Source organism: Budorcas taxicolor, chromosome 6 (assembly GCF_023091745.1).
Source record: "Budorcas taxicolor isolate Tak-1 chromosome 6, Takin1.1, whole genome shotgun sequence".
NCBI classification, from domain to species: domain Eukaryota; kingdom Metazoa; phylum Chordata; class Mammalia; order Artiodactyla; family Bovidae; genus Budorcas; species Budorcas taxicolor.
In genome coordinates this window covers 64974044-65118222 of record NC_068915.1, presented here as the reverse complement: position 1 = coordinate 65118222, position 144179 = coordinate 64974044, and the positions used below count along the sequence as shown (strand labels likewise).

The window sequence follows — 144179 nt, the reverse complement described above, 5'->3', positions numbered from 1 at the left end:
GATAACATCATTGACTCAATGGACATGAGTTTGAGTAAGCTCTGAGAGTTGGTGATGGACAGTGAAGCCTGGCATGCTGCAGTCCATGGGATCGCATAGAGTTGGACACGACATAGCGACTGAATTGACATTGTAGGTTTTTTTTTTTTTTTTTTTGCTAAATACCAGGCCAAAATTAAAATATGACTCATCTTTATTTTTTCCATATGAATATATTACTTATCTTCCCAAAGAGGGACAAATCTGCTAGATAAACAATGTTGTTCAGGCTGATTACAAATTATTTATTATTATATTGTTAGCCAGAGAATAGAAATTTAAGATTTTAAGTAAAAAAACATGAATAAATAAATGCAAATCTCCTTCCAAGTCTGAAGCAGCTGTGTGACTTGATTTGACTTAGGGGATGTATGCTTTTTCTGACAGGAAGCTTTAAAATCCAGTGCATCGTTATTCGTGTTTTATTCTGTGGTGGCTCAGCTGGTAAGGAATCTGCCTTCAATGCAGGAGACCTGGGTTTGATCCGTGGGTTGTTAAGCTCCCCTGGAAAAGGGAAAAGCTACCCACTCCAGTATTCTGACCTATAGAATTCCATGGATGGTATAGTCCGTGGGGTCACTAAGAGTAAGACACGACTGAGCCATTTTCACTTTCCCTATTCCTCCTGCTCTCATAATCTTGAGAATGAGGCTAGATGGGGTCTTTGTCAGTCCAGTTCTCTGACTGAATAAATCAGAGAAACTCTGCTGACCTTTACTGCACATTGAACACACCTGATAAAGGTACCTGTTATCCGATTCTGTTTTTGTTTCTGCAATATAATTTAGCCTCTTATGACTGATACACTATTATTTGGAAAAATATTGTTTACATGTACAAAAGGCATGCATGCATATTTGAAAGCATAAAGTCACACATTAAAATAACTAATGGTTTTATTTTTTGAAAGCTAGACATACGCTGCACGCTGCATTGTGCTATCATACCTAAAAATAAATACTCATTGTGAATTATGACTATGTTAATTTAAATCTACTTCACAGTCATTGAAAGAATTCCACCTGCCAATAACTGTACATCTATTACAGTATAGGGGCATAGTAGGCAGTCTATAGAGTTTTCTTTTTTCTTTGGCTCTTAAATACGATTTTTCCAGTAGTCATATATGGACATGAGAGTTGGACCACAAAGCAGGCTGAGCCGAAGAATTGTTTTGAAACTGTGGTACTGGAGAAGGCTCTAGAGAATCCCAGTCAAACCAGTCAATTCTAAAGGAAATCATACCTAAATATTCATTAGAAGGACTGATGCTGAAGTTGAAGCTTCCTTTTACCAACTTTGCATTACATCATTAAAGTAAAACTCTTGTCTCTGTATGAATGAAACAAAACAAGTGTAATAACACCAGGAGTCAGCATCCCTAAGGCTATCTTATTTCATATTCTATACCCAAGTGTATGCTTAGTCAATCAGTCATGTCTGACTTTTTGCCACCCCACTAACTGCAGCCCACCAGGCCCCTCTGTCCATGGGATTTCCCAGGCAAGAATACTGGAGTAGGTTGCCATAGATCCTTTAGGGGATCTTCCCAACCCAGTGATTGAACCTGATTCTCTTGCAGCTCCTGCATTGGCAGGTGGTTCTTTACCACTGAGTCACCTGGAAAGCCCGGTATCCAAGTCATATGAGCCAATTATGTCTATCTCACTAGAGTGGTCAGCTGCTGATTAGTATTTCAGGAAGTGCTTGTTTTTCCAATGCAGTTCAATCTTAAGCAATTGGTTTCCTCACTAAACCTTAAATAACTTTCATCCTATAAACCTCACTTGGTATTTATTATTCATTGTATATTAATATGAATTAACTCCTTTGCATTGCACCCACAGGTTGATTTAAACTAAAGTTTAAACTCATAGAAAGTAAGCATACTTCCTGTCCTCCCAAAATATCGATGGCATTTAACGGTTCTTTATTAATTTGATTCTAAAAATTGATATACTTAATTTATTTTTTAAATAAAGAACATTGAAAATCGTCACCTTAGCAAAGATTTATGTGAGAATATGAGAATTACCCTCAAAAGTGAGAAACAAGATTACTAAATATGTCCTGATATTTTTTAAAAAGCAAAAGATTTTATATTTCTGAATATGCAGAAGTTTTTAGCAGTTCTCAAGATCCCTTTGAGGGAAAACTAAATAGTTAAATAAGAGAAGTGGTCTTTCCTTTCCGATGCCCAGACTTCAGTTTTGATATTCAGAAATCATCATTGGAGCAAGGTGACTTCCATTTTAGTATGATAATATTATCCCAAGATTGAGGAGAATAAAAAGGATATCAAAAATGTCTTTTAAAAGAGAAATGTGGTTTAAAAATGAATTATGTTTTCTTCTGTCAGAACAAACAAAAGATAAAGTGGTGAAAGATTGCGTTTGTCAGTGAGCAAATGGAAACTTCATGTTAATGAAACATAGAGAGATGTAGTTGTACACTTAGACATAAAAATTGGAAAACACCAGGAGAATTCACAAAATTCAAGAAACATAAAAAATTTCAAGCCGTTTTTCCCAGTGTGTAGTGAGTTAAAATCACACATTGGGTTAAATAGAGTTGGAAGCAGAAAACAGCAGAATTAAGAATTACAGTCTCAGACATTTTATGAGCAGAAACTTAGTCTTTTCACTTCTCTAAGAATCTGAGAGACAAATGGAAAGAAGAAAGATAACTGTCTTGGCTTATTAAGTACTAGAGGTTAAAATGTGAATTCTACAAATGTCCACATAGCTTCTTTCTTTCTTGCAGATCACCTTTAAGACATAAGAATTTCAGGTTAATATTTGTTATATGTTTGGTGCCAGGAAGATAGACCTGATTTTGAGACTTATAGAGAGATAACAAAAACAAATTAAAGTTGTTTTTATTTTTAAAAAAAGTTTAGAGCTAAATCTAACAATAGCAAATGCTTTCAGAGAGGGTATTTATTCTATTATCTCCCTTCGACTGGCTTTATCCAAGGACAGGATTCACCCCTTGTGAATCATGGTGAGTTTAAACCCCAGATTCTCCCTTGCCCAGTACACACACACACACACACACGCACACACACAACAAAACAAAACTAAACAAAAAAACAAATTTTGTCTATTCCAGAAAGAGTATTCAGTCACGATGCTGTTACATCTTTAGAATTCCCAGATTGAATTTCTGCTCTTCCCAGTACTTAAAAAACCTAACTTTTACCTTTGCTTTACCTCTTATACCAGATCAAATTTCTATATTGTACAGCAGATCCTCTCTGCTAACCTTTCTTCAGTTCCATCCAGTCCACAAAGCTTCTATGATTAGACTCCCCTGTCTTATTGTTCAACTGTAAATGCTCTTTCATGTCATCTCCCAAATCTAGAGTTGGTGGCTTGTATATCAAATAACAACAGGTCTCCAGTCAAGTACTTAGTATTGTTAATGAAGACAAATGAGACAAGCAGCAAGCTGATTGTTCAAAACCACCCCTCACTGTGCTTGATTTCAATTCTGCTTTTTTCCCTTTTAAAAAAATAGAATGATGTTAGTTGCTCAATCATGTCTGACTCTCTGTGACTCTGTGGGCTGTAGCCCGCCAGGCTCCTTTGTCCATGGTGTTCTCCAGGTAAGAATACTGGAGGGGGTAGCCATTCCCTTCTCTAGAGGATCTTCCTGACCAGGGATCAAACCCATGTCTCCTGCATTGGAGGTGGATTATTTACAATCTGAGCCACCAGGGATATTACTGTAAAAGATCTCCACATTTTTTACTGGCACAACTCATCTCCAATGACAAATATGAAAATAAAGAGGCAGTGTCAGCAACAATTGTATACTGATAATGTGCAAAATTACAAACGGAATGTGGCTTCAAATACTTCCACTTGCCCTAAAATTCCCTAGAGGAGGAAATGGCATCACAATATTCTTTCCTGGAGAATTCCCTGGACAGAGGAACCTGACAGGCTATAACGGGTAGGGTTGCAAAGAGTCAGACATGACTGAATGACTTAGCATGGCTTCATGCCCTAAAATTATAGGGACAATCTGATCCACAGAAAACACTGGTCACTACACTGTGTGAACAGTACCTGGATGGAGAAAGCTTATTGACTTTCTACATTTATAAAAGGTAGAATCAGCACTTAAAGTTGTGTACTAAATAAATGCCAGATGGTGTGGAGAAGACTGACTGCCAACACCTGGACTCTGCAAGTTATTGCTTTTATGATACAAATAACTATATTGTATTTGGATCTTTTTCTCTGAAAATCTCATTCTTGCTCTTCTGTCTTTCTCTCTTTTGTTTTTATAAACATCTTTAATGGGAAAACTCTCTTTTTTTAGTACAAAGCTTTCAGATATATATATATATATATATATATATATATATATATATACACACATATATATGTACATATATATATACACACATACATACATATATACATATATATATACACACAATACATATATATATATATAATTTCAGTGTATACATACGTGTATGTCATTCTATAATATAAACATTAACATTTTTATGTGTTTTCAAAATATTTTTATTTCTCAACTTTAAACACTCATAATTTCTATGAATTATCTTTTCATAGATCAATCTCAGGCATGGGTCTCATTTTAGTGGCTTCCAGTTCCCTTGACTGTCATTATCATGTTCTCCTTTTATTCAGGGCATCCTTAGCCTTAGATTATCCCTTTTAGTTTTAGGTTGATTTTTACTTCTATTATTTTTGTAAGTCTGCCATCCTAATGCTATCTAAAAAGGGAAGGCTATTTTCTCCTGTGTCCCAGTGACATATTACCATTTTTCAATTAAACTGTATTCAGTTTAGTTCAGTCACTCAGTCATGTCCAGCTCTTTGCAATCCCACGGACTGCATGCAGCACACCAGGCTTCCCTGTCCATCACCAACTCCTGGAGCTTGCTCAAATTCATATCCATCGAGTCAGTGATGCTATCCAACCATCTCATCTTCTGTCGTCCCCTTCCCTTCCTGCCTTCGATATTTCCCAGCATCAGAGTCTTTTCAAATGAGTCAGTTATTTGCATCAGGTGGCCAAAGTATTGGAGTTTCAGATTCAGCATCAGTCCTTTCAGTGAATATTCAGGATTGATTTTTTTTTTTTTTTTTTTTTTTTTAGGATTGACTGGTTGGATCTCCTTGCAGCCCAAGGGATGCTCAAGAGTCTTCTCTAACACCATAGTTCAAAAGCATCAATTATTTGGCACTCAGCTTCCTTTATAGCCCAACTCTCACATCCATATATTATGACAACTGAAAAAACCATAGCTTTGCCTAGATGGACATTTGTTGGCAAAGTAATGTCTCTGCTTTTTAATATTGTTGTCTAGGCTTGTCATAGCTTTTCTTTCAAGGAGCAAGTGTCTTTTGATTTCATGACTACAGTCACCATCTACAGTGATTTTGGAGCCCAAGAAAATAAAGTCTGTCCCTGTTTCCATTATTTCCCCATCTATTTGCCATGAAGTGATGGGAATGAATACCATGATCTTAGTTATTTTAATGTTGAGTTTTAAGCCAGTTTTTTCACTCTCTTTTTTCACTTTGATCAACAAGCTCTTTCCATGAAATGTGCAAGAGATTGTCTATTTAGGGAAAAAGTTAATCCTATTCACTGCACCTTTTAGCCTCTTTCTTTTATGCATTTTTTTTTTTTTTTTAGTTTTGTCTGTTTTCATTGTTCTAGGCATACATAGCCCCCTCTGCTGCCCACACTCAACCCTCTCTCTGACCCATGCATGTTGCCTGCCATTATTTCTCCCTCCCACTTTTTTGTACACATTTCTAAACTTGCTACATGACATCTGACATAATTACCTGTAAGTCCCATGCTGGAACTCTTTCCCACGCCTTCACCACTGAAGAGCATCAACATATTTTAAAGTAATTTTTCCATTCTAAATTGTAAGACATAATATTCACTGCTGTTGTAATTTACATTTCCTTCCTTTCATTACTACTTTTCAACTTGGGGGAGGATTTCTGTATACTCTTTGGCTATTTATTTGGTGAATTGTCCTAATTCATTGACTTATTTTTTTTAAATATTAACTCTATACATTCTGCTACTAATGATTCAATATGTTCAATTAGTTTCTTACAGTCTGTCATTTCCCTTTATATATTAAGCTTAATAATGTTTATAAATATTCATATCTTTATATTGTGAACATTATAAATATTTCCTATTTCATAATATGAAATATTCTAAATTTATCCTTGTTTTCTTTTACCTTCTTAATAAAAATGTCAGAATAGCTTTAAATGGATTCTACACAGTTACAAGTTTTATATCTAGATTTTGCATAAGTTTGTTACTATTATTTTTGGTTTAATTTTCTATACACTGTATAAGAATGTTATCAATCCTTATTTTGTCTGGCACTTTATTATTTATGTATTAAGTACCTACCATGGCTTCCCTGGTTGCTCAGACTGTAAAGAATCCACTTGCAATGCAGGAGACCTGTGTTCAATCCCTGGGTTGGGAAAATCCCCTGGAGAAGGGAACAGCAACCACTCCAGTAATCTGGCCTGGAGAATTCCATGGACTGCATAATCCGTGAGGTCGCAAAGAATCAGACATGACTGAACAACTTTCTCTTTCAGGTGCAATGCAATTTCTACTCTCTGAAGACAAAATAGTCCTTGCTTTTATGGAGATTACATATCCAACTTATGTGATGCATTTAATGACACTTAGAATGCTTCCTTTTCAAAATATACAATATGTGAGTGTTATTTATCAAATTACTTTGAGTTGCCCCCTCAATTTTGCTGTGAATCTTAAATACCTCTAAAAAACAAAGTTAATAAAAAATTAGTAGTATAGTATTGAATAGTAAGGTCATTCTTGTCTACTCCTTGACTGTAATTGAAAATGTAATTAATATTTCACCATTAAGTTTGAAGTTTTTGATAGATTTCTGATGGGTATATCTTATTAACTAAATTTGCTTTAAAATATACATTTATTATTAGTCTTTTATAATCGCAAATGCATGTTAAATTTTTTGATTGCTTTTTCATTATCTATCAAGATTATCATGGAATTTTTCACCATTATTCAAGAAGGATAATTGATCTTGAAATTTGTTCATGAAATTAGTCATATTGTCATAGAATATTATCACATTAATCAGTTCTAGACTTCTTAAAATCATTAACTTTTAAAATATATGGACTTATTGATATCTTAATGTCTTTCACTATAATAAGAAATAATTTAGATTTTCAATATTGTTTTAGCCATTTTATTTTTTAGCTAATGTTTATTGTATTCTCATCTATATATTTATTTAAATACATTTGTAAAAAATTCTGCCTTCTATTCTCATAAAATTCTTTCAAAACTCTCCAAATGACAAACTGACCAACTACCAATCATTATTTGGTGAGTAATTTTTTACTTAAAAGAAAAAAACTGTTCATTTTCCTGATTTTAAGTATTACAGTTAATACAACTCTGAGTTGAAAATAAATTTCATTCAGATATTTAAAGAAATTATTACATTTCTAGTGTCTAATATTGCAAAAGAGAAATTTAAGGCAATTTTATTATTATTCCTTTAAAGATACTATTTTTTTTCCTCTCAGAGCTTTTAAATTTTATCTTAAGATTTCTATAATTTTGCCAGTTTATTAATAGCTCAGAGTTAAGGAAAGAGTGAACTATTTTTCCTCAGAATTTAATAGCCTCTTTCAATCTGAGGACTAGTTTTAGAAATTACCCTCTTAAAAGACAAATAAGGACAATGAACAAAAAGGCCACACATTTCTACTCTTCCATTTTCTTTGTCCTCATCTTAGAAAGAACACGTTACATAAATGTCTAAATATCTCCTGTAGACTGATCTTTTAGGTACCGGAGAGTTCTCTGATTTTCCCTTTTAGACAATGAATTTTATTTTTAGTCAAATTCAGACTTACTTAGTTTATATTTTAAACTAGCAAGTGTTTTGTGCTGTTTAGTATTTTCACCTCTCTTACAATAGCCTTAGGGCTTCCCTGGTGGCTCAGAGGTTAAAGCGCCTGCCTGGAATGCAGGAGACCCGGGTTCCATCTCTGAGTCGGGAAGATCCCCTGGAGAAGGAAATGGCAACCCACTCCAGGACTCTTGCCTAGAGAATTCCATGGAGGGAAGAGACTGGTAGACTACTGTCCATGGGGTGAAAGAGTCGGACACAACTGAGCAATTTCACTTTCACTTTACAATAGCCTTATTTACCATGGTTTAATTTTCCCCAGAACTGCTCTGAGAATTTCTAGTACCCAGAATTTTCTTTGGTGAATTCTGTTTCTTTTGAGTTCAGTTATTTTGATCATTAATTTTGGTCCTTTTTCTTCAGTTCAGTTCAGTTCAGTCGCTCAGTCGTGTCCGACTGTTTGCGACCCCATGAATCACAGCACACCAGGCCTCCCTGTCCATCACCATCTCCCGGAGTTCACTCAGATTCACGTCCATCGAGTCAGTGATGCCATCCATCCATCTCATCCTCTGTCGTCCCCCTCTCCTCCATCCCTCAATCCCTCCCACCATCAGAGTCTTTTCCAGTGAGTCAACTCTTCGCATGAGGTGGCCAGAGTACTGGAGTTTCAGCTTTAGAATCATTCCTTCCAGAGAAATCCCAGGGCTGATCTCCTTCAGAATGGATTGGTTGGATCTCCTTGCAGTCCAAGGGACTCTCAAGAGTCTTCTCCAACACCACAGTTCAAAAGCATCAATTCTTCGGTGCTCAGCCTTCTTCACAGTCCAAATCTCACATTCATACATGACCACTGGGAAAACCATAGCCTTGACTAGATGGACCTTAGTCGGCAAAGTAATGTCTCTGCTTTTGAATATGCTGTCTAGGTTGGTCATAATTTTTCTTCCAAGGAGTAAGCATCTTTTAATTTCATGGCTGCAGTCACCATCTGCAGTGATTTTGGAGCCCACAAAAATAAAGTCTGACACTGTTTCCACTGTTTCCTCATATATTTCCCATGAAGTGATGGGACCAGACACCATGATCTTCGTTTTCTGAATGTGGAGCTTTAAGCCAACTTTTTCACTCTCCTCTTTCACTTTCATCAAGGGGCTTTTTAGTTCTTCTTCACCTTCTGCCATAAGGGTGGTGTCATCCGCATATATGAGGTTACTGATATTTCTCCCAGCACTCTTGACTCCAGCTTGTATTTCTTCCAGTCCAGCATTTCTCATGATGTACTCTGCATATAAGTTAAATAAGCAGGGTGACAATATACAGCCTTGACATACTCCTGTTCCTAATTGGAACCAGTCTGTTGTTCCATGTCCAGTTCTAACTGTTGCTTCCTGACTTGCATACAGATTTCTCAAGAGGCAGGTCAGGTGGTCTGATATTCCCATCTCTCTCAGAATTTTTCACAGTTTATTGTGATCCACACAGTCAAAGGCTTCAGCATAATCAATAAAGCAAAAATAGATGTTTTTCTGGAACTCTCTTGCTTTTTCCATGATCTAGCAGATGTTGGCAATTTGATCTCTGGTTCCTCTGCCTTTTCCAAAATCAGCTTGAACATCTGGAAGTTCACAGTTCATGTATTGCTGAAGCCTGGCTTGGAGAATTTTGAGCATTACTTTACTAGCGTGTGACAGGAGTGCAATTGTGTGGTAGTTTGAGCATTCTTTGGCATTACCTTTCTTTGAGATCGGAATGAAAACTGACCTTTTCAAGTCCTGTGGCCATTGCTGAGTTTTCCAAGTTTGCTGGCATATTGAGTGCAGCACTTTCACAGCATCATCTTTCAGGATTTGAAAGAACTCAACTGGAATTCCATCACAGCCACTAGTTTCGTTCGTAGTGATGGTTTCTAAGGCCCACTTGACTTCACATTCCAGGATGTCTGTCTCTATATGGGTGATCACACCATCGTGATTATCTGGGTCGTGAAGATCTTTTTTTGTACAGTTCTTCTGTGTATTTTGCCACCTCTTCTTAATATCTTCTGCTTCTGTTAGGGCCAGACCATTTCTGTCCTTTATTGAGCCCATGTTTGCATGAAATGTTCCCTTGGTATCTCTAATTTTCTTGAAGAGATCTCTAGTCTTTCCCATTCTGTTGTTTTTCTCTATTTCTTTGCATTGATCGCTGAAGAAGGCTTTCTTATCTCTTTTTGCTATTCTTTGGAACTCTGCATTCAGATGCTTATATCTTTCCTTTCTCCTTTGCTTTTTGCCTCTCTTCTTTTCACAGCTATTTGTAAGGCCTCCCCGGACAGCCATTTTGCTTTTTTGCATTTCTTTTCCATGGAGATGGTCTTGATTCCTGTCTCCTGTACAATGTCACAAACCTCATTCCATAGTTTATCAGGCACTCTGTTTATCAGATCTAGTCCCTTAAATCTATTTCTCACTTCCATTGTATAATCATAAGGGATTTGATTTAGGTCATACCTGAATGGTCTAGCCGTTTTCCCTACTTTCTTCAATTTAAGTCTGAATTTGGCAATAAGGAGTTCATGATCTGAGCCACAGTCAGCTCCTGGTCTTCTTTTTGTTGACTGTATAGTGCTTCTCCATCTTTGGCTGCAAAGAATATAATCAATCTGATTTCAGTGTTGACCATCTGGTGATGTCCATGTGTAGAGTCTTCTCTTGTGTTGTCGGAAGAGGGTGTTTGCTATGACCAGTGCATTTTCTTGGTAAAACTCTATTAGTCTTTGCTCTGCTTCATTCCGCATTCCAAGGCCAAATTTGCCTGTTACTCCAGGTGTTTCTTGACTTCCTACTTTGCATTCCAGTCCCCTATAATGAAAAGGACATCTTTTTTGGGTGTTAGTTCTAAAAGATCTTGTAGGTCTTCATAGAACCATTCAACTTCAGCTTCTTCAGCATTAGTGGTTGGGACATAGACTTGGATTACTGTGATATTGAATGGTTTGCCTTGGAAACGAACAGAGGTCATTCTGTCATTTTTGAGATTGCATCCAAGTAGTGCATTTCGGACTCTTTTGTCTAAGGTATAGACCTTTTCCTTAGGTCTATTAAATATACTCTAATTCTAAAAAAAGGAAAAATTGGATTATTATTTTACTGAATGAAAATGCAGGATTGTTTATATAGGTATCTAATATAGCAATCCCCTGCCATAATATTATAAACTATTATAAACAGCTGTGCTATTGTAATAAATTTAACTTCAGGAGAACGTGTATTATTAATTAAGACACTGAGAATTAACTGTGGAGTGCCTCTTGATTACTTATTTCTTGTTGCTAATTTTAAACTATCATGAAATTACAATAACTTTTCACTGACTTGCTCTTATACATATTTTACATTGTGGTGGGTTTTCTTCAATCTTTCTTCATCATTATAATCCTAAATATTGTTTATCTCTAGAAGTTTTTCAAAAGACATGACCTATTTATGATGCACTTTTGTTTTCCAGGGCTATTAAGTTTCCCTTTAACGAAAATAGCATTTACACCAAATCATGGTGATAGGTTTTGAGGAGATATACAGGTTTTCTCAAGCTGTCTTAATGCACTTCTTTTTTTTTTTTTCCTATAACACATCACACAGTTTTATTTACTGTCAAACACTGCTCTTTTCTTTTATATATATATTAATTTATTTATTTTAAGTGGAGGCTAATTACTCCACAATATTGTAGTGATTTCTGCCTCACATCGACATGAATCAGCCATGGGTGTACATGTGTTCCCTATCCTGAAACCCCTTCCCACCTCCCTCCCCACCCCATCCCTCAGGGTCATCCCAGTGCACCAGCCCTGAGCACCCGTCTCATGCATCAAACCTGGACTGGCAATCTATTTCACATATAGTGATATACATGTCTTGACGCTATTCTCTCAAGTCATCCCACCCTTGCCTTCTCCCAGAGAGTCCAAAAGTCTGTTCTTTATATCTGTGTCTCTTTTGCTATCTCACAGAAAGTGTCATCATTACCATCTTTCTAAATCCCACATATATGCGTTAATATACCATATTGGTGTTCTTCTCTAACTTACTTCACTCTGCATAATAGGCTCCAGTTTCATCCACCTCATTAGAACCGATTCAAATGCATTCTTTGGAGAATCCCAGGGACGGGGGAGCCTGGTGGGCTGCCGTCTATGGGGTCACAAAGAGTCGGACATGACTGAAGTGACTTAGCAGCAGTAGCAGCAGCAGCAATATTCCAATGTGTGTATGTACCACAGCTTTCTTATCCATTCATCTGCCAATGGGCATCTAGGTTGCTTCTATGTCCTAGATATTGTAAACAGTACCGTGATGAACATTGGGGTACACATGTCTCTTTCAATTCTGGTTTCCTTGGTGTGTATGCCCAGCAGTGGGATTGCTGGGTCATATGGCATTCTATTTCCAGTTTTTAAAGGAATCTCCACACTGTTCTCCATAGTGGCTATTGTCATTGTGTCGTGAAGTCGCTCAGTCGTGTCCGACTCTTTGCGACCCCATGGACTGTAGCCTACCAGGCTCCTCCCTCCATGGCATTCTCCAGGCAAAAATGTTGGAACGGGTTGCCATTTCCTTCTCCAGGGAATCTTCCCAACCCAGGGAATGAACCCGAGCCTCCTGCATTCCAGGCAGATGCTTTAACCTCTGGGCTATAGTGGCTCTGCTAGTTTGTATTCCCACCAACAGTGTAAGAGGGTTCCCTTTTCTCTGCACCTGCTCCAGCATTTATATTTTGTAGAGTTTTTGATAGCAACCATTCCAACCAGCGTGAGATGGTACCTCATTGATTTGCATCTCTCTGATAATGAGTGATGTTGAGCATCTTTTCATGTGTTTGTTAGCCATCTGTATGTCTTCTTTGGAGAAATGTCTGTTTAGCTCTTTGGCCCATTTTTTGATTGGGTCGTTTATTTTTCTGAAATTGAGCTGCAGGAGTTGCTTGTATATTTTTGAAATTGATTGTCAGTTGCTTCATTTGCTATTATTTTCTCCCATTCTGAAGGCTGTGTTTTCACCTTGCTTATACTTTCCTTTGTTGTACAAAATCTTTTAAGTTTAATTAGGTCCCATTTGTTTATTTGTTCATTTATTTCCATTACTCTGGGAGGTGGGTCAAAGGATCCTGCTTTGATTTCTGTCAAAGAGTGTTTTGTCTATGTTTTCCTCTAGGAGTTTTATAGTTTCTGCTCTTATGTTTAGATCTTTATTCCATTTTGAGTTCATTTTTGTGTATGGTGTAAGAAAGTGTTCTAGTTTTATTCTTTTACAAGTGGTTGACCAGTTTTCCTAGTACCACTTGTTAAAGAGATTGTCTTTTCTCCATTGTATATTCTTGCCTCCTTTGTCAAAGATAATGTGTCCGTAGGTGCATGGATTTACCTCTGGGCTTTCTGTTTAGTTCCATTGATCTATATTTCTGTCTTTGTGCCAGTGCCATACTGTCATGATGACTGTAGCTTTGTAGTATAGTCTGAAGTCAGGCAAGTTGATTCCACTAGTTCCATTCTATCCTCAAGATTGCTTTGGCTATTCAAGGTTTTATGGATTTCCATATAAACTGTGAAATTATTTGTTCTAGGTCTTTGAAAAATACCGTTGGTAGCTTAATAAGGATTGCATTGAATCTATACACTACTTTGGGTAGTATACTCATCTTAACTATATTGATTTTTCCAATTTGTGAACATGGTATATTTCCCCATCTATTTGTGTCATCTTTGATTTTATTCACCAGTGTTTTATAGTTTTCTATATATAGGTCTTTTGTTTCTCTAGGTAGATTTATTCCTAAGTATTTATTCTTTTCATTGCAATGCTGAATGGAATTGTTTCCTTAATTTCTCTTCACTTCAGTTCAATCTCTCAGTCATGTCCAACTCTTTGAAACCCCATGAATCGCAGCACGCCAGGCCTCCCTGGCCATCACCACCTCCTAGAGTTCACCCAAACTCATGTCCATTGAGTCAGTGATACAATCCAGCCATCTCATACTCTGTAATCACTTTCTCCTCCTACCCCAAATACATCCCAGCATCAGAGTCTTTTCCAATGAGTCAACTCTTTGCATGAGGTGGCCAGAGTACTGGAGTTTCAGCTTTAGCATCATTCCTTCCAAAGAAATTCCAGGGCTGATCTCCTTCAGAATGGACTGGTTGGATCCCCTTGCAGTCCAAGGGACTCTCAAGAGTCTTCTCCAACACCACACTTCAAAAGCATCAATTCTTCAGTGCTCAGCTTTCTTCACAGTCCAACTCTCGCATCTATACATGACCACTGGAAAAACCATAGCCTTGACTAGATGGACCTTTGTTGGCAAAGTAATGTCTCTGCTTTTGAAAATGCTATCTAGGTTGGTCATAACTTCTCTTCCAAGGAGTAACTGTCTTAATTTCATGGCTGCAATCACCATCTGCAGTGATTTTGGAGCCCCTCAAAATAAAGGTCTGACACTGTTTCCACTGTTTCCCCATCTATTTCCCATGAAGTGATGGGACAAGATGCCATGATCTTCGTTTTCTAAATGTGGAGCTTTAAGCCAACTTTTTCACTCTCCTCTTTCACTTTCATCAAGAGGCTATTTAGTTCCTCTCCACTTTCTGCCATAAGGGTGGTGTCATCTGCATATCTGAGGTTATTGATATTTCTCCCGGTAATCTTGATTCCAGCTTGTGTTTCTTCCAGTCCAGCGTTTCTCATGATGTACTCTGCATAGAAGTTAAATAAGCAGGGTCACAATATACAGCCTTGACGTACTCCTTTTCCTATTTGGAACCAGTCTGTTGTTCCATGTCCAGTTCTAACTCTTGCTTCCTGACCTGCATATAGGTTTCTCAAGAGGCAGGTCAGCTGGTTAGGTATTCCCATCTCTTTCAGAATTTTCTACAGTTTAATGTGATCCACACAGTCAAAGGCTTTGGCATAGTCAATAAAGCAGAAATAGATGTTTTTCTGGAACTCTCTTGCTTTTTCCATGATCCAGCGGATGTTGGCAATTTGATCTCTTGTTCCTCTGCCTTTGCTAAAACCAGCTTGAACATCTGAAAGTCCATGGTTCACATATTTCTGAAGCCTGGCTTGGAGTATTTTGAGCATTACTTTGTTAACATGTGAGATGAACACAAGTGTGTGGTAGTTTGAGCATTCTTTGGCATTGCCTTTCTTTGGGATTAGAATGAAAACTGACCTTTTCAAGTCCTGTGGCCACTGCTGAGTTTTCCAAGTTTGCTGGCATATTGAGTGCAGCACTTTCACAGCATCATCTTTTAGGATTTGAAATAGCTCAACTGGAATTCCATCACCTCCACTAGCTTTGTTCGTGGTAATGCTTTCTAAGGCCCACTTGACTTCACATTCCAGGATGTCTGGCTCTAGGTGAATGATCACAGCATCATGTTTATCTGGGTTGTGAAGATCTTTTTGTACAGTCTTCTGTGTATTCTTGCCACCTCTTCTTAATATCTTCTGCTTTTGCTAGGTCCATACCATTTTTGTCTTTTATCGAGCCCATCTTTGCATGGAATGTTCCCTCGGTATCTCTAATTTTCTTGAAGAGATCTCTAGTCTTTCCCATTCTGTTGCTTTCCTCTATTTCTTTGCATTGATCACTGAGGAAGACTTTCTTATCTCTTCTTGCTATTCTTTGGAACTCTGCATGCAGATGCTTATATGTTTCCTTTTCTCCTTTGCTTTTGGCTTCTCTTCTTTTCACAGCTATTTGTAAGGCCTCCCCAGACAGCCTTTTTTTTTTTTTTTTTGCATTTCTTTTCCATGGGAATGGTCTTGATCCCTGTCTCCTGTACAATGTCACTAACCTCAGTCCACAGTTCATCAGGCACTCTGTCTATCAGACCTAAACCCTTAAATCTATTTCTCACTTCCACTGTGTAATCATAAGGGAATTGATTTAGGTCATACCTGAATGGTCTAGTGGTCTTTCCTACTTTCTTAAACTTAAGTCTGAATTTGGCAATAAGGAGTTCATGATCTGAGTCACAGTCAGCTCCTGGTCTTGTTTTTGCTGATTGTATAGAGCTTCTCCATCTTGGGCTGCAAAGAATATAGTCAATCTGATTTTGGTGTTGACCATCTGGTGATGTCCATGTGTAGAGTCTTCTCTTGTGTTGTTGGAAGAGGGTGTTTGCTATGACCAGTAGGTTCTCTTGACCCAACTCTATTAGTATTTGCCCTGCTTCGTTCTGATTCCAAGGCCAAATTTGCCTGTTACTTAAGGTGTTTCTTGACTTCCTACTTTTGCAATCCAGTCCCCTATAATGAAAAGGACATCTTTTTTGGATGTTAATTCTAAAAGGTCTTGTAGGTCTTCATAGAAACGTTCAACTTCAGCTTCTTCAGCATTAGTGGTTGGGGCATAGACTTGGATTACTGTGATATTGAATGGTTTGCCTTGGAAAAGGACAGAGGTCATCTGTCGTTTTTGAGATTGCATCCAAGTACTGCATTTCAGACTCTTTTGTTGACTATGATGGATTCTCCATTTTTTCTAAGGGATTCCTGCCCACAGTAGTGGATATAATGGTCATCTGAGTTAAATTCACCCATTCCAGTCCATTTTAGTTCGCTGATTCCTAGAATGTCAACATTCACACTTGTCATCTCCTGTATGACCACTTCCAATTTGCCTTGATTCATGGACCTAACATTCTAGGTTCCTATGCAATATTGCTCTTTACAGCATCGGACCTTGCTTGCATTACCAGTCACATCCACAACTGGGCATTGTTTTTGCTTTGGCTCCATCCCTTCATTCTCTCTGGAGTTATTTCTCCACTGATATCCAGTAGCATATTTGCACCTACTGACCTGGGGAGTTCTTCTTTCGGTATCCTATCATTTTGCCTTTTCATACTGTTCATGGGGTTCTCGAGGCAAGAATACTGGAGTGGTTTGCCATTCCCATCTCCAGTGGACCACATTCTGTCAAACCTCTCCACCATGACCCTCCCAACTTGAGTGGCCCCCCAGGGCATGTCTTGGTTTCATTGAGTTAGATAAGCTGTGGTCCATGTGATTAGATTGACCAGTTTTCTGTGACTATGGTTTCAGTGTGTCTGCCCTCTGATGCCCTCTCACAACACTTACAGAATACAATTCTTAAAATAACCAATCTCAACTTGTAAAATGATTCACAATCTTAGCACATAAAAATAATATTTGTGGTTGTGTTAATAGATTGGTTCACTTGAACTCCTATTCCAATTTCCTGCTGAAAGTATTTCACAGATTTCTTAGAATTTAGGATCTTGGATTTGAGTCTAGCTTTGCCAATCAGATGAATTAGTATAAACTTTGAATTTGGAAATGAGCTAACTGGGGTTAGAGGTGTTAAAAAGACTCTTTTTTTTTTTTGCTACTGAGGGATTAGTGATAGGACTCTGATTCCAATATTCTGGAGGGAGAGTTCTAGTCTTGATTGTAACTGCAAACCAATGATGTGCCTTTGGAACTAATGATTGCAGAAGCAGCTTCCTGATCCTTCACTTTCCTGATGTGACAGAGGTTCATGGAGTCATTATCAAGCGGCTTAGCTGTGAGTCTGTTCCTAAACTCTCTTCTGTTTAACATATTAAGATATATTAGAACAGAGACTGGAGGAAGTTAAACACTCAAGAAACTTAAGGTATTATTGATGATAGAATTTTTGCTTTCTGCTTGTTATATAACTAGCTTCCATAAAAGCAAAGACTTCTGCTTGGCTTAATCTTCTACACAATTGTTCTCTTATTGAACATATAAGAATAGAAAGAATATATGAAATAATCAAAATAACTGTTTCTATCTACAAGTGTAAATTATATAACCTATGTTGGGTTTTAAATGTAGGTTTGAAGCACACAATGGAGATATTATTCTATTTCCTTGGCAGTGAATAATTTTAGAAGAATTTGTATCTTGCATTTTTGTAAAAACTTAGGCACTTTTTAAAGTATGTTAATCAGAACAAATTATTAGCATAAAGAGCATTAATAGAGACAAAGAAAATGAAATATGTATGATCATATTCAAGCCAAGATAATAAAGTAATTATCAGATTACTTTGATATTTACAAAGTAAAACATAACCTATACCAATTTAAATAATGATAAACTTGTTATAGCAATTTTAAAATAACTTTTCATTTATATTTTAAAGATGTAATTAATAGAAAATATTTACTATATCATTTTGCACTCATCAAATTCATGAGAATGGCAATAATTTAATTAGATTAGTGAAATTGTTTTTCACCAAACAACTGAGGAGTAAAATATGGAATCAAGATGAATCACACTTGAGAAAGAATCCTGAAAAAGGATACTGAGTCACCTTTGTTCTTTTATATACATCTTTAGGAGTTACAGCTAGTTTACATATTATAAAGAAAGTATATTAAAAGGAGTCATACAGAATTTTAAGAACAAGAACAAATTTGTTTAAAGACAAGTAGAGAAACCCTTTTAATCCTAACTCCTTCTTGATCATTTTAATTGTTTTAATAAGAAAGTCTTAACAATGGTTCAATCATAGCAAGACAGGCATGACAAGAACTGGGTATGGTGATGGTATGTTAGCTTAACTATAAAACACTATTTTATTATATTTATCTCTTTTATTTTTAGATTTTTACTTTATATTTTATTATGTTATATATTTTATTTATGTATTACACATATATATTTTATTATTTACAAATACACTTTTATATGCATAATGTTTTTTTATAACTACTCCTTTCTTAAAGATCACATAGTCGAATTGTTGGCTTTCAAACTCCACTTTTTTCAACTCTTGAAACTGTGTAAAAGTCCCCATGTCCTTGTCTTTTGAAGTAAAATGTTGACTCAAGAATTAATGATTGGGAAATATAAAGATGTAGAAACAAAGAGTAGTTGTTGGGCTGGGGAACTGGCAACAATTCAGACTATAATTCTGTCACATAGCAGAATTACCAAACACACAGTTCCCTAAGAGATATAGATAAAGGCCTGACACACACATTTTTACAGGAAGCACACCCGCTCCAGATGAAAATTGTGACCATAAGTACATAGACTGGTTGAAACCAGAGGTCCATGATGCTTGAAACTACACTTTGATGTTAATCAATCCAAGAATTGTTCACAAGTTGACCACATCCCACTTCTCGAACATGATAAAACTCTTCACAACACCCTCCAGTGTGTGTCACACAGTTTTGAGGACTTCAGCGCATTGTGGTCCCCTTTGCTGGGCAAAGCAATCAAAGCCACTCTTTTCTACTTCACCCAAAACTGTCTCCACATTTCTATTCGGCATTGGTGAATAGAGGCTGAGTTTACAAAACACTTTTAGAAGATTGATTAATGATTCCTGTTGTTGGATGCTATGGGATAAGAACAAATAGCAGTGGAAGAACCAAGCAGGGTTCCATAACTTGCATCCTTATTTATCCAGTTTGTATTTATTTTTAGCTTTTTTTGTAATTGGGATTGTGATAAGTATTCATCTGATAATAGGACTACAAATAAAACCAAAACAAAACCCAAATGTTTACAAATAATTGATATAGTTCAAAATCTGCACTGAAAGAACTCAATCCTTTAAACATCGTTTAATTAACACCAGGCTCACCATTTAAGATCACTTTCTAATCCACACACCAGTCCTCTTAATGTAATGGCACATCTCTTCTCTCTACATTAGTTTTTATTTATTCTACTTAATTCAGGTTATTTCAGTAAACATATTATGCCTCTCCTTTATTCCATGCATATATTAGGCACTGGAGGCATAAAGATGGGTAATGCATGATTTCTTTCCCTCTGAAATCTCAATTTGCTTAGGAGACAAACAGTAAATACAGATTTTAGAATACAGGAGTAAATGCTACTATGAGGTATATCATATCCAAACACTATTAAGACTTTAGGCAGGAGTGTTTGAGAAAGGCCTTTTATTTCTCATTCTGTTCATTCTAAGTACCAAAATCTTAATTCTAATGTTAAGAAAACATTCATATGTTTTTTATATAAATATAAAACAATACTAAAGTGTTTTCATTTAACTTGGGCTTCCCTTGTGGCTCAGCTGGTAAAAAATCCACCAGCAATGTGGGAGACCTGGGTTCAATCCCTGGGTTGGAAAGATCCCTTGGAGAAGGGGAAGGCCACCTACTCCAGTTTTCTGGTCTCGAGAATTCCATGGAGTGTAGAGTCCATGGGTTTGCAAAGAGTCAGATAAGACTTAGTGACTTTCACTTCACTTCACTTCTTCGTTTAACTTGGAAAATTTTGAAGTTAAAGCATTTATTGAGCATAACTAAATTTACACTCACTTTTGAAAACTATCTAGAATTACCTATACTATACTTATACATAATGGACTCTAAAGGAAGGTGGCTTTTATCATTAATTTCTAGTTTCTCTTTTTTAAGTAACAGTCTATAACATTTAACCTTTAATGTTTATAAAAGTAGAAGCTGTGATCCATTTTGTGTTTTTTTCCTGGCATTCACCATGTTGTTCTTTTCCACATCTTCCGGTCAATTTTGGGATTCTCACATTTTATTTCATGTCCTTTGTTAATAAAGTTTTTTCTTCACATCCCTGCCCCTCTGCCCCCTACTGACCAACTGCAATGGCTGTTTATCTCCAGTCTGAATTATGGTATCTCTGGAATCTGCACTGAATTAATGTTTTCCCAAAGTATCAATGTTCTTCCACCTGACTAAAGACAGGTTCTACTTTCAATTTCTTTGGCTACAAGAGTTCCTCTGTTCAACTTTAAACAGAGCCCTCATTTGCATTGATGACACTTCCAGTGACTCATCATCAACAATAACTCAAGATCCAACTTTTTACTTATTTACTTGTCAATATCACATGGTCATACATGAGATGAAGCTCAAATTATGAAGTTTAAATTATCAGAATTTACTGCCAACTTCACTGGAGACCATGTCCTCTCACTGGAAATTATGTCTTATCAGGAAATGAGGTCACAGATTGACAGAACACTTTCTACTTTGTGTTATACATCATTCTAACTTCAAATATATATGAGATAATAATAAGCATCTATTCTATTATCAAAGAGTAACTTTAAGCTTCAGAGACCATTGCTTATATTGCTTATATGAATGATTCTTACTTTCTAATATTTCTCATTGAAGAATTGATGATTTTGAGGTGTTGGAGAAGACTCTTGAGAGTCCCCTGGACTGCAAGGAGATCCAACCAGTCCATCCTAAAGGAGATCAGTCCTGGGTGTTCATTGGAAGAACTGATGCTGAAGCTGAAACTCCAATACTTTGGCCACCTTATGTGAAGAGTTGACTCATTGGAAAATATCCTAAGCTGGGAGGGATTGAGGGCAGGAGGAGAAGGGGACAACAGAGGATGAGATGGCTGGATGGCATCATTGACTCAATGGACATGAGTTTGGGTAAGCTCCGGGAGTTGATGATGGACACAGAGGCCTGGTATGCTGCGATTCATGGGGTTGCAAAGGGTTGGACACGACTGAGCGACTGACTGAACTGAACTGAATATTTCTCAGTAGTCACCTTTACTGCTTGTACTTCTATATCTGATTGATTATGTTCATTTCTATAACATCACAATTATTTAATCTTGTGTTTGAGTAAGCCTATGATCTTTTTAACGAGACACTATGATTAAAAAAAAAAAAAAACACTTGGTGAGGCTTGTGAGACTGATTTCTTCATTAATAGATTCTGATACCCTGAATTTAATTTATAATTATAAATTACTGTCAATAAACCCATGCATCTACTAAATTGGAATGAAGAGAAAAACATTGAGAGAATATTTTTATATTTAGGTGAGAAAAGTCATTTTATTTATTTTAGATATTTGAGTCCCAAGATTCCTTTATGATTAAACAAATCAATGATTTTTACCATTGGTATCCAATCTCCAATTTCCTTCTTTGATGTTTTGCTAGCATCACATTAGTTAAATGAAGCAAATATGCTTTTAGTGTTAAGCAGCTACTTAAATTCTTTTGACATACAGTGGAAAGCAGCAGGGTTTTGGAGTTGGTAAGATCTGGGATTTAAATACCAGCTCTGCCATTTAGTAGCTGTGTAACCCTGGGCAAGTTTTTAACTTCTCTGAGTTTTCATTACTCTATCTATAAAACAAATATAATAATATTAAAGTGGAAGATTTCTTTTAGGGATTAAATGAAACACTAAATATATGCAAAAAGACAACATAGATCTTACTAAAAAGTATAATTATTCATTTAATAGCAGCTATTACCAATTTTATGGAATTTACTATCTAATGGCAACTATAACTGAGTTTACCAGTTTTGACTTATTTCTGAATTTTAACAACTTACTTTATATATACAATTATTTTAAACAATTTTTTTATTTGAACTGATTGTCATTCAGAATATTCTAGAAACTTTCACCCAAGACTTATGAAGACATAAAGAAGAGCTTGACTGCCATAAAGAGAAAGAGAATAAATGCAGAGAAAGTCCTATTCCTAAGTCCGCCAACAGTGGGTTAGTCTATGGCTCAGGCTGGACCAAGGCAAAAGCAAATTACTGTCCCCATATCTCACACAGTTCAAGCATTAAGTAACAAGCAACAATGGTCCAACAATTAATGGAGGGCAAGGGCGTGTAGAAAAAGCCTATCTGTGGTGCAGGTGTGCCGAAATGACTAAAGTTTAAAGAGGAGCAGAGACACTAAAAAAAAAAAAAAAAAAAAATTGATTCTCTACTCCTTACTTTATATCAACATTAAATGTGAGCACCAAAGAATGAATGCTTTTGAACTGTGGTGTTGGAGAAGACTCTTGAGAGTCCCTTGGACTGTAAGATCAAACCAGTCAATCATAAAGGAAATCATTCCTGAATATTCATTGGAAGGACTGATGCTGAAGCTGAAACTCCAATTCTTTGGCCACCTGATGTGAAGAACTGACTCATTGGAAAAGACCCTGGCACTGGGAAATATTGAAGGCAGGAGGAGAAGGGTACTACAGAGGATGAGATGGTTGGAGAGTATCACCAACTCAATGGACATGAGTTTGAGCAAGCTCTGGTAGTTGGTGATGGGCAGGGAAGCCTGGCGTGCTGCAGTCTATGGGGTCGCAAAGAGTCAGACATGATTGAGCAACTGAACTGAACTGAAAATGTGACAATAGTGCATTACTAGATAAATATGTATCTGTATGAGTCAGGATTCTTTAAAGAAATAGAACCAATATGGTGTATACATACAGATGTGTAGAAAGAGTTTACTGTTAGGGATTGTCTCATGTTATTATGGAGGCTTGAGAAGTCCCATGATCTGTCATCTCTAAGCTGGAAGCCCAACAAAGCTGATGTAGTTCCCATCTAAACCCAGTGACTGAGAACCAGGAGGCCAGTGGTATGATTTCCAGTCTGAACCCAAAAGCCCAAGAACTAGAAGCACTGATGTCATAGGTAAGGGGGACATGGATATTCCAGCTCAAGTAGAGCAACAGGATTTGCCCTTCCTCTGCTCTTTCTTCTAATCAGGCTCTCAACAGACTGAATGATGCATTGGTGAGGGCCATCTTCTTTACACAGAGTACCAATTCAAATGCTAATCTGCTCTGGAAATATCCTCACAGACACACCCAGAAAAACATGTTTAACCAGCTATCTTGGTATCCCTTAGCCCAGGCAAGTTAACACAGAAAATTAAGCATCAGAGTATCCCCAAAGATAATAAGAGCTATAACAAAACCCAATTAGATTTCAACTACATACTAAATTAGTTCATCCCTACACTAACAGTGTAACAAAAGAAGTATCACCATTTTCAGGCATAAATAATATTTACCTCAGTCTTTATTATTTACATACAATTTCTGATACTCAAAATTACAAGGCATTCAAAAATATAAGGCAAAAAATTAAAATTATTGTCAAGGAATAAATCAATCAAAAAAATCAGACTCAGAGGTGGGCCTGGTTTTGGATTATGAGATAGGGACATTCATATAACTAAAATGAATATGTTAGAGGATCTACAGGAAAAAGTAGACAACATATGTGTATGAGGAAAGTTTAGCCAACAGATGAGTAATATAAGAAAGTAAAGTAAGAATGGACATCCCTGGTGACTCAGTGATAAATATTCTTCTTGCCAGTGCAGGAGATGTAGGAGATGCAAGTTCGATCTTTGGCTCGGGAAGTTCCCCTGTAGAAGGAAGATCCCCTGGAGAATGGATGGCAACCCACTCCAGTATTCTTGCCTGGAGAAACCCATGGACAGAGGAGCCTGTCAGGCTACACTCCATGAGGTTGCAAAAGAGTTGGGCACGACTTGGTGACTAAGCAACAACAAAAATAAGAATACTAGAATTCTAAAAATGCTATCATATAAAAATTTCCTTTGATTGATTTATTAGTAGATTGGACCCCAAAGAGAGAAAGAAGTAAAAGAGAATCTAAGAGTAGATAAACAACATGGAATAGTCAAGCACATATATCATAAAGGTTCTGGAAGGAGAAGAGAAAATTGGGGTGGGGAAGAAATATTTGAAGATATAATGATCAAGATGCCTGTAGAATCTTAATCTGTATATATTCAAAGAGAAATAAGCAAAAAAAACTATCCACTTAGATACATCATAGTCAAAAATAATGTGGGAAAATATTTTAAATTTTTAATACAATCAGACTAAAAAGAAACCATTACACAACAAAAAATTTAAAAATAATCTTATTGATCAGATATTATGCAAGGCAAAAGACAGTTTTACATCTTCAAACCACAGGGTGAAAAATAAAAACACTCAAAGCAGAATTTTATATCCAAAGAATATATCTTACAAAAAATAAAATGAAATAAAGAACATTTTTCACTGCCAGCAGATTATGTTAAGAAATTTTTCAGACCATGTTAAGAAATATCATATCAGATAGAAACTTGAATCTAGGCAAAGCAAAAATAATATGGGAAATAAAATTTTAAAAAATCCATACAGATAGAAATTGCACACCTTCTTATTGTTAATAATTTAAAATATATTTGATTCTTTAAAGCAAAAGTGAACAAATATAATGTGGGCCTTATATCATATATAAAAGTAAAATTATGAGAAAAATAACAGAATGGATGAGAGTGCATAATTGGAATTACATAAACTCTTTTAATTTTCTTAAACTCTTTGTGAGTTGGTATAATATTGCTGTTGTTGAGTCATTCAGTTGTGTCCGACTCTTTGTCACCCCCATGGACTGCAGCATTCCAGGCTTCCCTGTCCTTCAGCATCTCCCAGAGCTTGCTCACACTCATGTCCACTGAGTTGGTGATTCCATTCAACCATCTCATCCTCTGTCATCCTCTTCTCTTCCTGCCTTCAATCTTTCCCCAGCAATCAGGGTATTTTCTAATGAGTCAGCTCTTACATCAGCTGGCCAAGTATTGGAGCTTAAGCTTCAACATTAATCCTTCCAATGAATATTCAGGATTGATTTCCTTTGGATTGACTGGTTTGGTCAGTCAAGAATACTGGAGTGGGCATCCTATCCCTTCTCTGGGGGATCTTCCCAACCCAGGAATTGAACTGGTGTTTCCTGCATTGCAGGTGGATTCTTTGCCAGCTGAACTATGTATAAGTCATGGAGTTGGCAAAACTACACTCTCTAGAGGCTTTTAGAAATACTCCATTCCGTGCCTTTTCCAAAAATAATTTGACATTTATGATAAAAACTGTTAGCAAAGGAGGAACAAAAGGAAACAATCTCAACCTGGTTAAAGGTACTTACCAAACAATTGCAATTGATATCATAGATATAATATTGAGAAATTCATTCCTGCTAAGATGGAGAATAAGGCAGTGATGTACTCTCTAACCATTATTACTCAAAATAAAAGTCTTAACCAGAAAAATAAGGCAAACAAAACAAACAAAATCTAAAAGTACAGAGATGAGAAAGAAATAACTAAAACTTACTTTATTCATACTTTGATGTACTTGGGTACATTAAAAATAGTTTCTATGTATATTGGTGATAAAGTATTTAAATTGAATTTTAAGTTTTATTACTTAAAATATCATGTAAAGTGACATCTACAGGAGTAATTTTAACCAAATGTAGTCAAGATTTTAAAAATAAAAACTAAATAGATGAGGAAACAAAAATTATGCTTGCAGCAAGCGGCTGAAAACAAAAAAAAACTTGAAATATTGTTTACAGTGGGATCAAAAATGTGAAGCACTAAAAGGGAAAAATCTATCAAAGTGTATAAATGATGAATATGATGAAAACTAAGACATCAATGAGAGAAATCAAAGAAAACCTAAATACATGGAAAGTTGATTTGGAAGACCCAATATTATTTAGATATCAATTATCCCCAAATTGATTTGTGGATCCAAAGCAATATCAAACACAATCCCAGTGGTATTTTTTACCTTTTGTTTTGTTACAAATTGATAAGCTTGTTTTAAAATATTTATGGACTGGTAAAGAACCTAAGGTTTTCCCAGATGGCTCAGATGGTAAAGAATCTGCCTGCAGTGTGGGAGACCTGGGTTCGATCCCTGTGTCAGGAAGATCCTCTGGAAGAGAGCATAGCAACCCACTCCTGTATTCTTGCCTCGAGAATCTCCGTGAACAAAGGAACCTGGTAGCTACAGTCCATGGGGTTGCAAAGAGTCGGACACGACTGAGCGACTAAGCACAACACAAACAACCTATAAGTCAAAACAATTTTGAAGACAAGAAGTAACAGAACTTCCAATATCTGATTTGAAGACTTTTTCAACAAATCTATTGTAATCCAGATAGTGTGATATCGGCAAAAGGATCATTGAACCAGAACAGTGTACAGAAATAGATTTACATATATGTTAGTAATTAATTTTCAAAAAAAGTTGACAAGGTTATACAATGTTAAGAAAGAGCAGTCATCTCAACAAATTGTGATGTACCAGTTGGGTATTTGTATGAACAGAAGGAGACTTTTACGCATATTTGCACAAGACATAAAAATCTACATTAATTGGATCATAGAATTAAACACAGAACCTACAACTGCAAAACTTTAGAAGTCATAAGAGAAAATCTTTCTGAGCTTGGATTAAGTAAAAATTTCTTTGATCATGCAAAGTATAATCCATAAAAGAAATCAAACTGATATCAGTATTTAATCAAAATTACAAACTTTTGGTTTTTTATACATATTGAAGAGATTGAATAAAATATTTACAAGTCATATATCCATTAAAGTCATATAAATTCTCACAATTCAATAGTAATAATAGTAACAAAAATAAATCCATTAAAAATGGGAAAAAAATCTTTTGAACAGACTCTTAACCATAAAAGAGATTTGGATGGCAAACAAGCACTTTCAAGACGTTCAACATCCCTGTTTTTTAGGAAAATGAAAATAAAGACCAAAATGAGATTTCATTATGCATGTATTAGCATGGCTAAAAAATGGCAATGTCTAGTGCAGACACAAATGCTGAGCAGCTGTCATACACTCTTTCCAGGAAAGCAAATGATGCAGTCATTTGCTTTAGAACACAGTTTAGCAGTTTTTATACAATGTATACTGCTACTGCTGCTACTGCTACTAAGTTGCTTCAGTCATGTCCTACTCTGTGCGACCCCATAGACAGAAGCCTACTAGGCTCCTCTGTCTCTGGGATTCTCCAGGCAAGAATACTGGAGTGGGGTGCCATTGCCTTCTCCAGTGCATGAAAGTGAAAACCAAAATGAAGTCCCCCAGTTGTGCTGACTCTTAGCGACCCCATGGACTGCAGCCTACCAGGCTCCTCTGTCCATGGGACTTTCCAGGCAAGAGTACTGGAGTGGGGTGCCATTGCCTTCCCCATATACAATGTATAAGATGTATCTATGTCACATAATATAATATAATTTAATATGTAGCATATGCAACCCAGTAATCCCCACCCCAGGCATCTAACAAAAATTATAAAGACATATGTCCACAAAAGACTGTATACAAAGGCTTATAGAGCAGCTGGAAAAAAGAAAATTTATATATCAACTGGTGAATGAATAAATAAATCTTGGAACATCCATGCAGTTACATACTGTTCCCAAATAAAAGAAGCAAAATATTGATAACATCTAATAGAGCAGAATCTCAAATTTATTATGCTAAATGAAAGACACAGAAATGTAAGATTGCATACTTTAAGATTCTGTTTATATGACATTCTGGAAAAGGCCAAGTATAGAGACAGGTATCAAGACAGTGATTACCAGGATTGGGTATGAGATGGATTGACTACAGAGGAACAACGGGAAACTTTTGGGGTAGTGGGAATATTTTACGTCTTCATAATGAGAATGTCAAAACCTACAGAATCAAACTCCTAAACAGGGTAAATTTTAACACTTGTAAAATATACCTCAATAGTCATGATATATAAGCAATATTCTTTATACTCATTTCTGTTAGATTTTAACTGTGTCAAGATTTCCCAAAGCTAAATTCTGTCATGCAGTAGATAAGAAAGCTTTCTCTCCTAGCTTCATATTTTTCATTACCTTGCAAAAAATACTTTTAAATTTTCTTTCAGGGTGACATTGGTCAATTAAATCTATAGTGTCTTTGTTTGGTTGACTAACCAACTTTAAATCCACACAGACTACAGGTACTACACAGACTGAAACAGTAGGTACCCTAAGGAGTTCAAAGCCATGACCCTTTACTATGTCTGTCAGAGGCAAGTTCCTGCAGTGTAACCAGCTGAGCTATAGAGAGGGTTGATGAAGTTATCTCAGAGAAAGGATTTTAGTCTTGAATTCTAATATGAAAAGCTTAAACATCTGAGGCTATTCTACATGTAAATTACCATGGAAAAAATGATGTTACTTGGCCTTGTTTCCTGATCATACTGTTTCCTTTTTATTCTAAGGGCATATGGATTCTTGGTAATTGCACTTTGTTTAACATTCAAATGATGTTGGTTGTGAGCCTAGAGGAAAGATTTTAGCATTCATGCAAATCAACAGCAATATGAGTAATTTAGGGCAATGGTTCTTAACCTTTGGGAGATGGAAGAAAGAATCCCTCATTGATAGTCAAATATTTGCTAAATTAGTGAGAATGAAATGGAGCTTCTTCTTAGAAAAAAAATGCATACCTACTATTTATGTAAAATGGAGTTCAAAGACAATGAATTCCATTCATCTTTTCATTAAGAAGTTACCAAACCCTAAGAGAAGGATCACCATGACATTGGCTTATAAATACTTGTTAAGCTCTGGCAAATATTTTAACATCCCTAGGAATGTGATACATTTAGCCAAGCTGCAAAGTTGGTCATTTATATATTCAGTCAGCAAATATGTATTGACCACATTTTGCAATTGTATATGGTATCAGTGGTTTCAATGCAGGTCTATATATCCTTTGTGTTAGTATTACTATCTTTTGAGAAGTTTGTTAAAAATACAAATTTCAGGATTTTACCTAGTGAAACTGAATCATGTGGTATAGGGTGGTGAAATTTCTATTTTTAAAGCCTCCACTAGGTCTTTCTGTTCAACAGCCTAGTTTGGAAATGTGGTTCAAAACTTACTAAGTCCTGTGATATTTTTCAATGTTTATAAAGAAATGAAATTATCTAACACTTTCTTTAAGTTAAACTTTCTCAATGGAAAAAAAATATTGATAACAAATTCGTTCCTAAAGATAATGGCAGTTAATTCCATGCGTTCATAACCATTTCAAACATTTGTTCTGGGAAGGATTATTTATGGATTAAATATGGATTATTTATAAATAAGGATTATTTATTTTTTATTTTTGGAAAGATATTTATGGATTCTTTAACAATAATGACAAAATAATGGTAAAGCATCTGTCTACAATGCAGGAGACCCGGGGTCGATCCCTGGGTCGGGAAGATTGCCTGGAGAAGGAAATGGCAACCCATTCCAGTATTCTTACTTGGAAAATCCCATAGACGGAGGAAACTGGTAGGCTACAGTCCATGGGATCACAAAGAGTTGGACACAATTGAACAACTTCAATTAAAAAAATTTAGCAATAATGAAGGAATCTTTACCAAGTGAACTACTGAATTTGAAGAAATAATATGGTAATACTAAAAAAAATTCATTTTCAGAGAATAGCACACTGATGTTCATAATTCTTCTGATGTGAAAATATGACAGAAAATGTTATAAAGACTTCTAGGAATCAGCTGCATTAGCCAAATATTTAATCTTGGGGAAAGTGAAGGTTGCTCAGTTGTGTCCGACTCTTTGTGACCCCATGGACTATAATCCATGAAATTCTTCAGGCCAGAATACTGAAGTGGGTAGCCTTTCATTTTCCAGGGGATCTTCCCAACCCAGGGATCAAACCCAGGTCCCCTGCATCACAGGCAGATTCTTTATCAGCTGAGCCATAAGGGAAGGCCAAGGATACTGGAGTGGGTACACTTACATTATCATGCATACATGTTATGTAAATTTGTAGATGTTTCCTCCTGTTCATCTACTCCACTTGTAAAATATTTTGTTTGACATTATTTGCTTTTTTAGTCCTCATTTCTGTGTCTCATGATTTGTTTCAGAGATTAATTGTCCATTCTCTTGTTCTTTATCAAACCTTTGATATCCAGACAAATATATTCTTCTCTTTTACCCATGAGATATGATACAATTCACCTGATTAACTTTTAACTTTTGTTTGAATCAACAAAAATGCAATATATCACAATTCTGAAAGACTTAACTTGTACCAGACCCTTGTACCATCTCAATTTCTACTGAGAAATATCTCCCTGCATTAACCCCGACATCCCATCCCATGCACTCAAATTTATGACAAGTCTTCAATTCTTCATTATGCTTTCTTGACATAAATGCTAGTCTTATTTCTATAGCTAGTTATCTAGATAGATAGACTGACTGACAGATAATTTACAAATTTACTTTTTCATCCAACAACTAGTATACTTACTATTGCTAGGTATTATTAGAAGCACGGACAAAAGAGTCTTTGCTACAGAGAATTTGCCATATGGTATTATGACAAACACCATAATATGAAATACTAATGGCTAAAATGGAACATATACACAGTGTAGAAATACAGAAAATATATGGCAATATCTGATGATTGTGTGTACATGGCATCTGTTGATAAAAAATTATTTTAAAAATGTTTTACATTGTGATAACACATTAGCCCATGTTTATTCTCAAATATTTAGACATTAATATTCTTGGAGACTTTGTAATTTGCACTTTTCTCAGAGCACCCTTTATTTTTGTTCAAAATGAGTCAGACTGCTATAGAATTTCATGGGTGGTGGTGGGTGAAAAATGGCTATAGGTCAGCAGGGATAGCAATTTTGGAAGAAAGCTGGCTGCAAAGGGATGAAGAGTGAAGAAAAACTGGAAACTAGGGTGTTTCTCACAACTTCCAATCTTGAAACTCAGGTAACTTGTTGAAGGGAATGGCATCCATGGTAGGGTCCAATTCAATCCACCTGCTACTGGGTGGCTAATTAATGCCCTAATGGAATGGTATCATGTTTGGAGCTAAGTATTAGCATCTGATATTGACTGGTTGGAAAATTTCTAAGTCAGACCATTCTCCGTGAATCTATGTTACTGAATCTGTGTATAACTTTCATCATTTTGTGTAAGATTACAGTCCGTAAGAACATGGGTGGTTGGAGAAAGCAGGTAGTCATATAGCTCCACTTTTGCATGTGAATATAAAGGACTTATTCTGCTGAGGGTATCTTTGGTGAGAATCACAGATGGAATGAAAAATAACTTGATATTCTGTTCCTTCAGAGAGATTGATTCAAATCTCTTCCCCATTCTTCTTGTCACTGATTTTCCAAATATGGCTCTTCCATGTCTCTGACTTTACACAACCTATATATATCAATGTAGATTCTACTTCTGAAAATCTCTTATTAAAAAAAAATCCAACAAAACTATTTACTACTCAACATTCTGCCTCCTGGAAAGAGATTTTTTCAATTTATTTGGGAGGACCTGGAACAATACTTTGTTAAGCTGAAGTTATCTACTTTGGGGTGCCAATTCTACAGAATCATTTGTAAATAAGGCCTGATTTTTTTTCATTCTGTTTACTACTCATAGGAAATGCCTAATGAAACTCTAGGTGAAAATTATTTTTTTCTTTTATTAAAATTTATTTTTAATTGGAGGATAATTGCTTTATAGTGTTGGGTTGGTTTCTGCCATACATCAACATGAACCAGTCATAGGTATAAATATATTCCTTCTCTCCTGAACCTCTTTCCCACCTCCCACCCCATCCTAACCCTCTAGGCTGTCACAGAGTACCAGACTGAGCTCCCTGCATCATACAGCAAATTCCAACTGGCTATCTATTTTACATAGGGTAGTGTATATGTTTCAGAGAAGGCAATGGCACCCCACTCCAGTACTCGTGCCTGGAAAATCCCGTGGATGGAGGAGCGTGGTAGGCTGCAGTCCATGGGGTTGCTAAGAGTCGGACACGACTAAGCGACTTCACTTTCACTTTTCACTTTCATGCACTGGAGAAGGAAATGGCAACCCACTCCGTTTTTCTTGCCTGGAGAATCCCAGGGATGGGGAGCCTGGTGGGCTGCCATCTATGGGGTCGCACAGAGTCGGACACAACTGAAGTGACTTAGCAGTGGCAGCAATGTATATGTTTTAGTACTACTCTCTCAATTTGACCCATAATCTCCTTCCCCTGCAGTGTCCATGGCCTGTTCTCTATATCTGCATCTCCTTTGCTGCCCTACAAATAGGTTCATCAGTACCATTTTTCTAGATTCCATATATATGAGTTAACATACAATATTGTTTTTCCTTTCTCTGATTTACTTCACTCTGTATAATAGGGTCTAGGTTCATCCATCTCACTAGAACTGACTTGAATTCTCTTATTTTATTGCTGAGTAATATCCCATTGTACATATATACCACAACTTCTTTATCCATTCATTTGTCAGTGGACAGCTAGTTTTCTTCCATATCCTGGCTATTATAAAGAGTCCTGCAATGAACATTGGGGTACATGTGTCTTTTAGAACTGTGGTTTTCTCTGGGTATATGCCCAGTAGTGGGATTTCTGGGTCATATGGTAGTTTTATTCCTAGTTTTTAAAGAAATCTCCATACTTTTCTCCATAATGGCTGTATTAATTTACATTCTCAGCAGTGCAAGAGGCTTCCTTTTTCTCCACATCCTCTCCAGCATTTATTGTTTGTAGATTTCTTGATAATGACCATTCTGAACCTTGTGAGGTGATACCTCATTGTATTTTTGATTTTCATTTCTCTAATCACAAGGGATGTTAATTAAGCTGGAATCAAGATTGCCAGAAGAAATATCAACAACCTGAGATAGGCAGATGATATCCCTCTAATGACAGAAAATGAAGAGAAACTAAAGAGCCTGTTGATAAGGGTGAAAGAAGAGTGAAAAAGCTGGCCTAAAACTCAACATTCAACACACTAAAATCATGGCTTCCAGTCCTGTCATTTCATGGCAAATAGAAGGGGGAAAAGTGGAAACAGTGACAGATTTTATTTTCTTGGGCTCCAAAATCACTGTGGATGGTTACTGCAGCCAGGAAAATTTAAAAGACATTTGCACCTTGGGAAGAAAGCTATTGACAAACCTAGACAGTATATTAAAAAGCAGAGACATCACTTTGCTGACAAAGGTCCATATAGTCTAGCTATGGTTAATCCCTTATGATTATACAGTGGAAGTGAGAAATAGATTTAATAGATCTGATAGAGAGAGTGCCTGATGAACTATGGAATGAAGTTCGTGGCATTGTACAGGAGACAGGGATCAAGACCATCCCCATGGAAAAGAAATGCAAAAAAGCAAAATGGCTCTCCGGGGAGGCCTTACAAATAGCTGTGAAAAAAAGAGAAGCAAAAAGCAAAGGAGAAAAGGAAACATATTAGCATCTGCATGCAGATTTCCAAAGAACAGTAAGAAGAGATAAGAAAGCCTTGCAAAGAAATAGAGGAAAACAACAGAATGGGAAAGACTAGAGATCTCTTCAAGAAAATTAGAGATACCAAGGGAATATTTCATGCAAAGATGGGCTCGATAAAGGACAGAAATGGTATGGACCTAACAGAAGCAGAAGATATTAAGAAGAAGTGGCAATAATACACAAAAGAATTGTATAAAAAAGATCTTCACGACCCGGATAATCATGATGGTGTGATCACTCATCTAGAGCCAGACATCCTGGAATGTGAAGTCAAGTGGCCCTTAGAAAGCATCACTGCGAACAAAGCTAGTAGAGGTGATGGAATTCCAGTTGAACTGTTTCAAATCCTGAAAGATGATGCTGTGAAAGTGCTGCAGTCAATATGCCAGCAAATTTGGAAAATCAGCAGTGGCCACAGGACTGGAAAAGGTCAGTTTTCATTCCAATGCCCAAGAAAGGCAATGCCAAAGAATGCTCAAACTACCACACAATTGCACTCATCTCACACGCTAGTAAAGTAATGCTCAAAATTCTACAAGGCAGGCTCCAGCAATACATGAACCCTGAACTCCCTAATTGTTCAAGCTGGTTTTAGAAAGTCAGAGGAACAAGAGATCAAATTGTCAACATCTGCTGGATCATGGAAAAAGGAAGAGAGTTCCAGAAAAAACATCTATTTCTGTTTTATTGACTATGCCAAAGCCTTTGACTGTGTGGATCACATTAAACTGTGGAAAATTCTTCAAGAGATGGGAATACAGAACCACCTGACCTGCCTCTTGAGAAATCTGTATTCAGGTCAGGAAGCAACAGTTAGAACTGGACATGGAACAACAGACTGGTTCCAAATAGGAAAAGGAGTATGTCAAGGCTGTATATTGTGACCCTGCTTATTTAACTTATATGCAGAGTACATCATGAGAAACCCTGGACTGGAAGGAACACAAGCTGGAATCAGGATTGCTGGGAGAAATATCAATAACCTCAGATATGCAGATGACACCACCCTTATGGTAGAAGGAGAAGAGGAATTAAATAGCCTCTTGATGAAAGTGAAGTAGGAGAGTGAAAAAATTGGCTTAAAGCTCAACATTCAGAAAATGAAGATCATAGCATCCGGTCCCATCACTTCAGGGGAAGTAGATGGGGAAACAGTGGAAACAGTGTCAGACTTTATTTTTGGGGGCTCCAATCACTGCAGATGGTGACTGGAGCCATGAAATTAAAAGATGCTTACTCCTTGGAAGAAAAGTTATGACCAACTTAGATAGCATATTCAAAATCAGAGACATTACTTTGCCGACTAAGGTCTGTCTAGTCAAGGCAATGGTTTTTCCTGTGGTCATGTATGGATATGAGAGTTGGACTGTGAAGAAAGCTGAATGCTGAAGAATTGATGCTTTTGAACTGTGGTGTTGGAGAAGACTCTTGAGAGTCCTTTGGTTGGCAAGGTGATCCAACAAGTCCCTTCTGAAGGCGATCAGCCCTGGGATTTTTTTGGAAGGAATGATACTAAAGTTGAAACTCCAGTACTTTGGCCACCTCATGCGAAGAGTTGACTCATTGGAAAATACTTTGATGCTGGGAGGGATTGGGGGCAGGAGGAGAAAGGGATGACAGAGGATGAGATGGCTGGATGGCATCACTGACTCGATGAACATGAATCTGAGTGAACTCCGGGAGATGGTGATGGACAAGGGAGGTCTGGCGTGCTGTGATTCATAGGGTCGCAAAGATTTGGACACGACTGAGCAACTGAACTGAACAATGGTTTTCCCAGTAGTCATGTACAGAGGAAAATTTGACTGAAAGAAGGCTGAGCGTGAAAGAAAAAAAAAATAGATAATTCTGAATTTTGGTGCTGCAGAACAACTCTTGAGTGTTGGGTAGCAAGGTGATCAAACCAGTCGTCCTGAGGGAGGTCAACCCTGAATATTCATTGGAAAGACTAAAGCTGAAGCTGAAGCTCCAGTACTTTGGCCACCTGATGCAAAGAACTGACTTATTGAAAAAGATCTTGATGCTGGGAAAGATTGAGGGCAGGAGGTGAAGGGCACGACAGAGGATGAGACGGCCAGATGGCATCACCGACTCAATGGACATAAGTTTGAACAAGCTCTAGCAGATAATGAAGGACAGGGAAGCCTGGTGTACTGCAGTCCATGGGGTTGCAGAGTTGGTCACAACTTAGTGACTGAATAAAAACAACAACGTGATGCTGAGCATGAAGACTGAGAGACACAAAGGAGCTAGGGAATAAGGGCCATAGACACCTTAGCCATTTGCTTGCATGTCTTAATCTATGCCTTCAGGCCTCATTCAAGCCTAATCTCTTATGTATGTGTTGCTATCATTTCACTGTGGACTTCTGTCCATGCTGAGAGTACCAGTTCATGAAGGGTAGCTCAGCTTGTAGGGTAACTTGGTGGCTTGTGGTAAGTGTTCAGTCTCTATTAGAGGCCTGTAGCAAGCCAGAATCTATCTCTTAAAAGGAGAATATTAATCTGAAGAGGATGGAACAGCTTTGCTCTAAAATTTTAAAAGTCTACTTTGTATTTCACCAACAGAAGTCTGTGCATAAGTGCCATTCAGTATCCCTATCCGCTAAAATCTTTTCAGACATAATCGGATTAGCATTCACTTTTGGCTCAAGTGGTAGAGGCTCTTGTGCAGTAGTCTAAATCTATTGCAGAGTTTTCTATGTTTTTAAGTCCTAATAAAAATAATAATATTCCTAATAAAAACAGAGACGCTAAAGTTACTTGGTAAATGGGTTGGAGAAATAAACCTAAACAAGAGATATATTGCTTCTAAAATCCAAAGAGACAGTATTTTCCTTCTTTCATAATAGAAAGGACCTGATGCATGAAGTTTTCCTTCACCTTCACAGGAATATCTCCATGCCCAGGTCATTGAACGCCTAGTAATTTCATCAGGGTGTAAATAAGGCCTCTCATTTTTGTGGAGTTCTTCTCCCGCATTTTAGTATGCATGTGTCTTATCAAGGTGTCTAGAGTAGTTCCTTCTTATTCACTAGATCCAGTCAGAATGGCATCTTCAATTCAATGAAAAAATATGATGTCTTATACAATAAGGGCTTCCCTGGTGGCTCAGATGGTAAGGAAGTGAAGTGAAGTCGCTCTTTGCGACCCCATGGACTACATGTCGCCTACCAGGCTCCTCTGTCCATGGGATTTTCCAGGCAATAGTACTGGAGTGGATTGCCATTTCCTTCTCCAGGGGATCTTCCCAACCCAGGGACTGAACCCGGGTCTCCCGCATTGTTGACAGACGCTTAACCGTCTGAGCCACCAGAGAAGTCTGCCTGCAATTCAGGAATCCTGGGTTTGATACTTGGGTCAGGAAGATGCCCTGATGAAGGGAATGGCTACCCACTCCAGTATTCTTGTCTGAAGATTTCCATGGACAGAGGAGCTTGGCAGGCTACAGTCCAAGGGGTCACAAATAGTCAAATGTGACTGGCAACTAGCACACACAGAAGCTCTCTTTTGACTAGGTTATGTCACTGGGCTGGATGTTTGATTTGGCTCTGAGGTAAGTCAGCAACAGTGTATTCTGACTCTCTCGTCTGAAAGTAAACTTCTACTGACTTTCACCATTGATCTATTTTCTACACACCAGGTTTCAGGAGATTCACTCCAGCAATAAAATCACATCTAGGAAAAGAGCTGCAATTGGAATCATTACCCAATTAGGTTTTTGCTAATCCACTCTTATTCTCTTATATCCATCTGATTTATGAATAAGCCAAATGGACAAGCTAAATTTCTTTTTAGTAAGAAGCACCACTTTGTCTTCTTTTATGTCTTTGATGTGGCAGAGATGTGGTATTGCATTTTGCTTATTACATTGGTAGGTAAAAAAATAGTTCTATGACTTTTAATTGAGCTTTTTCCCCACAGGTCACAGAATTAATCCAGTATTCTACCAGTTGCTAAGTATGTGCCTCCCAACTATGTCTTGTATAACTGGGAAAAAACCCACATGATATGCTAAGGTGCATGTAGGCCTACTTTGGGAGTATCCCATACTATAAATGATCTTATATCTATTGATGCCTACTGTAGCTACATTGGACTATGGCAGCATTCAGGATCTCCAGTAATTGCTGTATGTTAGAACCAGGGCCTTATAGTCTCAAGGAATCTGGTTATTCAGCTTCTATTGGTACTCTGATAAATGGTGGCAGGACTTCTTAGAGAAAGGCCAGGACATAAATTTACAGGATGATTTTTTGTATGTGTATCTATAACCTTCTTTAAGCAAATCTCACTTCCCCTTCATTAAGAGGCTCTAGACTCAAAACTAGAAACTGGTTTGAGGGACTTGCACTCTTTTGTGATAATTCAAATTACATCTTCACCAGAACTAGTGACTTTTTGATTATACAAATCAATACGATTCTATAGGCTGATCATTTACTTCAGTTCCAAGTGGTAAAGAATCCGCCTGCCAAGCAGAAGACGTGGGTTTGATCCCTAGATCAGGAAGATAACCTGGAGAAGGAAATGGCAACCCACTCCAGTATTCTTGCCTGGAAAATTCCATGGACAGAGGAGTCTGGTGGGCTACAGTTCATGGGGTCACAAAAAGTCAGATAAAACTTAGCGACTAAACAGCAGCAGCAGGAAAGGTCTCTGGGGATCAAACCAGGTTGATTACCGTGTTGCCTCTGGTATATATTTCTGTACTAATGCCTACCTTAACCCTGATTATAAGTGTTGTCACTAGGCCCCTGACATTCTAGAATTCTATCAAGCTCATTGATACAGAGAAACCCTGAGTTCCATTATCCCCACTGTTTTGGGGAATCCAGTTTGATGGCAGCATTTCCCACTATTGTCTCTGGCCTACATGTAATAGCCACCCAAGAGGTTCAAGGCGGCTGGAGCTTCCCCAGTGAATACATTAAAATTAAGGGAGTGTGCTTGGACAAATTTGGGGGCCATTATATTGGAGTTGGTAAGCTGGACAAATCTATATGCTAAAGTCCGTTTGTTCTAAAAACTTTGTGAAAGTGAAGGCGTTAGTCACTCAGTTGTGTCTGAGTCTTTGTGATCCCATGGACTGTCTGTTGCCTGCCAGGCTCCTTTGTCCATAGAATTCTTCAGGCAAGAATACAGGTGTGGGTTGCCATTCTCTTCTCCAAGTGATCTTCCAACCCAGGGATAGAACCTGGGTGTCCTGAATTGCACACAGATTCTTTACCATCTGAGCCACCAGTGAATGCCCTTCTAAAAATTCTGGATACCTACTTTTCAGTACCATGGATATTTTAACTTCATAACTTGCTACTTTTGGGTAAAGGATCAGTCAACCATTGATGCCAACTGTTAGAAACACTTTGATTAAACATATTGAATCCAAAATCTTCACTTAGTGAATGTACACGTTGGAACACATGTTGACAATTCAGCATTATAATTCTTCTACTCTGATCTAGTCGGCTTAGAATTTATTCTCACAAAGACTCCCCAGAGTGACTAAGAACAATTCTTTTGCTATGCATGGCATCTGTTCATGGGTCTAAAAGGAGATTTGAAGACTATAAATGCTTTTCTGATACTTACACATAATCACTGCATGCTTTGTTGGACCAAGAGTTCAGTTTAGTTCAGTTCAGTTCAGTCACTCAGTCGTGTCTGACTCTTTGCGACCCCATGAATCGCAGCACACCAGGCTTCCCTGTCCATCATCATCTCCCGGAGTTCACTCAGATTCCCGTCCATCGAGTCAGTGATGCCATCCAGCCATCTCATCCTCTGTCGTCCCCTTCTCCTTCTGCCCCCAATCCCTCCCAGCATCAGTCTTTTCCAATGAGTCAACTCTTCGCATGAGGTGGCCAAAGTACTGGAGTTTCAGCTTTAGCATCATTCCTTCCAAAGAAATCCCAGGGCTGATCTCCTTCAGAATGGACTGGTTGGATCTCCTTGCAGTCCAAGGGACTCTCAAGAGTCTTCTCCAACACCACAGTTCAAAAGCATCAATTCTTCAGCACTCAGCCTTCTTCACAGTCCAACTCTCACATCCATACATGACCACAGGAAAAACCATAGCCTTGACTAGATGGACCTTAGTCGGCAAAGTAACGTCTCTGCTTTTGAATATGCTATCTAGGTTGATCATAAGAGTTACTGTGAGACAAATAAGGGAGTAAATATGCAAGCAGGAGGAGGTTCTCTCTCTGTGGACTATAATGGCCATATGAAACTATATGATTCTTTAGCTGCTAGTCAAAACCACATAAATAGACATATTATGGGCTATTAACTAGATGAGTAGCGAGTTAAGTACTAGATAAGGACACATTCAGAGATGCCCTCGGGGCTACTATTTCAATGCCAGTCCTGCTAGCAAGACATTTTTAAAATAAAATATATTGGGCTATATACAAGGTGAATGAGTAATTGATATAATAAAGCTTCATCAAGACCTTTAAGGTTTTCATCAAATGTCAGGCTTTGATATATCTCCAAGTCCTGGACCTCTTCCTGTAAGTGTCTCATATGCTGAACAAGACTGTATTCCTTTGAATCACGTCTGCTTAAGCGTCATTCTTTAAAAGCTCTTTGCCATCTTTGACATTTTTATGGGATGGGCCTTTAAAGTAAAATATGGAAGGTTTTCATGACAGTGATGCCCTCGTACGTAGTCACTAAAATAACAGTGTTGGTTGACCTGAGGTGGGAAAGGGTGTCATGGCAGAGATATAAATTATCTTCTTTAAAGCAGAAATCATGATTCATCTGTCATGGTGAAGACAATATCACATAGTAGCTCAAATGTGGGCTATGAATGCTGACTGCCTGGATTCAAATCCAAATTCTCTCATTTATTTGCTGTCTGACATGAATAGTTACTAAATCTACTAGGTCAGTTTTCTTATCTGTAAAATAAAGGAATTACAATAGTAGCTGTCTCACATAATTATTTCAGGCTTTTAATAAATTAAGATATCCAAATTAATAATTCCAAGTATTAGAAAACCATGAGGATTAAAAAATGGTGAGCTCTTGACATTTCTTTGACATATCTTCTTTAATTACTGTCCTTTTGTACTGATCATTGAAGAATAATAACAGTGATACTACTGTTGTCTGATATTCAGTTCAGTTCAGCTCACTCGCTCAGTCGTGTCTGACTCTTAGCGACCCCATGAATCGCAGCACGCCAGGCCTCCTTGTCCATCACCAACACCCGGAGTTCACTCAGACTCACGTCCATCAAGTCAGTGATGCCATCCAGACATATCATCCTCTATCGTCCCCTTCTCCTCCTACCTCCAATCCCTCCCAGCATCAGAGTCTTTTCCAATGAGTCAACTCTTCACATGAGGTGACCAAAGTACTGGAGTTTTAGCTTCAGCATCATTCCTTCCAAAGAAATCTCAGAGTTGATCTCCTTCAGAATGGATTGGTTGGATCTCCTTGCTGTCCAAGGGACTCTCAAGAGTCTTCTCCAACACCACAGTTCAAAAGCATCAATTCTTCAGTGCTCAGCTTTCTTCACAGTCCAACTCTCACATCCATAGATGACCACTGGAAAAACCATAGCCTTGACTAGACGGACCTTAGTCGGCAAAGTAATGTCTCTGCTTTTCAATATGCTATCTAGGTTGGTCATAACTTTTCTTCCAAGGAGTAAGCATCTGATATTATTAGTAACATAACTAATATTTCTACATTATTTAATCATTTATTAAAAGTTATAATAAGATTATTGCATTTGATCTTTGTACCAATTTTTTAGTGGTTTTCATTTTCACTTTGTAATTGAGAAATCTGAGGTTCACAGAGATGTTGCGTTTTGCCAAATGTCACAAAAATAATTCGTGTAGACAGGATTTAAATTTATGTAAGCTTGTACAAAATAGGAAACGGAGTATGTCAAGGCTGTATATTGTCACCCTGCTTATTTACCTTATATGCAGAGTACATCATGACAAACGCTGGGCTGGGAGAAGCACAAGCTGGAATCAAGATTGCCGGGAGAAATATCAATAACCTCAAATATGCAGATGACACCACCCTTATGGCAGAAAGTGAGGAGGAACTAAAAAGCCTCTTGATGAAAGAGAGAGACGAGAGTTAAAAAGTTGACTTAAAGCTCAACATTCAAAAAATGAAGATCATGGCTTCTGGTCCCATCACTTCATGGGAAATAGATAGGGAAACAGTGGAAACAGTGTCAGACTTTATCTTTTTGGGCTCCAAAATCACTGCAGATGGTGATTGCAGCCATGAAATTAAAAGACGCTTACTCCTTGGAACAAAAGTTATGACCAACCTAGATAGCATATTCAAAAGCAGCAACATTATTTTGCCAAAAAAGGTCTATTTAGTCAAGGCTATGATTTTTCCTGTGGTCATGTATGGATGTGAGAGTTGGACTGTGAAGAAAGCTGAGCACCAAAGAATTGATGCTTTTGAACTGTGGTGTTGGAGAAGACTCTTGAGGGTCCCTTGGACTGCAAGGAGATCCAACCAGTCCATTCTAAAAGAGATCAGTCCTGGGTGTTCCTTGGAAGGAATGATGCTAAAGCTGAAACTCCAGTACTTTTACCACCTCATGCGAAGAGCTGACTCATTGGAAAAGACTATGATGCTGGGAGGGATTGGAGGTAGGAGGAAAAGGGGACGATAGAGGATGAGATGGCTGGATGGTATCACCAACTTGATGGACGTGAGTTTCAGTGAACTCTGGGAGATGGTGATAGACAGGGATTCCTGGCGTGCTGTGCTTCATGGGGTTGCAAAGAGCTGGACACAACTGAGTGACTGAACTGAACTGAACTGAAGCTGACTCCTGATGCTAAGAGCTGACTCATTTGAAAAGACCCTGGGAAAGATTGAGGGCAGGAGAAGGGGATGACAGAGGATGAGATGATGGGATGGCATCACCAACTTGATGGACACGGGTTTGGGTGGACTCCGGGAGTTGGTGATGGACAGGGAGGCCTGATGTGCTGCAGTTCATGGGGTCACAAAGAGTCGGACACGACTGAGTGACTGAACTGACTGAAGCTGACTCTACACACCTTACTTTTACAAGTGTAATTTAATCATATACTTTATGACGTTAACAAGAGTTTACCCACCTGATTCCAAATCTTAGCCATATATTGAGGTCTAATATGTGCTCGGCATTTTTGTATTATCTAATACTAGTACATCAACTCTGCAAACTTCATACTGATATCCTGTACATTTTTTTTTAATAGAGAATAAATAGAAGCTTACAGAAATGAAGTATGCTGCTCAAACTTTTAGAGAGAGTGAATGTAGAAATGTACTTCATTTCTTCATTCAGCCAATGGATATGATGGGGGCAGAATCACAGACATTCAGGACAATGTACAAAAGGATAAAAAAAGCCAAAATTTCTTGTCATCATGGAGCTACAGTGTAGATAAGAGGTAAAAATTAAACAAAAGAGAATTTATATATTTCTGTGCTCTCTCTCAATGTGTCCCACCCTTTCATTCACCTGCTGTGACTACCAGTCCATCCTCTACATCTGTGTGCCTCTGTTCCTGCCCTGCAAATAGGTGAACCCTGGCGGAGTGGGATAGAAGGAGGGGATGGGATGAATTTAGAGAGTAGCATTGACATAAACACACTACCACGTGTGAAATAGATGGCTAGTGGGAAGTTGCTATAAAACACAGGGAGCTCAGCTCAATCAACTGACAACCTAGAGGGGTGAGATAGGAGAGAGGGTGGGAGAGGGGCTCAAGAAGGAGGGGACAATTGTATAGCTATAGCTGGTTCAAGTTGTTGTACAGCAGAAACAAACACAACATTGTAAAGCAATTATTCACTAATTAAAAATATTTTTTTAAGAGTCAAAAATAATAGATTGTGAAAAATATATTTAAGAATGAAAAATATATCTTTCATTTATTAAAGCTCAATAAAATGTAAGCTCCATGACAGCATGAATCTCTGTTTTATTTATTATGATGTGTTTACTATATCAAAGAATGCTTAAAACCTTAAAACCTTCAATATATCAGAGAATGCTTAAAACTTTGGTGCTCAATGACTATTTCTTGAATTAAATCAATCAGTGAGTTATACTTCAAGTGTCAGAAAGGAAAAGTACTGAGTGCTACTAGATGGCATAACAGAGGGCATAATTTAAATTTGGAAATTGGGGCTTCTTTGAGGATGTGCCAGTCAAGCTGAGACTGAAAAGAGAGTAATGGAATAGCCAGATAAAGGGTGAAGTGTGAGGCGGAGTGACCAAAATAAAGAGAAGACATCTGTAAAGCCCAAAATGAACAGTGAGCTTTGGCAATGGGAAAAACAAAAAAGTAAGTTCATTCTGGTAGGAACACATTGAGAGAAAGGAAGAGCTGAAAAGATGGTGCAGGGGAGAGATGTAGGGACCAGAATCTGGAGGGTCTCAAAGCCCAGGATAAAACTTTGCATTTTGTCCTAAGTACAACCAGAAAATCACTGAATGTATAAGCAAAACATTAGCATTATCAGATTTCCACTTTAAAATTACCATTCAGGTAGTTATATAAAGAATAATTTAGGAGTAGGCAAGGTTGAAAATGGTAGGCACTTAGTCCATGTAACTGATGATGGCTGCTTGGATTAATTGGCAGGAGAACTAATTGGATTATGATAATAACAATAGTGATAGTAATAGCAGTAGTAATAATTGTTAAGATTGAGCACTTACTATATGCCAAGCACTATTCTAAGAGTCTTATGCAAATTGTCTAACTTAATTTTCACATCAACCTAATGCAAATTAAGACACTGAAAAATGAGTAAACTTCCTATCCTTAGACAATTAGTAGTAGAAGATCTTGAGTTTGAACCCAGGCTATTTTATATATGAGCCCATGGCCACTGCGATCTATTTATGTTGGTTGACGGGAGATACAGGCTTCCTAGGTAGTGCTGGTGGCAAAGAATCTGCCTGCTAATGCAGGAGATGTAACAAAGGCGGGTTTGATCCTTGAATAGGGATGATCCCCTGGAAGAGGGCATGGCAACCCACTCCAGTATTCTTGCCTGGAGAATCCCCATGGATAGAGGAGCATGGCAGGCTCAGTTCATAGGGTTGCAAAGAGTTGGACATGACTGAAGTGACTTAGCACACAATCATGTGACTGGAAATATGGTTTGCAAATATTGAAGTGTTAATGACAGTTTAGACGATACATGTATCTAGAAAAAATGTGAGGTTTCTCATTTGACTACCTGGCTGGGATTAGTTTGATATATGTTTCGATGGACCAATAGAAATTCTTGGATTTTAAATTTGAGGGGATACACTTCAGGTTTTAAAATTATATAAATAGCTCAGGAAATAGATGAGTTTACTCAGTGTGAAAGTGTGATGCAAAAAAAGCAAAGAAGTTGAACTCATATTTTAGGAACTCAGAAATGTTGGGGTCAGGTAGAATAAGCATGCAAAGAAGCCTAAAATAAATTAGCTAAAGAAATGTAAAAAACAAACAAACCAGGAAAGCATGGTGTCATGATGCCAAGTATTTTGAGAAAGAGAATCAACTGGATCCAACGGAAATGAAACACAAGGTGACTGAGGGAAACTTCTACTGAATTTAGCAACCTGGATCCATCAGTGTCATGGCGCAGAGGCCAGACTACAAAGCTTGGTGAGTGAATGGGTGGTGACAAAATAGAGAAGAATGGCTCTTAGTGGGAGTAAGGAATAGGCATAAAAAACAGAGGAGGTAATAAGGTTAATGTAGTATGTGTACAAAGTTCAATGTTCTACATGGACATGTTTGGACTTCCCTTGTGGCTCAGTTGATAAATAATCTGCCTGCAATGCAGGAGACCTGGGTTCAACTTCCTGGGTTGGGAAGATACCCTGGAGAAGGGAAAGGCTAGCTACCCACTCCAGTATTCTAGTCTGGAGAATTCCATGGACTGTATAGCTCATGGGGTGGCAAAGAGTCAGACACAGTTCAGTTCAGTTCAGTCGCTCAGTCGTGTCCAACTCTTTGCAACCCCATGAATCACAGCACACCAGGCGTCTCTGTCCATCACCAACTCCCTGTCCATCACCAACTCCTGGAGTTCACTCAGACTCACGTCCATCGAGTCAGTGATGCCATCCAGCCATCTCATCCTCTGTCATTCCCTTCTCCTCCTGCCCCCAATCCCTCCCAGCATCAGTCCAATGAGTCAACTCTTCACATCAGGTGGCCAAAGTACTGGAGTTTCAACTTTAGCATCATTCCTTTCAAAGAAATCCCAGGGCTGATCTCCTTCAGAATGGACTGGTTGGATCTCCTTGCTGTCCAAGGGACTCTCAAGAGTCTTCTCCAACACCACAGTTCAAAAGCATCAATTCTTCGGCATTTAGCCTTCTTCACAGTCCAACTCTCACATCCATACATGACCACTGGAAAAACCATAGCCTTGACTAGATGGACCTTAGTCAGCAAAGTAAGGTCTCTGCTTTTGAATATGCTATCTAGGTTGGTCATAACTTTTCTTCCAAGGAGTAAGTGTCTTTTAATTTCATGGCTGCAATCACCATCTGCAGTGATTTTGGAGCCCAAAAAAATAAAGTGTGACAGGAATCAAGATCATCCCCATGGAAAAGAAATGCAAAAAGCAAAATGGCTGTCTGGGGAGGCCTTACAAATAGCTGTGAAAAGAAGAGTGAAAAACAAAGGAGAAAAGGAAAGATATAAGCATCTGAATGCAGAGTTCCAAAGAATAGCAAGAGGAGATAAGAAAGCCTTCTTCAGTGATCAATGCAAAGAAATGGAGGAAAAGAACAGAATGGGAAAGATTAGAGATCTCTTCAAGAAAATTAGAGATACCAAGGGAACATTTCATGCAAAGATGGGCTCGATAAAGGAGTCAGACACAACTGAGTGACTTTCGCTTTCACTTTTACGGAAATATTTGCATACTGAGAGAAAATCAGCTAAAAAAGAAAGCATGGAAGATACGAGAAAGAATAGTGATAACCAGTGGCAAAAGGTTATCGGAAACTACAATATAGAAACCAAAAAAATGGGATGGATTTAGAAGCTTTAAATCCATGGCTACCTGCCACCAATGATCAGTATTCCCTCTCTTGGCTGTACATCAGAGGTCAGGTACAGGATAAAGGAGATTGAACAGATTGACAAAGAAAGGGTGTGTGCTTTCAGTTTTGTGAAATTTCTGTCTGCTGGTCCTCTCTTCTGTTTGATTTAAATAATAATCTTATTGCATAAAGTGCCTGAGTTTGTTAAGTTTTATCATGGCAATATATAAATGAGAAAAATAATTAATTCCCATAGTGTGATAAGAAGAAATAAGTCAAGCAACAAGGTCTAGATTTTGTCTAATTAGGGATGGGCACTTGGAACCTATGCTGTTGAAATAGGTCCCTTAATGGCTCCAGAAATTTATAGAAGGATTAAAGCCATGTGTGTGTTTATTTATTCTCTGAACACTTATTTTCATTCTACAGGTATTTATCAAGTACCTACAACTTACTAGTCATTGCTTTGGACAAAAGGAGTGAGTGATGAACACAGATGAAATCTTTGACATCATGGAGTTAAATTCTAGGGAGAGAAATGTACATATGATATTAAAGATAAACTATAATAATATTAAATATATATATAATATAACAGGTCTAGAAAGTGCTATAAATCTTTATATGTAAAATCTAAAAATACAGAATTAATAATTTGGGCAGAAATACAGATAGATTTAACACATTTTAAAAATGTGTTATATTCTATGATACAAATATGAAATGGTTACTTTAAGTTGTGAGAGTATTATATACATCTATAATGCAGAACCATTAAGAATAATGTCTGGTGACACATCAAACACTCAGTAAACATTCACTATTATTGGATGATAGAACTGTACCACAGACTAGCAGGTAGTGAGCAATCAATAAAGACTCCCTGGAGAAAAATGACACTTAAACACTCACAAAGAATAATGAGAGACTAACCAGATGAAGAAGAAGGAAGGGCCCCATGAGCTGAAGGAATAGCATATGACAGGATAAAATAAACACAAAATTACGATATTGAATAATAAGTTTAGGAAGCTACAATTACAGTTTTAACTGTATAGAATTTGTGGCCATCAGAAGAAAAGTGTTATCAGGAGAACTAGAACATGACTCCAATTGTCTTCTTGCTCTGGAGAAGCCAGTTTTCAGGACAATGTTGAGGGTAGCATGAGAACACCAGTGTTCTCCTGATCTTCTCCATAGTCTTTATAAGATTGCTGATTCTAGGAATGCTGCTTTGTGCCAGATTCTATACCAATGGCTGGGATAAGAAAATTATATTTGAAATCCACTCTCAACAAGTCAATGACAGTGACAAATAACATTTTTTGAGTAATCTCTATTATCCACATACTGTTCAAAGCAATCCCCTTGTGTTCATCCATTTGATCTTAAAAACAACTCAATAGACTAAAAATTCTTATCACCTTTTTATAGATGAAGAAAGCAAGGCAAGAAGTTGTAAGTCTTATTCACTACTGTATTCTTAATGTCAGGTATAGTGTCTGACATCAAAATTTATTCACAAATATTTCAATGAATATATTAACAACAGACAGGTGAATCAGGTGGAAATCTAGCTTTCCTAAGGCCAGAATTGCACATTCATAATCAGGTCACTGTCTCACTAGTCATTATGTAGGATCATTATCAGATTATGTTTTTCAAACATTTTGACACATGAGAAGCTCCAGAGATTCTTGCTAAAAATTATAATTCATTTGGTCTGGGTAGAAGCCCATGTTTTTCTCATTGTAAGTAGATACTCCAAACATTTTATTCTAATGTTCAAATATTCATTTTATTCTAATATTTGGATACATTTTGAAAAAAAATTGCTGTGAACTATCAGTCTATGGTCATTACAACTAGATATGAGATGAATGAATAATGGTTATGGCTCAGCCGGTCAAAAGAAGGGCTTCCCAGGTGGTACCAGTGGTAAAGAATTTGTCTGCCAATGTAGGAGACCTAAGGGATGTAGGTTTGATCCCTGGGTTGGGAAGATCCCCTGGAGGCAGGCATGACAACCCACTCCAGGATTCTTGCCTAGAGAATCCCATCGACAGAGGAGGCTGGCAGGCTGTAGACCATGCGGTTTCAAAAAGTTGGCCTTGACTAAAGCGACTTAACATGCACGTCAAAGGAAGGAGAAGGGGTATGATGATATCAATGATAATATTAGGAGATCATCAGCTGCAAGGGAATCAGTCTACTCTTTCTATTTTTATACATAATGCAGGGCTTTTCATCTTTCATACTATTGACAGTTTGAATGCAATAATTCTTTGCTGTGGGATGGCTCTCTTTTGCATTTTACAACATGTAGTATCAACTCTGGACTCTGCTCACTCAGTGCCAGTAGCTCACTCCTCCCTCCAAGCTGTGACAACTGAAGATGCCTCCAGACACTGATACATGTCTTATGAGGTAAAACTGCCCAGGTTTGGAAACCACGGCCTTAACGGAAGACAGAGTTTTGTCTAGACTCTTCCCTATAGCAGCTTCTGGCCTTCTAATCTAGATGTGTGTAAGACACCTAATCTGTTTCTCCATAAAGCTCCTCTATGACACACTATGGTTGGTTTGATGAGCGCTGTTTTCCTTCTTGGCTTTTTTCAGAGCTTGCACTGTGTGTCATCCCCCACTCCCACCACACACACACACACACAACTGATTCAGTAAATCAAATGAGACAGACTGTCAGGGTCAAGACATGGCTGATATACAAAATCAGGTTCTGGAGGGCACAGATCCCTCTAACACAGTTTACAGGGAATTATAATTAACTATGACAGCAGAATAGGATCCTTTTCCCAGAAGACAAATGTTACAAAAAGGAAAAGAAAAATCAAAGGAAGAGACATAGAAATAAAAAGTCACATGACATTGTTTGAAGGAAAGGATTTAAATAAATTTGAAATATTTCAGCCCCAAATTGGCAAAAATGTGTATTTCAGAAAATACAGAAAATTTCCCAGTTTGGAAATTACTCCAGTCCTTTATCTTTTACAACAGTGAACAATGTATAGTAGCCTAAGGATATATCCTTCACCTTTCCTCTCCATTAATTTTTTGTAATGGCTCCCAGCATCTTTCAGTTATGCATTAGAACAATAAAAGTAAAATTTTTGATGGGAGAACTTTCAACTACCATTGTATAAATATATCCAATATCATATTGTCAACTCGATATCATATTGATTATATGCAGAAAACTTACCTAATCTTTGAAAAATGCAAAGAGTACCTAGACAAGTATTTGTTATTCACCACATACTTCTAATAAATTCATTCCTAAGTTTGCTTGCTAACCAGAGCAGTGAATTAGTGTGTGCACCCAATGAAACAGTTAAACAGCTATGCAAAGTGAATTCTTAATTGGCCAGAAAAACAACAACTACTACCCAGATTCAAATTGAAATCAACTTTTAACTATATTCAATTCATCTCAAAATTTATTATAATGAAACTTTATTCTTATTCAAATTATTTAGTATGAGGTACCTTGACTAACGTGGTTTGATGAAAGAGAATAATGCTTAGTAATTAACAAGTAGAAGAAGAAAAATAAGGAAGTCAACACCTATATTTAGAGAAGACTAAAGAGATGGAGAACCAAAGAGAGAGGAGAAAAGCCCTTGTATTTCACCATCTGTTATTCTGGGCAAGAAAATATCTGTAACCTTGTTACCCCATCCAGTTCCTTTAAGTGATTTCAGAAGCTAGGGTAGCAACAGCTACTCATCCACAAACATTGTTACTTCTACCTTGAACTATTTGCTGGGGAGACAAATACTCTAAAGTAACTCCATCAAATTGCAGTTCACCCCTGAATCTGGTCAGTTCCAGGTAGTTGTATGATGATTAAGGACACAGCCAAAGCCTCCAACCACACGGGTTTTGCGGGAAGCAGCGATCTAGGAGGGGACAGAGGAGGAAGATGGCTGGGCAGAGCGAGCCTGTTTCCACCGCCACCACTGTCAGCCTGTACAGTTGTTCAGGCTGCCAGAGGCTTTCTAGTTGCCATAGCAACTGTTGGGCTCTGCTGCAAACTCAAAGCAGAGCCTCTGAAGTTAGGTACCAAACACTGGAGCTCAACAAACGCAAAGGGGAGAACAAGGATTACACATGTATTCGATCTACAGCTCCTAGGACTAAAATAATCTCTCTAAAATCGGATTTTTGTTTATGTTTTTGTAAAATGAGAGAATTCTTGCCTGGTATTGTTCATTAGTATCATTTGTTGCCCAGAGCGAGGAGACGGCAAATCCTCTCACTTGTAACTGCAGCTGAAGGGAGGTGGGTAGGAAACGTGATTATCAGGAATGCACCCAGCTGGCTCATTCACTCATACAGTTATATATTTCAACACCTCCCGAGAACATATTTGTGTGGGGCATTATGCCAGGTGCTGGGTCTGCAAAGAAATGAGACACCGCCCCACGCAAAGTAACAACGGTAATTACCAAAATTAGCAGAACCTTCGGGAGCCTGGGGAAAACCAATTAGGCATGGCAAGCTCCCCACGGATCCCTCTTGGAAGACAGATTCAGAATCCAAACGCGGGAGAGGAAAGAGACTCCCGAAATAGAGTCGGTCGGGAAGGCTGGGGGAAAAGAAGGAAGCCGCCTTTCCCTAGGGACGGAAATCTGTCAGAGCCACTCAACTGTTTCTCTGAGGCTGCCAGGGAGAAGAGGTTTGTTTTTCTTTTAGGAAGAAAAGAGCCCTTTTCCCTACTGGGCTCGGTTTCTAGTAGGGGAAGCTCCGCCTCCTTGGGCTGTTGATTGGCCCAACTTTTTTTCAGATAATTTCTACCGGCATCCTCTCGGTCTGATTGGCTCGCTTTGCTCAATTCCGGGGGGAGTCGCATCCTACCTGGTTGGGAGGTGTGCAGCGTTTCTACCTTCTCCTTTCTGTACTCACCAGTCTGCAGCTGAGGTGGGAGGAAAAGTCCTGGCTGGAGAGCTAAGAAGAAAAAGCAATCCCCATGGGTTCTTGGAAAGCTCTTCTCTTCTCCCCTTTTCTTCTGTGGAATCAAAGGAGAGGGGTGAGGTTGATGTTCCTGTTACTGACCGTGCATCTGGGAAACTGGTGAGTAAATTCAAGGACTTTAAACTATTTTCTGGTATCTACCCACTCCCTCCTCTTTTCTCTTTAGAAATCATTCTGGGTTAAATAATTTGCATTTCCCTGGGCACATTTGGGATATTTTACCATCAGTTTATTTATTAGATCTACTCATTTTCTGATAGAATGAAATGAGCCTATGTGTGAAGCACCGAAATTAGCTCAGTTGGTTTTGACTTGAAGCGCAGTGGAAACTAGTGAAGACTCAGTTACTGGAAGTAGGGAGGGGAGGAGAAATGATTTTGTTACTGCATTTAGTGAATGAATGCCACTGTTGAACTTTCTGAATTATTCTTCATTTTAAAGACAAAGTTATTTTAGAAACTTGTTACACAGCATGGAATGTATGATGCTTTTCTATACACTAATACTGCTTTTTCCTTTATCCTTTCTTTTTTGCTATTCGAAAAAAATAAGCAAAGTTTTAGTCAAGAAAGACCATAAATATGGCTAAAAAAATCTATCAGGGTGGCAAGTGTGTTATATTTGTTACAAATTAATTGTTTATAATTTATTGAGTCAGTTTTGAATGATTTTTATTTTCATTGGATGTGTACAAGTAAATGAAAGTGTTACGTTGATATGAATCTCCTGGATGCATGTGTGTGTGTGTGTGTGTGTGTGTGTGCATGTGTATGACAAAGGGAAGTGGGGGCAGTGTTTAGAACTCAAGAGTAAAATGCAATCACTATAGAGATGGAAACATGCCTTTATAACTACATGCATCGTTGCTAAAATTTATTATGATGATGATGATTTTTAGCATATAGCCAGAGTTTACCACTGGCCTATAGAACAACTATATTTTCTCTCCAAAAACAGAGAATAAAGTATGCTAAGTAATATGAGTCTTGCCAGAATATGTTTGACACTGTTTTTTAAATATTACGGTTTTAGTTTTTCCTTAGAAACTTCAATGTTCTGTATGGGCACAAACATACTACGTAATTAATAACTTCTTATATTTAAGTGTATCATAATGATTTATTTCTTTGAATATATCATAAAATTGTGAAAGATACCTTGATAGGCCATGTATCAGTGCCCTCCTGCATCTTTATAATATTGCAAATGAATCTGTGTTCTCATAAGTGTAAATAGATTACCCATTGGTTTTCTAAAATAGCAACCTGTATGCTCCTTTATCACTCCAAGTGCAAGTTTCTTTTGCGACCTAATAGACAAGCTGCTTACTAAAGGGGATATTGTCTTTCTAAAGAGATGTTTGGTTTTAAATAATATATTTTCTTCTTGAGGATATTTGCATTATCCAGGTTCCGGAACTCTCTTTCAAGCTGCTCAGAATTAGAGAGTTTTGTTGTGGTGGTGTAGACAGAGATTGGACTCTGGCAGTCTGGAGACATGATTCTATGTGTCAAGAGTCCTTAATCTCTCTGAACACAGTTTCTTCATTTAGGGAATGAAGGAGAGTAGTAGATCATTCATAATTTCTTCAAGTTTTCATATACAACATGTCCAAGATTTGAACTGAAACAAAATAACTCAGTAGTCATGTCACTGGCTTTTCTTAGTAGTTTTCAAGAGGGAAATTTTAATTGGGAATGTCATGTACTTTTTTTGCCATTATGAATAAGTGAGAGAGAGACAAATGTGTTAACAGCTAAAGTAGATGAATTATTTTATCACAGTACCAAACAGAATATGAATTTTTCTGGCCAGTGAATAAATACATAGTAAAAAATTAAAGCTATATATTGCTGTTGTAGTTACCTCTTAGGGTCTCAATGATGAGAATGTATGTATTCACTTTTCAAAGTAGCTACAGTTGTGATGAACTTTTCATCCTTTTAATATTTAGTTGAAGATAATTGATATAGACATGTATAAAACACTTATATTCATATTTTCTTCTTCCTTTTTCCTTTTTTGAGAGACCTTCCTAAAACTAACCACAGATGGTTCTTTCTAAGAATTTTGATGTCTGATGCCAGTTTCTAAATTAAATCTTCAAAGTCACCTATTTTGGAATTTACCAAATTGGAAGCCATTATTTTTTTGTATCTAATCAGAGACAGTAGCTTGTTTCCTCATTAGTTTTCATCAAGAGTATAAAGAAGAGACATTTTATTGATTTTTATATTGCTGAACTATGAAAACCGATCCTGTTATTGTAGCTAAAACCTGAAGTCACAGTTCCTGTGTTTCATTCTCAGAGAGGCTCTATGGCATCTTGGCAAGTTGGTTAAAATTTCTCAAGCTTGAGCTGTCTTATTTGTAATGTTGAAAACAATCTCATTTTGATCAGACTTTGTAAAATAATTGAAAAAATGGTGTGAGATTTTGGCTGTTCTAAACTAATTTACAGTGAGCTTTGACTAAGAAGTTATATTTTGAGAGAGCTCAAGGAAGAGAACTCATTTTTATTTTTAAAAACAATTTCTTAAGTCAGCAATCATTTGCCTAAATGATAATAATTCAAGTATAATTGCTTTTAAAATATATTATTTTCAAATAATTTTAGTGGACATGATAATACATGTTTTTTTTTAGACATTTAGATTTTTAGCTTCATTCTCTAATAAAATATGGGTGCAAACACAGACAAAATGACTAATAATGTTCTATAATAATTAAATATTTTAAGAAGAAATGAGAGACAAAATAATTTTGAAGCTAAAATGCAAATTCATAATTAATAAATCCCCTGTTTATAGAGTCTTTCAAGTATACTCTTCTTCCCTTTTATCCCATTATATACTATGAGACACATTTTTGGTTAAGCAACAGAAGGAAATTTCTGATTTTTCATTTAAAAATGAAATAGACAAATCTGGTGTTTTATATTTATATACAGGTGATTAAGATTTATCTAAGAAAATAATAATAATAATAGGGTCCCAAACAAGAGGAGGCAAATCAGGGTGGAAAACTGAAAAAAAAAAATTGGCTCTTGAGATATTATCAAAATGTGATAAAATGACCACCACAGGTCTCTAGAGATTAATTCACATATATGCATACTGCCAACTGAGAATCCTGGACCTGATCATTAGATGTAATTTCTAGTTTCAGCTACACTCCTTCCCACTAGGGTGATTTCATACAAATCTTTGAGGCACAGTCCTCATTTGTGAAAAGCAGAAATGACCTCTATGTTTTTAGCTTGTTTCAGGACCAAGAAAGAAAATTTGTGCAAAGTAATGTCACCTAAATTTTTAACTGAAATGACATACCAGATATTCTCAGAATCACAGTAACTCTAGAATTATTCTAGTTAAAGTCAAGCATAGTAAACTCCTTGAATTATTGTGTATTATTATTAAATATCTTACAGTGAACTGAACTATGAAACTACTTTTCATATTACTAAATCTCTTTTAAATTAGAGATATCATAAAGCCATCAGAAGCGTCCCTGATGGCTGCGATGGTCAAGAATGAACCTGCATTTCAGGAGACTGGGTGCAGAAGATACGCTGGAGAATGGAATGGCTATCCACTCCAATATGTTACCTGGAGAATTCAACAGACAGGAGCCTGATGGGCTACAGTTCATGGGATCACAAAAAGTTGGACACTACTGAGTGACTAACACTTTCACACTTTCAGTTTTGAATTATGAGAAATACCAGTCTTTCATTCAACAAATATTTACTGAATGCCGGCTATCAGTGGTGAATGAACTAGACATGAGTTCTAACCATATGGACAGTACTTGTGTCCAGAATTTTACATGAGTACTACTGTTATACTCACTGCTAAGGCTGAGATTTATGATATTACTCAAAGGGAAACATCTTGTAGTCAAAATAAGGAAATATACCTTAACTCCAAAGATAAACAGAGAAGTCTAAATTTCTAAGGTTAGAGGGTGCTAATAGAAAATATCACAGTCAAGGCAAGAAAATTAGAACACCGTGAGATTACTCATTGACAATACCAGAAAACCATGGGGGAAATGTCTCCAAAATAAAGACACATGTTCAACCTAGAATGTTATACTTAGTGGAACTACAATCAAGCATGAAGGGAAAATAAAGGTTAGATACTGTTATTCTCCCAAATTTACAGATGGAAAAATCAGGGCACATCAATTTTTAGAAACTCACTAAAGATGCCAGGTATCTCAGTGGTAAACAATCCTCCTGCAATGCTGGAGGCACAGGATGGATCCTGGGTCTGAAAGATCCCCTGAAGGAGGAAATGGCAACCCACTCCAGTATTCTTGCTTGGGAAATCCCACAGAGAGACAAGCCTGGCTAGCTACAGTCCATGGGTTCACAAAAGAGTTTGACACAACTACGTAGCTAAATTCAGTTCAGTTCAGTTCAGTCGCTTAGTCGTGTCTAACTTTTTGCAACCCCATGGACTGTAGCACGCCCTGCATCCATTCGCTGTCCATCACTAATTCCCAGAGCTTGCTCAAACTCATGTCCATTGAGTTGGTGATGCCATCCAACCAGCTCATCCTCTGTCATCCTCTTCTGCTGCCTGCAATCTTTCCCAGCATCAGAGTCTTTTCCAATGAGTCAGTTCTTTGCATCAGGTGGACAAAGCATTGGAGTTTCAGCTTCAGCATCAGTCCTTCCAATGAATACCCAGGACTGATTTCCTTTAGGATTGACTGGTTGGATCTCCTTGCAGTCTAAGGGACTCTCAAACATCTTCTCCAACACCACAGTTCAAAAGCATCAATTCTCCAGTGCTCAGCTTTCTTTATAGTCCAACTCTCACATCCACACATGACTACTGGAAAAACCATAGCTCTGACTAGACAAACCTTTGTTTGAAAAATAATGTCTCTGCTTTTAATATGCTATCTAGGCTGGTCATAGTTTTTCATCCAAGGAACAAGGGTCTTTTAATTTCATGGCTGCAGTAACCATCTGCAGTGATTTGGGAGCCCCCCTAGATAATACAGAGTAGGCACTAAATAATACATAGGAAGAAAGTGAAAGTCAGTCGTGTCCAACTCTTTTTGGCCCCATGGACTGTATAGTCCATGGAATTCTTCAGGCCAGGATACTGAAGTGGGTAACCTATCCCTTCTCCAGGGGATCTTCCCAACCCAGGGATGAACCCAGGTCTCCCGCATTGCAGGTGGATTCTTTACCAACTGAGTTATCAAGGAAGCCCAAAATAAAACACAGTAGAGCAGCTAAATAAACAACAGCAAAGATCATCTTGCTGATAATGCTGAATCCAAGACTCAGATCCATGTGCTGTCTGCACAGAACCTGCATTTTTAATCACCTTTCCTCTAAGATTACAAATGTCATGTAAATCAAAGTCATTAACATAACTGTGGATGAGGAAAGCAAGGAAGGGAAGGAAAGGATGAGGAAGGGAAAGTAGAGAAAAAGAGAGGAGCAGAGAGAAGAGAAGAGAGGGGAGGAGACACTTGAGTGCAATTGAGAGAAGCGCAGTAGGTATACGATCCACTGTGTCAGTTCAGTTCAGTTCAGTTGCTCAGTCGTGTCCGACTCTTTGCGACCCCATGAATTGCAGCACGCCAGGCCTCCCTGTCCATCACCAACTCTCGGAGTTCACTCAGACTCACGTCCATTGAGTCAGTGATGCCATCCAGCCATCTCATCCTCTGTCGTCCCCTTTCCCTCCTGCCCCCAATCCCTCAAAGGGGAAGACAGAGGAAGGGATGGCTGGATGGCATCGATGGACGTGAGTTTGAGTGAACTCCGGGAGTTGGTGATGGACAGGGAGGCCTGGCGTGCTGCAATTCATGGGGTCACAAAGGGTCGGACACGACTGAGTGACTGAACTGAACTGAACTGACACAGTGGATAGTGTACCTACTGTGCTTCTCTCAATTGCACTCAAGTGTCTCCTCCCCTCTCTTCTCTTCTACCTGACACGTAATCTAGAATATTATGTGCAGTGCTGGATTAATTATTTTGGGAAAAAAAAACTTCAACTGGACTTCTTAATCTAGAAAAAAACCCCACTGGATAAAGAGTTAAAAACGAGAATTTGGAATTCAGGAGACTTGTATTGAGGCATCTTATATTCTTAAGGATGCCAGAGAAAATCATGCTTGAATTTACTATGTATAGATGTTATAAACAGTCCATAACTAAGTAGTGAAAGCTATGTGAAGACAGATTTTCATCCATACAAAAGTCTTCTAACAAAGTAATGAATGCCTTATCACTAGACTTTTAGCAGAAACTTGTTAGCAGGAGATAAAATCTATGATTTTCTTCTATTTTTAAATAGCTCAGGATCTAATTCTATCTGTACTAAGATAGTTTAGCCAACTGAAGCCCCGTGTTTCAGGAAAGAGTCTTAGCTATTAATTCAGTAAACAGTTATTAAACATTAGCATCCATTCAACAATATTTACTCAGTGCCTAATATGTATGAAGCAGAGTCTGGGAACTGGGATACAGTGGTAAGCAAGACATAGTCTTTGCCCTAGTAGTGTTTGTATACTGTAGACAGGACATATATGTGATAGTATATGTGCATCCAGTGGACTTAAATTCTAGTAGTTAGTGTTGAGATGGCCTGTCAATATAAAAGTAAAGACAGTGAAATACTATAATTCTTCCTCAGAATTCTATATGAGCTATAATGAGGTATAAAGGAGACTGGCATCAGTTGCAACTCTAGGAAAAGACTAATATTCTTAGCTGTCATATACATAAGTTCAGGTCAGTGTTAGTAAAGAATATGCATAGAGACAGAACATTATATTTTGTGGCCAGAGGTATGGCCTCACATTTTGGTGAGGCTTTTGAAAACTATATTCCCAGGATATTCTTTACTTGGTCATTGAGTATGTTTCATTAAAATGGCAATGCTTCCCGGACAGCTCAGTTGATAAAGAATCCTCCTGCAATGCAGGAGACCCTGGTTCAATTCCTGGGTGGGGAAGATCCACTGGAGAAGGGATAGGCTACCCACTCCAGTTTTCTCAGGCTTCCCTTGTGGCTCAGCTGGTAAAGAATCTGCCTGCAATATGGGAGACCTGGGTTCGATCCCTGGGTAGGGAAGATCCCCTGGAAAAGGGAAGGGCTACCCACTCCAGTATTCTGGCCTGGAGAATTCCATGATAGTCCATGGGGTCACAAAGAGTTGGACACAACTGAGTGACTTTCACTTTCTAACATCCTGTTAAAATCTATATAATTTAGTGAAGTAGTAAATTTCTGAACTGTAGGAATCCTTTTCTCTTAAATAGAATCCATTTGGAGATTTAACATTTCTCCTTACTTTTAGACAAATATTTTGAGTAACACAGGGATATAGAAAGAAAGTTAACATAGACCCTGAACTTCAACCTGTAGGTGGATGGGCATATCAGAAGGCTTATGATTAGAAGATAGTAGGTTTAATATAAAATTTTAACACTGTTATGATCAGGGTATGATTCGGTTCGCTACTTAACTATAAGACTATTAGAATCAAGGGTTCTGGAAAACAAATTAATCTTTGGGTATGTTACTAGGACCATGATTCGTGCTTGCAGAATTTGAGAACTGCTTTAATAAAGGTACGTCATTCACCTGTCAGTCATCCTGCTATTGCTGCTGCTAAGTTGCTTCAGTCGTGTCCAGTTCTTTGCGACCCCATGGACTGCAGCGCACCAGGCTCCTCTGTCCATGGGATTTTCCAGGCAAGAGTACTGGAGTGGGATGCCATTGCCTTCTCCGTCAGTCATCCTAGATGTGTATATCTATCAGAATAATTTTCCAACACATGTAGTAGAGGGTTTTGAGCAAGGATTACTTTTCTACTAAAGAGCCATATTGACTGAAACAAGGTAGCTCTATTGGTTGGATTAAATTTAAGTTTTAGTCAGACATCTGTGTTTTTTAAACTGATTTCTTACTCTGTGCAGGTGACTTATGAGTGTACATTTGTTCCTGTCATTTCCTTAGTAACAATTCTTTCTGAAAACCTTCAGATTGTCATAACTGTTGCTGACGAGAGTGTTTTGTTGTTCCTGTTATACTCATTTGTATTCTCTCCCTTTTAAAGTGAAAGTTCTGAGAAGATAACTTACGTTAGTGAAAATATTTTACCACTTACTTTACGATCTTAAGACTTAGGAAAACGTATACCTTTTTGCATTCAGAAGAACCAATTCCCATTTATTTCTTCCATTTAAAGATCTTTTCATATCTTTTATAATTTAATAACCCTCAATATTATGCCTCAATTTGGCAAAAATTTTAGCAACCTTATATAATTTATCTGAGCATCAAAGCCTTAGAGAATGTGAATGTCATGAAGAGTTATATTGTTTCTAAGTCTAATTTATGTTGTGTTGTGTTCTATGAATATAAAGTGATATAATGACAAATTTGGTGTTCATTTTAATATACTTTCAATCCAGCAGTAATTTTTTAATAGACTGAAGAAAATTATGGTTTATTTCCCTTCCTCAAAAAAATATTCATGTGGAAACAGGCTCAAAAAACATTTATAATCCCTCCTAAATATTATTCTTTGGAATCATGGTTCACAATTTTATAAACTCTGTTTCAAGAAAATAGAATTGGTGTGTCAAACAAAGTAATTAGAAATCCAAAAATTTGCATAAAACATTGTTTTATTATTAGCATTTTTGGATCAGTCACTAAACCATGAGAATTTCATAACTATGAGCAAAGATGTTAAGAAAAAATAAGCTGCTTTATTTTGTACTTTTCTCATTTTGTTCTCTTTCTAAATATATGTCACTTCACTAATTAATTTTTAAAAGTATATTCTGATATGAGTCTTTCCCTTTTCTTATTAAATATTATAACTCTACATTCCTATTTCTAGTCTAATCACATCAAACTATGTTCTACTAGATTTAGGAATTTGTCATACTTCTTTTTGAAACTAAGAATGAAGCACTGTGTGCCCAAGCAATCTCTATGGTCATTAATTTCTTAACCTTAATGCAATTTGATGGATTCTATATATTCTACTTTATCAAGAAAGTCACATAAAGTTCACAGTGGATGAAAATATCATATTTTATTTTTTCTTCTAGACTGATATTTCATGTCTCAAATTGTAGAATCATTAATATTTAATCCAATTTCTATTCTATTCTGTGGACATAAAATGTTTTAAGCTTTTTACCACAAATAATTAGAATTTATTTTTCTTTATTTTCTTAAATAATTTAAATAATCTCTTAGTGATATACATATATGTTGTTGCTGCTGCTGCTGCTAAGTCACTTCACTTGTGTCCGACTCTGCAACCCCATAGATAGCAGCCCACCAGGCTCCTCTGTCCCTGAGATTTTCCAGGCAAGAATACTGCAGTGGGCTGCTGTTTCCTTCTCCTATATGTTGTTGAAGTACATGGAAAAAATAAAACTTTTTTCCCTAGAGTGATAATGTTTTTGACCATGTACTGTTAATAATAATAGAATAAAACTTAGTACATTTCTACTTCTCAAAATTACTTAGCCATTTGAAGCCTATACTTCCAGATTTTTCTGTAAGTTTAAACAAGTATGTGTATACACATTTGTGTGTACATTTTTTGTACAAATGAAATCTAACACTTGTTTTTGTCATGCAACTAATATCAAAGGTATTCTTCTAGATTTATATATATATACTTAGTTGTTGTTGTTCAGACACCCAGTCATATCTGAATTTTTGCAGCCCCATGGATTGCAGCATGCCAGTCCTCCCTGTCCCTCACTATCTCCCCAAATTCGCCCAAATTCATATCCATCCAGTCATCTCATCCTCTGATACTGTCTTCTCCATATGTCCTCAATCTTTCCCAGCATCAGGAACTTTTCCAATGGGTCAGATGTTCGCATCAAATGACCAAAATACTGGAATTTCATCTTCAGCATCAGTCCTTCCAATGAGTATTCAAGGTTGATTTCCCTTAAGATTGACTGATTTGATCTCCTTGCTGTCAAAGGGACTCTCAGGAGTCTTCTCCAGCACCATAGTTCAAAGGCATCAGTTTTTCATTGCTCTGTCTTCTTTACTGTCCAGCTTTCACAGTCATACACTGGGAAGACCACAGCCTTGACTACAGCCTTTGTCTTTGTCGGCAGAGTAATGTCTGTGCTTTTCAACACACTCTCTAGGTTTGTCATAGCTTTCCTGCCAAGAAGAAAATGTCTTCTGATTTCATGGCTGCAGTCCCCATTCACAGTGATTTTAGAGCCCAGGAAGAGGAAATCTGTCACTACTTCCAACTTTTCCCCCTCTATTTGCCATGAAGTAAGAGACAGTTGCTCCTTGGAAGGAAAGTTATGACCAACCTAGATAGCATATTAAAACACAGAGACATTACTTTGCTAACAAAGGTCTGTCTAGTCAAAGCTATGGTTTTTCCAGTAGTCATGTATGGATGTGAGAGTTGGACTGTGAAGAAAGCTGAGCACTGAAGAATTGATGCTTTTGAACTGTGGTGTTGGAGAAGACTCTTGAGAGTCCCTTGGACTGCAAGGAGATCCAACCAGCCCATCCTAAAGGATATCAGTACTGGGTATTCATTGGAAGGACTGATGCTGAAGCTGAAACTCCAATACTTTGGCCACATCATGTGAAGACTTGACTCATTGGAAAAGACCCTGATGCTTGGAGGGATTGGGGGCAGGAGGAGAAGGGGGCAACAGAGGATGAGATGGCTGGATGGCATCACTGACTCGATGGACGTGAGTCTGAGTGAACTCCGGGAGTTGGTGATGGACAGGGAGGCCTGGTGTGCTGTGATTCATGGGGTCGCAAAGGGTCAGACATGACTGAGTGACTGAACTGAACTGAACTGAACTGAATGGGGCCAGATGCTGTGATCTTAGTTTTTTTAATATTTAGTTTTAAGCCAGCTCTTTTGCTCTCCTCCTTCACCTTCATCAAGAGGCTTTTTAGTTCCTTTTCACTGTTTATGGACTAACAGGATAAATTATGATACTTATGTAATATAGAGTACCACATCATCATTAAAAGCAGGAACTAAGTATCTCAGTTCAGTTCAGTTGCTCAGTCGTGTCCCAAATTTTTGCGACCTTGTGGACTGCAGCACCCCAGGTTTCCTGTCCAGCACCAACTCCCGGAGCTTCCTCAAACTCATGTCCATCAAATCAGTGATGCCATCCAGCCATCTCATCCTTTGTCATCCCCTTTTCCTCCTGCCTTCAATCTTTCCCAGCTTCAAAGTCTTTTCCAATAAATCAGTTCTTTGCATCAGGTGGCCAAAGTGTTGGAGTTTCAGCTTCACCATCAGTCCTTCCAATGACTATTGAGGACTGATTTCTTTTAGGATTGACTGGTTGGATCTCCTTGCAGTCCAAGGGACTCTCAAGAGTCTTCTCCAACACCACAGTTCAAAAGCATCAATTCTTTGGCACTCAGCTTTCGTTTTAGTCCAACTCTCACATCCATACACGACCACTGGAAAACCATAGCTTTGGCTATACAGACCTTTGTTGGCAAAGTAATGTCTCTGCTTTTTAATATGCTGTCCAGGCTGGTCATAGTTTTCCTTCCCAGGAGCATGGCTTTTTTGTTACTGTGTTCATATATACACATGTGCTTGCATGTGTGTTGTCACTTTAGTCATGTTTGACTCCGTGCAACCAACCCTATGCACTATAGCCTGCACAGGCTCCTCTGTCCATGGGATTCTCATGTTTTAATTTTATTACTTCATCAGTGTTTCCAAGCTACCCAATTTGTTCTATTAGAGTAATTTATTCTATTTATGGCATCGTCAACTCAATGGACATGAGTTTGAGGAAACTCCAGGAGATAGTGAAGGATGGGGAAGCCTGGTGTGCTTCAGTCCATGCGGTCACAAAGAGTCAAACATGCCTGAGTGACTGAACACAAATGGTTATAAAAATGCCATTTATCTATATTATTGCTAGTACTGAATATATTGGTACCAAAACTTTGAATGTTTTTCCATTGCTATGGCTAAAATTTGCCATATTTTAAACTTATTTTCCCTTGCTACCAGTAAATAATAGCATAATTTCATATACTTATTAGTCTTTTTCCTCTGAAATTCCTGTACAAATTATGTTGTAAATATCTTTGTTTTTATCCTTTGCTCTATAGTTTTTGTCTGAATTCTGTCTAATGTCCTCCATAATTTATTTTTTTTTTTGTCAGTTTTTTTTACTCTCCTGGTTTGACAACATGTTGTGTAGAAGGAACTCCTTACCCCAAAAAGTTAGAAAATAAATATTTTTTATATTTTCTTTAATTTTTTATACTTTATTATATTTTGATCTTTAGTATGCATGCTGAATCACTTCAGTTGCTTCTGACTCTTTGTGACCTCATGGACTATAGCCCTCCAGGCCCCTATGTCTATGGGATTTCCCAGGCAAGAATACAGGAATGGGTTGCCATTTCCTTCTACAGGGATCTTCCAGATCCAGGGATCTAACCACATCTCCTGTTTCTCCTGCATTGGCAGGCGGGTTCTTTACCACTAGCCCCACCTGGGTATATTAGTAATTTATTATGTAAGTAGTAATTTATTTTTTCTAAATGTTTTAACAGGAATTTACTGAATTATTCATGCTCTCATTTCTAAGCTGACTAGTCACATTTATCATATACTGAATTTCTGGACACTTGGTATATCACTTTGAATGTTTGATTTTGTTCTCACTGATTTCTTTATGTATTACCACAATTTGGTTTTGATTACAGTAACTGTATTTTTCTCTTTATTCTGGCAAGGCAAATTTTATCTCACAATCTATTTTTCAAAAATTTCTTGTAATCCTTATATTGAGGATTAACTACAGTATAATGATTTTAACATTTTACATAGGAAGCTTTCTTTTTGTTAACTTATTTTTAATTGAAGTCTAATTGCTTACAATATTGGTTTAGTTTATGCAAAACAACAAAATTTTTAAAATATAGATTTCTTAGATTTATAAACTAGTTTGAGAATTATATATTAATATGACAGTTTTATAGCCAAAATATTTACTTTGCATTTATTTTTTCTATTCTTATATGCTTCAATTAGTTTTTTAGTTTCCTCACACCTTTCCTGCTATATTTTTTGTAACTGTTTTTTAGATTGTTTTGCATTATTTTTTCTGAAGTTTATGATAGATTAGTACTAGGATGAGAAAGCTACTGTGTTTTTAAAATTAATTTTATATTAGGTAAAAATTGCAATAATTTATGCAGGTCAAGAAGCAACAGTTAGAACTGGACATGGAACCACAGACTGTTTCCAAATCAGAAAAGGAGTACATCAGGTTGTATATTGTCACCCTGCTTATTTAATTTATATGCAGAGTACATCATGTGAAATGCCAGCCTGGAAAAACCATAAGCTGGAATCAAGATTTCTGGGAGAAATATCAATAACCTCAGATATTCAGATGATACCCTTATGGCAAGAAGCAAAGAATAACTAAAGAGCCTCTTGATAAAAGTGAAAGAGGAAAGTGAAAAGGTTGGCTTAAAACTCAACATTCAGAAAACTAAGATCATGCCATCCAGTACCATCACTTCATGGCAAATAGATGGGGAAACAGTGGAAACAGTGACAGACTTTATTTCTGGGGGCTCCAAAATCACTGCAGATGGTGACTGCAGCCATGAAATTAAAAGATGCTTGCTCCTTGGAAGCAAAGCTATGACCAACCTAGACAGCATATTAAAAAGCAGAGACATTTTTCATTGCTTTACCAACAAAGGTCTGTCTAGTCAAAGCTATGGTTTTCCCAGTAGCCATGTATGGATGCGAAAATTGGACTGTAAAGAAAGCTGAGCAGCAAAGAATTGATGCTTTTGAACTGTGGTGTTGGAGAAGACGTTTGAGAGTCCCTTAGACTGTAAGGAGATCCAGTCAGTCCATCCTAAAGGAAATCAGTCCTAAATATTTATTGGAAGGACTGATGCTGAACCTGAAACTCCAATACTTTGGACACCTGATGCAAAGAACCGACTCATTGGAAAAGACCCTCATGCTGGGAAAGATTGAAGGCAGGCAGAGAAGGGGACAACAGAGGATGAAATGGTTGAATGGCATCACCGACATGGTAGACATGAGTTTGAGTAAGCTCTGGGAGTTGGTGATAGACTGGGAAGCCTGGTGTGCTGCAGTCCATGGGGTCGCAAAGTGTCAGACATGACTGAGTGACTGTACTGAACTGAACAATAATGAATTCTCTGATTAAGGCCAATATTTACAGTTCTTAGTTGTTTATTTTCTTTATTCACTATAATTTTGCCTATGAACATCAAGATTTCTAATATTCTTTACATTATTATTCATTTATTTAGTGAATTTTTTTTTTATTGTGCACATTATATGTCAGGCTAAGCAACAGTGTTTTCATATTGAAAATCTTAGCCTCAGTTTTCAAGGAGCTTATAGAGCACCATAAACAAGGTAGTTGAATAAGATACAGTGTGATTAATTTATGTTAGCGTTAAGCACTGAATAGACTGGAAGCATAGGGCGGAATACACTTGCTTAATACTCTAGGCATGCTTCCCTTCTCCCTTCTCAGATTTCCAAAGCATTCTTCTCTAGTGCCTTAAGTGATGGGTCCCAAATTCATTTGTGCTTATCAGATAATCACAGAATTGAGTGGACTGTCATTTCACCTCAGAAGGTTCAAATCTGTAACGTTGTTATCTGTCACTCACTTATTTTGCTTCCCTACCAACATTTATGAACAATGAAAACGATTCAGCACCACTACCCTAAAAAGGACCCTATACTAAAGAAATAAGTGGTGAGAATATAAAGGCAAAAAGAAGAAAAATAATTGAATTTTTAAAATTTTATTTTCTTTTTTAAATCTAAAATCAGTGCCTATAAATTCTCTTTAAAAATTAGCTCCTGTAGGCTTTGACTTTAAGATATAGTCTACTTAGAAGCATTAGAACATTATATTTCTTCCCTGGAATCTGTCAGTTGACTTATGAAAATGTATCTGATGTTTATAAAACAACACTAATTTGTCATGAGCAACGGTTCACTGATGAGGCCTGGCTTTTGAGTTTCATCTGTACTGTCTTAACAGATTAATGAAAGGGTCTTCCCCAGGTGTCAGAACAAGGACACCTGCACTGAAGTCAACCTTATATGAACTATATACAGGGTGACTATACAATTTATAATTCAAATTAGGCTTTTTGTGAGTGAAAGAGGGTACTATTTATAATTATTCTAGGGCAACAGGTGTAAATCAAGATTGTCTTGGGCAAATCTTAATGAATGTTTACCCTATTTATGAAAAATTATATTGATTGACTGACTTGTATATATATATATATATATATATATTGGAGAAGGCAATGGCACCCCACTCCAGTACTCTTGCCTGGAAAATCCCATAGATGGAGGAGCCTGGTGGGGTGCAGTCCATGGGGTCGCTAAGAGTTGGACATGACTAAGCGGCTTCACTTCACTTTCATGTACTGGAGAAGGAAATGGCAACCCACTCCATTGTTCTTGCCTGGAGAATCCCAGGGACGGGGGAGCCTGGTGGGCTGCCGTCTGTGGGGTCACATAGAGTTGGACACGACTGAAGCAACTTAGCAGTAGCAGCATATATATATATATATATATATATATATATGTATTTCTAGCAGTAGAGATGAATTCTTTCATGATTATATGCATTAGCATATCTTGTCTATACTCTTAGTTATCATAAATTTAAACTTTTACTTATTGTATTAGGAAGAATAATATACTCAAATTATTTTTACATCGAATAATTTACTATATATTTACTGTAATCAGACTTGTAGTAAAATAGCTTAGTAAGACATAAATACAGACTGATTCTTTACCAGCTGAGTGACAGGGAAGCCCAAAAATACTGGAGTGGGTAGCCTATCCCTTCTCAGTGGATCTTCCCAATCCAGGAATTGAAACAGGGTCTCCTGCATTGCAGGTGGATTCTTTACCAACTGGGCTGTCAGGGAAGCCCAATACTGAAGCAGGTAACTCAAAAAACTTTCTTTAATAACTGGTCACAAGGGTCAATTAAGGAACATGAGAAGCAAAAGCCTCAGAGAAGCAGATGCCAAGATGGGATTAGACATGTAAAAGTTTTTTTGTGAGAAATGCCCAGCAGGGTAAAGGAGAGGAAGTGGAAGTAAGCAGAGAGAGCCTTCAGATAATAATGGAGATCTGACCCCTATGAAAGTATAGGGCAAAGATGTTTGATTCAAAATAGTCTCAGAATAGAGTGCCTTTCAACAAGCTTTAGTCAGGCCTTCTGGATTCATCCAACCAAAGTTGCCTTGTAGAGAGGTCCCTCGTCCTACAGGAATGGGTCTGTACTACCATTGCCACAGTGTGGAGTTATTGCCTGAAAGCTGCCCGGGGGAGCTTGGATCTGGTGCAGACATAGTGCTGAGAACTGACACCTGGGCTGTCAGTAAACCATATTCCCAACCCAGGAGAGCCGAGTGGCAACTTTTTAGGGCTGCCATATTCATTTTTCTGGCAGAGTATAAAGCTCTACTTCTCTCCGTAAAAGTCTCTATTTAATTATTTAATTTTTATGATTAGAAATTTATTTCAGGGCATTATCTGGTATATAGGAAGAAGCGTTCATTTTTAGGTAGGTATTAATGTCAAATAAACTGCTTTTCATGTGTTTATATTACAAAATTATAGCAGAAAAAATTAAATTTTTTATAGCTCCATGAGTGTAGAACACTTAATGTATTCATTATGCTACTTTCTTGTTAAATATTTTAGCTATTTTATACCTAGGGTTTGATAAAAGCAAATTATTATGTGTTACTTTGCATATAAGATTCAATTATGAAAATAATTTTATATTTTTACGAGACACTTCACAATCACCAATTGAATGGATAAATCCATTAGACGCTATAGGCAAATAATAATTTACTAAACATGATCTTACTGTTTAAAGTTTGTGCTACTATACATGACACTGTGATAAGCATCTTTGTATATAATGGTTTTCTGTGTTGTTTGAATGTGCTGTGCTTAGTTGCTCAGTCATGTCTGACTGTTTGAGACACCATGGACTGTAACCTCCCAAGCTCCTCTGTCCATGGGGATTCTCCAGGCAAGAATACTGGAGTGGGTTGCCATGCTCTCCTCCAGGGGATCTTCTCGACCCAGGGACTGAACCTAGATCTCTCGCGTTACAGGTGGATTTTTACTGTCTGAGCCACAGGGAAGCCCAAGAATACTGGAGTGCATTGCAGGCAGATTCTTTACCAGCTGAGCTACCACAGAAGCCTGATTTTTTGAATAATTATCTCCTTTAATAGAAAATAATGTCATCTAGGGGTTTCTCTGGTGGATCAGTGGTAAAGAATCTTCCTGCCAATGTGGGAGACTCGGGTTCAATCCCTGGGTTTGGAAGATCCCCTGGAGGACGAAATGGCAACCCACTCCAGTGGGTTGAAAATCTCATGGACAGAGGAGCCTGGTGGGCTAGAGTGCATGGGGTTCCAAAAAATTGGACACGACTTAGTGACTAAAGAATAACAACAACAAGATCATTTAGATCAGGAATATAGTTTTATTTGTCTTTATGTTTTCTGTAGTTAGCATATTTGTAGCACTTGTTATTTCTGCTATAAATGAATGAAAGCATTGGATTGAAGATTAAGCATATCTGTTAGAAAATCTTTTTCATCAGAGAGTGTGTGTGATTCCTTGAAATTATCATTCTAACTTCTCAGAACTCAAGGCAGAGACTAAGCATCCTACACATGCACAATCCAAATGCACTTGCTAACTATTTACCACAAGTGTTGTGTTCTTATAAATTAGAAGACTCAAAATTCAACCACACTGGATTATTTAATAATGATAAGATATCATGGAAACTTCAAAGAGAAAATGAGTCTTCAAGCTAAATCAATCTTGTTTCAAATTCTGCCCCTATTGTTTAGTAGGGTGGCTCCTGGAAATTCTGTATATCTATTTTTTCTCATTTGTAAAATAAGAATAGTAATATGTATTTAATAGGATTACTCTGTATTAAATAACAAAACTTAATATGGAAGAAACCTTGTACACAGTTCTGAAAACATAATAGGAACATAATGGTGCATCACTGGCCCTCAACAGTTGATAATAAATATGAAAACATCAATCATTAAAATAAATAATTTATAAAATTATATACTGAGGAATCTATGTATTTCCAGTACTTATAGAATTATATTTATTCACATTATTTAAAATAAGTTCTTGAGAATGAGTCAGGAAATTCCCAGGGAAATTTCCTAAGGAAATACTACTTGTTTCCCCAAAATGAATGTTCACTCAACATACGTAAATGTTACAGATCTTCCAGCCTATGAAAGACAGTGAGACATTGATATGCTATACAAACTATGTTTAACTTATTACAAGTGTTTTTTAATCCACAAAATAATACCAATATGATATTAAAGTAGTTAATATTCTGAAGGCAATTTAGAAAATGTAGAAGAAAATGTAGAATAATGAACTATTAATATAATGAAAGTTCCTTTCTGTTATTGCCAAAAATGAGCAAAGTTAGCTTTATAATATCATTGAGGTAAATTTTCATATTACCTCTGAGCTTTCTGGGAAAATGGGAATATACATCATTGTGAGCATGTACTTTTGGGATTACCAAGATTTTGTTACCCTAAAAATTAAGGAAAGCTTTTATATTTTCTGGAAACATCCATTTGACTACAATCATATTGCAAAGAAAAATCAAGTTCTTATATGTGTAATGATCTTCTCTATCGATCAGATTTTTCTTTATAAAACCGGGTTTTAAAGCTAGATGTATGCCCTAAAGTTTTGGTTATTGACAATATCTCAGCAATTCTAATTCATAAAATTTTGCTGGAGGACATACCAGCAGGGATTCCTAATACTTCAGTATTTTTTACTCCTTCGTTCATAAATGAATGTATCTATGTACATATATTTTCCTTTTATTGACAGAAAATGAATTATTTGAAGGAAATCATATAACTAACTGTATTTCAGTAGTATATATTTTAAAGTTAAATACAGCAAAATAATTATGAATGAACATTAAAAATCTGTTAATATACCAGGAGTATAAAATTTGTATACTGTGTTAAAAGTGGTAATAAACTACCCCCCAAGTCTCACTAGCTTACAAAAGGGATAAAATTATATCCTCTAGTAATAAACTCCCAAATCTTAGTGACTTACAATTGTAAATGTTTATTTCTCATTCAGGCTGCATGTCCATTGTAGGTCAACTGTGGCTCTGTTCAGGTTGCCTTTACTCTGATAGACAAGTCATGGAGTAGTAGCCTCTGAGTGTGTCTGGGTCTTTTCACAGAAGGACGAGAGAGATATGGTGAGCATGCATTGGCGTTAGATCTTCTGCTTGGTAGTGGCACATGTTACATATTCCATTAGCCAAAACAAACTACTGAGCCAAACGAGTATAGTGGGTCACTCTTTGAGAAAGGAGAACTCAGGTCACATGACCAAGTTAGAAGCCAGTGAAGTGGAAACTATAACTATCTGACAGGAAGAAGATGAGAAATATTGAGAAGACTAATACATCCCATTATCTGTTATAACTATCAATATAATGACTTTGAAGATGAAATGAGGCACAAATATTTCAAAGGTTAAGTTTTTGTTTACAATGTTAATTTATACTCTTTAAAAGGATAAAAAGGGTAAATGTTAACTAAACTTACTGTGGTAGTCATCTTGCTGTATTCATAGATCAAATCACTGTGTTGTACACCTTAAATATATACAATGTTATAAGTTGATTATATATCAATAAAATTGGAAAAAATGATAAAAGAGTTAAGAACTGCATTAGCTAAGATGTTTAGGTCCACAGCAAAAGAGAGCTAAATGAATAGTGTAGAAATGACAACTAAAGCTGTTATGATAAACTTCAGTATCTATTTTGGGAGGAAAGCCCATCTCTGAAACATATGTAAGTAAATAATGTATTGTAGATTTACCTAATTTTACAAATATAAAAGTTTATATATATTTTTCACTGGGAACTAAGATTTACTAAAAGTGAGTATAAGTCTAGGATAATCTCACTCAAATGATGATTGGGTAATTCATGGGTAATAAAGATGAATATTTTTTATCCTGGTGGCTCAGCTTCCCTAGTAGCTCAGCTGGTAAAGAGTCTGCCTGCAATGTGGGAGAGCTGGGTTCGATCCCTGGGCTGGGAAGATTCCTTGTAGAAGGGAATGGCTTTACACTCCAGTATTCTGGTCTGGAGAATTCCATGGACTATACCATGGACTGGCAAAGAGTAGGACACAACTGAGCAACTTTGACTTTTCAAAGATAAATATATTACAACTGAGGCTTCCTAGGTGGCATAGTGGTAAAGAATCTGCCTGCCAGTGCAGCAGATGCAAGAGATTTGGGCTCAATCCATGAGTTGGGAATATCCCCTGGAGTAGGAAATGGCCACCCACTCCAGTATTTTTGCCTGGAAAATTCCATGGACAGAGGAGCCTAGTGGCTAGAGTCCAGGGAGTCTCAAACAGTTAGACATGACTGAGAGACTAAGCTCACACACACACACACACACACACACACACACACACACATTACTACCACAATATGTTTCTAATATAATTCATAAGTAAGTTGAAACTTTATGCTTGTTAAACACACAGGTATAGCAGGAAGCATTAGCTGTATGATCAGGGTTTGAGTTTCAGTTTTGCAAACAAATGTGTTTGTGCTTTCCTTAGTTCCCTACAAACTTTAGTTTCCTCTTTACAAAATAAAGGCAGTGGGCTATTTGATCCCTACAGTCTAAATTCTAGTCCTAAAATTTGATAATCAGAGTTTTCAATTATGTATATATGGAGAGTGAGTCATTCACTTATGATTTAAAAAGATAATCTTCAACCAAATTGTTGAAATAAATCTCTGGGGTCTGGATTCTTCTGACTTGGAAGAAGCATCAGTTTGGACAGTTCAGTCAATCAGTTGGTCTGACTCTTTACAACCCTATGGACTGCAGCACTCCAGGCTTCCCTGGCCATCACCAACTCCTAGAGCTTACTCAAACTCATGTCCAGTCGGTGATGCCATCAAACAATCTTGTCTTCTATTATCCCCTTCTCCTGCCACCATCAATCTTTCCCAGCATCAAGGTCTTTTGAAATGAGTCAGTTCTTTGTATCAGGTGGCCAAAATATTAAGAGTTTCAGCTTCAGCATCAGTCCTTCCAATAGATATTCAGGACTGATTCCTTTAGGATGGATTGGTTGGATCTCCTTGCTGTCCAAGGGACCCTCAAGAGTCATCTCCAATACCACAGTTCAAAAGCATCAATTCTCCCATGCTCATCTTTCTTTATAGTCTATTTTTCACATCCATACATGACTATTGGAAAAACCATGGCTTTGACTAAATGGACCTTTGTTGGCAAAGTAATGTCTCTGCTTTTTAATATGCTGTCTAGGTTGGTCATAGATTTTCTTCCAAGGAGCAAGTGTCTTTTAATTTCAGGGCTATAGTCACCATCTGCAGTGAATTTGGAGCCCCCCAAAATAAAGTCTGTCAATGTTCCCATTGTTTTGCCATCTATTTGCCATGAAGTGATGGGACCAGTTGCCATGATCTTAGTTTTCTGAATGTTGAACTTTAAGCCAACTTTTTCACTCTCCTCTTTCAGTTTCACTAAGAGGCTCTTTAGTTCATCACTTTCGTCTGTAACCGTGGTGTCATGTCCATATCTGATGTTATTGAGATTTCTCCTGACAGTCTTGATTCTAGCTTGTGCCTCATCCAGTCCAGCATTTCTCATGATGTACTCTGCATATAAATTAAATAAGCAAAGTGACAATATGCAGCCTTGACAGACTCTTCCCAATTTGGAACTGTTTTCCCATGTCCAGTTCTAACTGTTGCTTCTTGACCTGCATACAGATTTCTCAGGAGGCGGGTAAGGTGGTCTGGTATCCCCATCGGTTTAAGAATTTTTCACAGTTTGTTGTGATCCACACAGTCAAAGGCTTTGGCATAGTCAAGAAAGCAGAAGTAAATATTTTTCTGGAACTCTCTTGCTTTTTCGATGATCCAGCAGATGTTGGCAATTTGATCTCTGGTTCCTTTGCCTTTTCTCAACCAGCTTGAACACCTGGAAGTTCATGGTTCATGTACTGTTGAAGCCTGGCTTGGAAAATTTTGAGCATTACTTTGCTAGCATGTGAGATGAGTGCAATAGTGCAGTAGTTTGAGCATTCTTTGGCATTGCCTTTCTTTGGGATTGGAATGAAAACTGACCTTTTCCAGTCCTGTGGCACTGCTGAGTTTTCCAAATTTGCTGGCATATTGAGTGCAGCACTTATGCAGCATCATCTTTTAGGATTTGAAATAGTTCAATGGGAATTCCATCACCTCCACTAGCTTTGTTCATAGTGACCCTTCCTAAGGCCCACTTTACTTCCTATTCCAGGATGCCTGTCTCTGGTGAGTGATCATAGCATCGTGATTATCTGGGTCGTGAAGATCTTTTTTGTACAGTTCTTCTGTATATTCTTGTCACCTCTTCTTAATATTGTCTGCTTTTGTTAGGTCCATACCATGTTTGTCCTTTATCGAGCCTATTTTTCCATAAAATGTTCCCTTGGTATCTCTAATTTTCTTGAAGAGATCTCTAGTCTTTCCCATTCTATTGTTTTCCTCTATTTCTTTGCATTGATCACTGAGAAGGGCTTTCTTATCTCTCCTTGCTATTCTTTGGAACTCTGCATTCAAATGGGAATTTCTTTCCTTTTCTTCTTTGCCTTTTGCTTCTCTTCTTTCGCAGCTATTTGTAAGGCCTCCTCTGACAACCATTTTGCCTGTTTGCATTTCTTTTTCTTGTGGATGGTGTTGATCACTGTCTCCTGTACAATGTTATGAATCTCCATCCATAGTTCTTCAGGCACTCTGTCTATCAGATCTAATCCCTTGAATCTATTTGTCACTTCCACTGTATAATTGTAAGAGTTGTCACTTCCATTGTATAATAGTAGGGATTTGCTTTAGATCATAACTAAATGGTCTAGTGGTTTTCCCTACTTTCTTTAAGTCTGAATTTAGCAATAAGGAATTCAAGATCTGAGCCACAGTCAACTCCTAGTCTTATTTTTGCTGACTCTATAGAGCTTCTGCATGTTTAGCTGCAAAGAATATAATCAGTCTGATTTCAGTTGACCATCTGGTGATGTCCATGTGTAGAGTCTTCTCTTGTGTTGTTGGAAGAGGGTGTTTGCTCTGACCAGATGTGTTTAATACTTCTTCCTTTTATTCTTTTAATTCTATTTCTCTCATCTTTCCTTGTCTTCTTTTTTATATTTGCATTTTAAATATATTTACTGGACTAATTATTGCAACTTTTCCTATATATATATTCGCCTTTTAATTTTTATTTGTGTCTGGTTTAGAGTCACTGTATATGGCTCTGCAGATTGTGGTCTGCACAAATCTAGGGCCACTACTTACACTACCATCGGCATGACCTCTGTCATTGTAAATGACAGTTGTGGGATGGGAAATTTTTATTTTATTATCTTAATATTACATGATTATTCCTTGTATTGATTTCTTCATTTTTGAATATTATTGAAACAGGGCAGTTCATATGATGAAGATATTAGGTATTAGGCTTACTTAGTGTAAGATATTTCTAATGCTTTTTTTTCACCTCTTATTACTCCCATATACAATTATAGCAACCTTAAACTGTTTTTTAAATCCTTCTTTGACTGAACTATCATACAGATTTTTCTTTGAATTTCTTAGTGTTGATAAAGCAGATGATGAAGATGATGAGGACTTAACAGTGAACAAAACTTGGGTCTTGGCACCAAAGATTCATGAAGGAGATATAACACAAATTCTCAACTCCTTGCTTCAAGGCTATGACAATAAACTTCGCCCAGATATAGGAGGTAAGTTTGAGTAATCATTCTGGGATTTTGGTGCCTATGAAAGCCACACTTACTGATGTTACTTTAATCATATCTCATATTTCTTGATTTTCTGACAAATGTTATAAACTGCTAGGTTTGACAATTATTAGTTAGACTGGTACTGCTTTGAAATATTCACAGTTTGATGTGGGAAGAAAGATATCTAAATATTTTTGATGTCATTATTTTACAACTGCTACATTTCAACAAAGGGTGAAATAGCAAAGTTTTGATAAAATAGCCATCAAAGTTTTGATGAAATGCTAAGAGATATTTCATTAAACAGAATATTTCAAATGTAACTAAGAGTTCTAATTCTGTATAGTACTGCTGCACTGTCTTAGATAATGTAAAATTATAAGCCTTGAGCATATATTTAGCATAGGTAATCCAACTTTGTTCTTCTTTGTAAAATTGTTAGTCTGAGTTCTGTACATTTTTGTATACATCTTATAACATGATTAACTTCTGTTTCTCCTGTGACAATTTAAAACAAAGAAGCAAAATACATTAACAAGTCAGCAAAAACTTTTATTGAAATTGCATTCAATCTATGATCAATATAGGGAAATTGAAATGTTATCATATTGAATTTTTACCAAACCAAATTCATGATCATCATATATCCTTCTATAGGTATTCTATTTTTATTAATATTTTCTGAAAGAAGTTCTGAATATATTTTGCTAGATTTAATTATCTATATTTGGAGTTTTTGATATAAGCATAAATAGATTTTTAAAAGTTTTATTTTGTAAGTTTTTATTAGCAGCATATGGAAATACAGTAGACATTTTGCTATCTATTGTATCCTCAGCAGCCTTGCTAAATTTATCAACTTTATTTATTGAATGGTGATTATTACAAATGATGACTACTTTGCCAATAGTTTCCATTTTTCAACTAATGAATTTTTACTTCATTTTCAAAAATTTTGCTAGGGCTCTTTCTTCCTCCCTAATGTTTAAAATGATTTCTGTTCCTGTTTTGAAACAATCACATTGATCATATTTTGTTCTTTATTCTATTTACCATTTGTTCTATAAATTTGACTGATTTTTAAAACATCAACCAAATGTGCATGCTTATAATAAATGTCACTTGGTTGTGACATGGTAAGATATTTAAAATATCACTAGATTCAATTTGTTAATATTTTCTTTTAGAATTTTATATATATGTTAAGGAAGATAATTAGTTATTTTACTTAAAAATTTTTTTTTCAGTTGTAGAGTCAAGATTATGCTAGCATCTACAAATGAGTTATGGTTCCCCATTTTTCTCTTCACTGAAAGAGTTATTTAAAATGGATACTGTTTCTTTAAGAAATTTGAAAAGATTATTTGGTAAAATCATGTTGACCTAGAGTTTGCATTTTAGGAAAAAATTTTAACAGTTCAATTTCTTCAATAATCACTTTTGGTGAGCTTTCAAGGAATTTAAATTTACTAATGTTAAATTGTTTCATAAAGCTTTTGTGATATTTTTAGTGATTTTTAGCACTAAGGATTTTTCCCCTTTGTCACTTGTATTGATAAACTATTCTTTCACTTATGAATAAATCTTGAAGGACTTAAAACTTTTTATCAGTTGTCATAAAATCAAATATTGGCTCTGTTAAAATTCTTAAATGTCACTATTTTGTTTATTGTGTTAATTTATTTTTTGTGTATTTAATTTCCCGTGTTCCTACATTGTTTTAAATATTTCATTCCAAAATAGAATTTAGACTTAGTGAAATACTATCTGGGCTTCCCCGGTGGCTCAGCAGTAGAAAGTATTCTCCTGCGTGTAGAGGAAATGTGGGTTCGATGTCTGGGTCAGGAAAATTGCATTGAGAAGGAAATGGCAATCCATTCTAGTATTCTTGCCTGGAAAACCCCATGGACAGAGGAACCTGGAGGGGTACCGTTCATGAGGTTGCCAAGACAGACATCACTAAGCTACTCAACAACAACGAAATGCTATCTGTACATGGAATTCCCATAAACCTTTTAAATGTACTGTTAACATTTATGTAATCATAGAACTATTACCATAAATCAATGCATTAGTAGTATCAATACAATAATATTAACTAATCTATGCTAAGTCGATTCAGTCGTGTCCGACTCTGTGCAACCCCATAGATGGCAGCCCACCAGGCTCCCTCATCCCTGGGATTCTCCAGGCAAGAACACTGGAGTGGGTTGCCATTTCCTTCTCCAATGCATGAAAGTGAAAAGTGAAAGTGAAGTCGCTCAGTCGACCTTATTCAAATTATGCTAGATACTTCACTAATGACCCTTTTTTCTAGTTCAGAACTCTAACCAAGATCACACATTGCATTTTGTTCTCACGTCTCCATACTCTCCTCCAATCTGGTATAGTTTTTCAGTTTTTCTCTTTGGTTCATGAACTTGATAACTTTAAAGTATATTAGCCAGTGTAAACCACTCAATTTGTCTCATATCTTCATTATTGAATTGTGCTTATGCATTTTTGCCAAGAATACCACAAACTGATATTTTGTGCTTTTCTGCACGTGTGCTCACAAAATGAAGCAGGGCAAAGGCTAACAGAGTTTTGCCAAGAGACGCACCGGTCACAGCAAATATCCTCTTCCAACAATCCAAGAGACAAATCTACACATGGACATCACCTGATGGTCTATACTGAAATCAGATTGATTATAAAGTTTGCAACCGAAAATGGAGAAGCACTATACAATCAGCAAAAACAAGACTGGGAACTGACTGTGGCTCAGATCATCAGTTCCTTATTGCAAAATTCAGACTTAAATTGAAGAAAGTAGGAAAAATCACTAGGCCAGTCAGGTATGATCTAAATCAAACACCTTACAGTTATACAGTGGAAGTGACAAATAGATTCAAGGGATTAAATCTAATAGAGATTAGATCTGGTAGAACAAAACAATCCCAAAGGAAAAGAAATGCAAGACGGCAAAGTGGTTGTCTAAGGAGGCTTTACAAATAGCTGAGGAAAGAAGAGAAGCGAAAAGCAAAGGAAAAAGGGAAAGATATACTTGAATGAATGCAGAATTCAAGAGAATAACATGAAAGAAAAGAAGACCTTCTTAAATGAACAGTGCAAAAAGTAGAGGAACACCATAGAATGAGAAAGAGTAGAGATCTCTTCAAGAAAAGTGGAGATATCAAGGAAGAATTTCCTATAAAGATGGGCACAATAAAGGACAGAAACAGTAAGGACCTAACAGAAGCAGAAAAGATGAAGAAGAGGTGGCAAGAATACACAAAAGAACTATACAAACATGTCTTAATGACCCAGATAACCACTATGGTGTGTTCAGTTACCTAGAGCCACACATCCTGGAGTGTGAACTTAACTGGACATTATGAAGCATTGCTATGAACAAAGCCAGTGAGGTGATGGAATTCAAGCTGAGCTATTTAAAATCCTAAATGATGACACTGTTTAAGTGCTGATTCAATATGTCAGCGAATTTGGAAAACTCAGCAGTGGGCATAGGACTGGAAAAGTTTTCATTCCAATCCCAAAGAAAGTCAGTGCCAAAAATTGTTCAAACTACCATAAAATTGTGTGTATTTCACATACTAATAATGTTATGCTCAAAAACCTTCAAGCTAGGCTTCAACAGTACATGAACCAAGAACTTCTAGATGTACAAGATAGATTTAGAAAAGGCAGAGGAACTAGAGATCAAATTGCCAACATTCATTGGATCATAGAGAAAGCAGAGGATTTACAGAAAAACATCTACTTCTACTTCATTAACTATGTGAAATCCTTTGGCTGTGTGAGTCACAACAAACTGGAAGATTCTTAAAGAGATGGGAATATCAGACCACTTTATCTGTCTCCTGTGAAGCCTGAAGCAATAGTTAAAACCTTGAAAGGAGTATGACAAAGCTGTGTTTTGTCACCCTGTTTAACTTATATGCAGAATACATTGTGTGAAATGCTGGGCTAGATGAATCACAAGCTGAAGTCAAGATTGCTAGGAGGAAATATCAGTAACCTCAGATATGCAGATGGTGCCACTCAAATGGCAGAAAGCGAAGAGTGTCCTGGTGAGGGTGAAAGAGGAGAGGGAAAATGCTGGCTTAAAACTCAACACTCAAAAAATTAAGATCATGGTATCTGGTTCCATCACAGAAAATAGAAGGGGAAAATATGGAAGCAGTGACAGATTTTATTTTCTTGGCCTCCAAAATCACTGCAAATGGTGACTGCAGCCACAAATTTAAAAGACACTTGCTCCTTGGAGGAAAAGCTATGAGAAACCTAGATAGTTTATTAAAAAGCAGAGACATTACTTTATTGAAAAGGTCCCTATAGTCAGTTATGTTTTTTTTTCCTAGTAATCATGTATGAATGAGAGAGTTGGACCATAAATAAGGCTGTGGTGGTTTAGTTGCTAAGTTGTGTCTGACTCTTGTGACTGCATGGACTGTAGCCTGCCAGACTCCTCTATCCATGGGATTCTCCAGGCAAGAATACTGGAGTGGGTTGCCATTTCCTTCTCCAGGGGATCTTACCTGCCCAAAAACTGAACCCTGATCCCCTTCATTGCAGGCAGATTTACCAACTTTACCAAATGAGCAATGAGGGAAGACCCCTAATGAAGGCTGAACACCAAAGAATTGCTGCTTTTGAATTGTGGTGCTAGGGAAGACCCTTTAGAGTTTCTTGCACTGCAAGAAGATCAGACCAGTCAATCTTTAGTGAAGTCAACCTTGAATATTCATTAGAAGGACTGATGCTGAAGGTGAAGCTCCAATACTTTGGCCATCTGATGCGAAGAGCCAAATTATTACAGAAGCCCCTGATGCTGGGAAAGATTGAAGGCAGGAGGAGATTGTTGGGTGGCATCACCAACTCAATGGACATGAATTTGAAAAAAACTCCAGGAGATAGCCTGCTGCAGTCCATGGGGTTGCAAAGAGTCAGATATGACTTAGGGACTGAACTACAACCTCCTATAATTTGACTGCTCTTTCCTTTCACGTTTGCATCATTTCCTGAGCATGTCCTTTCCTTTCTAGCACATAAGATATTTCAGGCTCATCTTAATCCAGGAATGTAATTCACTATATCTCTAAAAATTCCTGGTTCCATTTTTTTAGAATGATAATTAGAAACCAAGATCCGGGTACTTGGTGGTGGTGGTGGTTTAGTCTCTAAGTAATCCGACTCTTACAACCCCATGGACTGTAGCTTGCCAGACTCTTGTGTCCATAGGATTCTCCAGGTAAGAGTACTGGAGTGGATAGCCCCTTCCTTCTCCAGGGAATCTTCCCAACTCAGGAGTCAAACCTGGATCTCCTGTTTCGCAGGCAGATTCTTTACCAACTGAGCTATGAGGGAAGCTTCCCTGATAGCTTAGTTAGTAAAGAATCTGCCTGCAATGCAAGAGACCCCAGTTGGATTCCTGGGTTGGGAATATCCCCTGGAGAAGGGATAGGATACCCACTCTAGTAGTCTTGGGATTCCCTTGTGGCTCAGCTGGTAAACAATCTGCCTACAATACGAAGACCTGGGTTGGGAAGATCCCCTGGAAAAGGGAAAGGCTACCCACTCCAGTACTCTGGCCTGGAGAATTCCATGGACTGTATAAGTCCATGGGGTCGCCAATGTCAGACACCCCTACAAGGGTCCTTGGTGTATTCATTAATATTGAGGGTCATTGCTTCTTGACTTCATTGGACAGACAGAGAAAATATATGTTCTGCCTACACATTCACGCATTCCTCTGTGTATCCATGGGTACATGTATTATGAACCATGAGTCCAAACCTTTCACTTTTCCTTATTTGTAACTTCTTTTTTCCAACAAATAGGTACCTGGTTCTCATCTTCCCATCGTATATTTTCTTATTTGTTCAATTCTAATAAATACATAAAGTGGTTCTATAATTTTAATAGGTCTATTTAAAAAAATTACAGAGAAGGCGATGGCACCCCACTCCAGTACTCTTGCCTGGAAAATCCCATGCGTGGAGGAGCCTGGTGGGCTGCAGTCCATGGGGTTGCACAGAGTCGGACACGACTGAGCGACTTCACTTTCACTTTTCACTTTCATGCATTGGAGAAGGAAATGCCAACCCACTCCAGTATTCTTGCCTGGAGAATCCCAGGGACAGGGGAGCCTGGTGGGATGCCATCTATGGGGTCGCACAGAGTCGGACATGACTGAAGTGACTTAGTAGCAGCACAGCATTAAAAATTAACTAACATGAATAAAACATTCATATACAATTAGTTTTGTGTTTATCTTTGAAGTATGTAATGAAAACACTGTTCCCCAAAATTACTTAATCTTTTCTTCCCTGTCCTCATTTGGTATTGTTATGTTATCCATTTTTTAACAGTTTGGTTTCAGTGTTACTGATTATATTCCACTTTGAATGGAATCCATCTATGTTTACTTTAAGCGTTTGGATGGTTTTATTTCATTTAATTCCCTAATACACTCAAACTTTATCCTGTGTATGGTGTAAAGTATCAATCTAATTTTTATCTTTTTCAAATAGCTTTTCTGTTGACTCAGCATGATTTATTAAAAAGTCAATCTTTGCTTCCATTATTTGAGATGTCAACTGTATATTATATTCTTATGTATTTTCGTTATTTATGACCTTTCTATTCCATTCTCTTACTTGTTTTTCTATTTATTTGCCACTACACTACATTAACAGTAGAGATTCAACAGTATTTTGAGACTTGTAATGCCTTGTAAAGTATTTTAATGCCTGCCCTAAAGCTGGCCCCACCTCATATTTTCATTTTAGTTTGTTTTTCCTTTTAAGTTTTCCTGGCTATTGTGTGTCTTTATATATATATATATATATATATATATAAGCTTTATTCCTGTATATAGGAACGACAAGTTTAGTTCCACTTGAAAAAGATTTGTTGGTATTTTTATTGAGATTCTGTCAAACTTGTGAATTAACTTTGGGAGAACTAGCATTTTATAACATTGAGTCATTTAAAACAGGAACATGGGCTGTCTTTCTAAATCTTCATGCTTATTTTCTATCTCTCTGGAATGTTTTAAGATTTAGTCATTGATTTTTTTCACATTTGTTAAATTGAATCCTAAATATTTAACTTTTTCTTCTGTAAATGATATTTCCTCAAACATAATGTCCTCTGTTTATTGTTTTTGTATTTCAGTGCTATTGATTTATGAATGTTTATTTTATATCTTTTTACCTTAATAGATTTTTGTTAGTTTAAGCATTATTTCTTTTCAAAATTTTGCTATCATACCATATGCAAAAAAACTTTTGTCTACCAATTCATATGAAACTAATTGAATTCTCTTGTCTAAAAACATTACAATGTCTCATTGTCTAATATAATAAATAATAGTGGAGATAATGGGTAACTTTGCTTGTTCTCATTCTTAGGGAAATTATTCAAAGTATTCCTTTATATAGATAGTCACATTAAGAACTTATCCCTTGATTCACTTGATTTAGTTTTAAAATCAAGAATCAGTGTTGAAATTTTTCAGTCTTTTTCAACATTTATGGAAATTTGAGTTTTACCCTCCTTAAATCTATTAGTATGGTGAAAGTGAAGTCACTCAGTCGTGTCCGACTCTTTGCGACCCATGGACTGTAGCCCACCAAGCTCCTCCATCCATGGGATTCTCCAGGCAAGAATACTGCAGTGGGTTGCCATTTCCTTCTCCAGGGGATCTTCCTGACCCAGGGATTGAACCCAAGTCTCCCACATTGCAAGCAGACGCTTTAACCTCTGCACCACCAGTGTCTTCTCTGGTATATAAAAGTAATTGAAACTATTTGAATTCTGGACTAAAGTTGGATTCTGCTTGCTAATATATTATTTAGTATTTTGCATTGGTATTTATAAGTGATATTCATCTTCCATTTTATTTTTGAGTAACATTTTCATATGTTTTGTTATCCTTTTATATTTGTTTCATGAAAGGGTATTTTCCTTCATTCTCAAAGGTCTAGCACTTTTTAAAATTAAGTTTTGAGTATAGTTAATTTACAATGTTGTGTTAATTTCTGCTGTACAAAATGTGTACAAAGTGTGTCAGTGCAAAGTGTGTCAGTTATGTGTATACATATATCCATGCTTTTTTAGATCTCTTTCCATATAGGTCATTGCAGATTATTGAGTCCAGTTCTCTGTGCTATTTATTAGATTATTAGTTTTCTATTTTATAGATAGTAGTATATATATGTGAGTTTCAATTTTTTTCCAATTTATCCCTTCCACCTGTTTCCCCCTTGGGAACCATCAGTTTGTTGTCTACATCTGTGACTCTATTCTATTTGTGAATAGGTTCATTTTTTTTTAGATTCCATATATAAGTGATATCATATAATCTTTATTTCCTTCTGTCAGACTTACTTCACTCACTATAACAATCTTTAGATTCATCCGTGTTGCTGCAAATGGCTTTATTTATTTTTTATGGCTGAGAAATATTCTATTGTATATATGTACCAATATCTTCTTTATCCATTCCTCTGTTGATGGACATTTAGACTGCTTCCTTGTAGTAGCTGTGTAAATAGTGCTGCACTAAACATTGGAGTTGGGTTTCCCTGGTGGCTTAGTATTAAAAGAATCCATCTGCAATGCAGGAAATGCATGTAGGAGATGCAGGTTCAATCCCTAGGTTGGGAAGATCCCCAGGAGAAGGAAATGACAACCCACTCCCGTTATTCTTGCCCAGAAAATCCCACAGACAGAGGAGCCTGGCAGGCTACAGTCCATGGGGTTACCAAAGAGTCAGACATGACCTGGCAACTAAACAAAAAATGAAAAGAACATTGGGCTACATGAATCTTTTCAAATCATGCTTTTCTCCACATATCTACCCAGGAGTGGGATTGCTGGATCATGTGGTAGCTCTGTTTTAGTTTTGAAAGGTTGTTGCTGAACAAAAAGACTCCAGGATTCTTGGCCTCTGGAGAAGAATTCAATCTGGGGCCAGAGATGAGGCATGATTGCTCAGAGCTTTTGTGTAATAAAGTTTTATTAAAGTATGAAGGAGATAGAGAAAGCTTCTGACATAGGCATCAGAAGGGGGCAGAAAGAGTACCCTCCTGCTAGCCTTCAGCTGGATGTTATATAGTCACTGCTGCTGCTGCTGCTAAGTCACTTCAGTCGTGTCCGACTCTGTGCGACCCCATAGACGGCAGCCCACCAGGCTCCCCCGTCCCTGGGATTCTCCAGACAAGAACACTGGAGTGGGTTGGCCTTTCCTCCTCCAATGCATGAAAGTGAAAAGTGAAAGTGAAGTCGCTCAGTTCTGTCCCACTCTTCACGACCCCATGTACTGCAGCCCATCAGCCTCCTCCATCCATGGGATTTTCTAGGCAAGAGTACTGAAGTGGGGTGCCATCACCTACTCCTAGCAGTCTGTTAATGAAAGAAAGAAATGTCTTAAAACTCAGAATGGCACCAGGCCCCTCATCCATAAGATGCATTTTGGGATAATCTTGGCACCAGATGATTCATCTCAGGCCATGAAACGATTGACTTGAATCTTGTAGAAGGGCAGGTTACCATACAAATAGTTTCGTTTACATAGATTAGGGGGACAATATCCGAGTATAACATATGGGTTTGTCAAGTAGGTTCTGAGCCATTAGGTGGAACTGACTTGAAGACAGAGTTTGGGGTAAATGCATAGTACATTAACATAGCTTAAGACAAATATTTCCATAAGAAAAATGCATTGGTTAACTCAAGGTTTGAGAATAGTTAACTTCAGGTGAAACCAGATGTCATTATGACAACACCGTATTTTAAGAGAAACCTCTTTTTAAATTTGTATAGAGAAGGAAAAAAATATCACTAGTTTGTTTCCTCCTGTTGCTTAAGAGAAATAAAAGTGTCTGACACTTGCAGCCTATTTCCTCCCTTTGGAGACCCCTGGCCTTCCTGCCTGTTACCCTCTGAGTTTTTAAAGGAGCTTCCATGCTGTTCTCTGCAGTGGCTGTATCAATTTATATTCCCACCAACAGTGCGTATGCCCTTGTTTCCACACCCTCCCCAGCACCTATTGTTTGTAGGTTTTTTGATGATGGCCATTCTGACTGGGGTGAGATGATACCTCATTGTAGTTTTGATTTGTATTTCTCTAGTAAACAATGATGTTGAATGGGGACTAATTAAACTTAAAAGCTTTGGCACAGCAAAAGAAACCATAAACAAAATGAAAAAACATCCGTCAGAGATGTGGAGAATATATTTGCAAATGAATTTACTAACAAGGGATTAATTTCCAAAATATACGAACACCTCATGCAGCTCAATATAAAACAAGCAAACAACCCAATAAAAAAAAAATGGCAGATCTAAATAGACATTTCTCCAAGGAAGACATACAGATGGCCAAGAAGCATGTGAAAAGATGCTCAACAAAGGTCTAACACTTTCTTTGTCCAGGTGTTAGCGTTGTCTGACTCTTGGAAATTTGGTAGAATTCCATTATAAATTCATCCAGGTCTTGTGCTATTTGGAAATAGTTAATCTCTTGATCATTTTTTTCTCTGCTTCAATGTTTAGTTCCCATTTGTTATTTCCTACTTTATATTTTGTACTATTACCCCATTTTTTCTAATCAAGAAAATTATGAGTAGTGGATTTTTTCAGGATTTCCATTTATTATAATAGCAAATGAGTTCTAGTGGTTTTCTATTAACTATCTCATTATTCCTACTCTGTCTTTATTATAACCTTCATTTTATTTTGTTTATTTTATTTTGTATTTTATTTTGTTTTGTGTTTTTCGAGCTTGAAATTTAATGATTTATTTTCCCTCTTTAAGTTTTGGTGTCTTACTGTCTGTTTCCTTTTTTTTTTCCTTCCCTGTATATTTTACCTCATAAATGCTGTTATTTAGTCATTGTGTCTGACTCTTTTGTGACTTCATGGACTGTCACCCACCAGGATTCTGTCCATGGGATTTCGCAGGCAAGAATACTGGGAAGGGTTGCCATTTCCTTTTCCAGGCGCCTTTTCAGACCCAGGGATTGAACCTACATCTCCTGAATTGCAGGCAGATTCTTTTACTGCTGAGCCATCAGAGAAGCAAAGGTGGCTGCATTTTATTTAGTGTAGAAATATTTTGTGTTATAGCTTCAGACTGACTTGTGGATTTAAATATTAAAAAGAAGTTATTTGTCACCTATAAGGTTTTTTGGGGGTTCCCTGGTGGCTCAGTGGTAAAGAATAAAAACTGCCTGCCACTGCGACAGGACACAAGAGATATGGGTTCAGTGCCTGGGTTGGGTAGATTCCCTGGAGAAGGAAATGGCAACCTGTTCCAGTATTCTTGCCTGGAAAACCCCATGGACAGAGGAGCCTGATGGGCTACAGTCCATGGGATCACAAAGAGTCAGACATGACTGAGCACAGAAGATCGCAAGGCTTTTTGACTTTCATTTTCCTTCATCTGATATCAAGATATTGTTAATCCTAGTATTCTTACTGTTTCCACTTGCCTGTATCTTTTTGTCCGCATTAATTTTTGCCTCTGTTGATCACTTTGTTTTAGCTATATCGCTTGTATGCACCATGTCATTAGGTCTTGTTCTGTAGTCCAAGATAAAGACAATTTGTTTTGTTTTTTTTTCTTGTAACAGATCATTTGATTCCATTATATTTGTCAATATGACTGATAGGTTTGTTCTCAATTCCTTCATAACATTTTAGTCATAGTTACTGTCTTTCTGTATGAGATTGGATTATTTGCACTTTAATTGATAATGTTTATATTTTAGTATTTTCAAAGCTTTATATTTTTGTTCTACTTTACCTTTATAGTTTTAACTTTCATAATGGACTTAGTCCCCTTTTTTAAAGTCTTTGATCTTTCTATTATCAGATGATTTTGGTTTAATTTAACGCCCACCTATTATCCATGAAACAGCAAGCTTTTTCTAGGTTTTAATTATTCCTCTCCAATGCTTTATTATTTTTAGTTAACATATTTTCTGCTTTACAACAACATATAACAATTGTAAATAGTCTCACATCCTTGTCTTAATCTTTGTTTTAGTATTTGATCTGCTGTGATATGTGTTAAAAGGCTCACCATTAGCATTTTTTTTTTCTTGCTATTTTCCCGGTTCTCTCCAATCTAGTATATTTTTTGAGAAGTTTTTCTATGTTGAAAACTGTTTCATTGACCCAGTGTTAGAAGGACACATTGGCTGCATATGATATTCTTAGTTCAGGCTTTCTTTCATTGAGTTTTCTTTTATTATACTATTTCAGAGTTGACATGCTTTGTGTGTTTCTTTTAAAAAATATGTATAGCTGAGGTACAATATTGTGTCAAGTGTACTACTTTGTGGTTGGCATTTCTTTACATTATGAAATGGTCACCATGATACATTTAGTAATTGTCTGGTCCCATAAAATGTAAAACTATTTTTGATCATATTCTTTATACTTTATATTATATACCCATGAATTATTCATTCTATAACTATAGGTTTGTACCTGTTAATCCCTTTCGCCTATTTTGTCCCTACCCACCTCTCCTTTCTATCAATTAACTGTTTTCTGTATCTATTAGTCTGCATTTGGCAGGGGGGAGGGGTTGTTTATCTGTTTTTTAGATTACACATATGAGATTAAATTTACTTTGTTTTACTTTGACTTATTTCACTTAGCATAATACCCTCAAAATCTACCCATATTGCTGCAAATGGCAACATGACTAGTGATACTGAACATCTCCAAATGGATTAAAGGCCTAAATGTAAGATGGGAAACTATAAAACTCCTAGAGGAAAACACAAGTATATTAGTCTTTGACATAAATCATAGCAATATTTTTTCAGATCTGTCTCCTAAAACAAAGGAAATAAAAGAAAAACTAAACATATATGGCCTAATTAAACTTAAAACTTCTGCACAGCAAAGGAAATGAAAAACAAAATGAAAAACTACTAAATGGGAAAAAAAATTTGCAAATGATCTGACTGATAAAAAATGGGCAGAATAACTATCTTTAATTTTTTAAAGACCCTCCAGACTATTTTCCTGTAAAGTGGCTCTACCAATTTACATTCCTACAAATAGTTCCCTGGGCTTCCCAGATGGTGCTAGTGGTGAAGAACCCATCACCAATGCTAGAGACACAAGAGACATGGGTTCAAAGTCTGGGTCCGGAACATCCCCTGGGGTAGGAAATGGCAACTTGCTCCAGGATTCTTGCCTGGAAATTCCATGGACAGAGGAGCCTGGTGGGTTACAGTCCATGGGACCACAGAGTTAGACATGACTGAGTGACTGAGCACACACACTTACAACAATAACTAGGGCTTCTTTTTCTCTACATCCACACCAGGACTTGTTATTTCTTGTCATTTTGATGAAGTCCTTGCAGACATGAGGTGATAACTCAATGTGGTTTTGATTTGTATTTCCTTGATATTAGTGATGCTGGACATTTTTTCATATGTCTGTGTGTCTTCTTTGCAAAAACATCTATTCAGGTTCTCTGCCTGTTTTTAATTAGGTGGTTTTTTTTTTTTTTTTTTTTTTTGATGTTGAATTGTAGTGTCATTTTTGAGAAAATCTGATGCCAATACAATTTTCTTGCCCTGGTTATTGATTCAATCTCTGTTTTATGAAAGCTGGAGGACTTTATGGATTTTTCTTTGTCGTTCAGCTGGATGCTTTTGTTAAGATGTATCTTAGAGTTGTTCATTTTTGGTAACATTTTTTCTGGGTAATCAATGTCTTTTTAAAATGCAATTTCAGGTTTTCTTTCATCTGTGGATAGATTTATTTATTTATTGTATTATAGTGTTGAATATTGGTTTTCTTTAACTGTTTTGGTTTTCTTTTTAAGCTTCAATTACATGTGTGTTCATCATAGCTTTCTATTTTTTTTCATTCTCTTTGAATTCTCTCTAACTCATTTATATTCTCTTGATATTTTCCTTGTTTTTTATTCATTATTTTTAGTTTATTGATTTATTTTTCTATCTTATAATATTATCTTCCATTTCTTTCCCAAGTTCAATAAATTTCTTGTTCATCTCTTCCTATGTACGTGTTTGTGTTGGGGGAATGGCACATTTTTAGTTTCTGAATTTCTGATACAAGGAAGTTTTTCTTATCCCCAAGTGATTGCTTGACTTTGTGTATCTGTTTTTTGTTTTTTTCTTAATCAGGGTTTTTTTTTTTTTTTTTTTTTCCTGCTTATGTGAATTGAGGGGATTTTTCCACAGTTAATTTGCATTGGATCTTGATTTCTTATTCAGCATTTTGGTATGGATCCTTTCCTTGCTGTTTTCCTATTTCTTTTTACTGTTCTTGAGTGTCTTGTAAGATTACTAGTTTATCAGTATTTCTTTTGTCTGTAGAGCAAAAACCTCAACTTTGAATGAATTGGTTGTTGTGGGTGGTGTATATTTGGTTGGTGGTGAGTGAGGGGTTGCATGGTTTCCAATATATTGGCTCTCTATTTTTTTTTTTTTTTTGCTGTACGATCAATTTTATCCAGATTTTATTTTCCCTCAGTTCATTCCCTGTTTTGAATTCATCATCTAGTCATAATTCTATTTTCTTTTTACATTATCTTATTATATGTACAATTGTTTATCAATTTTAGTGATTAAAATATGCCTTCTTTATTAGATTTACTCGTACATTAGTAACTTTAGCATGATTTAAGGACCTCACAAGCCATTTACTACATAAACTGTAGTCCTTATTTTTTTTGCTATTACATTCACATATTTTCATTCTATATTTTAAAATACTAAAAGAAACTATTATTTTTAAATGTTGAACAACAATTAACTTTAAAAAAGAAATTACTCTTTCTGATATTCTTCTTTTCAGTACTGTATTTCCATTTAGAAATATATGCCCTATACTATTTCTTTTGGTGTAAGTCTCCTGGCAAAAATTTATTTCAGTTTTTAGGTGAAAATACTTTTGTGTGGCCTTCAGTTTTGAATCATATTTTCAATGTATGCAAAACCCCAGAATGGCTATTATTGCCTTTTCAAAATTTATACACATTACTTCATTTTCTTCAATTATTTCTATTGAAAATCACTTTTAAACATTAATAACTTTTAAATCAACTTTAGGCATTTTATCAAATTTGACATCATCTCATCTATTTTCTCATAGTTATATTAAAGTCTCTGATAATCACAATAACTTGATTACTTACATTTTATGTCTTGGTTAAAGGTGATTTGCTTCTGTTTCATGAAATGTGTGTTAATATTTTATTGAATGCCACTAAGTCATATTAAAAACAATAGATATTCTAGATGATGTAATTTCCTGCAAAGTTGATGCAGTTTTGCTTGTGTAGTCAGGCTGAGTTTGGCCAAACTTCATTTGGCCAAAATTGGTGTATTTCATTTTATAAAACTTTTATTTCTCCTAGAGCACAGTCATTTGAAATTTCTCAACTTATAGCCTGAGGGTTGTACTAGGATTCCCTCTCCTTGGTGGCCCTAGACTTCTCTAAGTAGCTGAGATCTCTACATAGTAACTTAGAGTGCAGAAGCTGTTTTATATTTGTTTCCTCAGCATCACATGTGCACATACACAATTTAGGAATTAATACATGCCTTGAGGGAAAGTTGATTGTGGATTGTCTGATTTAATTCCCTGTGGGAGAGGTACAAGTTCTAAGCCACTGTATTTTGTTTAGACACTATTGCTGTACAGTGACAGAACAAATATACCAAGGGGAAGAGTGATCAAAAATAGCCTAGAACTCACATCTGCATTTTTAAGTTGAGAAGCAAACATACATAATGACTATTTTATAGGTAGGAGTATAGGAATGCTTTTGCTGTTTGCATTTTAAATTGCAAAAACAGGACCAGGAGCAGACTGTGGCCCAGATCACAAATTTGTTACTGCAAAATTCAGACTGAAATTGAAAAAGTAGGGAAAACCACTAGACCAATCAGGTATGACCTAAACCAAATCCCTTATGATTATACAGTGGAAATGACAAACAGATTCAAGGGATTAGATCTGATAGACAGAATTCCTGAAGAACTATGAATGGAGGTTTGTGACATTGTACAGGAGGCAGTAATCAAGACCATCCCCGAGAAAAGGAAATACAAAAAGGCAAAATGGTTGTCTGAGGAGGCCTTGCAAATAGCTGAGAAAAGGAGAGAAGTGAAGGCAAAGGAGAAAAGGAAAGATCTACCCATTTGAAAGCAGAGTTCCAAAGAATAGCAAGGAGAGATAAGAGAGCCCTCCTCAGTGATCAATGCAAAGAAATAGAATAAAACAACAGAATGGGAAAGACTAGAGATCTCTTCAAGAATATTAGAGCTACCAAGAGAACATTTCATGCAAAGATAGGCTCAATAAAGGATAGAAATGGTATGGACCTAACAGAAGCAGAAGACATTAAGAAGAGGTGGCAAGAATACACAGAAGAACTGTACAAAAAAGATCTTCATGACCCAGATAATCATGATGGTGTGATCACTCACCTAGAGCCAGACATCCTGGAATGTGAGGTCAAGTGGGCCATAGGAAGAGTCACTACGAACAAAGCTAGTGGAGGTGATGGAATTCCAGTTGAGCTATTTCAAATCCTAAAAGATGATGCTGTGAAAGTACTGCACTCAATATGCGAACAAATTTGGAAAACTCAGCAGTGGCCTCAGGACTGGAAAAGGTCAGTTTTCATTCCAATCCCAAAGAAAGGTAATGCCAAAGAATGTTCAAACTACCGCACAATTGCATTCATGTCACATGCTAGTAAGGTAATGCTCAAAATTCTCCAAGCCAGGCTTCAACAGTACATGAACTGTGAATTTCAAGCTGCATTTAGAAAAGGCAGAGGAACCAGAGATCAAATTGTCTACATCCGTTGGATCATGGAAAAAGCAAGAGAGTTTCTAGAAAAATATCTGTGTCTGCTTTATTGACTATGCCAAAGCCTGTGACTGTGTGGATCACAGAAAACTGTTGAAAAATCTTAAAGAGATGGGAATATCAGACCACCTGACATTCCTTCTGAGAAATCTGTATGCAGGTAAGGAAGCAACAGTTAGAACTGGACATGGAACAACAGACTGGTTCCAAATCAGGAAAGGAGTACATCAAGGCTGTATATTGTCACCCTGCTTATTTATCATATATTCAGTGTACATCATGAGAAACACTGAGCTTGATGAAGCACAAGCTGGAATCAAGATTGCTCAGAGAAATATCAGTAACCTCAGATATGCAGATGACACCACCCTTATGGCAGAAAGTGCTGCTGCTGCTGCTAAGTCGCTTCAGTCATGTCCGACTCTGTGCAACCCCATAGATGACAGCCCATCTGGCTCCCCTGTCCCTGGGATTCTCCAGGCAGGAACACTGGAGAGGGTTGCAATTTCCTTTTCTAGTGCATGAAAGTGAAAAGTGAAAGTGAAGTTGTCCTGTCATGTTCCACTCTTCGTGATCCCATGGACTGCAGCCTATCAGGCTCCTCTGTCCATGGATTTTCCAGGCAAGCATACTGGAGTGGGTTGCTATTGCCTTCTCCAGGCAGAAAGTGAAGAACAACTGAAGAGCCTCTGGTTGAAAGTGAAAGAGGAGAGTGAAAAAGTTGGCTTAAAGTGCAACACTCAGAAAACTAAGATCATGGCATCTGATCCCATCACTTCATGGCAAATAGATGGAGAAACAATGGAAACGGTAACAGTTTATTTTGTGGGGCTTCAGAATCACTACAGATGGGGGTTGGAGCCATGAAATTAAAAGATGCTTGCTCCTTGGAAGGAAAGTTATGACCAACCTATACAGCATATTAAAAAGTAGAGACATTACTTTGCCAACCAAGGTTCATCTAGTCAAAACTATGTTTTTTCCAGTAGTCATGTATGGATGTGAGAGTTGGAGTATAAAGAAAGCTAAGCCCTGAAGAATTGATTTATTTGAACTGTGGTGTTGGAAAAGACTGTTGAGAGTCCCTCAGTTGGCAACGAGATCAAACCAGTCAATCCTAAAGGAAATCAGTCATGAATATTCATTGGAAGTACTGATGCTGAAGGTGAAACTCCAATATTTTGGCCTCCTGATTTGAAGAGCTGACTCATTTGTAAAGATCCTGATGCTCAGAAAGACTGAAAGCAGGAGGAGAAGGGGATGGCAGAAGATGAGATGGTTGAATGGTATCACTGTCTCAATGGACATGAGATTTAGCAAGCTCCAAGAGTTGGTTATGGACAGGGAAGTCTGGAGTGCTGCAGTCCCTGTGGTTGCAAAGAGTCAGACATGACTGAGCAACTGAACGGAACTGAGTGTGAGTGTGAGTGTGAGTGTGAGTGTGTAAAGACTCTACTGCTTCTCTTCCTTTAAATCTTACCACTCTTTTTCTTTACCCCTCTTTAGGTATAAGCCCAGGGGTAAGTTGCTCAGCCTTCTGCCTAAAAGAGACATTTATTCAGAATGAGAGATCAGTCTTTTTTCTCTAATAAGACACTCTCAATAATTAAATTTCTATGTATTAATTATATGTCATATATATTAATAATAGCCTTATGTTTATGAGTATTGGATATTTGAAAATGGTTATTGACTACTGAGTATTGAAATATGTTAGTATGGCTAAGCAAGTACATTTAAATTCAAGCTTATTTAATTAATTTTTATTTAAATATAGAGCCTCTTGATGGAGGTGAAAAAGAGAGTGAAAAAGCTGGCTTAAAACTCAGTATTCAAAAAAACTAAGATCCTGACATCCCATCCCATACCTTCATGCCAAATCGATGGGGAAAAAGTAGAAATAGTGACAGATTTTCTCTTCTCAGCCTCCAAAATTCCTTTGGATGGTGACCACAGCCATGAAATTAAAAGACACTTGCTCTTGAAAGGAAACCTATGACAACCTAAACAGCATATTAAAAAGCAGAGATATCACTTTGACGACAGTGGCCCATATAGTCAAAGTTATGGTTTTTCCAGTAGTCATGTATGGATACTGGGCCAAAAGAAGGCTGAGCACAGAACTGATGCTTTCAAAGTGTGGCATTCGAGAAGACTCTTGAGAGTTCCTTGGACAGTAAGGAGATTTAACCAGTCAATCCTAAAGGAAATCAACACTGAATATTCATTGGAAGGATTGATGTTGAAGCTGAAGTTCTGATACTTTGGTCACCTGATATGAAGAGCTGACTCACTGGAAAAGACCCTGAGGCTGGGAAAGATTGAAGGCAAGAGGAGAAGAGGTGACAGAGGGTGAGATGGTTGAATGACTCAATGGGTGTGAGTTTGAGCAAACTTTGGGAGACAGTGAAGGACAGGAAAGTCTGGTGTGCTGCAGTTCATGGGGTCCCAAAGAGTCAGACAGGACTTAACAACTGAACAGCAACAACAGAATGTACAGTGCAAAGTAGCATTTTATCTTTTCGTCTCTGAGTATATATAATAAATGACTTAAGTCTATTCAAAAACTGGTATTGGAAAAGCTCGACAACTACTTATAAATCAGTGAAATTAGAACACTCCCTCATACCATACACAAAAATAAACTCAAAATGGCTTAAAGACCTAAATAAAAAACATGACAACATAAAACTCCTAGAAGAGAACATAGGCAAAACATTCTCTAACATAAATTGTAGCAATATTTTTCTGAGGAAAAATAAATAAAAGCAAAATATAAACAATTGGTACGTAATTAAATTTAACAGCTTCTGCACAGCAAAGGAAATCACTGACAAAACAAAAAGATAACCTATGGTATAGAAGAAAATATGAGTAATGATGTGACCAATGGGGAGTTAACATACAAAATATACAAACAGTATCTACAACTCGATATTTAAAAAAACAAGTAACCCAATCCAAAAATAGACAGAAGATGTATATAGACATTTTTCCAGAGAATACATATATAGCTGGTCAACAGGCAGATGAAAAGATGCTCACATTTTTAATTATTGAAAGTGAAAGTGAAAGTTGCTCAGTCGTGTCTGACTCTTTGTGAGCCCATGGACTATGCAGTCAATGGAATTCTCCAGGCCAGAATACTGGAGTGGGTAGCCTTTCCCTTCTCTAGGGAATCTTCCCAACCCAGAAATTGAATCTAGGTCTTCTGCACTGCAGGTGGAATCTTTACAACTGAGCTATCAGGGAAGCCCAATAATGTCCTCAGGAATCATTTAGTTCTTGGTATAGACTATGTTCAGCTCCAAGTATCATGCAATAAAGAGCAGTTATTCAGTGTTTGTTGGTCTATCAGAGGAACCAAAAATCTAATCAAATAAGACAGGTACATTGCACTTAATTGCTTATAACTAGTAAAAAATGTACTTGCAAATGAAACTAATAAACCTATTGTCTTGTTATTAATTGACTTGCATAAAAACCACTCTGAATATAGTTATAATTAGCTTAATAACATGATATGTATTGGTTATAACTCATAGCTGGTCAAAAATAAATGGCAGCTGATTGAAAGAACTCATTTAGAAGTCATCAGTTTAAGTTAAGCTATAAAACCTTCTCTACTTTACAAGACCTACTTTTATTTAAGAAATCTAATTGTTGGTTAGTAGATCCAATTACATCGTCATGTATTGTGTAAATCTAGAAGCCTACACCTGGAGGAGGAAATTGCAACCCCCTACAGTATTCTTGCATGGAAAATCCCATGGACAGAGGAGCCTGGCAGGCTACAGTCCATGGTGTCACAGAGTCAGATATAAAGAATGGGACTGAGCAACTGAGCACTCAAGTACAGAAACCTATAGTTTTGCATACTGAGACTATTTATAATTTCAACGATTAAAAATAAATATGGTTTTAAAATAATATAAGCACTGTTTCTCAAAATGCCTTAAGTTTTCCATGGAAGCTTACCAGCCTGGAGGCTCTGCCAGAGTAGGTTATCAAGACAGAGAGATTTGGGACAGGCTAGGGAATCAGACAGGCAGACTCAGCTACATATTAAAGGAGAAGATTCATCCTGCCAGGTCTAATATAATGTTTGCATTGTAAAAATGATAAACACTGGGCTGGAAAGGGAAATCACATAAAGTTATCCAGAAAAGATTACTGAATAAATATTACTAGAAACATGCTTACTTTAGAAACTTTTAATGTACAAGATGGTTTTTCTACTTTAATTTGCATTATCTCTATGTAAATCTCTTTGAGATCTATTATAAATTTTTTCTTACAACATTTGTTCCCTTCTTGTCTACTTTTGAAACCTTTACATGTATTCTTCAACAAGTATGTGTGGAATAAATAAGTGAATCTTTGGGGGAGTAGGGAATAAAAAGAAACTATGTGAAAATGTTTTTCATAGTAAACAAAAAAATCTCATGAGTATAAATTATCATTACTATGGTAAATCTCATTATAGGAAGCCAAAAATACCTGACAAAGTCAGAAAGCCTAAATCACAATCACTATTTAGTAATCAAAAAATATTCACTATAGAGGGTATTAGTTAACCATATAATTCAGTAAATGTTTAAAAGGCTGACCTGTGCTACACATTTTGATAGAATATAAGACTGTAGACATTTAAAGACTAACTTAGAAAGCACAAATGGCTGCGTACAAAACACAACAGATGAAGTTCACAGTAGTGGCTATATAGTATACTCTGAGAACTAGATGAAAATACACCTTTCCTTGGAGCCAACTGTAAACAATCCAAAGGAATATTGTTAACAAGGGAAGAAGGAGGTGTAAATACACCGATTATGCTCCCGATAAGAATCAGACCTAGAGGTAGATGCTTTACATTCATCACTTCCTTTGATCATCATAACTGTGCTTCAAATTCTAGTATTGCTGGAACTGGTTTATACTGGCTCACAGTAGCCACTAATTACATATTGTCCCCACTCTGCACTCATTAACTTCACAGTGGTATCTCTACATCAGTCATTGTGGGAGTATTTGCAACATTGAAATCAGCAAAAGATACAAATCAGGGCTTTTTTACTCATCTGTGAGTAAGCTTGGTAACATTTGCTTACATAACAATACTTAGGCTCTAAAATCCATCCGATCCTAAATTCTATAACTGTTGCAGAGTAAATTATCTAACAGTTTTAACTGAATTAACTTTATTAATTTTCATGGAAGGTTTGAACTGTTTTAACATTTTTAGGCTACACACTGGAATATATTTAGTCAAAAATGGTCTTTTTTAGTTACATAATTGATTTAAAAGATTGTTGTGTTTATATAATGAATCATGCTTCTTCATTTCATATTGCAAAATGTTTTATAACTAAAATAATAAAGTATTAATGATTAGTAAAGACTTATTTAAATAAGATTTAACACCACCTCTGATTGTATCTTTGAACATTCTTTATATTGGTATTTTGCAGTGAGGCCCACAGTAATTGAAACTGATGTTTATGTAAACAGCATTGGACCAGTTGATCCCATAAATATGGTGAGTTATGAATATTAAAAATTATTATTTGCATAAAGTTATTGTGTACATACCACAGCAATAGAATGAATATGTCAGCAATTTCTGGGAGCTAATTCTGAATGAGTTCAGGGTGAAAAGGTGAAGTGATTCTCCGGTTGTGCATAGGCTGAGTCTAAGGTATAGAGATGACTTTGTGGACAGCAGAGTAATCTTTTGAGTTTGGGAATATAGTCACATATGCCCTCAAATGCTAAAGGCACATTCAGGAGGAACTGTCCAGCAATGACTTGAATTTTAAGTTCAGGGAATAAGTTGATTTGGAGATGATTTGGAAATAGATGTAAATTGAGAAAGGAGGAAGAACAAGCAGTATAAGATATAGCTTGAAGCCTCGAGAAGTGATCCAAGGAAGATACATATTAAGAACAGCACAGATCTGACCATCAGATGGTAAAATGAGGCCAATGTGTATAAACTACAGGTGGAAAAAAAGAGAAGTGCAGAAAAGAGACATACTCAGAAAAGTCAGAGGGTAAGAGAAGCAGGGATAAGATGATATTAAAGTATCTGAGGAAGAAAAGAGGATGAAGAAGAAGGAATTAATAAACAATTGTCTATGTAAATGAGAATCCAATGATAAATGAATTAAATTAGGCCTACTGGTATTGGCTAGATGGTACTGATTCTCTCAGATAAAATTCAGAGGAATGATGAAAAATAGAAAAGAATAAGAGCTGAATCATATGTCTCTCTTCCAGCCTCATAATTGGTCTCATACCCAACTTCTTGGCACAGAACCCTGAATACAGGTTCTGCAGGAACAGACATGAAATCATGTTCTGATTTCAAGGTGATGGAGATTAAGTAGGAATGCAAGTTAATTTTATGAACTACTATTTTGAGAAAATTGATTTATGTTATAACTACTATTTTAAGAAACTTGACTTAGAAGAGAGTGAGATAAGAAGTTGTTGGTAGAGAGGGAAGAGAGTGTAAGAGAAATATGGAGAATATGAAAAAATGCCAAGGGAAGGTCATTTAAGCTGAAAATTAATAAAAGTGTGTAACTATGCTTTATCTCTTACATGTAGAATGAATAGTTTTTCTTACCATTAGAAAGACATAATTAACACCTACAATACAACTCATAGACATTATTTAACGTAGATTGAAAATGTACTGATCCAAACCCTAATAATCACATTTCTGAGTCAGACTACTTGATGCCTTTCAATGGGTTCTATCAGGGGTTATTTTCATTTCCTTCGATGGACACCCATCTCAGGCTGCCATAATAAAGTATTAGAGACTGGATGGCTCTAACAATAGACACTTATGTCTCAAGTTCTGAAGGACAGAAGTCAAATCAAGGTGTCAGCAACTTTGCTTTTTTCTAAGACTTCTCTCCTTGGTTTCCATATGTCCGCCTTTTTGCTGAATCACATGGGCTTTCTTCAGTGCATCCACTTCCCTTGTGCTCTTTGTGTATCCAAATTTTCATCCAAATTTCATCCAAATATCCAAACTTTCCCTTATTATAAGAACAGCAGTCAGATTGGACTCAGGTCTACCCTAACAACCTCATTTTAACTTAATCATCTCCTTAAAAGCCCTGTCTCCCAAAACAGTCATACCCTAAGGTATTGGGGGTTAGGCCTTCAGCATATAAATTGTGGGAGGACACCATTCAGTGCATAATACCATGCAAAGATAATTTTCTAATGCTTTGATGATTTTTCTCCCCAACTTCATTTATTCATTATTACAACAGATTGTCCCTTTATTCTAGTCTTAAACATTTTATACTTGAATGTTGTTGTTTAGACATTGTCATGTCTCACCCTTTTGTGGCTCCATGGACTGTAGCCCACCAGGCTCCTCTGTCCATGTTTTTTCCCAGGCAAGAATACTGGAGTGGGTTGCTATGTCTTACTTGAAGGGAATACTCCTGACCCAGGAATCGAACCTGCACCTCCTGCATCGGCAGGCGATTCTTTACCGCTGAGCCAATGGGGAAGCCCTTTATTATACCTGAATAGCCATCATTATATACCTAACAATTATCTGTGTCTACTTCGTCCTATAGCATTACAGTCATGATCGGTTTTTCTCTTACTCAACATGATGTTCATGTGATTTTCATTAACTTTCACAGCTGCCTATATTGATAAGAAAATGAAGATAAAGCAAGGGAAGGTAAAATTTGAAAGTGTTTTAGTTTTCCTTCTAACTCCAAACAAATTTGTATACAACCACTTGGTTTTTGTAAAGATAAAAAAGTTTACATAGCTGTGTGTATTGATTTAAGATTACGCAAATATAAGATTTTATAAAGTAATGCTTTACTAAGATGTTAATTTTCTCTTTAAAAGAATCTTAAAATATTCAGTCTCTACTAATGCTTAGGTAAACCCATCTGGGGATGTGGAAGTCTAAATTTTCCTGCATTGTATATTTTTTATTTGAGCCTTTTGTCTTCAATTTGAATGAATTCATTAAAGAAAAAAATGTGGCTATTAAAAAGATGTAGAATTCAAGACTGAATTAGTATTCCAGAAATACTTTGACAAGAATTGCTATCAAGAGACTTCTGTGATGATATTCTTGCATAAAAGTTTCATAGTATTAAATATTTAGTTTCCAGTGGGGCAAATCACACACTTGTAACCTTGGACAGTGATAGTTTTTTTTTTAAGGCTAATTAAGTGAAATTGCTTTTAAAATTGGTGATACTAAAGCGCATATAAGAAAAAAACTAGAATATTTAATAGTGTTTATTAAAACAGAAGCATATCATACTAGGAACGAAGAAACAGTTTACAGAGAAAACTAACTAAACAATGCAGAAACATTATAATTCACTTATTATAAAATGAATAGAATTGCTTTGACTGTGACAGTAATAAAACAGGCAGACTTGAATAGAATTAAGCAAGCAAGTCTTTTCCCCCTCTTAACTACATATACAACTTAAGGTAATGATAAGAAACAAAGCTAATATATAGGTTTAATAATTTTACTTTTTCAAATGAAATAAAATATGATTTGGTGCAAAATGTTTTTTTTTTCAAACTTGACTGCATAAAATAGTATCTGCAGATTATTGATAAGACCTAAAACAGTATCATTCTACAATCATATGTATCTTTCTCTTTTTTTTTTTTTAATTCAAGGTTAGGTTAATGGCTTCAATCCTGGTGTCACTGTCAAACATTGGATATTCAATAATTGCATGTTAAAAGAATGAATAAATTAGTCAGTAAATAGATTGTCCCATAATTTTATTTTGAAAATTTTAGTGCAAAGTGAGTAACAGATGCAACTAATCAGAATTGAAAAAAAAAAAAACAAACTAACTTGGAAAGAGGCCATTCAACTATGCATGCTCTAATTAAAACTATCTAAATGTAAACAGAAAAAAATACAATAAAAACTGAAGGCACAAAATGTTAATAGAGGTTGTTATACTGAAATTAAAGTATTTCATCCTCTTAATTTTTCAGGTTTTGAAGAGATTATGTGTTTTCACTCTTTTGAGTAAATATCTCAGGATAATTAAACAATTGCAGTTATCCTCTGCAGTTATCCTCTTGGAGAAGGCGATGGCATCCCACTCCAGTACTCTTGCCTGGAAAATCCCATGGACGGAGAAGCCTGGTGGGCTGCAGCCCATGGGGTCGCGAAGGGTCGGACATGACTGAGCGACCTCGCTTTCACTTTTCATTTTCATGCATTGGAGAAGGAGATGGCAGCCCACTCCAGTGTTCTTGCCTGGAGAATCCCAGGGACGGCGGAGTCTGGTGGGCTGTTGTCAGTGGGGTCGCGCAGAGTCGGATACGACTGAAGCAGCAGCAGCCGCAGCAGTTATTCTCTGGTAGCACATATAACAGTCAAGGGTTATGGAAATTTCCTGAATAAAGTAAAAATCAGTGAAAGCTCCAGTGAATCCAAGATGATATAATGGATATCTAACACAAGGGGAGTAAGTATAGAACAGTAATCACTGAAAATTACAGCTATAGTTTGGACATGGGTTTACTTATAGGAAGTAGTACACCCTTATATAGCCCAATATTAAGAGATTATCAGTATAGGTACTTTGAAAGTGTCAGATCAGAGAGAAAAAGAGTGATAAAAAACTTCTCAAGAACAATATCCCAAATCATGTCTATAGAATTTAACTTTATATCATTGTAAATACCAGGGTCATAGGTCACATGATCTGAGACTATGCTTCCTAAGCTGGATAGATTCTTCAGGCTTGAAATTTTTATTGGTTTTGGTACTGGAGACAGGGCTGAAGAATGAAGGCACCAGTTATAAACAGGGCAAATTAGAAACAAGCCAGGGCACCAGCTGGGCTCGATTCCAGAGTACCTGCTGGAGTGATAACACAGGGCAGTTCAGTTCATTTCAGTCGCTCAGTCTTGTCTGACTCTTTGCGACCCCCTGGACTGCAGCATGCCAGGCCTCCCTGTCCATCACCAACTCTTGGAGCTTACTCAAACTCATGTCCATGGAGTCAGTGATGACATCCAACCATCTCATCTTCTGTCATCCCCTTTTCCTCCCACCTTCAGTCTTTCCCAGCATCAGGGTCTGAGCAGTACACAAATAGGACTTATTGTATTTAGCAAAAGACAAGTTGTTTTCTTTCTTGCCAGTATAGAAATATTTAGCAATAATGCCCCCTTTCAGGCTCTTTTTACCAGAAAAGGAAAGCTCAACTGTTCCCTATTAAAGCATAAATAATCTTGAAGTATAGGTGAGCTTACAAAAGTTATAAACATTAATTATTATTGCATGGAAATAAAATAAGGGGGATAAGAGATTTTTTTCAGTAAATAAATTTTGTTCCATCATTTAAGCAGAATGAGCAAGCATCAAATGTCTGTATAGAAGGTGCCTGCATGCATGCCAAGTCTCTTTAGTTGTGTCCAACTCTTTGCGACCCCATGGACTGTAGCTTGCCAGGCCCCTCTGTCCTTGGGATTCTCCAGGCAAGAATACTCAAGTGTTGTTGCCATGCCCTACTCCAGAGGATCTTTCCAACCCAGAGATAGAATCCTGGTTCCTGCGGCTTCCTGCATTGTAGGCAGATTCTTTACTACTGAGCCAACATATAGAGGGTGGTGGTTTAGTCACTTAAGTCAAGTCCAACTCTTTGTGATCCCATGGACTGTAGCATGCTAGGCTCCTCTGTCCATGGGATTTTCCAGACCAGAATACTAGAGTGGGTTGCCATTTCCTTCTCCAGGGGATCTTACTGACACAGGGATTGAACAGGTGTCTCCTGTGGCTTCTGCCTTAGCACAGATTTTTTTTTTTTTTTTTTTTTTAACCGCTGAGCCACCTGGGAAGCCCATGAGGTATAGTTAGAGGGTAAGGTATAGTTAAATAATTCATTTGAGAGTGATGAGAACTGACTTTTAAGATTTTTTTTAAAATTTTACCTTATTTTATCAAACTCAATTTTTATAATTAAATTGCTAAACATATAACTTTTGTTTAACCAATATACTGAGGAAGCTGGTGCTCGGGGAGAATTTTTTTCTTCATGAATCATGAATTTCTTTCAAGGAGCACATTTCTTTAGCATGATTCATACAATTGTTCATGATGTTCACGCTGCTACTGCTGCTAAGTCACTTCAGTCGTGTCCAACTCTGTGTGACTCCATAGACAGCAGCCTACCAGGCTCCTCGGTCCCTGGGATTCTCCAGGCAAGAATACTGGAGTGGGTCACCATTTCCTTCTCCAATGCATGCTTGCATGCTAAGTCACTCCAGTTGTGTCTGACTCTTTGCGACCCTATGGACAGCAGCCCACCAGGCTCCTCCATCCACAGGATTCTCTAGGCAAGAATACTGGAGTGGGTTGCCATTTCCTTCTCCACCCAGTGTTCGTAAGTTCTTCCACTTCTCTGTCTTTGTCTCTTTCTGCCACCCTCTCTCGGGGTTTCTTTCTCTCTACTCTTTTCCTTCCCATTCCTCTCCTTCCTTTCTTCTCTTTTTTTTTTTTGTTACTGATGCTTCTAGATTTAAGGAAATAAAGATTTAAACATAACTTCTAAATATTAAATTAACTCCACATTTTCCTTTTACTATATTAACAGGAAATAGTCACTCCTTGCCAGCTATATTACTTTTAGGAATTATAAAACAGCAACACATTTGTTATTTGTTTCATTTGTATAACATTTTAAAGCTTGCTACCATAGTTTTCATTTCTTTTTTTGCATATTACATTATTTTTTCATTATATCCTTTAAAGTCAATTTCTTTTCACTGGCTCTATTTTAGATACTTTTTGACTCAACACTAACAGAAATAAAATTAAAAATTATAAATAAATGAGTGTTATTTTCATCTCTGTGCTGCTTTGATCCAGAATGCTCATTTGCTCCAAGAATAGGAAGTTAGAGTTCCTATAATAAAGAAATTAAATTGACCTCTAAACCTCCAAAAATTATTAAAATAATTTATACTATTTCTTAATGTTTAAAAACACTTTAAAATTTTTATTCTATGATCTTATTTGTCTTTTATTTATGTAATACTTCTATCGTGACAGTTGATACATTGATTACTAAGTTAGAAAATGTATGGCCTTCTTTGGAGAAGTATAAAACCTAGTGGGGAGGATGGCTTAAAGTATTAAATTAGATCAATACAGAGGAAGAAGGGTCAGGAAAAATTCTGTTATGAATCCATACATATTTTAACTTGCAAATCGTGATCCTATGCTATATTATCTAAAATATTTTTGAATAATATCATGGATTATCATTATATAGTGGTCACCACTGTTAGCTACTATTTTAACATTTTAATAACTTTATGTACATGGTTTCCCCAAATGCTATACCATTATGCATATTTTTACTATAACATGATATCTTTCCATGTATTATATCATGGCTATTATTATACTTAATTCTTGTTTAAAAATATCATTAAATATTGCCTCATATATTAAAATATATTTAGCAATTCATTTTCTAATACCGTGGTTAGTCTTTGGAGGTGTCTAATGTTGAATTCTTTTTTAGTGATACGCCTCCCAGCTTAGTTATGATTTTGAGTCCTTTGTGAACTAATAGATATAGAATGTTCTATAATGGGCTGGTACTGCTTGACAGTTCTGGCCTCAGGTTAGGATTAGGGGGAAAGTTCTGTCAAAATGTGGTTAAAATCTGGTTTTTAGTTTTGCTTCCTACCTAGCTTATTTAAGGCCCTATTTCATTTGTCAAATGTTATATTTAATACAGCTATAACTTATAAGTCTACAGTTTTCACCTCTTTATTTAAATTGAGTTATATGGTACCTACCAAGGGCTTTCAATGATGAATTCAAAGTTATTAGGCAACCACTTTGATTCTTTCATTTCTTAATATAAAATTTATTTATATGAGGAGAGTGACAAATAGTGATATGTTGCTAATAATATGTTTTAAAAAACAGAAAAGCAATGAATAGGAAAAAGCAGTTTAACACATAAGGTGATGATTTATCATGAACTAAATATCACTTCAAAGGGATAATATTTCACCATTTTAGAAGATTCAGTTCAGTTCACTTCAGTCACTGAGTCATGTCCGACTCTTTGCAACCCTGTGGAATGCAGCACACCAGGCTTTCCTGTCCATCATCAACTCCTGGAGCTTGCTAAAATCCATGCCCATCAAGTCGGTGATGCCATTCAACCATCTCATCCTCTGTTGCCTCTTTGCCTCATGCCTTCAACCTTTCCCAGCATCAGAGTGTTTTCCAATGAGTCAGTTCTTCACATCAGGTGGCGAAAGTATTGGAGCCTCAGATTCAGCATCAGTGCTAGCAGTGAATATTCAGGACTGATTTCCTTTATGATGGACTGGTTGGATCTCCTTGCAGTCGAAGGGACTCTCAAGAATCTTCTCCAACGCCACAGTTCAAAAGCATCAGTCCTTCGATGCTCAGCTTTATTTATGGTCCAAATCTCACATGCACACATGACTACCGGAAAAACCATAAATTTGAATATATGGACCTTATTCAGAAAAGTATTGTCTCTGCTGTAATGTCTCTGCTATAATGGTATAGACCAAACAGAAGCAGAAGATATTAAGAAGAGGTGATAAGAACACACAGAAGAACTGCACAAAAAAAAGATTTTCATGCCCGGATAATCATGATGGTGTGATCACTCACCTAGAGCCAGATATCCTGGGTTGTGAAGTCAAGTGGGCCTTAGGAAGCATCACTACAAACAAAGCAAGTGGAGGTGATGGAATTCCAGTTGAGCTATTTAAAATCCTAAAAGATGCTGCTGTGGAAGTGCTTCACTCAATATGCCAGCAAATTTGGAAAACTCAGCAGTAGCCACGGGACTGGAAAAGGTCAGTCTTCATTCCAATCCCAAAGAAAGGCAATGCCAAAGAATGTTCAAACTACTGCACAACTGAACTCATCACACACGCTAGTAAAGTAATGCTTAAAATTGTCCAAGTCAGGCTTCAGCAATACATGAACAGTGAACTTTCAGATGTTCAAGCTGGTTTTAGCAAAGGCAGAGGAACCAGAGATCCAGTTGTCAAAATCCAATGGATCATCTAAAAAGCAAAAGAATTCCAGAAAAACATCTATTTCTCTTTTATTGACTATGCTAAAGTCTTTGACTGAGTGGATCACAATAAACTGTGGAAAATTTTTAAAGAGATGGGAATACCAGATCACTTGACCTTCCTCCTGAGAAATCAGTATGCAGGTCAGGAAGCAACAGTTAGATCTGGACAGGGAACCATATACTGGTTCCAAACCGGGAAAGGAGTAATGTAAAGGCTGTATATTGCAGTATTGCTTATTTAACTTATAGCAGAGTACGTCATGAGAAACACTACGCTGGATGAAGCACAAACTGGAATCAAGATTGCTGGGAGAAATATCAATAACCTCAGATATGCAGATGGAGCCACCCTTACGCAGAAAGTGAAGAACTAAAGAGCATCTTGATGAAAGTAAGAGACGTGAGTGAAAAATTTGGCTTAAAGTCAACATTCAGAAAACTAATGTCATGGCATACAGTCCCATCACTTCATGGCAAATAGATGGAGAAACAGTGGAATAGTGGCAGAGTTTATTTTTTTGGGCTCCAAAATCACTGCAGATGGTGACAGCAGCCATGAAGTTAAAAGACGCTTACTCCTTGGAAGAAAAGTTACGACCAACCTAAACAGCATATTAAAAGGCAGAGACATTACTTTGCCAACAAAGGTCCGTCTTGTCAAAATTTTCTTTCCCAGTAGTCATGTATGGATGTGAGAGTTGGACTGTAAAGAAAGCTGAACACTGAAGAATTAGTGCTTTTGAACTGTGGTGTTGGAGAAGAATCTTAAGAGTCACTTGGACAGGAAGGAGATCCAACCAGTCCATCCTAAAGGAAATCTGTCCTGAATATTCATTGGAAGGACTGATGTTGAGCTGAAACTCCAATACTTTGGCCACGTAATGTGAAGGACTAACTCATTTGAAAAGATCCTGATGCTGGGAAGGATCGAAGGAGGGAGGAGAAGGGGATGACAAAGGATGAGATGGTTGGATGGCATCATTGACTCAATGGACATGAGTTTGAGTAAACTCTGGGAGTTGGTGACGAAGAAGGAGGCCAGGGATGCTGCAGTCCATGGGGTTTCAAAGAGTCAGGCAGGACTTAGTGACTGAAATGTACTGACAACACCTACTCCCATAATATACATTAAGAGATACCCACATCCAATGTAGGAGAAAACCAAGTAAGATGGTAGGCACTGAGAGAGGGCATCAGAGGACAGACAGACTGAAACCACAATCACAGACAACTAGCCAGTCTGGTCACTACCACAGCCTTGTCTAACTCAATGAAACTAAGCCATGCTGTGTGGGGCCATCCAAGATGGATGGCTCATGGTGGAGAGGTGTGACATAATGTGGTCAACTGGAGAAGGGAATGGCAAACCACTTCAGTATTCTTGTCTTGAGAACCCCATGAACAGTATGAAAACACAAAAAGGTAGGACACTGAAAGATGAAACCCCAAGTCAGTTGAGTTCAGTTCAGTCACTTAGTCGTGTCCGACTCTTTGCGACCCCATGAATTGCAGCACGCCAGGCCTCCCTGTCCGTCACCATCTCCCAGAGTTCACTCAGACTCATGACAATCGAGTCCATGATGCCATCCAGCCATCTCACCCTCGGTTGTCCCCTTCTTCTCCTGCCCCCAATCCCTCCCAACATCAGAGTCTGTTCCAATGAGTCAACTCTTCACATGAGGTGGCCAAAGTACTGGAGTTTCAGCTTTAGCATCATTCCTTCCAAAGAAATCCCAGGGTTGATCTCCTTCAGAATGGACTGGTTGAATCTCCTTGCAGTCCAAGGGACTCTCAAGAGTCTTCTCCAACACCACAGTTCAAAAGTCCATCAATTCTTCAGCGCTCAGCCTTCTTCATAGTCCAACTCTCACATCCATACATGACCACAGGAAAAACCATAGCCTTGACTAGACAGACCTTAGTTGAAAAGTAATGTCTCTGCTTTTGAATATACTATAACTAGGTTGGTCATAAATTTCCTTCCAAGGAGTAAGCGTCTTAATTTCATGGCTGCAGTCACCATCTGCAGTAATTGGAGCCCCCAAAAGTAAAGTCTGACACTGTTTCTACTGTTTCCCCATCTATTTCCCATGAAGTGATGGGACCAGATGCCATGATCTTCATTTTCTGAATGTTGAGCTTTAAGCCAACTTTTTCACTCTCCTTTTTCACTTTCATCAAGAGGCTTTTTAGCTCCTCTTCACTTTCTGCCATAAGGGTGGTGTCATCTGCATATCTGAGGTTATTGATATTTCTCCTGGCAATCTTGATTCCAGCTTGTGCTTCTTCCAGCCCAGTGTTTCTCATTATGTATTCTGCATATAAGTTAAATAAGTAGAGTGACAATATACAGCCTTGATGTACTCCTTTTCCTATTTGGAACCAGTCTGTTGTTCCATGTCCAGTTCTAACTGTTGCTTCCTGACCTGCATACAGATTTCTCAAGAGGCAGGTCAGATGGTCTGATATTCCCATCTCTTTCAGAATTTTCCACAGTTTATTGTGATCCACACAGTCAAAGGCTTTGGCATAGTCAATAAAGCAGAAATAGATGTTTCTCTGGAACTCTCTTGCTTTTTCCATGATCCAGCGGATGTTGGCAATTTGATCTCTGGTTCCTCTGCCTTTTCTAAAACCAGCTTGACATCAGGGAGTTCACAGTTCATGTATTGCTGAAGCCTGGCTTGGAGAATTTTGAGCATTACTTTACTAGCATGTGAGATCGGTAGTTGCCCAATATGCTAGTGGAGATCAGTGGAGAAATAACTCCAGAAAGAAAGAAGGGATGGAGCCAAAGCAAAAACATCACCCAGTTGTGGATGGGACTGGTGATACAAGCAAGATTTGATGCTGTAAAGAGCCACAATGGCATAGGAATCTGGAATTTTAGGTCCATGAATCAAGGCAAATTGGAAGTGGTCAAACAGGAGATGACAAGAGTGAATATCGACATTCTAGGAATCAGTGAACTAAGATGGACTGGAATGGGTGAAAATAACTCAGATGACCATTGTATCTACTAATGTTGGCACGAATCCCTTAAGAAGAAATGAAGTAGCCATCATAGTCAACAAAAGAGTCCGAAATGCAGTACTTGGATGCAATCTCAAAAATGACAGAATGATCTCTATTCATATCCAATGCAAACCATTCAATATCACGGTAATCCAAGTCTATGCCCTGACCGGTAATGCTGAAGAAGCTGAAGTTGAACTGTTCTATGAAGGCCTACAAGACCTTCTAGAACTAACACCCCCCAAAGATGTCCTTTTCATTATGGGGTACCGGAAAGCAAAAGTAGGAAGTCAAGAAACACCTGGAGTAACAGGCAAATTTGGCCTTGGAGTACAGAATGAAGTAGGGGAAAGGCTAATAGAGTTTTGCCAAGAGAACACACTGGTCATAGCAAACACCCTCTTCAACAACACAAGAGAAGACTCTGCACATGGACATCACCAGATGGTCGACACTGAAATCATATTGATTATATTATTTGCAGGCAAACATGGAGAAGCTCTATACAGTCAGCAGAAACAAGACCAGGAGCTGACTGTGGCTCAGATCATGAACTCCTCATTGCCAGATTCAGACTGAAATTGAAGAAAGTGTAGAAAACCACTAGACCTTTCAGGTATGACCTAAATCAAGTTCCTTATGACTATACAGTGGAAGTGAGAAATAGACTTAAGGGACTAGATCTGATAGACAGAGTGCCTGATGAACTATGGACAGAGGTTCATGACATTGTGCAAGGGGATAGGAATCAAGACCATCCCCAAGAAAAAGAAATGCAAAAAAGCAAAATGGTTGTCTGAGGAGGCTTTACAAGTAGCTGTGAAAAGAAGGGATGTGAAAAGCAAAGGAGAAAAGGAAAGATATACCTATTTGAATGCAGAGTTTGAAAGAATAGCAAAGAGTGATAAGAAAGCCTTCCTCAGCATCAATGCAAAGGGATAGAGGAAAACAATAGAATGGGAAAGAGTCGAGGTCTCTTCAAGAAAATTAGAGATACCAAGGGAATATTTCATGCAAAGATGGGCTCAATAAAGGACAGAAATGGTAGGGACCTAACAGAAGCAGAAGATATTTAGAAGAGTTGACAAGAATACATAGAAGAACTGTAGAAAAAAGATCTTCACGACCTAGATAATCATGATGGTGTGATCACTCACCTTGAGCCAGACATCCTAGAATGTGAAGTCAAGTGGGCCTTAGGAAGCATCACTATGAACACAACTTGTGATGGTAATGAAATTCCAGTTCAGCTATTTCAAATGCTGAAAGATGATGCTGTGAAAGTGCTGCACTCAAATGGTCAGCAAATTTGGAAAACTCAGCAGTGGCCACAAAACTGGAAAAATTCAGTTTTCATTCCAATCCCAAAGAAAGGCAATGCCAATGAATGTTCAAACTACTGCACAATTGCACTCATCTCACACGCTAGTAAAATAATGCTTAAAATTCTCCAATCCAGGCTTCAGCAATACGTGAACTGTGAGCTTCGAGATGTTCAAGCTGGCTTTAGAAAAAGCAGAGGAACCAGAGATCAACTTGCCAACATCCACTGGATCATCAAAAAAGCAAGAGGTTTCCAGAAAAAAACATTTGCTTCTGCTTTTGACTATGCCAAAGCCTTTGACTGTGTGGATCACAATAAACTGTGGGAAATTCTGAAAGAGATGGGAATACCAGATCATCTGACCTGCCTCTTGAGAAATGTGTATGTAAGTCTAGAAGCAACAGTTAGAACTGGACATGGAACATCAGACTGTTTCTAAATAGGTAAAGGCTATATATATACATCAAGGCTGTATATTGTCACCCTAGTTATTTAACTTATATGCAGAGTACATCATGAGAAACGCTGGGCTGGAGGAAGCACGAGCTAGAATCAAGACTGCCAGGAGAAATATCAATAACCTCAGATATGCAGATGATACCACCTTTATGGCAGAAAGCAAAGAACTAAAGAGGCCTCTTGATGAAAGTGAAAGAGGAGAGTGAAAAAGTTGGCTTAAAGCTCAACATTCAGAAAATGAAGATCATGGCATCTGGTCCCATCACTTCATGGGAAATAGATGGGGAAACAGTGGAAACAGTGTCAGACTTTATTTTTCTGGGCTCCAAAAATCACTGCAGATGGTGACTTCTACCATGAAATTAAAAGATGCTTACTCCTTGGAAGGAAAGTTATAACCAGCCTATATAGCATATTAAAAAGCAGAGACATTACTTTGCCAGCAAAGGTCCATCTAGTCAAGGCTATGGTTTTTCCAGTGGTCATGTATGGATGTGAGAGTTGGACTATAAAGAAAGCTGAGCACAGAAGATAGAAACTTTTGAACTGTGGTGTTGGAGAAGACTCTTGCGAGTCCCTTGGACTGCAAGCAGATTCAACCAGTCCATCCTAAAGGAGATCAGTCCTGGGTGTTCATTGGAAAGACTGATGTTGAAGCTGAAACTCCAATAGTTCAGCCACCTGATGTGAAGAGCTGACTCTTTGTAAAAGACTCTGATGCTAGGAAAGATTGAGGGCAGGAGGAGAAGGGGATGACAGAAGATAATGGTTGGATGGCATCACCGTCTCTATGGACATGGTTTTGTGTGGACTCTGGCAGTTGGTGATGGACAGGAAGGCCTGGTGTGCTGTGATTCATGCATTCACAAGGAGTTGGACATGACTGAGCAACTGAACTGAACTGAAGTTATCAGAATTAGTTAGAAGGTTTTCAGGAAGGAGAAACTGCTCTCAGCAGGATACATTGTTGTTATATAATCCCTAGTGCAGAGTTTAAACTGAGTTGTTGTGTAATCATCAGTTCTGGGCTTAAAGAAAAAAAAAATGTTTTATATGACTAACACTAAGGAATGTAGAGAAAAAAGAAAAAAAAATCTCCTCCTTGGGGACCTTGGACTTCTTATCAACCTGTGTAGGAATTGATTCTTTCAATACCTTAAATCAGAAGTATTTTTATGAGCATAGGTCACTGGATTATACAGTGTCAATAGGCCCTTTATTCTTATTCATGTTTAGAATATGATTACCGAACCTTAGAGCTAGGAAAGATAAGAATGATAATTTTATGTAGTGCCCTCATTTTTCCATTGAGAAAGAATAAAGGACTTGATCAGCTTCCTACTCTAGGAACTCACAGAACTGGGTGTCTGACATGATTTCCTGTCTCCATTCAACCAGTATTCTTTAGATTACATCGTAACTTCTCACTATAACACACATTTGATGTATTTGCTGTAGTTTATCTTAAAAGTATTTAAAATTATGTATACCATTAAAGACAATGTCCTATTCCTTAGTTGTGTTATTTATATATATATATATATATATATATATATATATATATATGTATGTTTCAGTCCAAAGGCTTTTAAATAATGTATGAAAGCCTTAGGTTTCCGATTGGCAATGGATTTTAACTCATATCAGTTTAATTAAAATCTGAAGTAGATAAATCTTGTTAAATGTCTCCACCTTTAACATTTTGCTATAAAGAAAATCATGACAAATCTCTCTAAGAGAAGTTGTGCAAGTCCTGCAATAGGCTTTGGTTTTATCTGCATAGAGAACTCTATTTTGTGATACGTACAGATTTGATTTGACCTACTGAAGCCAGCACTTCCAACGATACTGTGAAGAGTGGTATTCTAGAAGCATACTGACATGTCAGAAATTCTCTGATTCTATGTTTGTGTTAGTATTTAAACTTGGGCAGCATAATTAACTTTTGTTTTAGAGACAAAAATCTCTAATGTTAGTTTGCAACTGTTTAAAAGTCAATTCAGGTTAAATACAATTTCCGTCATGAAGTCTTTATTAATTTCTCCTAGCTGAAAATACTCTCTTTTGTTTTTATTTCTCTTTAATTCTGTCTCTCCTAAGTAGTATTAATTTCCAATTTTATTATGTAAATATATATAACAGAAAAACTTCATGTTCATCTTTGTAAACTGAGAACAATATAGAAGTAACATGAACACTGAAAAATATTTGTTAAAAAGTTATCTGATGAATGTATGTGGCATTATGTATTTTTGGCAATCTAAATTTACAGACATAAAAATAGAACCCAGTTGGTAACTGAATGCAGGATTTATGTTATAATATCCCTCAGTGTATTGATGACTAACTTCAATGATTTAAGGAAAACCTTTTTTTCTTTTCCATTTGAAGAAAGGAATACCAAGTCTTTTTCTTATCTTGTGACAGTATCAAGAAGTTGGTGGTTTTATAATAATTGAGCAAAGTGGGGAAGAATCCTATGAACTTGCATCACTAAAGCTATTTGTGCTGGTGATTAGCTACACTTGTACCTTTTCTCTACACGTTTATAGCCTTAGTATCTGATTCACTGCTAACCACTGATCTATTTTACCATTTTGGCATGTGAATCGATAGCTTAGGAAGAGATCAATGCCAGGTTTCTAACATCAGATGAAAATCAACCCAATTTCATGATGTAATTATGCACCTAAGTTAATTATTTAGGTCTGCATTTTGTGTGATGTTAATTTCATTACTAAAAAAAGATAGTTAACCTGTTCATTTAAGTTTTAGACACAGCATGTAATTGCAAGCTGACAGTGAAGTAGGAAAAGGGCATGACACTCACTTTCATCAATTATGGTTTGATTGATTGACGATGGCTCACTTCTTCACCTTTACCCACTAATGCTATTTTCCAGGCTAACTGCAAGGAGGCAAAGTTTCACAATGTGCATATGATCTCAAATGCTAAATGCACTGCTCCTCATCTTGAAATGTTTATCCTAGAAGCTATTCTACTTGTTGTTCTGAGTGACTGGAGTTCCTTTTAATGTTTCTTTTGCTTAGTTATTATGTAGATAATTATAACCTGTAAATAGGAACATGGAGTACAAGAACAGGGTTTGATCATTTTCTTGAAACTACACTAATACAAATGAGCAAATAAAATGGGATTTTTCAATTATGTATAAAATGGCACAGTCTTGAATCACTTCTTATCTCAGTGAAGCATTTATTAAGGATTAGTAATTTAAAAGAGCTTGGAAGTATTAACCTCTGCAAAAAGTTTAGGAAGGATGGATTATCAAGACACATGCTCTGTATCTTTCTCTTCTTGAACCTAGATTGAGGGAATTGTGAGCAGAAAAAAAATCTTCTCATTTTCCCAAAAATCTCTGCTTGAGGAAATTTGACCCTTTGGAAGTCATAACTCATCCAACAGTGATTAGCACAGTTACAAACAGGTCTGCTAAAGAAGGAACTGCCAGCTGAAAAGCAGGATCCACAACTGTTTGCTGGGCTGTTTCCCAGCCCTATGCAAGCTAGTTTTCAAGTGTTGTTTTTAATGCCCTCTTCATTAGGAATACTGCAGCCAATATACCTACTAAGTAGCTTAAGTTTTCTTCTACCAACTAATGTTGTATCTTTGCTAATCCATAATCCTGGTGGGGTATGTTAGCCTCTTACTTTATCTTAAGCAGTTTCTGCTGTTCAGTTCTCTCTACCATTTAAAGATTTTTATTTCATTAGTCAAACTCTCAATTATACTTCTATTTATTATATTAAATATTTCTTTCTGGGTAAGTTTGGATAAGAGCTAGCATTACATCAAGAGTGAGCAAGTAATCTCTCCCACCTCAAATGACTCATATAAAACTTCATACTTTTCGGTTTACTCTTTTCCCAACTTTCTAACATCAAAGTTTCACACATACATACACTTACTCATTTTCCTTTCTCAATAGCATTGGTTATGCATTCTTGTTCATTAATTTTATCAAATTATTTTTTACTTTTATAATATGGTAGGCATAACTGTCAGGATACAAAGGCAGGTTATACTTAAGCACCTACTTCTAAGAATTCTCTCATAACCATGAAATTTCCTATTTATAGTCTTTCTGATTATGAACAGAGGCTTTTCTCTAATTATGGCACCCATCAGGCTTCACTATGATGACCATTATATGTGGTTGCTATGTATGTGGATTTGGGATTCAATTTAACAATGCCTCAGTTTTCATATCATCTACTGTATGATGTAGGGAGAATTATTTTATGTCTCTATTGATAAACATTCCTAAAAATAAATATTATAGTAGTACTTATTTCAAAGGGCTGTGCTGCTAAGTCACTTCAGTCATGTCTGACTCTGTGCAACCCCATAGATGGCAGCCCACCAGGCTCCCCCATCCCTGGGATTCTCCAGGCAGGAATGCTGGAGTGGGTTGCCATTTCCTTCTCCAATGCATGGAAGTGAAAAGTGAAAGTGAAGTCACTCAGTCGTGTCCGACTCTTAGCGACCCCATGGACTGCAGCCAACCAGGCTCCTCCATCCATGGGATTTTCCAGGCAAGAGTACTGGAGTGGGGTGCCATTGCCTTCTCTGTCATAGGGCTGTAGTAAGGATTTAATGACATGATACTTACAAGTGAAAGTCGCTCAGTCGTGTCTGACTGTTTCCAACCCCATGGACTATACAGTCCATGGAATTCTCCAGGCCAAAATACGGGAGTGTGAAGCCTTTCCCTTCTCCAAAGGATCTTCCCAACCCAGGGATCAGAACCCATGTCTCCCCTATTGCAGGTGGATTCTTTAACCAGCTGAGCCACAAGAGAAACCCAAGAATGCTGGAGTGGGTAGCCTATACCTTCTCCAGCAGATCTTCCTGACCCAGGAATTGAACCAGGGTCTCCTGCATTGCAGGTGGATTCTTTACCAACTGGGCTGATACATGCAAAAGCCCTGATACATGCAAAACTCTATTTCTCTCTCTCTCAATTTTTGATACTTACAGAACTCAACACAATGCTTAGCATGTTAAAAGTGCTTAATGGGGTTTCTGTGTGTGTGTGTGTGTGAAAGAGAGAGAGAGAAAAAAATGGGTTTTCTCTGTGTGTGTTTGCTTTAAAACATTTGAATCTAAATGACTGAAATTAGTTTTCTGGACAAAGGATAATCTGATGGCTGTTAGATAATTTGGTGAGTGCTTGAATTTTGATATTTTAGTTTGTGCCTTTTTGTGTGACTTAATCACTCATAAATATCACAAAATTGTTATATAGTTGTTGACATGAAAGTGATTGACCTTTATATTAATAACCATATTATAAAATGTTGAATACAATTTACAAAAAGTATGTGAAGCGACACTGGACAGCAGTTATTGCTAGAAATCTTGGATTTTATTTTATATGACTCAGGTAAACAATGAAAAAGAAAGGTTATGATAATGGCATACACTTTTCTAAAAAGATTGAGTTCAAGTGCTATTTACTTACAGAAATTTTAAAATATAAAAATTCAAACTTCTGAAGAGAAACTAAAAGCTTCTAAAATAGAAGCTTTACCTTCAGCTTCATAACTTTCCTATGGATGAACATTCATGTCCATTGGAGTTTTCAAGTTGTAAGTGATAAAATGCTTGATATTTGAATAGAATTTTATAGTCTATGATCCTTTTTATTTAAAAATGTAAAATTATGTCAGATAAACCATGATTTATACAATTATCAGAAGTTTAAATTGTTTAACTGTCTTAGATAAATTTATAAATAACATTTATTTCTTACTTTAAAAAGTGATAATAAATGTATATTTAATATATAATCTTCTATATAAAAGCTTCTAAAATAGAAGCTTTACTATCATGAATCATTACTCTCTTTTTATCTCTTAGGAATATACAATAGATATAATTTTTGCCCAAACCTGGTTTGATAGTCGTCTGAAATTCAATAGTACCATGAAAGTGCTCATGCTTAACAGTAATATGGTTGGGAAAATTTGGATTCCTGACACTTTCTTCAGAAACTCAAGAAAATCTGATGCTCATTGGATAACAACTCCTAACCGTCTTCTTCGAATATGGAATGATGGACGAGTTCTATATACTCTAAGGTATTACTGTTTTTGTTTTTTTTTTATTTTAAAACACTTGTAGTTGCTCTAATTTAGTTTCCATATTAATATTTGGAACTCATAAATTTCCCTTTTTCACAGTTTCAAAGTAATCAATATGAAGCTTCTCTTATACACTAAAATTTAAAAAGGTGAAATATTGTAGAAACACTTGTTTAAGCTTGGTGTTACCAGTAAGTGAATAGGACTGAAAGCAAAGAGGAAAAACTCCTTGATTTCCCTGTTTTGAAGCAGAAAAGGCTGTGGCATAAATACTATATTTTTAAACCTATAAGGCAAACGATTGACAAAGATTTTCTTTAGGAGTCCACACTGCTATAACACTTTAAAATACTCTGATTTTCGGTGGTATAGTAAAACATCCCTAACAGAGGATTAAATGAGGGTTGATAGGTAAGATTCAGGTTTATTTAATTCATTGTCTTGAACATATTGACTCATTATAAATCATCCCCTTAATGGGAAGGTGTTTATGATCCAAAGAAAAAAATTACCATACTTAACTGAATACACTCTGTTAATCTGCATGTGTATGTATGCCTGTGTGTTTGTTGAGATTCTGAAGTATAAAATTTTAATCACAAACACAGAAACCACACTTGGGCTAATTGAGGCAAGTTAGTTGGCTGGAGAGAAAAATGTCAGAATTTTATTAATCATTTATGAATGTTATAATATTACTACTTAAGTTTTGAGACTTCAGAATTAATATTATTATATATTGTATCACAGTCCATTATTGTAGGACAAAATTATGTTTTAAAATTAAAGAAAATATTTTTAATGCCTGAAATTATTTCTCATTATTTAATGTCTATTTTTCCATCTACGTAGACTGACAATTAATGCAGAATGTTACCTTCAGCTTCATAACTTTCCTATGGATGAACATTCATGTCCATTGGAATTTTCAAGTTGTAAGTGATAAAATGCTTGATATTTTAATAGAATTTTATAGTCTATGATCCTTTTTATTTAAAAATGTAAAATTATGTCAGATAAACCATGATTTATACAATTATCAGAAGTTTAAATTATGTTTAACTGTCTTAGATAAATTTATAAGTAACACTTATTTCTTACTTTAAAAAGTGATAATAAATGCATATTTAATATATATATCTTATTATTTACAAATATTCATTCTATCTGTATCCTTTTCCTATTTTGATTAACTAAAGGACTACTGAAGATAGATTTGTATTCAAATATTTTTACACTGCCATGGATAAAAAGTTGATTGAAATTTTATTCATCTTCCAGGAGGCCAGATTTAAGTTTATTACATTATATTTGAAAATATATTTAATTGGTCTGGTGAAGAATTTTACCACATAAATAGCAAATATTTAAGAAGACTTTAGTTAGTTGGAAAAGTCAAGGAAGAAATGTTTATTTCATTCGTAAAAATGAATGAAACAAAGATAAATTTCTAGTGAGAAATAATTTAGGTACACAAACAATATTTGTTGCAAAGAAATAGATATAATCTTTCTATAACAATATCAGCTTTATTTTATATTTATTAATATTTATTCTCACATATTTTTATAAAAATATTTTTCTACATAATATATAATTGAGCAAGTCTTTAAAACACATAAAATGCCTTTAAAAATGATATTGCCTATGTCTATGAATGATATAATTCTATTTTCCTATTTTAAAATTGATTTTTAAAGATATTTTCTGGAATTTATTTATAGTAGATTATAAGTATTCATAAGTCTTTATCCTGCTTCTTCACTTTAAACATTCCCATGTATCTCTTGTTGCCCTTTATTAAAGATTTTCTTGACTTTTTAAAATTTTCATCTCATTAAAATGTCCTTTTTAATTCATAATCTCATGTCTCATTACTTTGATTTTCTAGCATTGACCTCTCAATGAATAAAACAGTCAATTAACAACAAAGACTTGATTAATAGGAACATTCAAGGAGTAGCTGATACACAAATATTTGAATATATACCGTATTCTCCTCTAGATATCATCCTAAGTGCTTGGTGTGGTATCTCTTTAGCTTTGATTGTCTTTACTGGGAATAGTCTATCCCTGTTAGTGCAATTGGGTGTCACTAACATCAACATAATAATTATAACCATCTTTTTTTCCACACACTCTGTATGAGTCCAATAGAGAATTAAGCCTTATCCATCTAATATCTTACAACAAATATATTTAGAAGATGTCATTATAGTTCCCATTTTAAGACTCAAAATCATGAAATTTAGAGTGGTTAAGTAACCAGCTCACTGTCTTATTTGACTAAGGTCTAAATCAGCATCAGAAGCCCACCCAACTTGGATTTTCCCAAATTTCCTTTACTTGGTCCAAAATACCCTTGTGTATTTCTAGGACATGTAAGCAAAAATAAAAGCATGTGTTTTTTAAAAGAATGCACTTCCATTCTAGATAGCTATAGAGAAGGTAGATGTTTTCAACACAAATAGCTAACAAAGGTCTAGTATCCAAAACATATATAAGAATTCAGACCAAGAAAAGATAGGAAAAAAAAAAAAAAAACAGTAAAATAATGGACAATTGAATGAGCAATGATCCAAAGAATAAACTCAAAAATTTAAGAAGCATGTGAAATTTGTTCTAGATTTTGTTCGTATTCAGGAAAAAAATAAAACACTCTACAGTGAAAATAAAAAAGCCTGTCCACATAAACTTTAATGAAAACATGGATCAACATGCATTTTCAAACTCTGCCTGATGAGAGATGAGGTTAATATATTCTCTATGGAAAAGAGATTGGCACTATTTCATAAAGTGGGAAGTATATGTAATCCCCAACCCAGCTATTTCATGTCTAAGTATTTATACCAGAGAGACTTTTGCATATTTGTGTTTTGTGAGACATGTACAATAATATTGTAAATTGCAGTGTTAGTAATAGCCAACAGGAAAGATTACAAGTGTGGACACAGTAAAATGGATGAATAATTTTGGCACATCTTTACAACAGAACAAATTTTCTACTGCTACATAAAATAGCATGAATGATGGTTATAAATACCGTATTAAAATAAATAAGATATAAAATAATACATCCAGCATGGCAAAAATCAAGCAGAATTCAAAAAGAACCTAAACTATATTTTTCAGAACTGCTTATCAAAAATATATATAACCAAAATCATAAGGGGAGGATTATTATATAAATCAGGTCAGTGGTTACCTCTGGTTGAACAGGGGAATATGTTATTGGAGTGGATGCAGGGTTTTTCTTAAATGCTAGCAAGATTTTATTTCTTGATTTAAATGTAATTAGCATGGACTATCATTATTTAATCATTAGGATTATTCTTTATACTATACTCACCAATTTTATGCAGTATTTTTCTATAACATATAAAAATGAGAAAGAATTTCCAAACATTTGTCTTTTAATAATGTTGGTATTGCAACAGTAACCGATTTGGATCTGCTAATATATATATTTTTAATTTTAATTTTTACCTAGATGGATACCCTAAAAATGAAATTGAGTATAAGTGGAAAAAGCCTTCTGTAGAAGTGGCTGATCCTAAATACTGGAGATTATATCAGTTTGCATTTGTAGGTTTACGGAACACAACTGAAATCTCTCACACAATCTCTGGTAAGAAAGGAACACAAATCAATGACTAATGCTAGCATCAAGTGGCATTTGTATTTAAATCTATGGCTTGAAATCTTATACTTATTTGTATTTTATAGCTAAAATATATTTTTTTCTTCCAGGGGACTATATTATCATGACAATTTTCTTTGACTTGAGCAGACGAATGGGATATTTCACTATTCAGACGTACATTCCATGTATTCTGACAGTTGTACTTTCTTGGGTATCTTTTTGGATCAATAAAGATGCAGTACCTGCAAGAACATCACTGGGTATGATGTAATCTTATGCTATAGTGTCATGCAACTTTTAATATGCTAAAAGTTTATAGTTTAATATATTAGAAATATTCCTCTAACTACAGACAAAAATGGACAGATACTCAGTGCAGTGTGATGTTGAAGTGAATATATGTAAACAAGTGGGAAATAGAATTGTAAAGAGATGGAAATCTCAGAAATGTTTTTAATGGAGGTCAAGGGAAGCATAGAGGCTAAATAAGAATTAATGCATGAAAATCATAGAGAATCCAAGCATCTTAAATGTGGTCAGTATTGTCAATACTTTTTATCAAGACTTTATTTTTTAGCTGAATCACTAATAGGCAGTATTTATTGACTAGCGTGTATTTAGAAGGCTTTGAAATCCCCTGCTCTTACAATGATACTAATGAATATTCAACTGTTCCAAAGGACAGGGACAAGAAGTTTCTGGGCTTCTGTTATCTATAAAATGTGTTATTATTCTGTGAAATTTTGAGAGTTGCCTGTATAATAACATTGATTAAAAGGATAATTTGTAGTTAGTACTTGATAAAAGAAACTTTTCCTTTCTTTCTTTGGCATTCTGTTGCAATAATCAGTGTAATCAGTAATTAGGCATAAGAAAATGTGCCTAATTACTATACATTTGTTTAAAAGAAAATGATAACCTAAACTCTTAAATAGATATACAAAGATAAATTATTGATTAATTGATTACTTCCCCACATCCGTATAGTACATGAATCTCACTACTGATAAGCGTGTCTTAAAAACATAAAAAAAGTTGGCACAGTTTCTATTTTCAAAAATAAAGAAATTTTCCTGTGGTTCTATTGCAGCTGGTAAATAACTCCATTTAGTAAATAGTAAAAAAATTTGTAAAATTCAAATCACATAAAAGTAGGAAGATAAAACAAGAAGTACCTAGTTCTGTACTTGGAACTGCAACTTCCAGAGGGTCTAAAGAGAGGTATGGATACAGCTGGGGACAATAAATTCATATCTGAATGTTGTTTCTGTAATTATTTCAAATTATTTTGTGTTACAAGGTAAATAAATTACTTTAGATTCTTTTTGTATGATACTCTGAGTATTCTTGCCTGGAAAGTCCCATGGACAGAGGATCCTGTTGGGCTATAGTCCACAGGAGCACAAAGAGTTGGGACATGACAGCAGCTAAACAACAACAACTGAGTATAATAAATATTATATGTTGTTTTTAAACATTATTTTCATATTTTCCCAAAGATAATTTGGATGGATTTTTTTATACCTTTAGGTTTCTACAAAGCCAAAAGCCTATGCCATAATGTCAAAGAGAATAGACAATTGTGGAATTGTATTTTTACATGAATTCATATTTTATAATGTTACGGTATCAACTATAAACATAAGCCATAGTCAAGTCTACTTAGAAGATGTCTCTTAAAATTGTGGATCCTATGTAGTTGGAGGAGCAAGGATATTTTAAAAATTATATATGCATACATGCATATATACGTCACTGAATGACAATTTCCTCAGCTCATTTAGTCAACATTGCATTTTAACAAAATTTTTAGACTGCTTTATGTGAAATACGTAGTGTTCTAGGTGCTGCAGTGTTAACAGTGAACATATGTTATAAAGTGCTAATGTTCATGTTAAAACAGGAAACATTTATGTTTTAGTGGGGTATACAGGTGATGTACACATGTATAAAGCATATAATAAAATGTCAGTGAGTAATAGCTATAAAGAAAAATCAAAGTAAACGGCTAGAGAATGACAAGGTATGTGGGTCGATACTCATTTGCTGTGTTATCTTGTGTAGTCAGACTAGTCCTCTCTGAGGTGGCAGAGACCTAATGAAGTCTCTGTTGGATATCTGGTGTTCTAAATGTTTTCTTATGAACTCAGAGATATTTTAATAGGAAACCCACCATATTATTTTTAAGCTAAACTCTGTGATAATAAATACTAAATAAAATAGGTAAATGTCTAGAAGCTAAGTTCTAGTATAGTTTTCCTTACTTCATGAAATAGATATGTAATAGTATTTTAGTCAAGTGAAATTTACTTTTATCACTGATAATGAAATCAATCTACTTTGAATGAGACATAATAATGGAAGCAAGGGTACCTTGGGAAATCTACCTTTGACCATAAGAATGTTATGATTTAATAAATTACAAAAAATAATGTGCTAAGCAAGGAAGAGAGAAGAGTGGTAGTCACTGAGATTATTTCACACTTACTATATGAAAATCTTTTCATTATAATTTTGGGTTAAAATAATTGAAGCAAAAACTGTCAGGAAAAATGAGAGAAATATAGAAAATCTACAATAATAATTGGACATTTTAGTACCCTTTCTTTTTCATTTACAGAATAACTACATAGAAAAATCAATTAGATTTATAAAATTTAAATGAAATTATCAACCTACTTTACCTGATTGATATTTATAAAACACTGTACCTAACTACAGAATATACAGCATGTTCAAACGCATACAAAACATTAACCAAGGTATCAACAACATTCAAAAGCCTAAAATTTTCCAGAATATATTTTCTGAACAAAATGAAAGTAAATGAAAATTAATAAAACTTTTCATAGGTTAATAATTGCCTCATTTATTTGGAATTTTTTAAAATGATCTTTTAGATAACCCCTGGGTTAAATAAGAGAAATTAGAAAACATTTCAAATTGAATTTTAGTAAGAAATTAGCATATAAATGTTTGTAAAATACAGCTAAAGCCTTGCTTAGAGGGGGAAATTATAGATTTAAAATCTAGTATTAGAAGGGAAGAAAGATTTTACATCTACTTTAAACCCAAGTGAAGTAAGTACATTTTTTATAAATATATTAAACAAAATATATTACATTTCTGTGTCAATATTTTAGCTGAGGGACACAGATGAGTTAAGAAACTTCCCTGAGGTCACAGAATTAATAGGTGAGAGTGTCAGAATTTGAACTTGTCTCCATAACTTCCAATCCATCATAACTGTATCAACCTTAATTTTTTTCAATCCTAAGTGATAACAAAAATAAAAAGATGGGCATATGAAAGAAATTATTTTTAAGATGTATTTTAATGTAGACATGAAGGGAAAAGTTGGCTATTAACTTTATCATACAAAAGAGGTGCTATTTTTTTCAACTCAGATATTGCCAGTCTGTAAATAGCTGGTCAAATTAAGATTCATCTGGTATTATATTAGCACTTCTTAGAGAGAAAACAATTCCACTAATGTTGCTCTGTTTCATGAGACAAAGAATGAGAATTGAGGTAGTTTAGATAAGAAGAGATAGAGCCTGTGCATCTGTAAGGGGGACTAAAATGAGCAGTGGTGAGAACCACAAGAAGGCCATGGATAAAGAGAAATAGACAGCCTCAGGGATCCATACACAGGGCTTGGGTCCAGGGGGACATCCTCATTTTATATGTTGAGTTCTTCAAAATATGATTTACTCTTGTCTTTTAAAAAGAGTCGCTTGATATCGTTTGCCTGTATTCTTTACTGAGACTAAAAAATGGGTTTAATACAAGTTATAAAAATGTTATGGCAGTTTGGATTAATTTTAACTGTGTGTGACAGGAAACCTTAAATCACTGTAGATTAAATTAGACAGGGGTCTAATGTGGCTTCTGATGGTCTGGCCATCATTTTCCAGCAGAAATCAATTGAGAAAGAGGAAAAGAAAGGCATTTCCTATCTCTCTAATGTCTAAGGACATCTTTTGGTCTTTGTTTACACCCTTGACTTGATTCTTCTTGGCTACATTTCAGCCTGTGGCCACACATAGCTAAAGGAAGCTGGCAAATAAATGTGTACTTCCAGGCAGGCACAGGCCAGCTAAAAATTGAATAGTCTCTTATTCTGGAGGAAGGCAAGGACAGGTATGGGGAGTTACCTACTTTCAGTCCAGAGAATTTACATGATTAAAAGTTATACAGAGAACACACTGAACACAATGTAGCTACGGTTACCAGATTTTTTTCCCCTGTAAATCATGAATAAGCATATTCTTTTGTTTCCATGGTTTATTTATGCAAACAATATTGCCATATCAAATGGAAGAATAAAAATGGTCTAAGATCATTTTCATCATCTATTTTTCTTCCCTCCCTCCACAGGTATCACCACAGTGCTGACTATGACAACTCTGAGTACAATTGCCAGGAAGTCCTTACCTAAGGTTTCTTATGTGACTGCGATGGATCTCTTTGTTTCTGTTTGTTTCATTTTTGTTTTTGCAGCTTTGATGGAGTATGGCACCTTGCATTATTTTACCAGCAACAAAAAAGTTAAGACTACTAGAGAAAAAAAGCCAAAAATCAAGACCTCGGTATGTTAAAAAAAAAACAAAAAAACTCTATAAACAACAACTTACTGTTGGAGATACTCTTTTGAGTTTTCATGTTATATTTTCTTAGACTGATATAAATGCTAGAGGTACCCTGACAAAAGATAAAAAATAATAAAATGAAACTGAGTACCTAATATTTCCCACTACCAGAAGTATAGTTATATTTTTTCCCTAGAAAGTAGTTTTGAATCACCTCTGCAAAGAGTGGTTATTATGCTGTGAAGTTTTCCGTAAGTAGTAAATTCTTTGCCCTAGAAAACTCCTCGTTTAAGCTCTCTGTTTGAATCTATTTTTGTGATAGCATTTTAATTTCTAATATGGTTGTCCCACAAACCTAATTTTTAGAGATTAATATCCCTCTTTAATGTTGGTATTCAACTGTGTTTGAAAGATGCAGCTTTCTATGTCATAGAAAAGATATCTGTTTGGCTTTTGTACCGATACAGCTGTACTCTCTTACTCCCCCTTCCTAGGCATATGTCTATCTTAACTTATAAAACATCAGGTTGGTAAATTAGAATTAATTCTACTGACTCTAAAATACTTAAGTATTGGATGACTAACTATAATTTCTTTTTATAATGGCATTATAACAACCTTAAAGTAATACTTCACTTTTACTGAGTGTACCAGGAACTCCTCTATTTTACATGCGTGATTTCATTTATGCTCATAGGCACCTACTAAATACTTTGCACAAGGACAACCTTAGAAAGTGAAGAATCCAAGACTCAAGCCCAGGTTATTTTTGGTGCCAGAGGTCAAGCTTGTAACCCTTCCTTTATGTTGTCTGTTCTTAAAAGATTCTGAAAAATAAGACACTTCATTGCTAATTTCACTAAATGTTCTCCAAACAGATTTGTTCCATAATAACAATATACTTGAAAACTATATAAAACAATTATGCATGAGTGGCAAGCTTGTAAACTTACCATACGTGCGTGTGTGCTAAGTCGCTTCAGTGGTGTCTGCCCCTTTGCAACCCTATGGACTCTAGCCAGCCAGGCTCCTCTGTCTATAGGATTCTCCAGGCAAGAATACTGGAGTGGGGATCTTCCTCCAGGGTATCTTCCTGACCCAGGGATTGAACCGGTGTCTCTTGTTTCTCATGCGTTGGTGGACGTGTTCTTTTCCACTAGCAACACCTGGGAAGCCCAAACCTACCATAGCAGATACATAACGAAGCATGGGATTTTTTAGGTTATGTGCTAAATTTGTAAGTTCTAGGATATAATGCATTTTCTCCTGTCCCTCATTTTTCATCAGTTTGTTTATATAATTTTGCCATACTTTAAAATTATATTATGTTGTACTCCAAGGACCAAAGCCTTATGTATTTGCTCCCAGATTTCCACAATATTCCAAGGAAGAAGAACACATTGTTGGTGGTACATGTTTCAGAATTTATGTGGTAGAATTAGCCTGTGATTCTCTCAAGTTAATGTCATTTTAGCTTATTAATAAGATTTAGTGTGGTCTCTGAATGGACAAAGCATCAGGAGGCAATGATTTCAAGTTTAATACCCATTTGCTATTTTTTTAAGTAACGAAAAACACAGGTTTTCTACTTTCTTCCTTTACTCCAAGCCAAGCATCCTCTCTGGATTTTCCATTTCATCATTTACTCATCCACAGCTATGTTCAGTTACTACTTTGACAATTTTATTTCTGAACAGTGAATAAATGAGTGTGTGAATAAATACGGGTGTGAATGAGAATGTTTAAAATAAAAATAATTGACATTATAGAATAACAATGTACAGTCTCACATGGATTCTAGAATTTCATTCTAAGAATATGTGATATAGATACTAATATTGTCTAAGGCTATTGTAGGACTACAGATAATCAGTTTGACTCCAGGTCATGTGCTCTCAACCACCTTACCAGATGCCTCACTCAGGAAGCTGAAACACTGGAGTGCAAGCTTTAAAATTATGATGTTCATATAATTGTTCATTCATCACATATTTATTAAGGATACCCAGGTTCTAGGTACTGTTCTAGAATAGCTATTTAAGAAAAAATTATCTATATGTTTAATATTTACAATATATCACCAAGCCCTAGAAGCAAAATACTAAAGCTGAAAAAGTAAGGAATAAAAAATAAATGAGTGCTTAAAAGCACTAAATTATAAATATTGAAAAGTTAAATTAAACATTTAATTGACTACCTAGAGAAGAAATATATTTAGAGCTATCTAAAATAAAACTCTATAGTATCTTCTTTCTGTTCAGTTACATGCTTCATTAGCTCTTTCAATACTAACTGACACTTTAAGTGAAAAACTGGATCACTAATCAAAGCTGACTCCCTGCCTAGTTCAGTGTTCAACCATATGGTCTCGCTAATCAGGTAAATCAGAACACACTCTTATGAAGAATAGATAGCTGTTTGCTGTTGTCTCAAAATGTTCTATTTAAGGGCTTTGTGGAATCTGTGTTTTTCTTCTGTTCCAGCCAGGAGAATCAAATGCAAGCCTAGACCCAGAAGTCTTGCAGCACATTCCCTTTACACCTGTTTCAGTAGTTTGTGAGTTTATCTTCCTTTCTCATTCTCTATGTCTCTGTTCTGCCAACACTCTACTTTATTTTATAGGCCCCAAATTGTGAATAGTTTAAAACCAAGCATTTCCTTTCCTTCACCAAATTATTTATGGCAATGGGCCAGGACCAAAGATTTTGCCTGGAGTCATTGAAAGGTCAATGTGTCTATTTAAATGATACTTAAGGGTGTTCTTGAGATCTCTTTGACTGCTTAGCTGAGAATCCCTGAAAAGTTCAGTTTATTTTACTTAGGAAGAGATGATGCATGCATAAGTACTAGGTTGCTTCAGTTGTGTCCGACTCTTTGCAACCCTATGGATTGTAGCTGTCCAGGGTCCTCTGTCCATGGACTCTCCAGGCAAGAATATTGGAGTGGGTTGCCATGCCCTCTTCCAGGGGAAAGAGATGATACTTGAACACAATAGATTTTTAGCTTCAATGACCGCTCTAAGAAAAATATAAGTTAATAAAAATGTTTTCTGCCTTATTCTCCATGTGATATTATACAATGGACCTCTTCTCTGTTTCTCTTACTGCATCCCCCACCTTCCTTCCTTCCTCCTATCATTTCATCCTTCCTTTTGTCCTTCTATCATTTTCTTATGTCTGTATTTTATTTTTTTCTTCTTTATCTTTTATTGTGAATGTCAGTGCCATTTTGACTTGGTCTTTATTACCATAGCTGAGAAAAGAAGAGACGCTAAAGGAAAAGGAAAAAAGGAAAGATATACCCATTTGAATGCAGAGTTCCAGAGAATAGCAAGGAGAGATTAGAAAGCCTTTCTTAATAATCAATGCAAAGAAATAGAGGAAAACAATAGAATGGGAAAGACTAGAGATCTCTTCAAGAAAATTAGAGCTACCAAGGGAACATTTCATGCAAAGATGGGCTCAATAAAGGACAGAAATGGCATGTACCTAACAGAAGAAGAAGATATTAAGAAGAGGTGACAAGAATACACGAAAGAATTACTCAGAAAAGATCTTCAAGACCCAGATAACCATGATGGTGTGATCACTCACCTAGAGCCAGACATCCTAGAATGTGAAGTCAAATGGGCTTTGGGAAGCATCACTATGAAGAAAGCTAGTGGATATGATGGAATTCCAGTTGAGCTATTTCAAATCCTAAAATGATGCTCTGAAAGTGCTGCACTCAATATGCCAACAAATTTGGAAAATTCAGCAGTGACCACAAGACTGGAAAAGGTCAGTTTTCATTCCAGTCCCAAAGAAGGGCAATACTAAAGAATGTTCAAACTACTGCATGATTGCACTCATCTCACTTGCTAGCAAACTAGTGCTCAAAATTCTCCAAGCCAGGCTTCAACAGTACATGAACCCAACTTCCAGATGTTCAAGCTGATTTTAGAAAAGTCAGAGGAACCAGAGATCAAATTGCCAACATCCATTGGGTCATTGAAAAAGCAAGAGAATTCCAAAGAAATATCTACTTTTGCTTTATTGACTATACCAAAGCCTTTGACTGTGTCCATCACAACAAACTGGAAAATTCTTAAAGAGATAGGAGTACCAGATCACCTGAACTGCCTCCTGAGAAATCTGTATGCAAGTCAAGAAGCAATAGTTAGAACTGGACATGGAACCACAGACTGGTTCCAAATCAGGAAAGGAGTACATCAAGGTTGTATATTGTCACCCTTCTTATTTAATTTATATGTGGAATACATCATGCAAAATGCTGGGCTGGATGAAAAACAAGCAGGAATCAAGATCACCGAAGAAATATCAATAATCTCAGATAGGCTAATGACACTATCCTTATGTCAGAAAGTGAAGAGGAACTAAAGAGCCTCTTGGTGAAAGAGCGAAGTGAAAAAGCTGGCTTAAAACTCAACATTCAAAAAACTAAGATCCTGACATCCAGTCTCATCACTCCATGGCAAATAGATGGGGAAACAATGGAAACCGTGGGAGACTTTATTTTTTGGGGCATAATCACTGCAGATGGTGACTGCAGCCGTGAAATTAAAAGACACTTGCTCATGGAAGAAAATCTATGACGAACCTAGACAGCATATTAAAAAGCAGATACATTACTCTGCTGACAAAGGTCTGTCTGGTCAATGCTATGATTTTTCCAGTAGTCATGTATGGATGGGAGAGTGGGACTATAAAGAAAGCTGAGCACCAGAGAATTGATGCTTTGTAACTATTGTGTTGACTCTTGACAGTCCCTTGGACTGAAAAGAGATGCAACCAGTTACTCCTAGAGGAAATCAGTCCTGAATATTTTTTGAAAGGACTGTTGAAGCTGAAACTCCAATACTTTGGCCACCTGATGCGAAGAACTGACTCATTTGAAAAGACCCTGATGCTGAGAAAAATTGGAGGCAGGAGGAGAAGGGGACAACAAAGGATGAGATGGTTGGATGGCATCACTGACTGGATGAACATGAGTATGAGCAAGGTCTAGGAGCTGGTGATGGTAGGAAAGCCTGGCCTGCTGTAGTCCCTGGAGTCACAAAGTTATACAGGACTGAGCATCTGAACTGAATATATATTAATAGGATTTTATTTCTATTCATTGAGAATATGATTCAGGTATGTTTGTATCAATATCTATTTTCAGTTAAATCTAGTATACTAAATATATTGAATTATAAACTCAAGATCCCCTATGAAAGAGGTAAAAATATCAGAAAAGCAATAGTAATAAACAATCCAAATAAAGAGTCATTCATTTTAAAACTCAAATATTCAGCCGTTTGATGATAAAAATACCAGAAAACTATTTTATACCTATATTAGGAGCCTGGGAAGGAAATGACAGTCCACTCCAGTGTTCTTGCCTGGAGAATTCCAGGGATGGGGGAACCTGGTGGGCTGCTGTCTATGGGGTCGCACAGAGTCGGACATGACTGAAGCGACTTAGCAGCAGCAGCAACATAGCCGTTTGAGGATGGAACCTTCTTATTTGTAATCTCTCAGTTGGTGGAAATGTTAAATGTTTGAAGTTTATTTCACCAACAGTGGACAGATGGGCTTCCCTAGTGGCTCTGAAGTAAGAATTTCGCTGCTGTGCAGGAAACCCAAGTTAGATCCCTGGGTCAGGAAGATCCTCTGGAGAAGGGAAGGGTTGGTTACCCACTTCAGTATTCTTGCCTGGAGCATGCCATGGACAGAGAAGCCTTGTGGGCTACAGTCCATGGAGTTGCATAGAGTTGGACACGACTGAGTGACTAAGAATGGACAAGACACTATGAAGAGAATAATGACAGAATGTGTTCTCTGCTTTCAGGGCTCTGTAAAGCTAGTTGTGGAAAAATGAAATAGAAGTATAAACAGAAGATAAGAAATACAGTACAAATAACAGTCCAATGTAAAAATCAAAAGTAAACAAAGGCACTGTAAGGAAGGAGAAGTTAGATAACTGGTTTCAAATACCTTTTCAGCCCCCAAATATTTTCTATGACAGATATAAATTAAGCATGTTTGAAGATGTTTTCAATGAAATAGAGATAGTCACCACCGAGTCTGAACTAAGTGGGCTGTCCCATGCACAGAAGGAGTCTTGAGACATTATGTAATATAGTTTGTGAAACACGAACAAGCACATAGTGTTGAGAAGAGGCTATACCATTATGAGTGACAGTGCAGTGGGTGGGCTTCTCTCATTCCACTGTAAATAATTTATTTAAAATGTATGTAAACTAATTCTTCCAAGTGGGAATTTGATAGAGAAAGCGACATAGAAAGCATGACATCATTGGAGTAGTTCTCTGAAGAATAAATTGCAGTTTTCAGGAAAACAAATTAGCAAGAACATTTGAGAGAAGGAACCATGTAATTCAGGTTGAGGTTTACATGTAAGAATAAAAAGTAGACTGGTGTATTTCTCAAGCTGTTTGTCTAATGCAATAACTACTAGCTAGGTTGATTTAAATTAACTAAAATTAACCAAAAATGTAACATTTCAATCTTAGTAGCAGTCGTCACATTTCAAGTGGTTAATAGCCACATGTAACTAGTAGAAACTTCTGGATAATGCTGGTTTAAAAATACAAATCTTAGGAAGGAAATTAAGGCAAGTTGAGGACAGAAAAGTTGTTTATTGCCAAGATGTTGAAGTTTCCATCACAATGTTAAGAAATTCAGATTTTGCCCGGTCAGCACTGATAAACTATGAATGTTTTCAAAGATGGCATATTTGTTTCTATATTTTTGAAAGACAATTATAAGTAGCATTGAATACTTTTGAATTACAAAAGAAGCAAGGAGATAAAGACTACTGCCAAAGTTCAAGATATAATATATTACTGAGAATGTAACTAGAATATAAGAGTGGAAATACAGTGTGAAAGGTATTTTTGTGTGTGCGTATTTGTTTTGGCCACAGTACCCAACCCACAGCCCATTCTTCAGCTAATACATATCATATCTTTATGAATAAGCAATCCTCTACCTTTTAGAGCACAAAAATAATGAAAAGCTGTATCAATACACAGTTTCACCAATTATAAACTTTCTTTCCTATAATGGTATTTGGCAAAGCTCCCAGGAATGATTATTTGATATTGGTGAAATCTGAAATACAGTAAGAAACTTACTTGTGTATGATTGAAACAAATGAACAAATCAAATAATATATAAATGTACAAGTGAAAATACAATTCTCTGCTTATCAGCCTTGGTCCCAACCCTCAGAATTAGGTTTATTTGTTTTTTTAACTTTCTATTTTTTTACTTTCCTCTGATAATTATTTACATTAACTTCTATATTCTTGAAGTACCAAGATTGATAACTTAGAATGACAAAAATCTACCTCGTATCTATTTTAACATTAATATAGTTTCATAATATTTGAAATTTTGACTGATAATTAACTAAGTATACTCATCTATAACTTTTTGATGAAAAATTAATAGTAGTGATACTAGTCAATATTTTATAATATCAATAACATGACCTAATAATGTCTACAATGTCTGTTAATTGCTAATACTGAATATTATTAATGGTAGTAGTATATGATCTGAGTAGTAAGTATTGGCCTTGATGCTTAAAGTATATTTTGTATATTAACTATATGATTAAACTATAAGTAATAGAGTATTTAGTATATAACCAGATACATATGTATCTTTAATAGAATGGAATTGATTTCTCAAAATGTTAAGTTTAGCTATATTCTTAGTGGTTTTTTTGAAATAACAAAAAGATGGTATATTCTCAAAACTACATCATTTGAAGTAGAAGAAAATTCTATTTGATTGTTGTTTTCTTTATATTATTTAAACAGGTCTATTTTATTTTCTCAATGTTTGTTATTTTGGGTGGACATCAGGATCTTTATTTGAGACATTATAAGGTAGGCTATGCAGTTGTACTTCAGATAAATAAAGTTTGTAATGTTTATATTTTTCCAATTCATATTTCAGTGGTTCCAGATTACAAATTTGTATATCACAAATATTTTATTTTACTGATACTATATCAACTCTTTAATTATTTTTCTTAGCACATACAAAATTCACTTCAAGTCACGTTCATCATTCAATGAAGTATAGTTTCAGTTTATGGTTAGTGGCATTTTGAGGGAGATAGCAGGAAACTAGAAAACCATCAATCTAAAGTGTCCTTGCAATAGATGTTTTACATGATTTTGGCCGCCAGGGATTGATTCATATTTTAAGTGAAACATTTGCAAGTTTTCCTCTATTTTTGTGCACCTTTATGTTTGATCATCCTTCTCAAAAAAAATTGATATCTTCCAACAAACACACTGTCTCCATTTATGGCAGTTCTGAGTGATAAAGGGAATGTGTTTTATGTCTTATAGCCTTGAAATTGCATACTAACAATCTTATATTTTAACCACTTTCACTCTGATTAACATTGGAGCATATGCTATTTAAGTATCAAGTGATAAGAAAATTAATACAAATTTATCTCAATTTTGTACATGTTAGTACTCCACTAAAATTTAGGAGTCAAGTAAACCCGAGTATCAGTCTCAGAAGATCATCGTTAACATATAATAATATATTGCCTCTGTTTTTCATGATACGTGTGCACAGGTTCAGTCACACTTTTGTTTATTTTTAGGGCATTGTTTATCTTTGAGCTGCACAATTTGTTTCTAATATGGATAGTATACCTTGTGTGATGGATTTATCTTTTTAAAACATCATTAACTGTGATTATTTGCTTTTTGCATCTACTGAATGTTTAATATTTATTGGTTCAGATTCTCTGTTTATTTTAGAAATAAAGTGGGCTTGAATATAGGTCCAAATGTTTTTAAATTCTCATTTTTGTGCTTGATTTTCTAAATCTTTCTCATACAGTGTTTAATTTTCATAGTTTTGAGATTTATTTCAGAATTTAGGATGAAAAACTTTTATAAATATTTTCATTAGAATTTAAAATCATGATAAAACAATTATTATAATTTCAGCATTGTATTCAGTGTTTACAAAATAAAGCCATTGATTATATTATATTGTGAGATTCACATCTAAAATAACCCCTGAAATATGTGGATGTCCTGAAGAATAAGGGTTACTAAAGATGGCAATTTTCATTCATAATTTACTTGCCATTTTATTTAAGCGTTCATTAATGTAATTCTTCCCCAGTTATGGGGAGGACTGGAATGAGACACATTTTGGTAGAATGAGCAAAATTTTGAATATCAGTTATTTCCAAGCTGAGTTTTTAACTCCTGCATGTTCTTTCTCCCAAACACAAAGCTTCATGCTTATCCACAACTCCAGACCTCAAATATTTTTTATTCATTTACACCTTCTTAAAATTTTCTGCTGTACAAAATCATATATTAACAATCTTGTATTTTAAACACTTTCACTCTGATTAACATTGGAACATATACTATTTAGGTATTAAGTGATAAGAAAATTAATACGAACTTGTCAATCTTTATTATTTGTTCTCATTATGAATAAAATATAATACAGAATATAACCACAGCACACCAACTGATGTTTATAGTATTATAAATGTTTTACTGTAAAATATCATAGAAAATATAGTTTATCCTCATTTTAGAATTAGATTCATGGTCAACAATAATTTAGTAGATCATCTTTTTAAAGGTATAAAAATATATTTCATTTTTTAGTGTCTTTTTCCTTCAAAATCTTTGGAATATAAAATAATATTTGTATAGTACTCTTGCCTGGAAAATCCCGTGGACGGCAGAGCCTGGTAGGCTGCAGCCCATGGGGTTGCGAAGAGTCAGACACGACTGAGCAACTTCCCTTCACTTTTCACTTTCATGCATTGGAGAAGGAAATGGCAACCCACTCCAGTGTTCTTGCCTGGAGAATCCCAGGGATAGGGGAGCCTGGTGGGCTGCGTCTATGGGGCCACACAGAGTCAGACACAACTGAAGTCACTTAGCAGCAGCAGCATACTACAAAGTAAATTATAGCCTAAAAAAAGATGTTAGGATTGAATATTTGTTTGATTTTTGAAAAATGCAATTTTTTTTTTACTGCATATCACTCCTAGAGTTTGCCTTGCGGGGACAAATTGATCTTTTTTATGCTATTTTCTCCTCAACATTCATTTATTATCTTACTCAGGTGTCCTCTGGACTCCATCCTGGATCCACTCTGATTCCAATGAATAGCCTTTCTCTGCCACAAGGAGAAGATGATTATGGCTACCAGTGTTTGGAGGGCAAAGATTGTGCCAGCTTCTTCTGTTGCTTTGAAGACTGCAGAACAGGATCATGGAGGGAAGGGAGGATACACATACGCATTGCCAAAATTGATTCCTATTCTCGAATATTTTTCCCAACAGCTTTTGCCCTGTTCAATCTGGTTTATTGGGTTGGCTATCTTTACTTATAAATCCTACTTACTAGGAAAAATGAAAAAGAAGTCTGACTAAATCCAACGTAGTCTACTGTCCTTCAATATTGCATGAAGTTTGAATTCAAAATGCAGAGAAACCAATGGTTTAAATGTGAATAGTTATTTTACCTATTTTATGGCTTTCATAGGTCAATAAAGTAGTAGCTTTCAGTTAAATGTACTTTATATAAAACACATTATTGCAAAATTCAGCCTATTAAAATAGTATTTTATATTTGTACTTTAATTTTTTTTTTATTTTTGCATATATCCTGTTAGGAGTTTGAATTTATGAGTTCTGTGATTCATATTTCAAAGATGGAATAATTTATTACAAATTTTATTTAAATTTAACCAATTGTTTGTAATGTTAGCCTAATCTAATGCCTAATACTATGTAATCTGTTTTTGCCTAGAAAATATTGTTAATTTGATTTTTTTTTTCTTTTTCTTTTTATGCTTTGTTTGGAATAGAACTAGTTGAAAACATTAAACCATGATTTCATTGGGTTGATTTCTAAGAAGCTTTACTCCTCCAAACAAATTGATTTAAAATTTTTTTATTTTTTAAAGAAGAAAAAGCCAATTTTTAGCTTACCTTTAATCTAGTTCATTTCCTGATGAAATATTTAGGTTTGGTGGCTTGCAAACTAGGATGGAAACTATCAAAGACACTTAAATACAAGGTGAAAAGAAATGAAAAATGTTACATTTAACCATTTTTTCTCTGTTACATAGCATTTATGAAGAACAAAGAGAAAAATACTGAAATGTTTAGATCTTTCAAGCTTAAAATTAAATGACTTTTTCTTAACCTTCTACAAAAGTGTTATATTCCTTAAATTAACAACAACAACAAACATTGAGGAACAGGGCTTGTATTTACTCATGTGGCTAAAGAATATTATCCAGCAAATTGATTTGAAATTCAATTTGAGGATATTGTCTTAAGTAAATGCTATTAACATTTTTCAGACCAATAATAGTCTGGAAACACAGTTTCAGGCCTGTGTTGCATATCGTCTTTTCCAGTTCCTAAATTTCAACTTGGTCAGCTTTATGAGTTTGTTATAAATTGTAATGACATTTTCTTTTTTAGAGAATGTGAGCAAGCACAGAAATTATATTAAAGGTGAAATTCTGTTAGAGGTACCTCTAATGAAAATGAGTGTATGGAACTCTCAATTCTGAGAGACAGGAACAAAAATAATCTTACTATAGTTTAGAGCCTGTTGGTTAACAGTTTCCAAGTGTCTGTTTTGTTAAGAGGCGAGTTAAACTCAGGCTTTAATTATTATATTCCTATAACTAGTTTGGCATATCAATTATTTATAAGAACTTCCTATTCATTCACCATCACCTAATCATTTGGAAAATCACCAGGGTGATCTTGAGGGTAGCCTTTAAAAATTGTTTCCATTGTCAACAGCAACTATCAGGACAAAGAGTTTTATGGTCCTGACCCATCTTATGGTATGTGGAGGAAGCTGTCCCTTGTGCACTTGACACCACATGGTTAGTGAATACATGAGTATGCTCTGGCATGGTATTACTTAGGTTTTTAGAATATATAGGGTTTTTTTCAGTCTAGTATATTTCATTTTGTATCAACAACCTACATCTGAATTTTTTCACTTTGCTTATAAATCTTGGGGAAGAGTAATAATGAATTAGGTGATATTGCCCAAATATCCACCGACACTGCTTTTTTTGAATGGAGAGCCAAATTAAACTTTGGCCATGTATATATTCACTTACAAAGTGCTTATGCTTTCATTTTTATAACATGCATATTGACGGATATTCTTAAAGTAAACATTCATTTAAAAATAAATGAAAAATGAAGTATCAATGAAGAATAAATCATTTCACTAAAATGTATCATGGGTATTTCCATGTTTTAAGCTCCGGCCTGCTCATTATCATGGGGCAGTTTTAATTCTGGTATTCTTTCAAGTCTATCTGAGCATGACCATACTTCAAAATTCTTAAAAATTAATTTGAACAACTTTGCTTTTCTCACTGTGTTGCATTAACTCAACTTTACTATTAACAATTTCACATTGTGAATAAGAGAAATAAAATATGATAAAAGTTAGATAAAAATATGACATGTTTTTCTACATACATTCACTGTATATACCATTAAGACATGTGATTTGTTTTCAAAGCCAGTGGTATTCTGAACAGTCCTATTTAAACATGCAGATCAGAAGAGGAAGTGTGTACAAATTTTATTCTTTCTAAAAATGAGAGTGAAAAGATGCAATTAGATTATTTTTACAAGAAATCAAATAGATCTTACTTTAAAAGAAAATGCAGTCTAATCCCTGTTTCTCTCTTCTCTCAAGTATTAGTTTTATTATCTTAAGAAAAAATTCTTAAAAAAAAAAATTCCTCTTCTTTCTCCAGGTGAGTTACATCTTTATTTTATTGGATTCACTGGTACTTGTGTTTTCTGACTGTTTAAATATACACCAAATAACATACACCAAAAAAAAAAAAAAAGATATAGATAGAGAAAGGATAATTGGACCAGAGGGACTTAAAATAATTTGGAGAAGTGTTAATTCACATAGCACTATCCTCTAAATATGTTACCAGGATCTAGAAGTATTGAAAAGGAAAATCGTGACTAGCATGATTTTATTCTCTTGGATTTATGAGTGCATGAAACTATTTTATCTGTTTTTGAATTGCATAGACTTAATTGAAATAAAATTCCTAAAATTTCAAGTCATTTCTGAAAAAAAAAAAAAAAAGAACTTAGATTTTCTGAGAATTCATTAGGGAAAGAGCATAATTCAAGAGTAAATCTAGCTACATAGAAGGTGTTAATGTAAGCAGAAATTAGACAATTCATTGGATACATTATATTTTACAGATATAGATTTCATTAAGGAGTTTTTAAAACTTATTAACTTTAGGTTAAAGTACAATAAATATGGGGAGAAGGAAATGGCAATGCACTCCAGTATTCTTGCCAGGAGAATCCCAGGGACAGCGGAGCCTGGTGGGCTGCCGTCTATGGGGTCGCACAGAGTTGGACGCGACTGAAGCAACTTCTTAGCAGCAGCAGCAGCAGCAGCAGGTGGCTTAGATGGTTAAGAATCTGCCTGCAATGAGGTAGACTCAGGTTCATTCCTCATTGCAGGCAGGGGTTGGGAAGACCCCCCGGTTAAGGGAATAGCTTCAGTATTTCAGTATACTGAAATATACTGAACCCACTTCAGTATTCTTGCCTGGAGTATTCCATGGACATAGGAAACTGGTGGCCTATGGTTGATGGGGTCACAGAGTCAGACACGACTGAGCAACTAACATTTCACTTTTCACAATAAACGTGGGTAAATATAGAAACAACCCCCAGGGTTTTTTCCCCCTTTAGTGTGTTCCCATATTCTGATAGTAAATTTAATCATAAAATTATCTTAAATTTCAGCTTAATAACAAGACCCATATTGAGAGCTATATCCTTTCCAAGGATTCAAAATTAAAAATGATTGACAGAGCTCCCACATCAAGGGCCCATAACCGTAAGATGTGAAATTGTATTTCAAGTCAAGTGTGTTGTGAAGAAAAGCATCTTGTATTTTGATTATGCAAGAGATTTAGATCAGATGATATGTTTGAGTTTAAAATTTAAAGTGATTACCAATAACTGAATAAATGCATAATAAATAAATAAACACATATATAAAATCATCAGTTTATTTTTTTGTTGCTCAGTCCTTCAATCATGTCTGATGCTTTATGACCCCATCAACTGTAGCCCACCAGGCTCCTCTGTCCATGAGATTTTTCAGGCAAGAATACTGGAACAGGTTGTCATTTCTTCCTCCAGGAGATCTGTCTGATTCAGGGACCATAACTGTGCCCCTTGTGTCTCCTGCATTGTCAGGCAGATTCTTTACCACTGAACCACCTGGGAAGTCTCCAAAGTTTTATACCAGTGCCTATTTTCACTCTTGAAAAATTCAGCAAGATACCACATTTGCAATTATAATATTTCATTGATCTTAGTGCTGGAGTTTAAGTGAAGTGGTTTCATAGACCATTAATGATTTAGCATTTGTCCCAAGAATAACATTTTGAAAATAATTTCTAACCAATCTATTTTTCTTTACATCATCAAATTTATGTAACTCCCTTTGTCACACCCAACAAAGTCCAGACTTACTTGTTATTGTTTCTGTTGGTCATCATTGTTTTTGCTGCTGGAGAGCCCTTGACAAAGCATAGTAAACTTTACCATAGTAAAGTCCATTTACTTTACTTTTACTTTACCATAGTAAAGTCCATTCCCAACCTTCTAACAAAATTTTCTAAATGTTGTTTCCAGACACTATTGACCACACTGCTCTAGTCAATATAAGGTCAGGTCTGCTTTTCTTGTGTTTTCATTTTGAAAATAACCTAACTTAATTCAAATATTTATTCAGCACTTCCTATGTATAAGGTAATGAGGTACAAGAGGGAATCTAAAAATTAACTTTCCTTAGGAAAATTGTCATATCATCGGAAGATGAGTTATACAATCTAAGGAAAGGAGGGTAACTCTGAGACAGTTTCTTGGAGAATATGTGCTTAGAAATGGGAGTTTGAGAATATAATATGTCAATAGCTGAGGTTAATAGAGAACACATTTTCCAGTTGAGTAAACATCTTGAATAAAGAAGCAGAATCAAATAAAAGTTTGCTTGTATTTGAGTACAAATAAAAGTTCATTTTAATTGAAGGTTAAAATTCATACAGGGACAAGCAAAGATGAGACTAGATAGATAGGTCTAACCCCATAATAGAGAGGCAAGAATACACATTTCAGAGGGCTGGGTGATACAAGCCTGGCGTGCTGCAGTCTACGGGGTCGCAAAGAGTCAGACATGACTGAGTTACTGAACTGAACTGAACTGGGTGATACCAATTCTTGAAGAGTTTATGATGTTATGTGAATACAGAAGCATCATTATTAACATCACAAAAGTTTCATCCTACTGGTATGTGATGCTTAGAATAAGAAAAACCAGTTAGGAAGCTTCTACTATAATACATGGAAGGAGAGAGAATGAAGGTCAGTATGCTAGGAATAGAAGTTCAGTGGAGTAGGAGGAAAGATGGATCCTGAAATAAAAGGAAAAAAAAAAAAGGCAAACAAGAAGCTGTAATTAACAGACAATATTAACTAAGTGACATGCTGTGGGTAGGAAAGGGGATCCTGTATTTCATAGTAAGTATGAGTGTAAACTGAAAGTAAAACATTACAAGGTAATTTTTGGATGTATTATGATCTTGTTATTTGTAACATTTTAATCAAATGCTTATTTTTCCTACTGATCTAAGGTTTCCCCACATTCAGTTCAGTTCAGTCGCTCAGTTGAGTCCGACTCTTTGTGACCCCATGAATCGCAGCATGCCACATTTAGGGATGACAAAAAAGAATAATCTCCTGAAGTACAATCTGTCCAAATTATTATTATTTTGTAAAAATCTGTTCCCTCACTGAAAGGGCTTTCTCTTCAAGTAACTTTCTCTTCTTTCTAACTAAGGAAACATACTATATTTGGACAAAGAGAGGAAGGGAGGAGAAGTGTGAGTAGAAATAAGCTGCTGAGTGACCAGACAAATCTAGGAAGTTGATTTCTGATTCTCAAACAATTTCTGAAATATCTGTCTCAAAATAAATTATTGTTGGACAATGGAATATACCTGGTACCTTTGAATCTGTGTGAATATAAGATGAGCCTGTGATAACTGTAATGCAGTTAAGCTTAAAAAGTGTTACTAATTAAAAGACTTTTAAGATATAGATGATCTAAATATAAATGGTTTGGATCTTGATAAACCACTGTAATAACAGTATTTGTGTCCATACGTAGTCACTTTGTATAATAAAATTTTATGGCTTGTGATTGCAATGGCTTCTGTTGTCAGCTTCTGACTTCATTTTGGGGAGCATTTTGTGAGTGTGTGGCAAAAGTATCTCAGTTTATCAGCCTTCTGTCCTTTAATGATTCTAAGTGCAAATAAATGCAGTAACTTATTATGAAACAAAAAGTTACATTCTCTTACAGTGTGTCTTTTTTGTAGTTTTCATATAGATAGGTCACTTTTTTGGTTCTGAATATGTAATCATGATTTTAGCATAGAAGTTAATTTCTGATAATGTTACTTCACATTTTTTTCCAGTTAAGGAAATAAATTTAAGAGTTTCTTTTTAACACAGAGATCTGAAAATGAATTAAGCTAAATGAACTAAAAGGTTAGACAAAGATAGTTAATGTTTATGCATGATTCTCACTGCAAAGACAACGAATCTCTGGATTATTTTAACAACCTGTGATTTCATCTTAATCAGAACAACCAGATAGTATTCCCCACATGAATCAATGAGAACAATATATATTAGCTAGGATTAATACCCAGGCCATTCAAAATACCCTGATATGAAAATGTATTATTTCATTTGAGGAAACAGCTAGTGAAGAAAAATTCTCTACCACTAAAATACAGTACTTTAAAAAGAAGGAGGAGGGGAGTTTGTGATTCTTCCTTAAAGTCCAATGCTGTTTCTATAAAAAAACTGAATAAGATGTGGGAGGTTTTAGTGTTTTCTGAGCATTTGCCATGTGTCTAGAACTTTAAGTGCATTATATATGAATAGCCTAGTCTTCAAAGTAAAGAGCTATATGTAACAGATGGAAAAATTGAGGATCAATATGTTAAATGCATTCTCTAAGCGCACATACCTAAAGAAACATATGTACCTTAAGTTGTATAGATGCTTCTCTTTCAATTACAAGGAACTACTCTGATGACAACATAATTGTTCATATTTCAACATTAGAACAAGATTCCTTTCCAAAACAGACATTTTGACTTAAAAAAAAAAATCCACTCAATTTTGTTTGAGGCACAGAAATCCTATATTGTTCAGTAAGAACATAATCTTTATCTAATGTGGACTTAATGTCAGCTGAAACATTTTAAACAGGTGCTAAAAGTGTTCTAAAAAATTACCGTGATATCTAATCAAATATAATACAGACTGCACAGCATGCCTCAGAGATACTGTGGGTTCAGTTTTACACCTCTGCAATAAAGTGAATATTGCAATAAAAAGACCACACAAACTTTTTGGTTTCCCAATACGGTTAATAGTGAGCTTATATTTACACTACACTGTAGTCTATTATGGAGAAGGAAATGGCAACCCACTCCAGTGTTCTTGCCTGGAGAATCCCAGGGATGGGGGAGCCTGGTGGGCTGCCGTCTATGGGGTCACAAAGAGTCGGACACGACTGAAGTGACTTAGTAGTAGCAGCAGTAGCAGTAGTCTATTAAGTGTACAATAGTTTTGTTTATTTAAAAAGGTACATACCTTAACTTAAAAATACTGCTGAAAAATACTAATCATCATCTGAGCCTTCAGGAAGTAATAATCTTTTTCCTGGTGGAGGGTCTTACCTAGATGTTAATGGCTGCTGACTAATCTGGTGGGTGTTTACTAAAGATTGGGTGGCTGCAGCAATTTCTTAAAGTAAGACCAAAAATGGAGTTCTCCATATCAATGGACTCTTCAAGAAT

The 144179-nt window shown here is 36.2% G+C and overlaps 1 protein-coding gene across 1 annotated transcript; it reads left to right on the top strand.

Annotated features, from left to right (window-relative positions):
* The first annotated feature begins 52035 nt into the window (after positions 1-52035).
* Positions 52036-136592, top strand: GABRG1 (gamma-aminobutyric acid type A receptor subunit gamma1). Its single transcript, XM_052642001.1, has 9 exons — positions 52036-52139; positions 75875-76023; positions 98385-98452; positions 117722-117942; positions 118798-118880; positions 121436-121573; positions 121696-121848; positions 125969-126180; positions 136323-136592. The coding sequence occupies exons 1-9, from the start codon at positions 52036-52038 to the stop codon at positions 136590-136592; spliced, it is 1398 nt and encodes a 465-aa protein (XP_052497961.1).
* The last annotated feature ends 7587 nt before the right edge of the window (positions 136593-144179 follow it).

Excerpts from the sequence above, each read along its gene's own strand:
- GABRG1 (XM_052642001.1), top strand. The coding sequence starts at position 52,036 with ATGGGTTCTTGGAAAGCTCTTCTCTTCTCCCCTTTTCTTCTGTGGAAT. Across the intron at positions 118,881-121,435 it reads TCCATTGGAATTTTCAAGTT|ATGGATACCCTAAAAATGAA; the intron begins GTAAGTGATAAA and ends ATTTTTACCTAG. Across the intron at positions 121,574-121,695 it reads AATCTCTCACACAATCTCTG|GGGACTATATTATCATGACA; the intron begins GTAAGAAAGGAA and ends TTTTTCTTCCAG.